General features: G+C 37.6%; 4 protein-coding genes and 1 long non-coding RNA gene across 5 annotated transcripts; 2 read left to right on the forward strand and 3 right to left on the reverse strand.

Moving 5' to 3' along the window:
- Positions 1–20,926: 20,926 nt before the first annotated feature.
- Positions 20,927–22,121, forward strand: LOC129407721 (uncharacterized). The gene is made up of 3 exons (XR_008631692.1): positions 20,927–21,075; positions 21,151–21,182; positions 21,644–22,121. It is a non-coding gene; the product is annotated as an uncharacterized LOC129407721 (long non-coding RNA).
- A 1,951-nt stretch (positions 22,122–24,072) lies between these two features.
- txlnba (taxilin beta a) lies at positions 24,073–37,181 on the forward strand. Its single transcript, XM_020941642.2, is given in 12 exon segments — positions 24,073–24,099; positions 26,499–26,686; positions 27,110–27,176; positions 27,801–27,886; positions 27,974–28,144; positions 28,761–28,955; positions 29,050–29,169; positions 30,701–30,775; positions 33,213–33,305; positions 35,288–35,383; positions 36,055–36,378; positions 36,380–37,181. Coding segments are annotated over 11 exon segments (1,971 nt in total). The 5' UTR covers positions 24,073–24,099; positions 26,499–26,506; the 3' UTR covers positions 36,944–37,181.
- Positions 37,182–51,984: 14,803 nt separating this feature from the next.
- Positions 51,985–64,807, reverse strand: slc35d3 (solute carrier family 35 member D3). Its single transcript, XM_020934125.2, has 4 exons — positions 64,236–64,807; positions 62,025–62,235; positions 57,528–57,685; positions 51,985–55,965 (listed from the first exon to the last, which is right to left on the reverse strand). Exons 1-4 carry the CDS (start codon positions 64,458–64,460, stop codon positions 55,270–55,272), a joined length of 1,290 nt encoding a protein of 429 aa, XP_020789784.1. The 5' UTR covers positions 64,461–64,807; the 3' UTR covers positions 51,985–55,269.
- A 5,948-nt stretch (positions 64,808–70,755) lies between these two features.
- pex7 (peroxisomal biogenesis factor 7) lies at positions 70,756–111,233 on the reverse strand. Its single transcript, XM_020924765.2, has 11 exons — positions 110,991–111,233; positions 110,426–110,549; positions 110,289–110,346; positions 109,672–109,822; positions 108,978–109,055; positions 108,792–108,897; positions 97,389–97,495; positions 96,223–96,336; positions 93,298–93,353; positions 82,628–82,727; positions 70,756–71,161 (listed from the first exon to the last, which is right to left on the reverse strand). The coding sequence occupies exons 2-11, from the start codon at positions 110,532–110,534 to the stop codon at positions 71,090–71,092; spliced, it is 951 nt and encodes a 316-aa protein (XP_020780424.2). The 5' UTR covers positions 110,535–110,549; positions 110,991–111,233; the 3' UTR covers positions 70,756–71,089.
- Positions 111,234–111,358: 125 nt separating this feature from the next.
- slc35f6 (solute carrier family 35 member F6) lies at positions 111,359–116,111 on the reverse strand. Its single transcript, XM_020924344.2, has 6 exons — positions 115,925–116,111; positions 114,451–114,526; positions 113,814–113,985; positions 113,055–113,270; positions 112,840–112,950; positions 111,359–112,721 (listed from the first exon to the last, which is right to left on the reverse strand). Exons 1-6 carry the CDS (start codon positions 115,999–116,001, stop codon positions 112,243–112,245), a joined length of 1,131 nt encoding a protein of 376 aa, XP_020780003.1. The 5' UTR covers positions 116,002–116,111; the 3' UTR covers positions 111,359–112,242.
- Positions 116,112–139,564: the final 23,453 nt, after the last annotated feature.

Consider the following 139,564-nt stretch of genomic DNA (forward strand, 5'->3'; position numbering starts at 1 on the left):
CTCACATTGGCGTGTAATATTGTGCACAAAAATTGCTTTATTGATTATATGTCTTTTTTGCTTCTTGGTTAATTTTAATAATAAAAGTCAGGTCAGGCAAAAAGACAGCATTTAAAGACTTATTCATACAATTAACAATGTGAATCATTGGGGGAAAAAAAAACACTTTATACATACTATGTCTTAATAATCCTTATCAATGAAAAAAAGATGATTTTATGTTGTGTTATATTATTTTGGTTTGCAAAAAAAAACAACAACATAAAATTAATACACTTTTAATGGTGCACTGGGTAACTTTTCTGGAGAGGGTCTGCAACCTCTTTTGTCTCCATGGAGATGTTAATGCTTTGGTTTAAGTTCTCCAGAGTATGTCACTAATCTGTCTTGCATTTATTCAAATACAGTTGTTATTTATTGCTCAAAAACATCTTTAAAAAAACATTCATTCTAACTATGAGGGAGGTTGCCTCACCATAAATCTAACTTGTAATTTGGCTCATAAGTCTCCATGGAGATTTTTCAAATTTATGGCCATTCTGTTGCATATTCTAGGCACATCTCCACAGAGAAAAGCAGGTGACAGACCCTCCACCGGACAACTTACACAGTGCACCTTTAAGGTATAAAAATAATGATTTAGGAATTAACTACCATATTTTTCAGACTATACATTTTTTCATGGTTTGGGTGGTCCTGCAACTTATACTCTGGTGTAACTTGTATATTAAAATTTTCACACTGACAGCCGTGACAGGGGGCTCCAGGCTTGTGTGCCAGTATCTGCTACTCTTATTACTCCTGTACCACTGTCACTTGACGCCCTACGATTGCACTATTACTTCTGTAGCACTGAAAATTTTAAATTGAAACAAAATTAGAAAGACAAGTGAGAAAATTGAACACAAATGCCCCCAAAAAGAAAATCATATTTTGCAGACTAGAAGCTGCAAGTAGTGAAATCTGCAGCCGAAAACGGTACTCAAGCAGCAGAAAGAAAGTTTGGAGTGAGCGAGAAACTTGTGACAACCCGGAGGATGCACCATGCAACTTACCTGGAAGTCACTGGGTGGATCAACAAAGCCTGGACTTCAGTGACAACCAAAACCATCCTGTCGGGATTCAGGCCGGAATAATTCTAGCTGGAACTGATGCGGAGTCTGATGACAGCTACGCAGAAGAGGAAGCAGTGCTCCGTTTACCTCCGGAGGTCACAGAGTTGCTCAGAAGTGACACTGAGGATGAAGAATTCAATGGATTTAGTGATTTGGAGTGAGATTGATAGTTTGGTAAACTTGTTATGTTCTGTTGTTTATGCTGTAGTTATCTGAATAACTGTTCATATGTTACGTTCATATGTTATGTTTTTTTCTTCTTCATTATGCATTTTTGGTGCAACTTATACTACGGACCAAATTATAGTCCAAAAAATACAGTATATTACATGGTTCAAGTTAGGAGTTATAATATTAATAAAGTGGTTCAATTCTGAGTCATTCTTAATAAACAATTTGTGATTATAAATGAAGTTGCTGATGATGCTTTGTTAAGGCTATTAAAAATTGGGTTACCTAATTCAAAAAGGTATCTAAAACAATCAAAATAAGCTTAAAAGTGCAATGAATAAAATGAAATATATGAAAAAGTTTGTGTAAAAAAAAAAAAAAAAAAAAAAAAGACAATAGAAAGGTTGGATTTTGTGTATGCATATTCATGACACATTACTGAGTATATACTGAGCTATGCCCTCACAATTGCGGTCTCGCAGCTTGAAGTTCTAAGACACTAGACTAATACAATGGACCAAATCATAGGCGACAGGCTTTTCAGGCCAAGAGATCAGAACCAATAATATATGAAAAAAGTCTCCATTATATTCTCATTGGGTTTCAAATTCCACTAGGTGCCATCAAACCCCACAGCATTATATTATGATATACTTTTTAGAAAAGTCCTTGTGGTATATAGCACTGGCTCTCATTGTGCTTGTGGGGAGGGAGACTGATCAGACCAGAGCCAGGGGGTATAATGAGAATGAGAAAGCTAAAGGACACAAGCCACACCTGACTGGAGCTGGAACAGTCTGATAGAAACTGTACTGGTGTGAGGAGGGTGGTAGAATCATGACGAAAAGAAGCCATTAAAATTTAGGATTGTGTATAGGTGCGTTCACACATGTCCTTGTTAGGACCTGATTTGATCCTGGTTTAGTCTTGATGGTAGATGTGGTTTGGTCCTGGTCTAGTTCTAGTGCAGTTCTTATCTCATCCAGGTTCTAAATTTAGTGCTAGTTTATTTCCAGTGTTGTTATATGCAATCTCTTAGCAATTACTATTTTAATTAATTTGCCTATTTTCATTCTTTCTGTTGCGTTCTTAAATTGGTAATGAGAAGTAAGAGAGCTAAAGGCCAGAAATCACCCCAGACATGAACTAGAACAATCTGATGGAAACATTAGTTCATTATGAATTAAGTTGTTGATGCTTTATTAAGACTAAGGATAATTAAGGAGTAATTGTTATGTGGTGCTACTGAATTATATATGCAGATCTTGGAAATTAGTAGTTCAAATATAAGAATGGCTTTGAAAGATATAGAAACGTAGGGCTGGGCGATATGGATCAAAAAATATATCTTGATATATTTTGCTATATCTCGATATACGATATATATCTCGATATATGTTCAAGAAAAAATAACCCCCTAAAACTGAAAACTGCAAAAACAAATCTGCCAAATTCCACAAGGTCTTTTTTTTTTATTGACGTGTAAGAGGTCGGCAGTTCATATAGGAACATTTAAGATTACAAAAAAAACTAATTACATAAATAATAATTTAACTGTAAAATAAAAGAAATAATACATATTTCCTTCTTTTCATTCATAAATAAAACAACTCAAAACAAGCTTATCTTTGCATTAACTCTGTTATCCAAACCAGAACCAGAACCATGAGCTCATTTAGCAGAAGAAGCTCAGGATGTTCCTTATTTCAATAGATCCATGTTATTATCCAGCAGTAAGGAGCTCTGAGGTTTAATCCCACAATCCACTGCAGATCAAACCCAACGTTTCCAAACACTTTTGTACAAGTGACACTGCAGCAGATTATTAATTAAAATCTTCTGCATAAATCAACTTTACATTGCTAAACTTTACAATATATAAAACATAACGACTCTAGAGCCACATCAGCCTGTTTGCGATAATAATGTGTTTAATGCAGTTTTGCTCACGTGTTTACATTTTACAGAAACGAAACTTAAGCGCATGGCTCATTTGCATAAACAGCGCACTTCTCTCGCAGCTCAACTCCGTTCAGCTTCTTTCGGGCTAAAGGACGCGACTCGGTGGAATATGAGGATGTGCTGCTGGTGGTTTTGTCGGGAAATGGTGGAAAAGGTTCGTGGTGCTTGAAGCTTTTCACTGGCACCAACTTTCGGCGTTCACGGCGATAGTGACGAGTGAAGGAGACACGAGCGAACAAAATCAGGGAGGCGGAGGCGCGCGGAGGCGACGACAGAGAAGGTAAACAAGCGAAGGGGCGAAATCAGAATTGAATCTAAGCATTATATCGATATATACGATATGTCAGAATTCATATCGAGTTTAAAAACTATCTCGATATATTTAAAATATCGATATATCGCCCACCCCTATAGAAACGCCATAGCTATGAAGTATTCATTTAAAGCAGAACTAAGTAATTTGAGCCGTAAAGCTCCCCCAACAAGTCCCTTGTGAGAAAGCACTGTTGTAAATACTCTCCCCACCTCCTCCACCGCTCAGTTCACCGCTCATATTTGTTTTCACAAAGCCTGTGAACACTGTACGCAACAAAAGGTCTCAGGTAATGTTATTTTACTCTTTAAATAAATAATAGCATTCTAAATTCCCCTCAAAATTCCAAACGGGCAGATCCAACATAAATGTTAAACGCCTTGTGCTGATTTTACATCTGGGCTAAAGTTGTTCGTTGTTACGTTTACAGACTGACTGACAATACTCACTGACAATAAAGAACACATCCAGCTGCTAAAACATATAACAGTACTACTACATATAAATCAGTCTGTCAGTTACAGAAGTGACCCCTGGAGTGACATTAGTCATAGTCAGATATCACGTCAGGTCTAAATTTACAAATTGTACTTGTTTTTGCTCACTGACAACACAAGCTGTACATATCCTGCATGCAGATGAGACATTAGCCGCTCAAACCAAAGAATTTGCAAGCATGTGTCTAATATCTCATATTTACAATGGAAAACGTAGCAAGCTAATAATAGCAATAATAGCGTCCATGAACAAGATAACTGATACTAAAGTTAACAGTTACTCAGACTGCATAATTATAACAATGATAAGAGCAATGCATATGAAACTTACGTGTTCAATAACAATATCAGCGGATCTGCGTCGCTCCTTTTCTTTCCTTGAGCTCTGTTATTCCTCAAACACTTTCCCCACATTGACTCCGTGTGAGCTCGGGCTCTGTCCGATTCACGTTTTCTTTTCCTTGCGTCCTCGGACAAAGGCTTAGGCTGTCTCTTAGCTGATTATGTCATGGCTGACACCTCACAAATAATTTCTTGCTTATATTCTTGCAGTGAACTACGGATAAGGGGTGTGTCGCTAGCTCGGGTTACCTGTGTGTATGTATGTTCTCGCGAGAACGTGAACAGAGCCCTGAGAGCTTTCTCAAACATTTATAAGTTTAAATAAGTTTTTAAACAATGAGACAAGCAAGTCGCCTCAGGCCAAGTTAAAAGTCCAAAAGATAAAACTACTTATAGTAAGAATACATGTTTTTCAAAGTATTTTTAAATAATAGTAATAATAATAATAAAAGTTTCCCAAAGACACAAGCAGGTGATGGACTCTTTAGCATAAAAGTGACATACTTTACTTTTAAAGATCTGATCTTATGCAAAATTGACACTTTCAACTTTTAACCATGTTAGAATACTGTTACCTCATCAAAAAACATACTTGGAGTTGTGTTTTGTTTCATTCACACATTTGAATAACCCTTAATTATTAGTCTGTCTACATTTCCAAAGCTCAAAATGCAGTTACACCTTGTGACATCATGAAGCCGTAGTTTTCAAGTTTTTAGCTTTTGTTCACTAGAGATTGGAAGTTCCATGACTAAATTTACCCAAATGATGGAGTTTAAGATATGAGTTTGAGAGAATAACTGCATATAAAAATGTGCAGGGTTTGTGTGTTAAACATGTGTCATAGAAACAAAACACAAATCCAGGTATGTTTGTGATGAGAAAGCATTCTAACAGATATGAAAATAGTGTAATATGGGCCCTTTAAATCTATATTGCTCCAACAGTCAAGTACAATTGGCATCTATAGATCATTTTTAGCCATAACAATTGACAGAGGCACAGATGGGACCAGCTAAAGTGTAACCATTGACCTGAGGCCAAACATGTTTTTCCTCATAATTATTAATCCATATCTTGCTTATTGTTGTCCTGGTTCAACCTCTGAGTTATTGCCATGTTTAAGTGAAGTGTGCAGTAGGAGTGTGCAAAAATACTGAAATATCATTATATCGTATAGTTTAATTTGATGATACAGTATTGATATTGTGGGCTGCTGTATGGATATATTGCCAAGAGTATTTTTTTGGTTTATGTAATACATTTGACATTTTCACTGTTTTGATGATTAAAATGGGTGTTTTTCATATTAACTTTGCACAAACTTAGTGGGTTAATGAAGATGTTTAGTATCACAGCCATGATTTAGCCTTAGTTTTTACTGAACCGATATTGAATCCACTTGAAATATACCATATCGAATTGCACTGAATCAAAAGTGCACTGTATCGTATCAAAACCATATCGTATTGTGGCCTATATATCGAGGTATGTATCGTATCTGCATCTTCTTAATGATACCCAGTCCTAGTGTGCAGATCCTGAGGGAGCAACCACCTTGTTTACTTGTTGTGTAGATTGACTGGTGATGGAGGGGCAGTGTCTTTGAACTCTCCTCTGCGTGTCACTTGGACCTATCATTAATGCATCCATCTGCCACACTGCAAAGAAGCTGTGCTTTCTGCTGATCAGACTGAGAGCAGTACAGTGGTGGAAAAGCCAGCGCACCCTGTCTGTTCCTCTTGATGTGTCTTGTGCATCGGATCTTAACATGTGTTTCATAAAGAAAATTCATCATTACAGGCTGACCAGTAATCATTAAAATGAAGTAATGTTTTTTGTAAAAGTTGCTGTATTGAGCTGATATGTAGTCTAGACACTGTGACTTCACATTTAATATGACTTACATATAAATGTACTGCTGCTTTTAAATAATATTACAGTACTCAAATATTAAAATAAGTACATGTTATGAAATTAAATGTACTTATTTGTACCTATAATTGTTACTGAGGAAGTACCCTGAGTGGATGTAAAGGTGCCTATTTTTACCCCTGGTGGTCCTTACCTACATAGAGTAACTGAATACTCTCTTACAAGTGAGACTTTTATGTAAGAGATTTGGAAACCATGACAGACTGTAACATGACTCGAATTATGAGGATTTGTTGTTCTGCAGCAGCTTTAAGGAGATTTAATAGAAAAAGAAAATCACATGACCATTTTGTATAGCACTATTAGATGATAAATTTGCTCCTTGTAAACATACAATTCAGGAACTTTTGGAAATCTCAAAAAAAAAAAAAAAAAAATCTATAAAAAGATTTTTGAAAAGTTCAAGCAGGCTTTGTGAGTCACGTCTGATTATTATCAGATTTCTGGAGTTGTGTGCTTAAAGACCATAAACCACAAAATCTGATGTGTGTAATCTGAGGCATCACGATCAGAAAGAAATCAGACTACTCACATCAGGTTTTGTGGTTTACATGTTCTTTCAATAATCACATAACTCCAGAAACGTGATAAGAATCAGATTTTGAATGCACATGTAATCACAGCTTCTCTCAGTTACGATCACTGAAGATTAACAAGAAGTGACCCACTGACAAACTGCACATGACATGTACTTAGTAAGTAAACCAAGAAGTAAGTAAGTTAGGATTTATTACTGTATTTTTCGGACGATAAGTTGCACTTTTTTCATGGTGTGGGTGGTCCTGCGAGTTATACTCCAGTGCAATTTATATATTAAAGTAGATAATTTCACATGTTTTTTATTTTCACACTGACAGTAGCAAAGAGGGCACAGCAAGAGGCTTGCGTGCCAGTATCTGCTACTACTCTGTACCATTGAAAATGTAAACTGTAAACATCAACTTATAAAGACAACTGAGAAAGAATGAACAAAAATGCCCCCAAAAAGAAAATCATATTCTGCAGTTTACAAGGTACATATGCAGCCGAAAACGGTAATCGAGCAGCAGAAAGTGCTACACTAAGCATCCGGATGGCTTCTTTAGAACATGCAAAGCCCTGTTTGTGATACACAGTACGTTTCTCCAACTCCAACATCCCTGCCATCATCCCTGGAGGCTTAACCAAAGTAGTCCAGCCACTTGACATCTCGGTAAACTGGAGCTTTAAGTCAGTCTTGCATCACCTACAGGAACAGTGGATGATGAATGAAGAACACAGTTTCATGTTCACAGCAACTGCGAGGATGCACCATGCAACTTTTCTGGAAGACATTGGATGGATCGACAACGCATGGACTTCAGTGACAACTGAAATCATCCTGTCAGGATTCAGAAAGGTCAGAATAATTCTAATTGGAACTGACGCTGAGTCTGACGACAGCTACACAGAAGAGGGAGCGGTGCTCCGTCTACATCCAGAGTTGGTGGAGTTGCTCAGAAGTGACACTGATGATGAAGAACTCAATGGATTTAATGATTTGGAGTGAGATGGAGAGTTTGGTAAACTTGTTCTGTTCTGTTGTTTAAGTTATAGTTATCTGAATAACTGTTCATATGTTACGTTAACATACCAGACACCTGTTCAGTCTGTTGTTCTCTATTATATTATTATTACTATAACTTGCCTTTCAAGATGAAATATCTGTTCTTGCTCTCTGATTTTATAAAATAAATTAAATTTCAATTTCCCCAAAAGAATGCGACTTACTGTCCAGTGTGACTTATATATGTTTTTTTCTTCTTTATAATGCCTTTTTTGGCTGGTGCGACTTATAGTCCGGAAAAAATGGTATTCGTCAGCATCAGTGTTGCATGACAAAACGTACTATTGTTTTTTCAAATTGTGTCTTCAGTATGGTGCTTATTCTAACAATTAAAATACTACTACTACAATTAAAGCTTCAGTATTTTTTTTGACAAAATATATATTAAAATAAAAGTGTGTTTTATTTTTCATTTTGGGTCATTTTTATTGCACTGAAAAAAACATACATACAATAAATAAACTCCTTACTGTGAGCAGGTTTGCATCTCCACAAACCTGACTCTTATTTGGCCTGGAGGAGAGCCTCCTCCTGCTTGTTTCCATGGAAATGTTGTTCCTTTGGCTATAATCACTCACAATATGGCATAAAACACATCTATCTCCATGGAGAATGTTTCAAAGTATGGTCTTAAAATGTTATTTCCATGGAATCATGCAGGCCACCTCCAGAAAGTGGCATACTGTGACTTCAAATTAATGTGAACCTCCACTCCTACGGCTGAGTTTGTTGGACAATTAGATTATAAGTGTGTCTCGTGTTAACAGGAGTGTCTGTATGTGAACCCACCTCCTGCTGTTCTTCATGTCTTCTCTCACTCTCTCTCAGCAGGCTCACAGGAAGCACAGCTAAATAAAGCTATCATTACCCCCAATAATATATGCACTGCTAATGCTAACACACTCAGAGGTTATGCAGCAAGTCATTTGTACAGGAATTAAACGTGTTCTCGGATCAAAATTAATTGTCTAGTAAAATTAGTGCAGTTGTTTTCTATGTAAATCCTGTCTGACCTATATACTTTGAGTGGGAGAATATAATTGAATCTAAACTGAAAAATTAGTATTGTAGAAGTAACCATGTAAACATAAGTAAATATAGCTGCAAGCAACAATGATCTTCCTTCGCCAGCGCCTACATCAGGCCCTGCTCCACAATTTTCCTTTTTATATTAAATTCACTGCCAATTGTGACGCGCTATTGCGCCTTCTCTTCCTTGTTGTCAATTCAAGATCTGTGTTTCTGTGCTCATAAACATTGGACACTGTGATTGGTGCTCGTTCATGTGAGGACTGATGGATTTTATGTTTAAATGTAACCGTGTGTAATAAGCACATTTTTTGATCAGGATGCCAATATAGATTTTTGTGAACTAAATAAAACATTTTTATAAATCACAGTAAGTAGTTATAAATTGATTCAAATTTCATGGAAATCAGAAATACACACTTTTTGTGCAAATGAGAGCAATTTTAATCCCAAACCTCCAAAATTGTGTGTAATTTTTGCAGCTTTGCTGCACTGAGACCACCAGCCCTGGAATTTCCCATCTCTAATAAACTAAAGATAAAAGGTAGCTGTTAACTTGAAAACTCAAGACAAGACTTCATGACATCACAAGGTGGAACAGAGCATTTTGGCATTTTAACTAATAAACCAGGATTACACAAATGTGACGTGATGTGAAGCAAAACACAACTCCAGTTATGTTTTTGATGAGGCGTAAAGAGTCAATTTTGTGCAGTATAATGCTTTTTTTTGTTTCTCCCCCTGAAATGAACTCCAGCTCACAGATCCTTTCTGGCTCTTACCAAAGACTTGATTCTTTTGCAATCACAGCCTCAGTGATGATCACTGGTGAACACTGTACTTGTGTATGGCTGCAATGATGTGATGAGCTGCTGTTATTCTGAGCCACATTAGACATAGAGCAGATTATAGTGGTCAGGTGTCTCTCTCTGATTGGTCTGTGCCTATGGAGACTCAAGAACACTGTCATTTCCACTGATGGAGACGGCATAGACAGAGCACAGCAGGAGAGAGGGCTCTGGGTGTGAGGTTCAGGTTTTGACTTGTTCTGTGATGTTTTGGTCTCAAATAGTTTTATAATTTTTATCTTTCTTATATGTATGCATCACTTAATTGACTCCTGTGAGCTCTTAGCCATGTTAGAATGCTGAGAGCTGTGTTTTGTTACATTCACACATGCTTGGGTAAGCCTTTATTATTAACGGTAGTTATAGAAAAGTCTCACAGTGCACCTTTAAAGGGTCCATATTACGCTATTTTCTAATCTGTTTTATGTTATAATGTTCCTGGAATTATGGAGTTGTGTTCTGTTTCATTCACACATATTTGAACACACAAAGCCTGCATATTTAGGAGTTTTCTCTCTCAAACAGAAAACACTCTGTTCCATTTTCTGATGCGTTTCACTGTGTTTTTAGACTTCACTAGAATCATTTAGATGATTTCAGCCCTGGAATAGCCAGTCTATACTGAACTAAAAGTAAGTAAGAAGCTGTTAACTTGAAAACTACTGCTTCATGACATCATAAGGTGGAACATGGCTTAAAGCTCAGTCAGAGTCAGTTTTGCATAATATAGGACCTTTAATTTGAATCTAGACCAAATGAGTAAACTTTGCAACTCAGCTATTTCACACGTCTCACTGGTTTGGACAGTCTTCACACCTCCCACCACTTCTGCTCAAGGATCTATTTTGCGTAATGATTTCAATTGGAGCCAGTGTCGGTTTTGAGTGGTTCAGCTGCCGTACTGTTTCTGACTAGAAAGTACACGGGTTGAATAAAACATTATTAGTGACACTGACAGAATAATTAAAAGTGTTAGCGAGCAAAATACTGAGCACAAAGGACTAGACATATGCTAATATTGTAGTTGTGGAAGTAGAATTGCCCTAGCACTTTGAAATATAAAGTCTCAAAAATACGGCAGGCACACAGGCTTGAGACATTTCTCAATTAAAACTCAAACCATTGACTTGTCACAGGAGCAGTGGTGGATGAAGTACTAAAATGTATTACTTAAGTACAAGTACAAATACAGAAACAAAAAGTTACTGAAGTAAAAGAATTACAAGAAAAAATCTACCAAAGTATTTAAGTACCAGTTTAAAATGTACTTAAAGAGTATTTCACACAGAACTGTTGTTCATTTGTTAAAATGTTAAATATAGTGATATTGATTTAAACATGATACAGGTTTTTGATCAACTGTTGCAATATGACTCAATTCTTAATCTTATGAATTTTGTGTATTTATTTTTGTTTGCTGAAAGCTGAATCTTGAACTCAAACATGGTCAAAATAACCCCTAAAACCATATAACAAGTACTTACTACTTTTCAGTCTAGTTCAAAAATGTAGTGGAACAGAAAGTAAAAAGTATCCACTGTAAAATGTATTTAAGTAAAGCATAGGTACTTGTACTCGCAACAGTTAGATTACATTTTTACCACTGTACATTTCTTTACAGCAATTCTGATTTGAATTGGCCTTATTTTTGTGATCCAGAAGAATTTAAAGAATTACAGCGGAATGAATTTGTAAAATCTCAAATATTGTCTCAGAAAGTCTCCTAAATGGATCATCAGATTTAAAGATGCTCTATGTCTCCATGGCAATCATACGTTTTTGTTCTCTTTAACTGAACATATATATAGTTACTGTATATTTAATGCCATACAGTGAAATATTCAAGGCAAAGAATAATATCTCCGTGGACAAAAGCAGGCGGTGGAACTCCCTCCAGAAAAGGTAGTGCATTTTGAAAATTCAAGTTTGTGGTTTGTAGCGTTTCAATGTTGTGAAATCAAAAGCAAAGGAAGAATATTGCCTTTAAAATTCTAAAAACTTTCTTAACATCCAAATCAGTTGTTGAGATTTTCTGTGGAGATGTGCTATCTGTAAAACTGCACTGGCGTGTGCATGGACACTCCTTTCTCAGGTCTAAATAATGTATGGGGCCACAGAACTGCAGCGACTACAGTGTAACTTTGGGAAGAACTTATGTGATGTTATGCGATGCAATACAAAAGGTCCCTCATTAGGTGTGCTTATGGTTTATTCAATAGTCTGCTGTCTGCATGACCAAAATCCTGCCTCAGGTAAACAGGTGGACATTCAGATAGTGATGCAATAGCTCTATTTAAGTTAAAGTTAAAGAGCACATATTACGCTATTTTCTGTTCTGATTTGTTATAATGTTGTTTCATCGTCACAAACACACCCGGAGTTGTGTTTTGTTTCATTCACACATGTTTAACACACAAGCCCTGCATATTTAGGCTGTTCTTATCTCACATTGAAAACACTCATGTCATGCGGCAATACAGGAAGTGCTCCATTGTGTTTTTAAACTCCATACAACTTCACTAGAATCATTTGAATGATTTGAACCATAGAATGGCCAATATAAAGGTAATAATTATTAATTAGTAAGTCAAATAATTAATAAGGACTAATAATAAAGGCTTACTCAAGTATGTGTGAATGAAACAAAACACAACTAAATCTATGTTTTTGACAAGGTAACAACAGTGGGTAAAAAAAGAGTCAGTTTGGAGTAATATAGGACTTTTAAAATAAATGGGCGCAACATGACTGTACTATCTGTGAACAATTTTTTGCATTAAAAATACTAGTCTACTTAAAGGAGCTGTTTTCTTCAAGCTGTTAAGTAAAATTGATGTGGTTGCAGTACAGATATTTAGCAAATCTACTCTTATTTTAAAATGAGGTCTGCGCCTAATTATAGAGCATTTCATTGTCTGTGAAACAGTGTGATATTAGCATTGTTGTTCATATGTTGATTTTAGTATGACTGTTATGGCAGAACTCTAGCCTGATTCATCAGCCTGTTTCACTTCGTAGAAACTGTCTGACCTCACAGCATTAGAATTTGTTTGCTCAGCGGTAGTTTTTTTTTTTTACTATTATTTGGTCGTGATGTATGTAATGCGCCGCTAACTGGTATATTAAGCTTTTCCCAAATCCCTTAGGAAGAAGGGCAATAACGTTTTTTCCCTTGATAAAATTCACCAAACATTCTCTTTGTTCCGGCTTTAAATCCTCGATTTCGGGAATCGTTGCCAACACAGAATGTAAGGCTCTTTGCTGATTGGCTGGTGCCCGTACTTGCACTTCTGGGGTTCTTGCAAACTGTCTAGTGTATTCCGATTCCTGACCTAGTCGCTGGAGAGAAATGAAACTGAGCAGAAACACTAGGTGGCACCAGCCTGGCTAGCAGAACTCCCCTCTTGGCTCTGAAAGTTGTAGAAAGTGCTTATAAACTCGACCCAGTGAATAATTAAGATGCTAGGAAAGTGAGAAATAACTTTGAACAGGCTGAAAAAGAAATATGCTTCTGTTCAAACTGTGACACTGCAAAAAAAAAAAAAAAAAAAAAAAAAAAAAATCTAACTTATGAATCAAACTTGAGTGCGGGACAGCAATTTTAAATTAAAAGTTTTGACTAGTGAAGATTTATTTCTTTGAAGGAAATAGATCATTACACTTGTTTCAGAATGTTTCAAAAGTTTTTTTTTTTTTATTGGACATAATGTTTTATTTCCAGTCAAATTATTTGCCAATGAAAAAATATTTTGTGGAAAACTGACTATTGTGTGTGCAAATCATCTTCAAACAAGTGATTTACTGCACACCACATACAAAATAAACTACTCAAGCCCAGATTATAATAAAAAAAAATAAAATCATAATAATGTTTGCAGTGCAGAGTATACAAGGCACATCAAGTTGTATCAAGACAAAATGAACTGTAACTTTTCTCAGACCCATTTTCTCCTGTGGGAACTGTGTAAAAGCCATCACCAGTGACAAACGCTAAACTAACAGACAGCAGTGGATGGCGCAGCAGCCTTATCAAAGTGCGCTCCTTGGCCCATTGTACTCACACATTTGGCACTAAGAGAGAGCAGTGGGCAGGAGGCAGGGATTTTAATTAAACACATCCCTTACATCACTCAGCCTGTTCCTAATGCACCCTGAAATCTCACTGCTGCGCTGTCTGGCAGAACATCTCCACAGGTCTTCACAGAAATACAGAGACGTATTGATTCCCTTTAAAACAGCAGCTAAAGTTGGTTGATGAGAATAGTTTTTCTTTTTTTCACTGAGGTAATGTGCATGCTTCTTTCCTATCACTTTGAATTTAATTAATTTGTTATACAATTTTATAACCACTTTTAAACTTGTGATGTAAATTTCAAACTTACATGATTTTTAAACCACGAAAGTAAGTATTTATGGGCCTGTTTACACCAGAACGCTTACAGGGAAAAAACAGACAGTGTAGACGGTGACGGTGTTTTTGGGGCTTAAAAACGCAAAAATGTGAAACCACCCTTCAGAGTGGAAAAGTTGAATAAGCTCCTCTGTAGCGTTTCCATCTACACTGCCCAAGACGCAAAGCTCTGGTCAGATCTGCTCACATTGTGCATGTGTTTACGTCACATACATACAGTACAAAGACACAAACATGTTGGATCATTTCCACGCGTCGGACCTTCAAGCTGCTCTGACAGCTCTAAAAAACTTACAGGAATCATCCCAACAAATGTACAGAATATGCAGAGATACTATTAGTGAACAAAGAAGGATCTGCAGTTACCTCTGTCAAATTCTGGATGCACCAGTTCGTCGCAGGCGAGTCAGACAACATGCATATCCAATCAAATTCTACACATTTTTGTGTCACCGAAAGCATGCAGATTTCCTCCCCAAAACGCTCGTCTAAACCCGAAATAATGGGTAAAGATGCAACGCCACTTTTGTGTCTTTTGTTCAGACTGTCATCATATAAACGTAGTCTCAACCTACCAAACTTAGATTTTTTAGCTGAAAAAGTGAAATAGGGTTATGCTCAAAAGCCCAGTCAATTGCTCTGAAAGTGTGCCAGCTTTAGCCGGACAGAAGAAGACCAGAGAGCACAGGTGGGTCTGAACAAAAGAGATGGTTTTGGCACAGATTTCTGCCATCTATTGGTGAAAAAATCAAATAAACTTATGGATGGTAACTTTAAGTCTAGTGAGAGTGTGCAGTGGTCTAAAGAAAACAAGACATTTATCAGAATAACTTGGTGTGTAAAGTCTGCTGTTTTCTTTCTAACACATTTGCAGGTTTGCATGAAAGCTGCTAACTCATATCATCTGACTTATTCTGATCTGATGTGCCACTATAGACTGTGATTTGCATAAAGATTTGAGTCACAGAAGTTAATGTAATTTTAAACATTTGTATTTGGAGTTTAGTCTTTTTTTTGCAGAGGTTTACCCAAGATAAGTAGTTTGGTTGGTTTGGATTGTTGATTTTGTTTTATTTTCCTCCTTTTTACGTAAAATCCACCAGGTTTGTTTTTGATGGCACATACGTCTCTTTGACTGGTTAAATCACTTGTCAATCACGCCCTATGAAATCGGGAAGACATCATACAGCTCCAGATCCAGTTGTCTTTGTTAACTTTTATCAAAGTGTGTGGTTCTAAGAAATTGGGTGCGGCCACTTAAATGTTCACACGGTATTTCATTTTAAACTGGACGCACATGGAACAAACACAAGAAGATTTAACACTGTCCCTTTCAGAGTCCAGCCTGGTGATTTTTTGGTGACCTCTGTGGAGTGACGTTAACCTCCTCTTCACACATTCATTTAAACATTGACTTAACGAGGAGTGAAACAAATCGACCCCTGTCCAATCAATGGCTCTTGGTTATGTAAAGCCTTAAATAAACCACATGCTGCCAGATGCACTGCCCCTCTAAAGGTGCACTGAGTAACTTTTTGGCAGGGGGTCCGTCACTTTCTTGTTTCTGTGGAAATGTCATTACTTTGCTTAGAATGTTCCACAATATGACATTAAACAGGCATACCTTACATTTATTCAGTTAGGCAAGTTTATTTGTATTGCACAATTTCTACACAAAGTAATTCAAAGTGCTTTACAGAATAAGAAATACATTTATATCATAATGCAAACAAATCAAGGTATAAATAATCATCATAAAATTAAAAAGAGAGAGAGAGATTAAATAAGAGAGAAGAGTGCAGAATGAAAACCTTTCAGTCATATGTACAGCTAAACAGAACTGTTTTGAGCCTGGATTGCAGGTGGTTTTATAACTCAAAATTACCTAGAAAACAAGCATTCTGAATGTGAGCGGGGTCGCCTCTCCACAGATCTGACCAGCAACTTGATCTGGAGTGGTTTCCTTGAAAATAGAAAGGTTTAATACCATACTGTGAAACATTCCAAACAAAGCAATAACAGGGTATCCCCAGGTTTGACTTAGCCTAATTCATCAGCCGGTTTCACTTTGTTTCACTTCGTAGAAACTGTCTGACCTCGCAGTGTTAGAATTCATTCCCTTGAGGGTAGGCGGATACTTTTTATCATTTAACCAATCACTGCTGTTTGGTTGTGACGTATGTAATGCTCTGCTAACGGGGCTAACTGGTATATTAATCTTTTCCCAAATCCCATAGGAAGAAGGGCAATAACGTCTTTCCCCTTGATAAAAATCACCAAACATTCTCTTTTTTCCGGCTTTAATTCCTTGATCTCAGGAATCGTTGACAACACAAAATGTATGGCTCTTCACTGATTGGCTGGTGCCCGAACTTGCACTTCTGGTGTTATTGTGAACCAGTGTATTCCGATTCCTGACCTAGTCGCTGGAGAAATGAAATTGAGCGGAGGCACTAGGTGGCACCAGCCTGGCTAGGTTTGACTAACCCAAATTTAAGACTTTTTTTAAGACCTTTTTAAGACCACTTAAATGAAAATTAAGACCAACATTGCACCCATTATTCAGGCGAAAAACACCAGATCCAATTCTAATAATGACCTCCCTTAACATTGCACTGCAGCCCGGTAAAGTATACAGAAAAATAGGGTAATGAAATTTAAGACCTTTGTGAAAAAAATAAGATTTGGACAACATAATTTAAGACTTTTTAAGGCCTTAATTAAAGAGCATGAAATTTAAGACCTTTTTAAGACTTTTAAGAACCCTCTGCTACCCTGAATAAAATCTCTGTGGAGAAAAGCAGGTGGCAGACCCTCCACTGCAAATTTACACCTAAAAGTTCTTTGTTATGTGTTTGAATGAGACAAAATGTGACGTCTTATTCACCTTATTCTGGAACTAACTGGAGAATGTGAGAAGAGTTTGAACTGCTGTAAAGATCAGCAGCACCATGTAATACAATCTGAATGAGAAAGGTGGTACCCATGGCAACTTCTTTTGTGCTGATGGAGGGTCAGATCTGTGGCGAGGTGACCTGGCTCATACTAAAAATACATGTTTTTCCCACTGATGCACATCGTTGAATCTGGAAAAAAATAAGAGCTGGAAGTTTTCAAGTTAGAGTTCTGCTTAAAGGTGCAATGTGTAAAAGGACTAGTGGAGGGTCCGCCATCTGCTTGTCTCCATGGTGATGTCATTGCTTTCTCTGGGATGTTCCACGGTATGGCATTAAACAAATATAAATAAAATATAAAAATATAAATGTGTTTATTAATTTTATTGTGTCTTCATTTATCAAAATGACCACAAAGACTTGCATTCTTATTGAAATCCAAATAATTGTACAAAACAATTGAAAGTCCTGCAGAGTGGCTTTAGTTGAGGTATTTTTTTTAATATAGTAAAAGCTTGTCCAAATGTCTAAATGTCCCTTGTTATTTGGGAGTGTATTGTGAAGATTTGGAACATCCTGTCTCTGTGAAAAAAAACCATAGACGATGTGTCCAACTAAAGTTTTCCTCATCTGGATCAAAAGGAAAAATATGATTAGACTTGGAAAGGTTTTAAACACAAAGACCTCAGAGACGAAATAAGTCTTTTACTGTGGTCAGTAAAGCACACAGCAGAACATTTCAGCAGATAAAATAAAGACCTTGAAATGTTACACAGTGGGGCTTTAAGAAATAATTGTTGAATGAATGAATGTGTCTCTACCACGACTTGACAATCACGGTCACAGATCAAACTATTTTTGCTCATGGTTCAACAAAAATGTAATAATACCAAAGCACTTTTTAATGTAAACCATCATTTTTACATTTACAAAAAAGCATTCTACCAAGTCCCATTCATAAATAATAGTGAACAAAAGTACTGTATAGTATGGAGAGTGAGTCAGATTTGCTATCCGCTGCTGGAAATGAAAGGAGCCACACACCATCCAATCAGGAGCCAGGATTCGAGCACACAGTTGTATTTTCAAGGAGGAATGAGGAGAGGTTAGGTGTTTCTCTACTGCCACCAACTGGACCGTGTAGGAAACAGACCAGTAACTGTCAATCTTTTTCAAATCATCTTATGGTGCAACTAAAATGATCAATAAGCTCAGATCAGGTTCTAAAAATGAACAAATTCAGACTAAACTAAAGCAGGAAATGAATGAACCAAGGAAAAAGCACTTTACTTGAACCAGTGATTTTAACAATGTCTTATTATTCATTTTGTACAAAATACACCTAATCAAAAGTGCTGTGCTACAAGCCATGTTACTTTATCTTTTATGTTATCTCACAAAACATTATGTTATCTCACAAGAGGAAGTGATGAAATGGAAATGAACTTTGGAGGATGAGACTTAAAAACATGTGAAAAAGTTTAATTTTACAAACCAATGATGATGGTTGTGTTGATTCTGCTTCTGGCTCTGCTCCCGAGTCTGCGTTTAGTAGGTAAGTTTCACTCATAAACTATAATTAATAATACAAGAAGAATATAATACTATTAAAATTTACTTATAATGTTTTGTTCTAAACATTTAATCTAATGCAGTTGTTTTACTTACACATAAAATACAAATAATGATAGTATATTATATTTATGAACAGAATGTCTAGTTTATTTTGACACATTTTTTGGATATTTTTCTTACAGATTTTGGTATATGTAAACCACTTATCTGTAAATCACTTACAATGCAAATGTTTTTCATCATATCATGTTTTTATATTTAAAAAAAAATACCATAAAAAGGCCAAAACTGACCATATGGGACATACATTATTAAAAACAGATAGAGCCATGTTTAGATTTCTTCATTTTGTTGACATAATAGAAAATACAGAGGAGATTTTTGGATATGTTTTAGTATTAGAGTAAACTAGAAAAAAAAATCAAATTTTTGGAAAACAAAAATAATAATAATATGTCAAAATCTGTCAAAATCTGTCAAAATTGTGAAAGTTTGGTGTATGTAGGTGTTATAGTTCATCCTTATGTGGAAGAAATAATAAATAAATCTGAGAAGAAGCTACAGAAGTCCATTTAAACCTGCTGATGTAAGTTGATTAAATGAAATAATAATAATAAAAAATATATATATGGACAGAATGGATAAACAACAGTGTCTGGACTTAAAATGGTAAATGAGTCAGGCTTTCTCAGGCAAACTTTCTTTGAATGCACCGTAATCAAACTCAACAGATAAATTCAATGAGCTGATACCAATTACTACATAAACTACACTCTAGAGTTGCAATTTTAGAGTTATAATTCTCTTGAGTTCCTTATCCCCAGTAAAATCATTTTGTCATAAACTTGTCACTCATCATGTCAGATACAATATTTGACAGTTCTGCTGGTCTGTTCTCCTCACATCAGCTCGGTGTGTTTTACAGACTCTCAGAACATGAGGCTGGTGCGTGGGGCCGGCCCTTGTGATGGAGATCTACAGATCAAACATTTGAACCAGTGGGAAGATGTGGCCTTCTCTGAGTTCACTATGAAAACAGCAGATGCACTTTGTCAGTATTTGAACTGTGCCTCTGTGGTGTCTCATGAGAGAAGGACCAGTAATACTCATGCAGCAGTGCAGATTAACCTAGACTGTGTCAAATATACAAAAACTCACTGTGTGCAGAAAGTCAATGTGTCCACCCAATATTACTATGGAATCAATTGTTCAGGTAACACATGATCTGACTTCATTGCTGCTTATTTTAACCACTGAATGTGATAAAGTGTGCTGTGTCCAGAGTCCACTCAGCTGGTTTCTGGACCCAGGAAGTGCTCCGGATCACTGGCAGTCTTCCTGAACGAGACCTGGAATTTGGTCTGTCGGGAGGACTTTGGCCTGAAGGATGCAGAGGTGGCCTGCAGGCAGTTGGGCTGTGGAGCTCCTAATGTCCTCCAGGGGGCATCCTATCACTCCAAAAATATGAGGATGAGGCAGACGTTCCAGTGTGAGGGCCATGAATCTGTTCTGACGGACTGTCCCAGGTCCAGTTCAGCTGACAGCAAATGCCCATCTAGAAAAGCTGTGGTCTTGAGCTGTTCAGGTAAAAACTCTTTCTTCTATTCACCTTATACTGGAGGTTGCCTTGTGAGAAACCACTTTTATTCTGATGTGTTTGCTGGGTTAACTTAATAGTTTCCATCTTAGGCATCAGCTCGAACCACATCCTGTCCACAATATCCTCCTTGATACGGTGCCAGTTTGCTTTCAGACATACTGTTTCTTTTTATATGACCCACCATGTTTTTTGTTTTTTTTAGTTTTTTTTAATGAAACAACATTATAACATAGATCATAAAATAGTGTAATCTGGGCCCTTTGAATGATTCACCACAATGAACATGTCGTTTAGTGGTGTTTAGAGGCAAAAGTAGGCGGGGCAGAATAGGGTGAATAACTTTGTGTTGTATGTGCACAGAGCTGATGAGGCTGGAGGGGGACTCTGATGGCTGTGCTGGGACACTGCAGATGAGACAGAGAGGACAGTGGAGACCTGTGATGGTGGATCTAGAAGGACTCCCGAGGGTCGCAGAGGCTGTGTGTCCTCTCCTGGACTGTGGCTCTGTTGTGTCATTTCACTTTACCAGTTTCTTTCATTATGAACCTGTTTGGATTTTGTCAAATACATGTACAAGAAAAACAAGTGACCTTAGACAGTGTGTCTATGCAGCTGGCTCCCTCTATAAAACCGCAGTCTACATGGAGTGTTCCGGTAATGCCATTCTCAAAGAGCGAGGCCAGACTTATGAAGCAATTCTTCTTCTCCAGTTGCAGTGGCTGGTCCCTGTTAATATGGTCTTCATTATTGGAGTTATCGTACTGATTGTCTACAAAAGGAAGAAAGCTTCAATGAATGGTTTGATAATCTACATCCTCCTATTTACTTACTGTCACACTAAGTCTAAATTGCATGTGCTCTTTTTAACCACAGAAACAACAAACTCCCGACCAACCAACCCTGAGGTGAGTACACAACAGTATAAAGCTCCACTCTCACATAGTTCTTAGAAAATTGCTGGGTACAAAATATCAGATTCCTCAGGAATGACCCCCATTCACAGATGCACTCAAATGTCCCAGAACATTGCTGGGTCTGCTCTGTCCACACATAAACTGGCATTTGGCTTGCTGGGCTCTCTCAGAGATCAAAATACTGCTGCATCAGCATAACCACAAAACGCAAAACAGTGATACTGGCAATGTTCTGGCCTTATTCACACATAACCCTTCCTTGAATATTCCACGTAATTTGACTGGATAATTGCCAGGTCAAAACTCCAGTCAAATCAGCTTGGATTGTGTTCATACATGACCTGCTCTGCTAAGTAAATTTTCTGATCAGGGTGCAGGTGTGACTGGGGTTATGTTTTCACTATGAAGTTTATCGAGACTAACATACATCTATAACACAAATCTTTTGTCAGAACGTGATATGCAGCAACACTTCTGTGTATGAAGACAACACCTACCAGAGCCTTGAGATGGGCACCATGGAACCGGAGTACAACCAGCTATAACTCTTTTACATAAAACATAAATCAAACAAATAAATCCAACAAAATACCATTTAACTTCAAAATAAATGTTCTTATTTCAACCAACTGTAAATAAAGATGTGCTAAATAGATTTAGACACTTTGGAGCGTAGAAACTGGGCATTGACATGGTAATGGAAGGCTATTGGTTCTGTCTATATCCATGGTTTTCAGAATTATGAAAAATTAGGATGTTGCCGTGGCAATTAACCATTTAAAACTCTTAAAACTCTTTTTTGAGCAGGAAAAAGCCCTCAAAATGTTGAAAAATGTTGTAACAGGAACCTGAAAGTGAATAGTAGAGATCAGATGTAATAGATAACCTTATGTCATGCCAGTCACTATTTCATATTTGTACTTGTTTGTCCTTGCCTTCTTCTTGTATAAAGCAGAGATTTTGTATTACAATATTTCTAGATTAAATTTTTACTTATAGGTATACATTTATAAAATTATGCCTCTTGCCTTTTTTGCTACTTATTTTGATTGTATTATTACCATTTATATTGTTGCTTTTTGTTATTCTAACATATTGTAATGTCTGAGCTAATAATTTCGATTATGAATCAGTGAAGTTTGTCTAAGTCTATATCTCTACCTCATTTACACCAACTCTGTTATGTGAGATGTGCACCTGCTGTATGACAATTTCACACATTCCAACTGAGTACACTGAGAATGTGCATCAGTGATCCATCTGGTTATTATAATTTTATTTTATTTTTTAAAAACACATTCAGGGTATTGCACTTGTATAAAACAGCATGTTTAACTACATGTCTGATAACACTGTGGGGTGACACAGTCATGTTTCCCCACGGTGCTATCTTGTGTGCATGTAGCTTACCTGTACTTTAGAAGACTCACCTCAGCTGGGTGTGAGCTCTCCTCTCCTCCAGTGCTCTCCCTCTCCTCCTCAGCTCATCCTCTACTTCTCTGGCCTCTCCTCCTCTTCTTTTATATTTGCGGTTATTCTTTGTAATTCCACAAGCCGACATGAATGCCTTTGGCATTCAACAAGTGCTCCACTCCATGAAGTCAAAGTAGAAAGTAAAGCCGTGTGCTGGTAGGCGATGTGTTCTGGCTTTTGTAAAAATCCCATGGCTTTCATTTATGGGACAAATCTTGAATGTGTTCAGGAGAGACGCAAACAAGAGTGAAATCCTCCCACAAATAAAGTTTTGGCTGGTCAAGTTGACTGATGTTTACATCCGTCTGCATTTTTGGTCTACAAAAATGAATGAATGAAGTGCCATTGAACACTGACTGCTTTCCCATGTTTATCTTCTGTGTGACTTTAAACAGTTGGAACAAAATCATTCAGCTGTGGTATCCACCAAAAATATACTCCCTGCGTATTTTTGCCACATCTCATGCACTTAGAACACATTGTAATTGTTACGGGAGACGCACGAGTCTAAGCCTGGAGACATGACGGGGTTGGTGTAAATAAATCATGCCTGAATCTAATATTGAGGTAGAAATTTTGATTGCAGTGAATTAATTGTAAATCTCAAATGGAACTTTTTGGAATATGTGACTGAACCACAAACTCTATAAAAAAGTGGACTAAGCGAATGTGACGACACCCACAGGAGCCAGGCTCTATATTATGAATAGGATTTCTTTGACGGACATTAGCAAAAAATACAAATAAATAAAAACACCAGGATCATGTAGAACAGGTTAATACGAACATTTTAACACCAAAATGACGAGGCTCACAGCAGCAGTTACAGAGAGAGGAGCATCAATATTCTAATGTAAGTCAGTGGGAGCCAGGATCAGTAGGAGCCGGAAGAGCTGCATGTGAACTTCCTATTTGCAAAACAGCGGCTAGCGCATTTGTTATGTCCATTCTATGAATTGAGCCATATACATTTTTTACAACATTTTTGTGTTTTCATTTTGTTTATAATTTCTTAATTTACATTTCCTGTTTAGCTGTGTGGATATTTGTATTTTCCCTTTAAATAAAGAGACATTTCCTACAATTATCTTAAGGAATTTTGAACTGAATTTCTTATCTTCTAACTACTTTTTTTTTTTTTTAATTAAGGATGAAGAAATAATAATTTTCTTATCTGTGACCTTGAATATATATTACAATTACCGTTAAGATAATTTATAGCTATAGGCCTACTGCTTAAATCAAGAACAGTTGATGGCACTTTTTCTTTTATTATTTTGATTTGTTTATTTTATTTATTTGTTTCGTCCCAGCGTGTGTTGTGATTTTCCCTGTGTCCCTTCAGCTCAGAGTTATTTTGGGGCTCAGCTGTCCTCAGGACCCTCCCCCATTTTGTCCCTGTCCCTCTGTCAGTCCTCTGCTCTCCTCTGAAAAGGTAAGACCCTTTTACAAGCCTCAAACTAAAACACACACAAAAAAACTTTTATAATCACAATTCTAACTTTACACCATTAGTGCTATTTCTTTCATTTGGCAATTTTCAACCAAATTTCCTCAGAAATATTTAAATGCATTATTTTTGTTTTCTTAACATTTCTTTAATTAAGCTATTTGTCATAAATGATTTTACCTGCTGTATTCTGTGTATTGACTTTTGCTGTTGAATTTGACCGATGTGTATCTAAGGCAGCTGGTGAGCTTTTAAAATGGCCGCTGTTGCTCAATGGTCTTTCTATTAATATTCTGCCATGTCACATAACAACATGTCTGTCAGGTTTAGGAGCTTATTACAGTTTTTAAATTGACTTTATTTGATTTATGACTGCATGTCCCAGGATGGCCTCAAAATAAAAAAGTGTAGCAAGTTCAAACCTATTGATATAAGTTCCGAAGCTGGTTTTAATGTTGTTTTTAGATGCAGTGTTCTTTATTTGTGGTTGATGTCACAATATATTTATTCAACATTTGATGCAGAGCAGTGTTTCCAATGCTGATCTATTGTATATTGTATTTACAGGTTTTCAGACAAGCTGGAAAAAAATTGCTATGATTTGACATTGACAAACACTGAAAGACATGGTTAAAATGATGCAATATTTTTTTCCATGGGGCCTCATGAGAAACTGAAAATACCATGGAGGGCCACGCCAAAATGCTTAACTCACTTCCACATAATATTAATTGTATATATAAAAAAAAAAAAAAAAAGCAGTAAATAGCATTGTTTTGAAAAAGTAAGTTCTTTAGTCCATGCATGAGCCAGCGAGTCAATCAAAGGGCAGTATGTGGCCCGGGAGCTGTACAATGCCCAGGTCTGTTCTTGTGTGTTGATCATTTGCAGTTAATTGATAGATAAGGTTAGGAGGTTAGGTTAGGTTGCTTTATTCGTACCCGTAGATAAATTTGCTTTGCAGATTTGAGAGGCAGGCCCCACATTTCACATTTCATTCATCCACAAAACATGTATAAAAACACAATTACAAAATAAAGTGTTAGAGTGCTCCAGTGCAGAATGGTTTGTTCCATAAACAATTATAAGATAAACAAAGAAACAAGATAAACGAGCTTGTCAATATGCCAACATGTCATGAACGTCACAATATGTTGTTTGGGATTATTGTAATCCTAAACACTGTTTATAAACACTATATTACTGTATACTAAAATATTCTGACTTTGATTTCCTCTTGTTTATGTTGATCTTGTGTGAGGTCAGGGGTTAATGGGTGGAGCTCAGTCTTTATGGGGGCTCCTTATCACGTATTTTGACACTATCAGGTACAGTACTGACATGGGGGGTGGGGGCGCTGAGTTCCAGCCTGGCCTTATATGGGGCTCCCAGAATAGTCCTGTGGCAGCTGTGGTGAGGCTGCAGGCTGCTCTTCTTAGGGTAATTATAACTGATACAAGAGAACGGCATGCCAGCTCTGAAAGCTATAGAGCCAGGGTCAACAAGACACAACATGACCACCGGAGAAGGCATTTCAGATCCATGACACAAACAAGCATAGAGAGTCAATGACCCAAGTCAAGTCAGTGACCTAATGACCCAAGTCCCTCAAACACTGGAAACAAATAAAGACATATACTTCATAATTTCTGTTGTGGCTATACAGTATGTTTAGTTATTGTACTCAGGGAAGAGCAGAACCACAGTGACCAGAAACAGAAAATGTTTCAGCATCATTTCTTTAACCTTGTACCCATTTAACCCATGAGAATAAGTGACATCATGACTATAACTCTCACATCAGATGCTCACTCAAAACAGAATTAAACTGGCAAACAGACAAGAATGTTTCCATTTAGCAGGGACTAACATTTGGCATCAGTCTTTACAATGAATGGTGATCCTTGCACCACATTATCCCTCAGAATAACGTCAGTAATAAACTACAATGTGTGTGAAATAGACCTGTGTAAATAAAAGAACGCTGTCCATTAGAGGAGTCCATAAAACTGTATTCACTGCAGTGACCCCTAAAAAGAGGTGAAACCACAAGTGTGTGACTCTGTGCTGTTACTGACAATTATTTAAGATCTTTATATTACAACGGTTAGCTGTAGCGTGAGGTTTAATCAGTATCACCACAGTTTAATCAGTATCACCAGAGATGAGATAATCACTTCCTTCCTCTACAACAGCAGAACAGGCACATCTAATGTGACTAAAGCGTGGAAATTTTTTATAGCTGAAAATTGCTATTGCAAATAAAAGCCACTTAAACACATAAGATTCACACAATAATGTTGTAGATTTTTCAAATCAACTACATCACTGTGTCCTAAATCGACCTATACTTGACTCTACATGATTTTGTGCTCTTGTTCTAGTCCAGATTATGGAGACTTCAGTGAAGGCAGCTGAGGTTGTGCTTCCTCCGGACATGACAGAGCGCTCCCTGGTGGAGGAAGAGGAGACTGCAGCCTGTGCCCCCTACAGCCCCATGGACGAGTTCAGGAGAAGACTGGACGAGATCGTGAGCAGCTACAGCAAAGGTCCCAGTGTCCTCGAGCAACAGGTCTGACTCTGACAGAACCGATTTGGTCTATAGAACATAATGGGCGTTTCTCATACTATTTTAGTATAATTACAAACTGTACCCTTTCAAAACAAACCTATTGCTAAATGATATTTGAAGTTTCACAGTATAACTTTCTGGTGGAGGGTCAGCCCCTGCTTGTCTCCATGAAGATGCCATTGCTTTGCTTGGAATTTTCATTTCTGATTTCTATGTTTTTTGGGGAGGCAACCCCCTTCAGAAAAGTTACATGTTTAATGAGAGTGCATTCGATTTCGAGAGATGACAATGTGAGCTACAGTTGGCCAAAGTAACTGGGATTGCTTCCCTAAATAAGTATTTTCCTTAGTTTAAGATTGTCTTGAACTTGCTACTAACCTAAAATTACTGTCAAGCAATGCCATGTACTGTTTGTTTTCTCAGACTTGGGTTGAATCAGACATGGACAAAAAGAAGGAGGAAGAGGACCACAGTGTCACATTGGAAACAGGTGATGCTCAAAAAGAAGAACTGCCCTTTTGTTGGCTGCTGCTTCAGGACAGATCTAGCTGAACAGACCCTAACAGCTGAGACGTTTTTTCCCATTGAGATAATAACCACAGTTAAAGCAGCTTTAGACCATCACAACTGGTGACATCAAGTTTTAATTCACACCAACAGTTATGTATAAAACAGAATTAGATGCGACGACCAAAACGTATTCTGACAAACACGTAATGAATGTGTCCATTGTCTGATATCAAATCCATCAAATCCTATATCAGACAGAGATTACTGATGTCATAGCTGTGAGTGAGATTTGTGTACAACAGGTGTATTTAAAGATAAACTGGACTGGCTCACTGGATCAGGTCTTAATGCTGTCCTAAAATGAACTTTTCTGGTTAGGTTAGGCTTCCATCTGTATCTGTCCCAATAAGTTCATTAACATTTTTTTTTGCTTAGGGTGTTAGTGTCCAGGGGGAGAGACCAAGAATTACAAGTGTTGGATTGTGGGAGAAAGATACTGCAAGGGGCGAGGTGTAGTGTAATGAATAGCACTACTGGTTCTGTTCTACTGTGTAAAAGAGACATAACTTAGTATCAGTTGTTGTCGTTGCCCATGTCTACACAGAGATGTCACTAATCCAGCAGAGTCTGAGCCAGCTGTCGACCCCCGAGGAGAAGCTGCAAGAGCTGGTCAAGAAATATGCTGAAATGGTATGAGTGATTCTGGTATTTCACCTGGCCTTCTCCACAAATCTTTAAACTCACTTGTGATTGTGACCTGTAAATGTATGTGTGCAGGCCTCCCTCCGCCGCAGCGATGAGCAGAAGATGTGTCAGCTCCAACACAGGTTCAGTCGTTTGTTGGACGAGAGGCAGCAGCTGCAGAAGGAGCAGAGGAACAACCTGATGGCACGCAGCAAACTGGAGGCCCTGTGCAGAGAGCTACAGCGCGAGTACACCGAGCTCAGGGTGAGGACAGGAGGGAGATGCAGGCTGGTGGGGGGGGTCAGCTGCCTGTCAGTCTCATGGAGATGTCATTGCTTTGTCTGGAGTGTTTCACAGTATGGCATTAAATCTGATTGTCTCCATGGAGATAGGCAGATAAACATGCCAAGTTACAGGTTAGATATCCAGAGAGGAAACCCTGCCCAACAGAAAGAATACACATTTTAAGACAATAAAATCATCAAATAAATGTCATACTGTGGAACATTTACCACAAAGCAACAGCCTGCAAGTATGTGGCAAGCCCATTACCAAAAAATATAGATCCGTAGTGTACTTTTAAAGGTGTCAGATCTTAAATCAGCAAAGTTAAAGCCTAGAAAAATAGATTCAGGATTTTAGGTGTCCATAGAGGAACAGTTCACAGGAAACACTTAGGAGATGAAGTCAGGAGAGACCAGAATGAGATGACTTGTATGCAGTGATACTTGTTAGAAGTTAGATCTGCCAGGCAGAAGACCTGGAAAAAGAAAAGAAAAAAAGAAAACTGAAGGAACTAGTTGGAGATATGAACTTAGAGTAGAGTAGGCTCTGATGTAAGACCAGATTTTCACCTATACTATAATGCATTTGATTTCAGGAGGAGACCATTGAGCGCTGCAGAGAGGACGAGAAGAAGAGGAATGAGATGACAAGCCATTTCCAGGAAATGCTGACAGAAATCCAGTCCCAGATAGAACAACACAACGCTCGGAATGACAAACTGTGCACAGAGAACAACAATCTGACGGAGAAACTGGAGAGCCTCATGAGTCAGTGTGAACTCAGAGAGGAGGTGAGAGGAGAGGACAGTCTTGGGTTCATAGTGTTGCTGTATTATAAATAGTGTCTTAATAAATAAAGATTATTCATCGTTTTGTCTTGTTCAGAGTTTGGAGAAGATCAACAAGCATCGCGACCTGCAACAGAAGCTCACAGAGGCCCGACTGGCACAGGCCAACGCTCTGCTGGTGGAGGCCGAAGACAAGCACAAGAGAGAGAAGGAATATGTGAGTCATTTTATTATATTATTACCTTAGAGTTACAGTTTCGATTTATGTCAATATATACAAATTTATTATTGAGGGTTTTTTTTGACAGTATTACTTATGTTTCTCATTTATTGAGGAGACTTTGGGGGTCCGTTGTAGTAAAATTTTTGCCTCCATAGTATAAAAATAATCTGAACAAAACACTGGTAAAATGAATTATACTTCATGCTTGTATTGTCTTAAACTAGAAGTCACTACATTTTTCTATATTTAGTTTATTTAATTTTTTTTTTTTAAATCAGCAAATCCAAAAAGCCAATTTATTCTCCATATATTATATTGAATAAAATGATTAAAATATAGATCACTTGTTCATCCATAGTCTCAGGCCCTGTTCACACTAAAACAAATCCGTGTATCACCGTATCAGCGTATCGGAAACAATCTGTGTCTCAACATGTCGTTTTATATCCACAATTAAAGCGTTCCCTGTCCACACGGTAACGCAAACCCACCTGAAACGCTAGTCACGTGATAGGCTGGTATTACATCGCCATGACGTCCTGATGTCCCGACGTCATGTGAGCAGTAAAAACAAGGAAGTGTGAAGTTGCAGCAGCTGATTTGAGCTGAGGAAAATGGCAAGTGTAAAAACTTTTCGTGGACTGACAACGAGGTTCAGTTGTTATTTAGCGTAACACTGGATTTTAACACGAGCATGGCGGCCCAGAGTGTGGACTGACTCGTTTCTGTGTCCGCAAGCCTTCCTTCTCTACACAGCTTTGAGCATATTTGTTTATGTTTTACAGAAATGAAACTTAAAACCGTATGGCTAATTTGCATAAACTAAGTGCTCAAAAAACAGCTCGCTATTGTGCGCTGATGCGGTTCAGCTTTTGTCGGACTAAAGGACACGACTCAGTGGATTATATGTGATCTTTCTGTGACAGAGGGGGGTTCTGTTAATGGTGAGTTTGTTCTGTTCTTCTATTGCGTTGGTTCATGTTAAACTTATTAGTTATTATGAGATTATACGGTCTACGTGTACGATCATACACATAGACTTTTTACATGAATGGACATATATTCGCATAGACCTACATCAGTGTATCAGCGTTTTCAGGCGTCCACACGGTGCCGGAAAACGGCAGATCTGTACTCAAATGAATTCGTGGAAGCTGGTGGCACCAGATCGTTCCGTCTCTGGAGCCATTTTCAGTTGGATTAGTGTGGATGAATACTGCATTCACAACGAAAACAATTCAAATACTTTCTAGTGTGGACGGGGCCTCAGTACAAAGGTTGTATATTTCATCAGAAAAGTGCAGTCATAAAATTAAAGCCGTATATTTCATTCATAATTGAAAAATGGCACAAAATACAATAAAAATTCACATAATTCAAAAAGGTTAGTAATAATTATTGTGCATGTTTAATTGATTATCTTAACCGTACTGATTTCTACAGCACCTTTATTACTACTCCAATACAAAGTCCATTTAGCAGTGTAATGTTTGGCCCCAGATTGACTGTGTGTCTCTGTCACTAGCTTCTTAGGGAGGCTATTGACAAAACAAAGAAATGCTTCGCTATGAAGGAGCAGGAGCTGACCATGAAGAAGAAGGTAATCTGCCTCCCTCTCTGTGTTGACTGTGTCTGTGGTCTTTTCTTTAGTTACTGGTTCAGGCTGCAGAGTGGAAACTGCAGACCCAAACACTCAGAGAGCAGGGGACTGTCATGCAAACGCAGGTGAATATGTCAAGAAAACAACAATGTAGATACAATAGAAGAACAGTTATAGTTTTATTATAATGAGATTTATAGCCTAGTGAAGTATTGATATTTTGCAGCTGATGGTATCAACATTCCCTGGGGGTGTGAAGCTCACTGAAAGCACTACTCTGTTCGAAGCTCTGTTCATCAAATTACACTAATCTGATCTTTACTTTAACACAATCTGACCAGAAAGCATTGACTTGGTTGGAATTACAACTGGTGATCGTCCCTCACACATAAAATTACAGGTTTTCAGTCACTCTCCCTTTTTGTTGAAACCTAAACAGGACCATGAATGCTCATATTCATCACAGGAAGAACATTTTATTTTTTTTCTTGAGTTTTCAGATTAATCCTTTGAGATAGTGTTTGCTAATGTGTGTATTATGTCACCATCGTAACTGCTGGACATTCTGCCATTAAAAATACATGTAGAACACCCCCCGCTGATATCACTCACTGCAAAGTATCAATAGTAAAATGTATCTGAAGAGCTTGTACTGTACAAGCCATGTTGACTATTAAAAGGCACTTGAGACTGTCTTGTACTGTCTCCAATGTAAACTATGAATTAGCCTGCTTTTATAACCAAAATATTATTCCATCAATGAGGCCACACTATTTTAATAATTCTGATATGCATACTGTATTTGAGGAATTTCCATCCATTCCATCTGCTACTTCAAGAAAATTGTAGCGCTTTTATTTTGAAGGGTCAGTTGTTGCTATTACATCTGCTTTTGAAAGAGATCATGTTGTTTTTGTTGCTTAGCTTATGAGTGAACATTAAACCCATTTTGTTCTATCTAACAAAATCTGTCTTAGTTTCCTGTTTATCTTGTACTATTTCCTTAAAGGGCGATATTATGCTATCTTCAATTATTAATCTATGTTACAGTGTTGTTTCCTCACCAAAAAACATGCCTGGAAAACACTCTGCTCCACATTGTGATGTCATGTGGTGTTTTTAAACTCCAAACATCAGAGGTGGGGACTTGCAAGTCATGATTTGGACTCGAGTCAGACTTGAGACACTATTTTTAGGACTTGAGACTTGACTTGGACTTGAAGGTCAATGACTGGGGACTTGACTCAGACTTGAGCCCTGTGACTTGAGAAGACTTGATACTTCTCCTAAAAATATATATATTGATAAATGTGGTGCTTAATTTTACAGGAACAAACTGGAACATGTCCCTCGCACTTCTGTGTTTATTACTTTGGATGTAACTGAAGTACTGTGAGATGGTATCCTCAAATGTACTACAGTAATACACAGTACAATACAGTAATATACACTGTACAGTAATATACAGTCCAATACAGTAAAACAGAGGGAACTACATAATCCTTCCATGATCCTTCCATTTCAGTGCAGACTACATGACAAAATAACTATTTAGCACTTTTAAAACTGATTTCTTTCTATTCTGACCATAATGATTCACACTAAGATCTTGTCAAGACATTTAAAAAGGAAAAATTAGCATTTATACAACTCTTATATAAATACTTGTATATAAAAATACTATGACTTTTTAAGTACAATTTAGTTTAAAAGTCATATAAATTGCAAAAATCTAAGCCGTATTTGGTACTTTTTTGATTTAAAGACTTGAAATGACTCAAAGCAGACAACTTGGACTTGCCTTTCTTTGACTTGGAACTTGACTCGGACTTGAGGTCAAAAACCTGAGACTTGCAAACCAATGACTTGGTCCCACCTCTTGCCAAACATCTTCACTGCAGTCATTTGGAACGTTTCAGACCTGGAATCTGCCAATACTGAAAATGAAGATCAATGGGAGATGTTTACATGAATACTACGGCTTCATGACATCACAAGGTGGAGCAGAGCATTTTGAGTTTTGGAGATGTAGACCGACTAATGATAAAGGGTTACTCAAACGTGTAAGAATGAAACAAAACACAACTATGGGATGTTTTTGATGAGGTAAATGCATAATAACGTAACTAAAAGCTCACAAGAGTAAATTTTGTGTAATACAGGACTTTTAACACTTTAACAAATAACACTCATGACTACTGCTACTAGTATATTCCATTAAAGTTGCCTTTTCCTCCACCACCTCTGCTAAATATTGAGTGGAATAAAAGATAGCTCTTGAGTAAAACCTGTTAAAATGCATGGGTTTGTCTGAGGAGCAGCTGGCGCCACGTCCCCGCTGCTTAAATTCAACACTCAGACAGTTAAGTGTTTTCTGAACTGAGTGTGACTCTGGCTAAATGCTAACTAATGCTAATGCTAATGTGTTCCTCCACAGCTAGCTCTGTACGCTCAGAAGTTCGACGAATTTCAGGGAACTTTGGCCAAAAGCAATGAAATCTTCCACCGCTTCAAGAAAGAAATGGACACAGTGAGTATACAGGAAATAAAGTTGTATAAACAAATATTTTAGAGCATGTATTAGGAAATTTGACATGGGTGGGGAATAGGCTTTATTCACACTTACCTCACAAACCAGGAAGACGTTTGGAAACATGCAATGATAATTTCCGGCGGGCTCTGTTGTAGTAAGTTTGACAGAATCTGGGAAAAATGAGAAAATGTCCCAGTTTTCTCCCACTTTCGTTATCGTTGGCTAATCAACAATTAAAACTACACCGCAATTTTCATTATTTCCCCACTGACGCACGACTCCGAGCGCTCTGGGTACATGCGATTAGAAGAGATGAGGGCGCCAAATTTAAGATGACTCCAAACAGCACACACATACGCAGTCTTCATTTTACCGCTGATCACATTTACTTCAGTGGGTTTTATCACAGTCGGTAGGTGAGTCCAGTGACAGAAACTACACATCCAAACGTCTTCCTAGTTTGTGACGTAAGCGTGAATAGAGCCTATTAAAGGCCTGATACCTGATTAGAGTCGCGGACATGTTTTGGATTGAACTTTTAGCCCCTCTCACTTAGTCATTTTTGTCATTGCGATATTGCACCAAGACAGAGAATCAAGTGTCTGGGATAGTGTTTGACAGCTGGGTTTTAGTAATGAGATATGAGACTGTTAGATATGTGTACATCATTTGAATACTGTGCTGATACTGTGTTGTCACTGTGTGGATAGTGTGTTGATAGTGTGTGGATAGTGTATTGATAGTGTGTTGATAGTGTGTTGGTGCATTCTAAAGCTCTACCTTGTGGTTAAAACAACTGCTATCTATGCAGAAACTTTGACACGGCGCAGGGCTCATACGTTAAGACAAGCAAACATTTGTCATAGAAGCAATCATATATCCAACCAGCCAAGAAGGTATTGCAGTCTCGTTAAAGCAAATCCATGGATCTATAATTACAACTTTAATAAAATAAATTTACTATATTTCTATGAGCAAATCACAGCCTATTGTACAATGAAGTAAGCAAATACGTGATACAAGACGAGGTGAATGGTTGTCAGAGAAGTGTTACCATTAGGCAAAAGGAGGCGGCTGCATAGGGCCCCCAAACCTGGAGGGGCCCCTAACAAACTGCCCTCAGTGCCACTAATGGCTGATGCCTCAGAGCAATTTGATTTTCCTTCAATATGACATTACATGAGAGTAGTTTACTTTTAAACAATAATCATAAGAAAAATAATAATGACCATATGTAATAGATGTAAACTAAAATGTAATTGTACTTGCAAAAAATAAAACTACTTTCAGTTCTAGTTTTCTAGTAGGCTTCCTAACTAATAAGACAAGTTTCTAATCCATCATAATTCAAATAAATAGATATGTGCATGTTTCAAGAACAATGGGGAAAAAAAAGACAATAAATAGATTAAAAAAACAAAACAAAACAGAAAAACGGTGCATTATAGTGAGGGCCCCAAACTCAAGTTCGCCTAGGGCCCCCAGATTGCTAACTCCTACACTGATGGTTCAGAAAATTATAGTAAAATAATATCGTTCTTTCAGTAAATCTGTAGTGAGCTCCACTTGGGACAGATTAAAATGTGCCCACACAGAACAGGCCAGTCTTATGTTTTTCTGTGACTCTGTGGTGATGACCCAAGACACAGCGACACATTTGAACCTCGCACGCTTCACTCTACATGAGCTCCTTCAGCACTCCCAACACAAGCAACACCAAAAGATACACTAGATGTATCGGTCACATGGCTTTTCTTAACACGATACACACAGTGACACAGCTCGACACAGGGGTCACTTGATGAGCTCGACACGTGTGTTAACGCTTTGACTTGTTTGGCTTAGAAACAGCAAATCTGATTGGACAAAAAAGGTGACAGTAGCTTCAGTATTAGTGTCCAAATAAGCACTATATTAAACTGATCCATCATTACCTGACAAAATGCTATGAAAACTGTAATGTGTTTTTTGTACTGTAGATGTCTGAGAAGATGAAGAAAATGGAGAAAGAATCCACCCTGTGGAAGACCAGATTTGAGAATTGCAACAAGGCCCTGACAGACATGCTCGAGGAGGTAGGAAACAAACAAGTCAATGAAAGTAGGGGTGGAGGATAAGACGGTATAAAATAGATTTGTAACAATGTGACAGTCTGGGCTCGAGAGATAGTTATGTCAAGTGCTTTTTCATTGATTGCAGTTTTAACTCAAACACACGCCATATACTTTTATTCCTCCTCTTATCGGTTTGTCCTATCATGCCCTTTGTGAGTGACAGGTGGATTTAACCCATGGCCTTGAGGGTTGAACTCAAAACAGAAAATTCAATAATTATTTCCTAAAGGCAATATAAAGCATACATAAAGTGTATAGGAATCCTCATGAATTCAAACTGTGACAAGATGTTTTTTGTTGTTTTATCTTTCTTGTGACCACCAGTAATTACAAGTACTTAAAGGTGCATTATGTAACTTTTCTTGTGTTATGGCTTGCCTGTAATTTTCCATAGAATGCCATTGAACTCATCTAGCTTTCATTTGTTCAATTACAATTATCCTTATTGTAAACAAACTTGCCTTTCCACTGATCTGGCCTGTAACTTGGCCTGGTGGTGCCGCTATTTGCTTCCACTGATATAGATAAATTGATGTCACCTGAAAAGTTACGCAGTATACCTTTAACTCTCACTGTGCTTAAATATGGCACTCAAATATATTAATGTTTCTCATCTACTCTTTTCACCACAGAGAACAGAAAAGGGCAAAGAATATGACTTGTTTGTCTTGAAGATCCAAAAGTTGGAGAAACTGTGCCGCACTCTTCAAGAGGAACGCAAAATCCTCTACGAAAAAATCAAAGATCTTCGCCTCGCCAATGCCAACATCCCAGCCAAACTGCTCGGCCTTCCTCCCCCTGAAACAGAAAATATTTTGACCCACGAGGATATCGATGAAATGCAAAGTCAGGACCCAGTACTGACCCAGGACATGGCACGACTCAAAGAGGAGCAGGCCAAGCTTCAGCTTTTTGCAGAATCCTTGTTTGATGATGACATAGTGGAAGATGTGGTTCGACTTGGACTTGGGGGAAGAAGACAGGATTGCGTCTGCGTTTGCCCAGTTTAAGACCAAAAAGGATTCAGAAGAAGTTAAAGATGCTGTAAAAGAAGAAGTAGAAGTATCAACAACAAAGAAAGAAGAGAAAGTGGAAGACTCCAAACAAGAGGATGAGAAATGCCCACAAGAAACAACACAGATGGAAAAACCAAAGGAGGACACAAAGGTTGAACGAGACGTCACTGAAGAGAAAGTTGAATCTACTCCAGTCCATGTTACAGAAGAACATATTGAGCCACAAAAAGTCATAGATCAAACAAAACCTGAACTTCTGAAAGTTGAAGAAGTAAAAGTTGAAGAGGTCAAAGTTAAAGAGGTTAAAGTTGAAGAGGTCAAAGTTGCAGAGGTCAAAGTTGAAGAGGTCAAAGTTGCAGAGGTCAAAGTTGAGGCCACAGTTGAAGCTACAGTGAAACCGCAAGCAGAAACAGCTTCAAAACCAGCGTCCGAAAACTCAAGTGAATCCTCCAAGAAGCAAGCACCAAAGAAGAAAAAGAAGAGGAACAACAAGAGCACTAGTTAAAACTAGGAAATGTCCCATTGTAGACTCTGTGTGTTGAATCCTTTGCAGTTTTTGTGAAGGTTTTATAAGTAAAAGCAGTTTGTCCCAATGGCACTGAATGGAGGTCACTGAGGACAGACAATGGAGCAACTGTTTTTCACAGTTAAAATGTGTGAGGTGTAAAAGGAAGACAAAGTAAAACATGTCTAAAAAGCAAAGCTCAAAATGTAAAAAAGAGATAAAGGAGTTTTCAATAAAGCCATGTGTCCTGTTGTTATTTTGGATTTAAGTGATATATGTGTGTGGGGTTTTTTTTGTTTTTGTTTTTTTCAGCACGAAGAAAATCTCAACAGCTATAGTAAGATCAAACAGCCACTTGATGGCACCATTACCATAGTATTCCTCTCTCAGTAATCAAGACTAAAATGACTTGCACTACAAAATTACTACCACAAGAGAGCAGCAGTGAAAAGCATTTAACCTCCCAAAGTAACAGTGCAATACTGATGGAAAAACACATAATAAATACTTTTCAAGTTGACATTGAGTCTAAAAAAAATAATACTACTGTTAATATTTCTACTTAAAATACCTGTGCAATGAATATATAGAAACAATTGCAATTTTTATAAGATAAATATTGCATCATTGTCTAGTTTCACAAAAGCATGCAAGGAATCACTTAGTCTGATGACAGATTCAATTAAGACTTTTAAGTGACACAGAGGAGCTAACAGGGAGCAGCAGATGAGTGCTGCTTTAGAGATAAAACTGAAGCTGAACAAAAGGACTCTTGAAGGCAGATAAGGACTTAATAAAGAACAGATAGAGAGCGAGAGACAGAGAGAGAAGGAGGGATGGGAGGTTGGTTGAGACTGAAGAGGGCTACAGAAGAGAACTGAGCTATGACCCTGGGGTGGAGATAAGAGTCCACTTTAAACTAGGCAGAGGGATCAGAGAGATTCGAGATGGGCGCCGTGTCCTTACTAGAAGTTCAGCCCATAGGGTCAAAAATACTGATCCACTTCACTTGATAATGACTCCAGGGTTATGGCTAATTAGGGTAAGGCCGTAGCTTTCGATAGACCGACAGAAAAAGATGGCACAGTGGCAGAGTAGTTAGTGTTTCAACCTCATCGCAGAACTTAACCTACATATTAGATAAAAACATTAAAGGTCCTATATTATGCAAAATTAACTCTATTGGTCATGTTAGAATGTAGTTACCTCATCGCCCTCCCTATTGTCTGCAGTTTCGTCATTAAAAACATACCTGGAGTTGTGTTTTGTTTCATTCACACACGTTATTATTAGTCTACTTTGTTCCACCTTGTGATGTCATGTAGTGGTAGTTTTCAAATTAGCTTCTATCTTTTACCTTTTGTTCAGTAGAGACTGGCAATTCCAGAGCTGAAATTGTTCAAATGATTTTCGTGAAGGTGTATGACATTTAAAAACACAGTGGAGCACTTCCTGTATTACCACATGACATCACAAGGTGGAACATGGTGTTTTCAGTTTGAGAAAGAAACTCTAAACTAACTAAATTTGCAGGATTTGTATGTTAAACATGTGAATGAAACAAAACACAACTCCAGATATGTTTTTGATGACGAAACCGCAAAAAATTGCATATTATAGGACCTTTAAAATTCTTTCACAGTACAAAACTAAGGAGCAGTATTGACAAAAATTGACCATTTGCCAATATTAAAACAATTCATATCTCTCCTTTCCATAGTGCACCTTTAGGTGTTGAAGGAAAGCTTTAATTCATCACTGAGTTGTATATTTGGCTCAGTATTTCTCTGGTACTGGGGGCTAAGTTAAATATACGTATAGCAGCTGTGCCGGAAAGACACATGGAGCTCTGGGCTGCACTGCTCAATCCCAACCAACCTCAAATGACTCATAATAAATACACTTTAAGCTTTTTAATACTTCTGAACACCTTTGTATTCATATCTCACGCTTAAAACTTAAAGGTCTATATTCTGCAAAATTTACTTTTATGAGTTTTAAGCCATGTTATAACTTTGTTACCTCTTCAAAAACATCTGGAGTTGTCGTGTTATGTTTCATTCATTGTGTTTTGTTTGAGTAACCCTTTATAATTATGTATATCTACATTTCCAAAGCTCAAAATGCTCTGTTCCACCTTGTGATGTCATGAAGCAGTAGTTTTCAACAGCTACACCTTTTAATTTTTATTCAGCAGAGATAAGACATTACAGGGCTGAGAAAAAAATTAAAATAAATAAAATAAATAAAAGTGAAGGTGAAGAACTATGCTATTAGATTCTTTTTTCAGACCAAGGGTTTGTTTTCATACCTGACAATTTCAACTGTTACTAGTGGTTTTTCTCAGAGTGGTCACGTGATGTTGCTGTGATGTGTTGAGTCAGGTGATTTATACAGGTTTTGGCGCTGTCTTCCTACCGGCGGAGCAGTCGAAACTGTCTTAAAGAACTTAATAACATAAATTATCGGAAGACCAAATTAACCTCATTGGACAGTGAAGCACTTCCTGTATAATGACATCACAAGGTGGAACAGAGTGGACTAAATATGTAGGAAATTTGGGTAAAACATGTGTGAATGAAACAAAACACAACTCCAGGTATGTTTTTGATAAGGAAACAACATTATAACATAGATATAGAAATGTAATGTGGGCCCTTTAAACTTTTTACTATTTTACTTGTCATGTGATCATGTTAAGAGCAAACCTGTTCATTAAAAGTGTAACATGTATTTTTTGCATACTGAATGAGACATCAAAGGAAATTCCATCTCCATAATCGTTTCTACTCAAGAGGATGTTGATGGGCCTACTACTGGTAAGTACGTTTAGACACTTGACATGACAGAGCTGAGATGATCAAACTCCACTTCTTTACTTCAGATGAGAACCCAGCCTTCACAGAGATAAGTATTACGTCTAAGAGAGAGTGGAAAATGTCACTGTTAAAACACTCTTACTCCATATTTATTAAATGTGAGTACGTTTACAGTAATGATACTAAAATGAATTGATAAAATGTTAATGGTGATAGCAATGAAATCATGATATAAGCTTCTGAAGGATAATATCCACAAATGTTATGCAATTTCTTTACATTATACAGCTGAAGTCAATCTAGTATGTATGTTATAATGCTGTTTCCTCATCAAAAACAGACCTTGAGTTGTGTTTTGTTTCAATCACACACATTTAACACACAAAACCTACATATTTAGTTATTCTCTCAAACTGAAAACAATTATTTGGATTAGTTCCAGCAATCTCTATTCAGTTTCAGGTAAAATGTAGCTGTTAACTTGAAAACTAATGCTTCATGATGATATCACAAGATGGAAGAGAACATTTTAAGCTTTAGAGATGTAGACAAAATAATAATAAAGGGTCTGGTGGAGCATTTTAGGTCATTTTGAATCCTTGAATGAAACAAAAGACAAATTTGAGTATGTGTTTTGTGAGAGAACATAGTTATAAAAAGTTCAAATAAGTCCATTCAGCAGAACACGGCCGCTTTAAAGTCAACAAAGTTCACCCTGGAGACTGAAGCCTCCCTCTGAGCCTGTTTTATGTCCAGCGGCTCCCCTGTAGTCCAAATCCGATGTGCTAACAGTGTGAAAGCAGCGAGTGTGAAAGGTGCTGCAGCGGAAACATTAGTGCTGAGCTTTCCTATCCTTCAGTCTGACTTTGAACGCATCGATCTTCACCTGTTCCTCATTATCCACACTACACTGCCCCCGCTGCATTTTACACCTTTATACTGTATTACACCTGCCCCATTGGCGTGTAATAGAGGGAGCTTTAGGAGCCACTAGCTTCCAGATGGGGTTTTTGATAGATCCCACAGGGCAGGCAGGTAGTAGTATTAAATATAAAATTGTGTATTACTATGGAAATGATATAAGCCTCTGTTATACTGTTAGCTGGAGGCGTGATTGGCTGCGTCTTTATCACAGTCAGGAAAATGTACATGATCTTATATAGTTTTTTTTGTTATTATACATACATACATACATACATATATGTTCAAAATATGTAATACCATGAAGACTACTAAATTATATCTTTTAATTTCTACACATCTTCCTGCTATCTCCCTATTCCATCATTTAATTCTTTTTTGCGAAAAAAAAAAAAAAAAAAAGCCTAAATATTATGAATTTTTTGTACATACATACATACATACATACATACATACATCATAGATATCCAGTACATATATTCAATAAAAACATTTATACACATATGCATTACACACATATACACACATACAGAAACATATTTTTGTATGGTCATACTAACTAATAATAATGTTAACATAGGCACAAAGTTTATCGTACAGAATAAAATTACAGTTGGTATGGTTACATAGAGACATACAAATAGAGATAAGAACTGTAATTGTTAACAATACTGTCAATGTATTTACGCTCTACTTTAATTTGAAATTGAAAACCATGTATGAAAGTGCAACTTGAGGACCAGAGCTTCAGAAAGAGCAGAGTTTACAGTTTGCATCACACCCCCAGGGAATATTGATCACGTCAGGCATGAACTAAAAAACTAATTTAAAATTGTAAAGTTAAAGTTTGGTCCTGCTCTATTCTACTCTGTCGTGTCTGTTTTTATGACATGTTCACTTGTTTCCAGTGAATTCCTGAAAACACAGTTGGAAGCTGAGTTGGAAGTGTTTGGAGTTAGCTCACTGTTGGCAGAAGCTTTCACAGGCTTTAGAATGGATCAGATCCGACCCCAAGTGTTTCAGCAAATCAACATTCACAAGACAATAAGACAATTACTAGATTTTAAACTGCAAAACATTCATATGATAATTGAATAAATGCACGTGTTAACTTGCTAAGAGCTTCCATGTTATTACACAGTGTTCATTCCAAATTCCCCTATAACGTGTTCATCTTATGACAGACAAACACTTAGGTGGCGGAAGACGTCTGTAGCCACAGTTGCCCTGGGCCAGACTAACTGAAGAGTTGTAGTTAGCTATATGAAAAGCTCGCTAGATGAAAAGTATGAAGTAGTCAAATACAGTGTGAGTGAAAAGCAAGAAGTGACTACACAGCTCTCTTATTGACATATTGTAATAATAATAATAAAAAAGAGGGTTATAGGTGAGTTTGTAGTAAATTAAAATTTGAAAAGTTGAGGGAAAATTATTTAAAATGTCCCAAAATTATTTGCAGAGCTTATTTGCCATATGTTGCTCTGGATTCTAAACAATCTGTATTGAAAAAAAAGAAAAAAAAAAAAGAAAACAAAAACCATTCAGACTCATTTGAAATTGCTAATTTGAGTGTGTCAAACAAGTCGGTTTAGACTGGAGGGTGACTTACTGCCACCACTCAAACCTCCTCCTCTTCTTTTTCTTGTTTTTCTTGTCTATTTCAGCTTGGAGCTCCTCTGCTCTGACTTTGATCTGCTGCAGCTGATCATCTAACTTGTTCAGGGACATCTGCAGCTCTTCACATCTGAGAAGGGCAGAGGTTTTCTCATCCTCACTGTGTTTCAAAGCCGTGTTCAGCTCCTTGATAGTTTTCTGGTGGAGTATGTTCTCCTCCACCGTGGCCTTGCGGATGGAGGGACATTTTTCTACCACAGCTATAAAACTCATTTTCTGTGAGTCCAAGTCATTTTGTAATTTTTTAAACTTTGTTGCGCTTAGTTTTCAGGCTCTCCTCCTTGTCTTGTGCCTTGTTGAGGGCCTCTTCAGCTGTCCGCTCCTGCTCAGCGAGAGCAGACTCTAGAGTGAGGACCTGTTTGTTCCAGGTCTCCTCAGCTGTCTGCATCTCTGCTGCAAACGTAGACTCCAGGGCGAGATGCTGTTTGTTGAGGGCCTCTTTAGCAGAGTGTCTCTCTGCAGCAAGAGTAGACTTAAGATGGAAAACTTGTGCATTCAGGGCCTCTTCAGCTGACCGTGTCTGCTCGAGGGCAGACTCCAAGGCAGTGACCTTCCTCTGCAGAGCCTGCTTCTCCTTGTGTGCCTTCTGGAGCTCCTGTCGGGTGCTGACCAGAAGCTTCTCTTTGGTCTCCCCCTTCTCAATGTCTTCTTGCAGAGTAGTCTTCAGCACCCTGTTCTCTTCTTTACACTGTTCTAGTTTTTGTGTATTCTCCATACTGGTCACCTTCAAGTTCTTTATGTTGTTGTGAGCATACTTTAGCTCCTCAAACATATCAGAGCCATAGTAGTGGCTGTTTGCCTTCTGGATTTTCAGTTGTTCCTCGAGCTGCTTCACCTTCTCTTGGTTCCTGAGGGCGAGACTCTGCTGCTCTTGGGAAAACCTCTTAAGATTCTCGTTCTCCTCGTAGACACTCTGCACATACTCGTTCACCATCTGTCTACCCTGCTCTAACATTTGTTCTCTCTCCTTGTCTTTCTGTTTCAGGAGATTTTTCCCAAACTCTATCACTGTTTCCTTTTCCTCTCTAGCTTCACTCAGCTGTTTCTGGAGCTCCTCACAATTCTTCTTGAGAGCTTCTTTCTGCTGTAACACCTGCTCTAACTCTCTCAGTCTCCGTGTCTGTTTAACATTGACATGGAGTCATTCTTGGTGGGAGCCAGCAGCCCCGAACAGGTGCAGGCAATGTTCTTAAATAGGGGGCGGTGGCTGCAGGTGAGGTGGGTGTAGACATGCCCCACCAATCATAATTCATCTCTTTTGAGGTGAATTACCAAAAAACTCCATTGATCTGCTCCTGGTCAGGCCCTTCTGTCAAATTTTAGAACCCTTTGTGGCCCACAAGTCAAAAAGTTTGCCCGTCCTTGTTCTAACCTCACATGGACCTTTTTAAGCAGATCCATGATGCAGAGTATCACATCTAAACAAATTCAGGTTCCTCTCATTTGTTTCTACATTAGCTCCTTGCTCAGATCACAGACAGCAGGGAGTCGTAGCTTCAAATGGCTTAGAATCCAAACATGCTCGTTTTCTTCAACAAAGTTAATTAAAGTGTTTTAATTTGTTACCACAGCTGCCAATTTATAGTGTTTTTGTTTTTGACAAGAATAGAGCATGCTTCTCTCTGACTGGTTAATCCGCCTGTCAGTCACGCCCTCTGAAATCACAGCTCCAGATCCACACATTTTTGTAAAGTTTTGTCAAAGTGTGTGGTTCTGTCAGGTAAAACAATCTGGATAAAGTGTCTTGCTCAAGTACAAAGATAGCAAATATTCTTTCTGTAATAACGAGGGTCACAGATTTATAGCAATTTTAGTGACTAAAAAAACACATTATAGTAGCAGTATTATCTGAGCACATGATTTGAGGAACCTGACTGAACTCTGAACATATTTTTTACCATATTGCAAACCCCCCCTCCCCTTCCCTCTGCACATTGACAGTAAACCATGGGCCGTTTGTGCGTGACACTTCTCAGATGGGTTTCCAGTGTTAATGTGTTAAAGTGCTGAGTGGACTAAGCGTTCCATGCTCAATTTCCTCCTCCCCCTCTCCTCGTCTCCTAGTTTCCTTGCCTCCTTATTTCCTTGTTCCCTTTTTTAATGAAACCTCCATAAGGGCACACAGCAGCTTTATCAGTTTTAACCCAACCACAACTGGACACTATTAATAGTCAGTTAATGGACAGATTGGGTGCAAGGGAAATGGTTTCTTTATAGTTATTACTGACATATAGGCAACTACTTGATTTATATTTTAGGAACATGGAAAATCTGGATCAAATTGATGACAAGTATTATGCAGGCCTTACAATTAGCATATGAGTGCCCAATATGATCTTAAAGGTACATTAAATAACTTTTCTTCTAGAGGCTCTGCCATCTACATGTCCCCATGGAAATGTTACTGCTTGGCCTGCAGTGTTCTAAACCTGTATGCCAAGATAGATTCTCATGATATTTGTGAGTTCACAAACTCATGAGAATACATCTTGGCATACGCCCGCTGGTGCGATAAGGCCCGACAGGTGGTGGGCGACCAATCACAGAGCAGCATTGAGGTTTGTCTGGAAGCCAAAGGTGAAGACAAACCAAGAAGGTAAGCACTTTGTGCATTTGTGGACAGAGAATATGTCTGTGCTTTTCTCTTACCTGGATTTAACGTCTGATTTTTGGGCTTGTTCTGCTGTTGTGATTCTTCGACCAATCAGATTCAAATAGTTGCTCTGATGTTCTACATTTTCCGACCACTTTCAGCGAGAGCCATCCCAGATTGAATTTAATTCAGAGTGACACACACATCAGTCTGGTGTGAGAGAGGTTAGCAATGTTCCACAGCGTGGCATTAAACTTATATTTCAGTGAAGTCAGTCACCAAGTCAAGTTATACGTCAGATCTGTGGAGTGGTTAGCCCACTCACAGTAAGAATGCCCATTTTTCAATGAGTTTTGAGCAACTGAAAATACCTGTAAATATAGAGTAAATAGAAGATACAAGTTTGATGCAACTGATATGAGCAACTGGCAAAACGTGTGCAGTAAAAAAGCACAGTTTAAAGATAAGGTTGGTAATATGAAGGTCCATGCACTCACCATCTTAAAAGCCGTATGGTTTATATAGTTGCACCTATAGAAAACTGAAAAAGAAAATCAAATACAAACCCCCACTGAGACATTTATAGATAATCACCATTTCAAATAAATAGTCTATAACGGATTCCCCACAGACTTTTTATAATTTGCCATAACATGATTCCCCATTGAGGTAAATTGAATTGTGCTGTTTGGTAAATGCCTGAACCATTTGAGGATCAGAGTCTCCCGCTGTCTCCATTACATAAAGCACAACGTGGAACCATCACATTCAATTAGACCTGATATTAAGCTGCTACTGTTTCTCCTGGAGAGTGATAACCAGCTCAAACAAGTGCTGCTCCACAGGGCTCACAAACGTCAGAGAACATGTTAAAAAGTCAAGTTTGTCAGATTCAAAACCCATTCTACATGATATATAATTTTGTAGCAGATTATTTAATGGTCCTAAAAAAATGGTCCTACAGTAGAGGGGTTGCTCAAATTGCAGAAACAAATTTGACAACAATAACATACTTAATAACTTAATAACATACACTTTTTTAACGTTTCTCTGTCCAGCTTTAAATCTTACAAAGGTCGCTTGATTGTGGCCGATGTTAGACCTGCATGTTTTAATCAGGTTGAGGAAACATGACTTTGTTATGATATCTGGTCAGGCTCCTCCCTCTGGAATTCTCCTCCCCAAAACATTTGGAGCGAAAATTCAAATGAAGGACAGGATAGTTCCAGGAGCAGAGGACATGCAGTGTGAAGCAGGAGGATTATGAGAGCTGATTTGGAGGTAAGACTTTTCAGAGATTTTATATGCTTCACTGGACTAAAATGTAATCATTGTTAAAACATGTTTGAAGTGTTTTATTTGAAATTAGAGTGAGTGTAAGGACTGTTTCCATGAAACAAAGTTCATGAATGTTATAGCTGATGTTAGGTTGTGTTTTTTGCACCATTTGGAAAGTGAGGTTAACACTTAAATTAAAAAGGCTAAAAAAAAAATCTCTGTATCTTTCAGAAAAAAGGAACCAACAAAACTCAAAACCACAGATGAACAAAGTAAGTAAACCAACTAAAATGATTTTAAAAGAAATTTTCAAAATGTATTTCCTATTGAAGCAGTTATCGTGTTTCTACAGGGTGATGTGGCTCTAGGAGGACTTTATACCAGATGCCCTTCCTGTTACTGCGTTTAGAAGAAGAAAAGCAGCACATGGTGAGTTTTTATTCTGCTGTACAGTTCTGATGTTCATGTGACTCTGTTCTGGTCTATTATTGTATTAGAGAGTAATAAGTACTTTAAGTGTATTTAAACATGTACAACAGAGTAGATCATCATAATGTAATCATCATGTGTTATTCCTGTGTCCACAGGCAGAGACCAGAGCGTCTTCACTGGAATAAGTCTTCACACTGTCCAGCTCCACACTGTGTGTCTCTGTCCCTGTGCTCTCTGTGTGTGTTTGATCCTGTTTAAGGTTGTATAGAGGATTTTCCAAGGAACGAGAAATCCAGCGACTGTTTGTCCTTTTTCAAATGTTGCATGTGAAACCACCCCCTCCCCTACAGCTCCCTACGTAGAAACGCCTTCTCCCGCCTCCTCACTACGCCAGAAACAGGTTTGTTTACAGCCGGTAGCTGCACATGACTTGTAAACAACTAACTACAGTGTTGTTAGGCAAGGCGGAGAAGTGAGGAAGTGTGCGGACATTTCGTTCGCGGACGAGAAGTGAGGAGCAGGGAGAAGAGCGGAGCAGGGAGAGAGGAGAGAGGAGAGAGGAAAGCGGTGCGCGAGATTCCGTGCCCGTAGAAGTGAGGAGAAGGGGGAGAGCGGAACGGGCAGCGGGGACAGGATAGGAAAGGGGTGCAGAGAAGGTTGCGAGATTCAGTGCGAATGAACTAGTACAACACGCAGCAGCAAGCGGACTCTTTCTTTGCCTTGAAAATTACGTTTTCAGACATAGATATCGCTTTCGTGTCCTGAAAAACGTTTACTAGCTCTTGAAATAAAGTACGTTTTCATAATAAGCAGAAGTTACCTGTCCAGGAGTAATGACCAATGCGTCAGTCTTTAGACCCTGCGTCTGCTTCAGTCGCGCCATCGCTGAATGAATCTACAAGAATCACCAGTTTGGCTTCGCTGTTTTTCCCCTTGTCTTCTTCTTTCAGCGACCTCAAAAACGGACTTTCTTTTGCGGCTAACTGCTCCTGGATTTTGTCTGCCATTGCAACAAACTTTGTGCTAACTGCGAGGAAGATATAGGTCAAAAAAAGCCGCTAAGAACTGTTGCATTGGTGGAGTAAACAGCGTCTGTGCGTCTTGCGTCTGTGGACTGCGTGACAGGCACTAAACCACGTACCGCGGCGCGCAGGCAGTCAGTACGCTAGAAACGTAGGGAGTTTGATTGTGTGCTCACGAGGCCTGTCCAAATGTTAGCTGGCCCCACCACGTCCAGAGTTGTGAATTTATTCTCTTTTTTTGTCATCATAATTACAAGGTACTGCACCTCTATAATGCTATCATTGACAACTTGAAACAAAAAAAAAAAAAAAAAAATCCTGTTTAAGACAATACAGAACTGTGGAAAACTAAAGTCTGTTTTTGTATTCTTTTATAGAGTTAGATTAATTAGATTAATTAAATTTAATTAAAATAAAATTATACATACTTATACATTTCATGATAAGGTAACCTAAGATAAATATGAATATTCAGCATGAATTTATCAAATTTCATCAACATGAAAAAGTGACGTTCATGTTTTGAGAAAAATATGTGTAGAGGGGATCAAAATAAGTTTCAAAGCCTAAACATAATTTTATTGCATGCAACCGCTTTCCATAACATTTTTTAACGCAAATCCAACAACGTCTTTTTCAGTGTATATTATGCTAAAATGACTCTAGTGAGCTTTAAGCCATGTTAGATTTTTTTTTTCTTGATCAAAATTTATACTTAATCAAAATCAAAATACTTTATCAAAACCAACAATGACAATAACAACACATTTTCAGGAGCCTGTGGATCAATATGAGCGTTCATAGTCGTGTATAGGTGTTTGATTTTCAAGGTGGCTTATGCAAGCTGCCTTGTAAGTGTAATGTTATTTAAGAGGGACTTGTTTAACTGCACAAATCAGCTCACCTAGTTCTAGCTAAGTCAGTTCTTCATGGTCAAATTGTGTTGAAATAAAGATCAGATTAAAGTCAAATAGCGCTTCAGAGAGAGCAGAGCCTCCAATTAGCTTCACACACCCAGGGAATGTTGATGAGCAGATGCAAATTTCAGTTTGATAAAGTATTTCACTAAGTTACTGTATATGCATATTTATTTGTAAATAGGGATTCCCCAGAAAACACACAAACACATTCTCCATGGACAGATTCTTTATAAAAAGGATTTCATAATTTCCATAGACTTTTTGCATTGAACATGCAAATGAGGAGCAGATGATCCTTTCACTTCACCAGAATCTTTTACAGACAATACAGACGACAGGCAAAGACAGCACGTGCAAATCAAAATAACAATAAACCAGCGAGAATTACTGTTTCTGAGCTACAGACCAGCCTGAAGACAATACTCAGGGATTAGAATCAGATAATTGTCTGAGTGATCCACAGCTTTCTTGCATTCACCAAAAAATGCAAAGCGAAAAATCAACAATATTTTTGTGAATTAAATTAAGCATCATTACTGTTAAACTGCAATTAGTTGTATCACTAAAAGGGCAATTTATAGGTTTACAAAGACACTAGAAAACATAACAAACTGATAAAAAAATCTGAAGTTCTGGGGAAAAAAAAGACTCAAAAATAATTTAACAATATAAATAATAATTTAACATTTATATTATAGAATTTGTACAGAATCTAAAGACAGTGAGGAAAAATACAATAATAGTTCCTCAATGAAATGAAATGAGTTTGAAAATGATCTAAATGGTTTTGCAGTACTTAATAATAAGATATTTTTTAAAATCACCTATTTTCTGTCAGTCTCAAAAACTTCAAATGCACCAGAATATCAAAGCAACCAGGACTAAGCAGTGACTCAGTGTTTCCAATTGACTTTTAACTACAGTTGTAAATTTTCCCAGTTTGAGATTGGTTCTTAAACACCTCTCATGTTGTTGATCTATCTCACTGAACACCCCTTGTAGTGTCAGTGCGAAGGGGAGCAGTTTTGTGGTGTGGCTGTCTTCTGTTGCTCAGGGCGACAGCGGGGATCTTGTAGCGTTAAATGAAGTTTAGAGAGTGTGAAGACCAAATCAATACTGGATCAATACTGAGGTCTTTTTCTGTCCCCAAACCAGGACCTGAAGCACTTTTGTGGGATAGAGATGTTTGAGGAAGATTGACATTAAGTGATGGGTCAGGTCAGACAAAAAGTAGACTATAGTTAATGTTTTAAAGAAGGCCTACTGCTACTGTTATAATTTGGACATTTGAAATCACAATATTGATCTAAAATGACTTAAAGGTGCGCTGTGTAACTCTTCTCGTGGAGGGCCGATCAAATGCTTTTCTCCATGGAGGTGTTATTCCTTCGTCTGGAATGTTTCACAACACCTTCTATCTTCATGGTGACCAAATCAGACAAAGTTACAGGTCAGATCTGTAGAGAGGTGACCCCGCTCACAGTCAGAATGCAAGTTTTTCTAGGTATTTTTGAGCTATAAAACCACCTTTAACTGAATAAATTTACAGTAGAGCAGTTTAATGTCATACTGGGACTGGAACATTCCAGACAGAGCAATGACATATCCATAGAAACAAGCATGTGACGGACCCCCAACCAAAAAAATTACATAGTGTACCTTTAATAACCATTGGTGTAAGCTTAACGAAATGACAAGGAGATGCTGCTAAATCCTACACATATCACAAGTTAAAGGGACAGTTCGGAATTTTGGATATAGGACCTTATTTATTTCCTAGTTAGCCAGAGTGTTGGAGATGAATGAAGACACTTTTTAAAATATTCCATCCAGTCTTTGTATTTGCAGAGGTCGATGGTGCTAGGCTAGTGGATGTCAATGGCCATAGTTAGCCTGCCACTAAAAACAGTCTTACCCACTCCACAAAACACCCGAAGCAAATCTATTATTACGCCAGACTGTTGATGTGAATGTCTGTGTCGATAGAATCATTTTAGAAATAAAACCAACCTTGCATTTGAAGGATTTATGTCTGAGCAGCAGGAAGCGAGTTGTACTTCCTGGTAGAAAGCTTGGCTGTGGCGGACTGATATATGAGAAAATAGTCCCTCAGCATGCGACGATTGATGCGATGCAAGGTTAGTTTTATTTCAAAGTGTCTCCACATGTCTCCATTACTCTGGCTAACTAGGAAATGAGGTCCTATGTCCAAAATTCCGAACTGTCCCTTTAAGAAAATAAAAGTGAATGTTGGTGGTGGTGAAAATATGAGTTAACTGGAAATTTGATGTCTTGAAATTAAGTAATTAAAGATTGCTCAAACTTGCACAAATCACTCCAAATACAAAATGGTGAGGGGAAACAACTTTGACACAGTTAAAAACTCTGAAAAGTGGATTTTGCATAATAGGGCTACTTTCTTTCACAAATTGGATCTTGGTGTAAACTTTGATCAGCAGTATTATGTGTTATGTCACACGCTAGAGCAGATTTAGAGTTAGTTTAGTCACGAGGTAATAAAATGTTTGGAAACAACTATTTGGAAATTGTCCTGTGTCCCGTGTTACTGCTTGTTCTCTTTTCTCAACCAAAGACCATTAATGTCCAAAACCAAAGTCGAGTCTATTTATATAAAAACTGGATTTACTATCATTAAAGTGGCACTATGTAAGTTTTCTGGTGGAAAATCTGCTTGCTAGTCCATGTTGTTACAGGTTTGATATGTTTCAGGCTTTACTGTGGAACACTCTAGACAATGCAATAACATCTCCATGGAAACAAGCAGGTGTGGCAGACCAACAACCAGAAAAGTTACACAGTGCTCCTTTAAAATAACATAAGGGATTTCTGCTGTTGGTTTATACTGGTTCTTCTAAGTACACCAGAGGCATCAGATATGTCTGGTGGCTTCAAAAGTTTTATGAAAATCACTCTGGCAAAATGTCTAAACTTACACAAAAGTAAACCAAAACTTGTCTGAGCTGTTCACAGTTTTTGGACATGGTGTGGACATGCGTAGGCAGCTGTCTGTAGTGTTAGTCACTCCAGTCACATTCTGTTGTGTGGGCAGCGAACAGACATCTGCAATTACACTGTCCAGCCCATTGTCCCAGGTTTGGAGTGATCGAGTCTAGACATCCCTTGTTTACATAAAGTGTGGATATTTTTTCAATAAATTATCCCAGACATAGCCATAAGTCATAATTTAAACTGTAATAAATGTGCATTATGTAACCTTTCTTGTTGATGGTACTTTGCTTGTTTCCACTGATATGCTCTCGCTTTCCTTTGAATGTTCCACAGCATGCATTACACTTATATATATATATCCATGGAAGCATGTGGCACCATTACCTGTAAGACCTGTGGTGAAGCAAGCCTGCTCACAATAAGAAATGTTTTTCAAGATAAACATAGACATGTTTAATGCAAAACTGTGGAACATTACAGGCAAATAAATACATCTCCACAGAGACAAGCACATTGCTTACCCCACACCAGAGAACTTACATAGTGCATTGTGTATACGTTGTTTCATACAAAGAAGTTCAATATATTTAGAGGGAAGTGTATCTTTCAGTTTTTCAGTTTTTTTGAAAATGCTTCAACTTCTAAAATTCAAGTTGAAATGTCACATTTTGCAAGTCAAATGACTTAAACTACTTAGTTTTTTAGCATCTGGGAAAGGAGCTGTTTGCATGATTCTCGCCCACAGTCAGGAACATGCAGAGAGAGGATTATTTCTTGTCTGATTAAATATTTTTGGAAGCAGATCTTTCTTAATGCTTCTAAAGGTCAAAACATGCTGCTTGTGATATGGCAGGTTTTGCATACATTTCCATCAAACATCACAGAACATCAGAACTGTCTTATGCAGTATTATGGACTCAGTATTGGATGTTTGTAATTAACTTTAATTTTCAACATAATGTAAGTGCCTATACATTCTCAAGCATTTCTTATGGTGTGTTTTACAGTTATAAAACCTAAGATTTGTAACTTAATTTTGGTACTGAGGAAAATAATTGGTACTAATTTAGACGGCACAATTAATTGAAACACTAGTTTTTCAAAACAGAATAGTAATTTATTATTACCTTTTCATACTGGTTCTGAGTAAGATGTAGTCCATTCTAAGATTTCAGATGTTTTCAGAAAATTTTATCTTATAAAATATTTATGTTTCATCATTATTCATAAGAGTAGTTTTAGTATTAAGTCCTATACATGAGAGAAAGAGAAGTGAGCTCACATATGATTTGTTTTTGCAGATGGATCTTGTCAGATCAGAGGTGATACTCTTAGCTGAAATAAGTGATGCAAACCATCTACCGTTATTTTTCAATTCTTCATTTTAGTGTCCTGACTCACCAGTCGGGGCCCTCTGACTTGAAAGATTATACAGATAATGGCAAATTCTGTATTTATGATGAAAAACACCCTTGGAATTGCTTACAGTAGTAGCGGCTCAGAAACAATAATTCCCTGATTTGAAACAACAAAACACACATTGAGTTCTCCCTGAAGAGTTTTCACACAACACTTATAAACATTTTAATGTATGCCCACTCCTGAAGTACTGCAAAGGTACTGCACAGGTACTGCACAAGGCTTATCTCCAACAAACAGACTCTCCACACACAAGGTATTTTTCAAGTTACACAAAAACAGGTCCACAGTGTGTTCTCTATTGGCTGTGATGATTAACATTAGAAAGTAGAGCTAGAGCAGCTTTTCTGTCCTTCCATAATATAGTGGCAATAGGGATTTTCCACTGAATAATCAGCTCTAAGTTTAACATATAACTGAGCTGAAACTGCAGACACTGCAATCTAATTGAAATGGGAATTAAAATTAGCATGGGCCTAATTGGTAAAGACTGAAATTATCTAAGTAATGTGTGTTAACAACAAAATATCATGTCTTTTTTTATGATTACAAACTCTTGAGGTCAAAATAGGTCTACCGTGTTTTGTCCGCATATAATTATAAAGCATGCATCAGGAGGTGCGTGGTAGCATGATAGTTTTTAGCTTAAAAATGACAGCAAAACTCCACTCTGGTCTCGTTAAGATGTAAAAAGTTATTTTAACCTCATCGCTGTGAATAATTAGGATGCATAATGTAAGCAAAGAATAACTGGACCACTGTAAACTCCTTAAAATGAATTAATTCTGTAAAAATCCGGTACAACCCCTTTAATGCTCTTTGATATGTTTAAATTGTGCACTGTGAACACATCACAGTTACACTTTTTCCCAACCCTAACCCAACTCAGCAACAATATAGAAAGCCATGTATATAATATGAACAAGGCACGCCCCACTGACATTCATGTAATCAGACAAAACATAAAACAAAAGAAATACGATAAAATGTATTGCACAAAGAAAATGTGGCTATCTTACAGTCTATATGTTTGATTTAACTACAGGCATTTTGAATCTGGAGCTGTCATTAAGATGGTTGTTAGTGCTGCAATAGAAATTACAATCAAATCGAAAGGCAATTTTTGAAAGGTTCAATTGAGTTGGGTAAAATAATGTCCTCAGTAAACAACATGAAGTATTTTTGTATATAAAACCAGCAAACTTTGTAGTTCAGATCTATTCTGAAAAGCTAAGGATACCAAAAAATCTTCAAAAGAAAAAAATAAAATAAAAAATCACACACGCATACATCTATATATTTTCCCAAAATTGATCTGTCCTTCTGGATTAGGGTGACCAGACATCATTTTTTACCCTGGTCAGTCCCAGATGTATCTAAAACTAGTGATTTGTCCCAGTTTTATACAAGAAATATCCCAGTTTTGACCAATGTGATACCCGCCAACAATAAAGTAAAGTTTAACTAAGATACAGAAACCCGTACATGATCATAAGGCAAAAACGCACTCAGTTGCACCAACAGGAGTCATTCTATTCTATAGTGACCCACAAGTGAGTCAAGAATGGACAATGTTACGTGGTTTTTCACAATTTTATTCACACCAACCATCCCAACCCATGTTTTTTTTTTAATTTTGAAAATCTGGTCACCCTATCCTGGATGTAAACTCTGATCTCTTGAAGCAGCCATCATCTATGTCTGTTTAATTTTTTAAGTTGACATTTTAGAGGGGATTGTATATTTTCCTTGGCAGCACTTAGGAATTCTTCTGGGCAAATTGTTTTTCTCTGTTTGAAAGGTACAAGCAGCCAGTGCCAAGAAATAACCCTAATGCCACTGTAAGCCTGTCTGTCCTCATTACCAAGGGCCTTTCTTCAAGACATCCTCCAATATCAACACAGAACACATTTGAACCACAGCCACAGTCACGGTTCACCTTAAAATGGATTTCTGTCTCTTTTTTTTTTGTCTTGGGAACAGAAATCTCCATAACCAGTGCATCGCTTCTAGTCTTAGCCACAATTTTCCTATAGTATCGGCACGTTTAGTTAGTCTATCCATGCTGCCATTTTGCAATCTTTCTTGGCAACATTCGGAGTTGAATACAGTGAAATTTAATAAGATAAAACAAGCATAATTTCTTCACTGTTTTCAAGGGGTCCATGTTGCTAGTTCTAGAAGTCCGTTTCAAGTTTTTTTCCAGTTATCGCATGTATCTTAGCCAGTACATGCTAAGCAGTACAAACAAATATTTGCGTCAGTTCCCCTGCTTGACTTATGGACTTTGCTGTTCCATGTTGTCAATGAGCGTGTCCTTTTTCATAAACTGCAAATTCTTTATGGATCTCCAAACTCCCAAGTAGCTATCGCTCGCCGATTGACCACTAGGGGGAGCGCTTTCTCTATGCAGATGTTCTCTTTGCATTTCTAGCATTTCCGTATCCGTCATAATGCTGGTATTCAAACCGCCTCCTTCCGCATCAGCAGTCAACACTTGGCCGTTAGCTAAGTCGTTAATCGCCACTTCCCCTTCCGCTTCTGTATTAGCTCCGGTAGCGTCGCCGTTTAGCTGGGGCTTCTCGCTATACGGCTCTCCGGGAAGTCCACCATCTTTGCCTTCGCCTTCCAAATCCTCGTAAGCGCTTTTTTTCTTAGTCTCGAAATATTTCACGACACAATAAGTTATGGAGCCCACCGTGTTGACTACCACACCTCCGATGAAAAGTCCGGTTGGCGCCACGTCGTTGAAAGCTAGCATGCCCACGGTGATGGTGGCGATGCTCTTGACCACGCCCACGAAGCTGGTGGTGACGGCGGAGTTGATGTAGGTGCAGTGCAGAGTGGTGAAGTTCATAGCGCAGCCGATGAAGATGCAGAGAATGAAGATGCAGGTGACGTGGGGGTCCTTCCAGCCCTCGTAGCTCCACATGTGAACCGCGTCCAGAGAGATGATGGCACAGACGAACAGCACCTAAAGGGACGCAAATAGTTCTGTTAAAGAAGACATATTGTGATTGTGTCGGCCATGTAGTTTCGGGTGACCAGATGTCCCTATTCACCGGGGACAGTCCCAGTTTGGAGCCCTGTGTTCCCTGTCCCAGATTTATCCAAAACCAGTGTTTTGTCCCGGTTTTATACAAGAAAAGCTAAAATACAGAAAACTGTGCTTGAAAATGTGCCAACATAAGTGCCTCAGATAATATACTGACCCACAAGTGAGTCGAGAACTGACAATGTTACGCGCTATTTTCACAGTTTTATTTATACCAACCATCCCAACACGGGTGTGTCCCAGTTCTGAATTTTGAAAATTTGGTCATTTTAATATAGTTATAATCTTGACCGGCCCTGGGGAAGACCAAGGACACACTGGAGGGACTTTGTCTCTCAGCTGGCCTGGGAACGCCTTCAGGTCCCCCTGGAGGAGCTGGAGGAAGTGTCCAGGGTGAAGGAAGTTTGGGAGTTCCTGCTTAGACTGCTGCCCACGCGACCCGGCCCCAGATAAGCGAAAGAAAATGGATGGCTAGATCGATGGATCTTGACACCTGGGGATCATTCTGTTATAATTTGCACATTTGCATTTTAAATCATAATACTCATCTAAAATGACTTAATAAAAACAAGTATGCTGACTTCAGCGTTAGAAAACTGCCCGATGGGAGCTGATGTTGCCGTAAACATCATCACAACAAAGAGCCATGAAGTTGTCGGCCCCTCCTATGGATAGGTGCAGATCACATTAACAAGTAGCAGCTTTTTCTTTTTTTTTCATTTGCAACAAAATGACTACATGATGCTGCAAAATCCTACATGTATCACCAATTAAGACAATAAAATTGGAGAGCGAAGTAAATACAGAGAAGTGGGGGTGTAAGGAAAAGAACTATAACATGGTAGAGTGCCCTGAAAAAGTAGATTCTGCATAATAGGTCTGCTTTAAATCAACATGTCTATAAGAAATATAGAACAATTTCAGGATACATTTGAAGCTGGATAAACTATCTTTCTCATCCAATAAAATAAATATATCTTAGAAAACATTTTCAGTGGGATGAGGTATGTCTGTTTGTGTTGCTACATGTATTTTTAAAGGGATAATTACTATGGCAACAGTCATAATTTTTTATCATTCTGAAACCCATGGGTAGAAGAAAATACACACATATGTAAATGCTTAAATACACTTATATAAGTACATACATGTATACAATGGGAATGCAGACGTGACATAAATGGAAAGCTTGAGTACAATTACAGTAAACTTCTCATATTAATGTTGCTATGCATGCTAATAATGTACCTTGAGCAATACAATTACCGGTCAGAGTAATCCTGTCTCAGTCATTAAAGGTTAATCTATGTAGAAATACAAGCAGCTGCAGACTGCATTTTAATTGCAATGCTTGCAAATCCTCATTGTCTTAGTGTGGATTTTGTAGAAACAAATTTGAATACTGCGTGACTATAGCATACACCTTTTGTGGGTATATTTACATGTCATTAACTTTAGAGTTTTTAAATATATGCACATACCGGCGACGCAGTGCAGGCGATGGCGTACTGCGCGGTCAGGGGTCCAAACTCACTCTCTATACTGGTCTTCTGGATCAGGACCAGGTACGAGGCGTGGATGATCACAGCCAACACCCCAGTGACATAACCAAACGGGTCCCCGGTCAGATCTCCAGCACCTGAACAGCAATAAAAGACTTAAACACATGCATCACCAGTCAAAGAAATCATAAATGCATTCAAGTGTGAGCATAAAACTTCAGATTTAGCTCCATCATGCGCTCAGATTTCTTACGCTACAGAAAACATTCTTCAAAACATCACTTGACTTGGCCTGGAGTTGTGTTTTGTTTCATTCACACACGTTTAACACACAAATCCTGCATATTTAGGCAAGTTCTTTTCTCAAATGCAAAACATTGTTCCACCTTGTGATGCCATGAGGGAAAACAGAAAGTGCTCCACTGTGTTTTTAAACTCCATACACTTCACTAAAGTCATTTGGATAATTTGCAGCCCTGGAATTGCCAGTCTCTACTGAACAAAAGGTAAAAGGTAGCTATTAACTAGAAAAAACTACCACAAAGGGTTACCCAAAAATGTGTGAATGAAACAAAACATGACTCTAAATGTTTTTTGAGGAGGCATCAACAATCTAGCATGACTAAAAGCTCACAGAATAAAATTTTCTGTAATATAGGACCTCTAAGAAATGTTTTTTGTCGCATTGCATATTACATTGCTGTTTTCTACCCTCTAAGAGTTAATTAACTAGTAGTAGTTAACTAGTTAGTGAAACATCGATTCTACAAGGAGTTTAGGTTGGCAGTTGCTGGCTGTAACAAGGTCTACTCGATCTAATTTCATAACTAAACCTTTATTTCCTCACTGACCACACACTCAAACTGAAGCCATCTTAACGTTTTTATTTATCCATTACAAAACAATCACCCAGCCTAACCTCCCCCCTCCATATCTCACATCTCCACAGCATTGGAACAAATAAAATTCTCACTTAACAATTTTACAACTTCCTTAGACTTGAAGTGTATCCTCAAATAACTTCCATCCATCTACTGCATGAAATGAAAACCATCCTCTGAGCCGTATCAGGATTATCTAAGCGTAAAATCATATTACTCTGTTTTGATTTTTGTTTATTTATTTGTTTATTGTTGGCGCCGTCTTCGAAAAACACATTATCCCAACATGATATCTTCTTCACATTCCGCTTGACTAATCCGAGGTGGCTTATAAAGAAGCAAATATTACATCCCCGGTACAGCAGAAAAGCGTGATTATTGGAAAAGATTAGCCATGATTAATCTGTCCATTAGTTTCATACTCAGCATATTTCACAGTTCACGTTTTGAGCCCCCGCAGCAGCTTGAGAAACACTGCAGAGATTGATTGGGAGGATGAATTATATGTACGTTTTTGTTTATGACTCGGAGATCATTAGTGTTAATGGAAAATAGGAACGCACTGCCAAGAAACTGTGATTAAAGTCAGTGCTAAATGAAGCAGAAATGGGGATGATGCACAGGAAAAAATACACAAGATACAGATTAAAATGTACATTACGGTTTGGTTAATGTTATAGGTGAATTGAAGACTCTCGAAGAGGGGTCATGCGAGTTAACGGTGCAGTTCTGAAGCTAACTGGCTAATGTCCAGAAGGCACAATAGCACACGGTTGTTGGAATAATTGCAATCTCCAATGGAAAAAAGGGAGATGATTGGGTTTAAAATGTACACAGATGCAGTAGTTTTTTATGTTTGTGTGTATAGGAAAGTTCACATTTAAAGCTGCATTATGTAACTTTTCAGGTGGAGGGTCAGATCTGCGAAGAGATGAGCTCGTTCACAGTAACAATGCATATTTTTGAGCAATGAGAAGACCTGCAATTGAATGATTTTTGCAATGTTAAGGACTCATATTACACTATTTTCTGATCTATGTTATAATGCCTATAATGTCTATAATGTTTCCTTATCAAAAACAGACCTGGAGTTGTGTTTTGTTTCATTCACACATGTTTAACCCACAAGCCCTTCTTCTCGCAAACAGAAAATACTCCATTCCACTTTCTGATGCATATGGTAATACAGGGAATGCTCCAGTGTGTTTTTAAACTACAGTATTTTTCGGACTACAAGTTGCATTTTTTTCATGGTTTGGGTGGCCCTATGACCACTATGACCACTTGGTGCAACTTATATATTACATATATTATTTTCACACTGACAGCCACGAGAGGGCGCTCTATGCTTGTGTGTCAGTATCTGCTACTCCTGTTACTCATGTACCACTGTCACTTGGCTCTACTGCGCATGTCTTCTGCAGAAAGAGCCTCTGTCCTGTCTGTATTATGTCAGTCGATCACACTATTATTTCTGTACCACTGAAAATTAAAAATTTAAACTTATAAAAACAATTGAGAAGACTGAACACAAATGCCTCCAAAAAGAAAATCACATTTTGCAGATTACAAGCTGCAAGTAGCGAAGTATGCAGCCGAAAACGGTAATTGAGCAGCATGGACTTCAGTGACAACCAAAACCATCCTGTCGGGATTCAGAAAGGCCAGAATAATTCTAACTGGAACTGATGCTGAGTTTGACAACAGCTACACAGAGGAGGAAGAGGCGTTCTGTTTACCTCTGGAGGTCTTGGAGTTGCTTAGAAGTGACACAGAGGATGAAGAATTCAATGGATTTAGTGATATGGAGCGAGATGGAGAGTTTGGTAAACTTGTTATATTGTTTGTGCTATAGTTACCTGAATAACTCTTAATTTGTCACGTTAACAGCCTGTTGTTCTCTATTATGTTGTTATTACTAAAACTTGCCTTTCTCCCAAAAAGTGTGACTTATAGTCTGGTGCGACTTATATGTTTTTTTCTTTTTCATTACACATTTTACGGCAAATATAGTACTTACACCTTAACTAAAAGCACATGGTTAATTTCAGCCCTGGAATTGCCAATCTTTGCTGAAAAAAAAGGTAAATGGTAGCTGTTAACTTGACAATTACCACTACATAATATCCTAAGGTGGAAGAGAGCACTTTGATCTTTGGAGATGTAGACAGACTAATAATAAAGGGTTACGCAAACATGTGAATGAAACAAAACACAACTACAGGTATGTTTTTGAGGAGTTAAAAACATTCTAACATGGCTTAAACCTCACAAGAGTAAATTTTCCCCTCATCAGAAAAGTTACATGGTGCATCTTTAAAGGGTGCCAGTGGATGTAATTGAATGTTCTTATTATAGCTGCCCAGTGAAATGATTTCCACAGATGTTTCTTACAGTGTTGCTTGGAAAGTAAAGTAAATGGATCCAAATGGACTTGGACTAGTGCCACAACAGAAACAAATGTCCCTTCAGGGCTAGAATAAGTGTTCAAATGCTGTAACAGAAATAGTGATTAATCATTAGACAAACGAAGATGCAATCTGCAATGTGACAGATATGGTACAAATACAAGAACAATCTACAAGAACAAGCTTCAAATGACTCACTTAAATGTGAAATCTCTAACACATTTACAGTTATATCACAAATAGACTTTCTGACGTAATACTATACTCACATGACGCATAATGAATTTTCAACTCATCATTTCATAAGAGCATTCAAGTCACGGGGAAATGCTTCTGACTTTTTATTATGCAGTTTTATGATGTGTGTTATAATAGTCAAAAACATACCTGAGGTTGTGTTTTGTTTCATTCACACATGTTTAACACAGAACATCTGCATATTGAGGTGTTTTTTTTTTTTTTTTCCTCAAACGTACACACTGTTCCACCTTGTGATGTCATGTGATAATACATGAAATGCTCCACTGTGTTTTTAAACTCCATAAGGTTTCATTAGAATCATTTGGATAATTTCAGCCAGGAATTTTCCAATCATTACTTAGCAAAAATTAAATGGTAGCTGTTAACTTGAAAACTATACAAGGTGGAACAGAGCATGTTGGGTGGAGCAGAGTGTTTTGAGCTTTGGAGATGTAGACAGACTAATAATAAAAGGTTCCTCAAACATGTGTGAATGAAATGAAACACAACTCCAGATATGTTTTTGAGGAAGTAACAACATTATAACATGGCTAAAAGCTAACAGAAGTCAATTTTATGTAATATAGGACCTTTAATCAAAAGTTGTCGTAAAGCAGAAAAAAACAAGCATGTTCAAAGTACCAATGGAAAACAAGCCCTTGTTGGAAAAATTATATACATACAGTATTAGGTCACCAGGATATACTGCCAGAATTACAAATAGAACTGAACATTAAAAATGTTACTGTAAAAGTGTGCAGTATTGTCTATTCCATGTTATAAACATAAGCAGTCAAGTAACAGAAATAGCTTTGAATAACTAAAATAAACCTGAACAAGAAGAACCTCCTGTAGCATCCTTGAAATCTCCAGCATAACGTCACCTGTTTATAAGCTTGGAGCTATAACAACAAATATAATTTTCATAATGCAAAAATTGTGTTTACCCGCCAGAGCAGCTCCCCCGGTGGTGATGAGCACAGCCACCACCACCCCTATGGACGGGATTCCATTTCGGAGCACGCAGACCCCTATGCTGAGCGTGAAGAGAGGCAGACAACGTTTGAACACCACATACATGGGCAGACTGAGCCCGCGCAGGGACCACAGTGTCAGGGTGGACTGGAGAGTGGACAGGATGCACACTGGAGCAAAATCCTACAAGAAGAAACAGACAATGTAAAGTTTAGAGTGATTAATGCTACTGAATTAGAGGCCTTATGTAACAGAAGGCTCCATGCACTAGTATGAACACATGAACTGGGTTTTAGATGATTTCATTTTCATATTACGCTTTTTTTCTCATCTAGTATGTTATAATATTGTTTTCTCATCAAAAACATTCCTGGAGTTGTGTTTTGTTTCATTCACACATGTTTAACACACAGACCCGACATATTTAAGCTGAGTTCTTCTCTCGAACTGAAAACACTCTAGTCCACCTTGTGATGTCATGTGTTAATACAGGAAGTGCTCCACTGTGTTTTTAAACTCCATACACCTTCACTAGAATCATTTGGATGACTCCAACCCTGGAATTTCCGATCTCTACTGACCAACAGGTAAAAGCTATAATAGCTGGTAACATGAAAACTGCTGTGTCATGACATTGCAAGTTGGAATGGTCTGTTTAATAATTTGTAGATTCTCATTTTCAATATTTTGTATGAAAATAAAACACAGTCAATATGAAAAATGTGGTGACTGTAACCCTGACTACAACATAGTCTTACAATAAAGTCTTTGCCCCAAAACTGATTCATGTAACAGTTGAAAACCACAAAATGTCAAATTTGACTCACATGCTTAGGTCACAAGTTACTGCCTTAAAAATTCGGAAATTCCGAAAAAATCGTTGTGGAGTGAAATTGTCCACCGCACGTATTTTCAAATATTGGCACATATGCTCATAAATTCCTGCTTTTCCTTTTCCCATAAACATAATGGAGCAAAGAGAAGCAGTCCGTCAACCTGTCAGCCGCTCAATTAGCCAATCACTCAAGACCTCACTCACTCAATCGACCAATCAGATGGCAGGACACTTCAGCTGATCACCACCAGTTGTGATCAGCAAGTCACATTTTCATCCATCAATATCTGTCATCATCTGAGAGCAGTGCACTAAAGGAGTCAAATATACTGCAGCTTTAGGCCTATAAAAACCTGAATTTATGCCACACTTCAGACGGGAGGGGATTACAAGCAGCTAATAATGCCTTTTAGGCTATTGTAAAATGACAAAACTGAGGGCAGTATTATAAGGCAATTAGGCACCAAATGGACTGAAACAAAATGGTTGAAAAGAATGTATTTTTGTGTATTTGAAAATAAATGTTAAAATAGCCTTATTGGCCTATATAAAGGGGCTAAAACTAAATAAACATATATATAGTAATATTTGATTATCGTGGCCTATTCTTGGCATTACAACAGATTTACCATGATTTCAAAGTCAAATTAAAACTCTGTTCAGCAGAGACCTGTAGAGAACTGTACTAAAAGTACTACAAAGCTGTAATTAGAGGGAGTTATGATAAAGTAAAAGAAGTATATCAGTCTATTAAAATGATAATCCTGAGTATCACTGTGGGATGTAAGTAAAGGCTCTAGTGAGGATCAGGCAACTTAAATAGTATGAGGTAAATTCACTTGTCACAGTTGGACAGTCTGCTCTCATTAACACCTTCAAATGCATATTTACACATTTTAGGTGTGGAAGTATTTTGCACATCAATTTGCTCAGGTCAATGCTACACAAGAGCAATTGCACTATTACAAATACACCATAAGACCAATTTGAAAACACTAATGGTGCACTGCGTAACTTTACTGGAGGAGGGTCCGCCACCTCCTCGTGTCAATTAACATATTGCGATGTTACTTTGGCAAGAATGATTCACCGTTTGGCTTCACACATCTTTTTCCATGGAGACTCCACCAGGTCAGACCTGTGGACAGGTGATCCTGTCACAATGAACTTTTCAAGGTATTTTTCATTACAAGCTCTTGTAATTGAACAAATGCAAGACGCAAAATAATAATGCCATACTGTGGAATATTGCGCGAAGCTTTAACATCACCTTGGTGAAAAGTAGGTGGCAGACTGTCCTCCAGAAAAGTTACATACTGCACCTTTAAGTTCACGTCTCTTAGCCTACCTTGCAGAGTTGGAAGGTGAACGGCGGAACGGAGATTTTCCCCGTTCTCCGGAGCACCGCGAGCGTAAACGCTGCGGTGCTGCTCGTGAGGCACTGGATGAGCGTCAGAAAGCCGAAGTGGTAGTTAGTGATGAGAAACTTCAGGAGGATGTTGAGTGAGCCCGAGAACACGCCATGTGCCACGGCCACCGAGATGCCCAACCACCGGGTCCGCAGTACGTCCATGGCGCGCTCTGATGCGGGTCCTCGTGTGAGTGTGAATGGAGAGGTTCACTCGTTCAAACCGAGGAGGGTTTGGATATTACGCACAGCTTTTGCGCACAGCTACACATGCATTTAGGTGAGCAAAAGTAGTTTCTGCGCAGGAGAAAAGGTTAAATGATTTATCATGTTTAGTTTGAGAAAATAAAAGTGGAAAAACAAAAAGCTTTCTTCATCCACAGCATAGTTCTTCCACAAAGGCGCACCAAACTAAACTTCTTTTCAGTACAATTAGCAAATCTCTGATTATGAAATCTCAATCAATAACTTTAGGGAATGAAGTCGCCCGGTTCCGCTGTGAGGTCCCGTACAAAGTGAGCGCTCTGAGAGAGCCGGGGCTCGTTGTGAAATATGACATTTTGCCGCAGCGACTATTGGCCCGAGAGAGAGAGAGAGAAGGCGGGGGAGAGGGGGTGGACCCGGGGATGTCGTGAGTGCTGAAATCCCGCGGTTTGGGGGGGTTTCTCTTCGCGTTAACTTTAGTTTAGTGTCATGAGCTATGGAGCTTTCATTGAGATGCAGAGGCGATCTTCCTAAAGGCAAAAACGTAGGTTACAAATACTGCAGTGCAAGCTATACAACATCAAACTTTCCAGGCAGGGGTTCAATAAACATGTACCCCACCTTATATATTATTATGTCTATTAGTTTGTCCCCAGGACTTGATGAGCCCCTGCTTATTAGACATAACCTATGTACCTGGGCACTCATCTCATTCTCTGCTTCTATTCGTTTGTTAAAATAAAAGCTGGAAGATGCTCATTCACACGATTCACCAAGCAAACATTCAGATCAGATAGTAAAAACAATATACAGCCAAGAGAGATTAACTAGTTCCCTGACCCCTGTAGAGGAGTGTATCCAGTTTTAATGTAGCGTTAATTGATTCCACTCGAGAAACTGATAAAGCTCTAATTTGTTTCTAAAGCCTGAGCAAAGATTAAATAAATGAGAGAATGAACTGATAAAGGATTAGGTGATAAAGTTTAAAGTCAGTTTACAAAAAGATGCCAGAAAAAATATAACAACGGAATCCTCAAAAGTAGGCCACTTTTGAGGATTCCTTTGTTATATTGTGTCCATATATGGTCATATATGTTTTTACCACATAACACTAAGTATGTAAGTAAGTAAATAAGTCCCCATAATCTCCTAGTCTCTGTTTAGTCAGAGGATCTACTGACCTGTCCCCATTATTCACTTTCACACAGTTTTAGTCGCTGAAAGTGGTTCTAAATGGATTTAAAATTAGCCTGCAATTACCACGTAAAACTGATGCACAAAAACTCAAGCAAACGGAATTTCATGAACAATTAAACTCAATTATTACCATAATTACGCAGAATTGTAACTACTATTTTCTAACCAAATCAATACAATTAAAATCCAAGTTATTTCTTTTGAGCATCATTAAAGTGTGAGTATGAATGCAAAATGCCTCACAACAAAGGAAGTGTTGTACATGTGTTACCAAAAGATTGTGACTTGAAAGAGAACTGCAAAAGATTCTTACAGTGCGAAAACTTTTGTCCAGTTGACAGAATTTAATTTTCTTCTTTGCTAGTTTATGGGAATTGTACCTAATTTTGTTATGAGTAATACAAAACAATTACTCTGATTATTTATGCATAAAATGTGCATTATGTAACTTCAGTTCACCTGCTTGTCTCCATGATGATGTTAGGGTCTGTCTGAAATGTTTCACAGTATGAGTTTAAACATATCTATCTAGCATTTATTCAGTTACAGGTGTTTTTAGTAACAATAACCAAAATATTGTGATATCATATCGTCAAAAGCCTCTCAGTAATATCGTGGGTCATCACAATATATCAAATCACAAGTTTCTTTGCTTAAGTTCATTGTTATGGTGCAGCAATAGCTAAAAAAAAAAACACAGGGAACTACATCGACCATGATCCTTTGCTCCATTTTGGTGCAATCTACATAAAGAAATAGCAGTGAGCTCTTCAATTTTAAATCTTAGATCTTTTAATTTAGTCTTGTCAACGCATTTTAAAAGGAAAAAGTAGCATATTCACAATTGTGTTTGACTCCACAAAATATCACAATAAATACCATACCGTGAGATGTGAAAATATATTGTGAAAATATCGTACCGTGAGATTTGGATATTGTTACATCCCTGCTAAAGACACTAAGAATGGAAGCTGGTGACCATCCACACATGAGAAAAGTTTGTGCACTTAAACTATATCAAAACTATGGCTGGGTATCATTAAGAAGTTACCGATATCATACATACCTCGATACATAGGCCACGATACAATTTATATTTTGAACAGTGCACTTTCACTACGGTACAAGATATTTCAAATCGATTCGATACGGTTCAATAAAAAAGGCTAAATCATGGCTGTGATACTAAAAGTCTTTGTTAAACCACTTCTTGGATGAAGTTCATATGAAACACACATTTTAATAATCAAAACTGTGAAACTATCAAATGTGTCGCATACACAAGTTTCCTTCTTCTACACAAGCAAAAAAACTGCAGCGCTGTAACAAAATAATTAAGTAAAATGCACCAAAAAATACTCTTGGTGATATATTGATACAGCAGCCCACGATATCGATACTGTATCATTACATTAAACGATACGATATTTGAATATTTTTGCACACCCCTAATAAAAACATGATTAATTTTCCACATTTTCTCTGATACCCTTTATGCTTTACAAACTGTATTTGGATTCATTCTTTTGCCTTACATTCTTCATAGAGATGTTAGTGTCTCTCCCAGCTGCACAAACGTCCTCAGACACTACCATATACATTTAAATTGAAATCCTTTGTTAGTGACTTGACCGTGGGGACACTAGGGACACAGCGCTGGCCGTATCGAGCCAAGAACATTAGCTTCCAATTAACACAGAAATTAAGAGTAGAAACACTGACGCATTCCACAAACGAATGAACACATTCCTTACGTACCACAGATTAGGATGAATAATTTCACATTTAAATGTAAGGATGAAGGAGTTGCTCTTATTACATTAAGGTACAAAGCAAGAGATATGTTGAAGGTTAGTTAGTTGTTACTAACATGCTCAGTAATTACTATATGAAGCCAAAGAAGAAAGGTAGCATAACAGGGACAGTTTAACTACTTTTCTTTAGTAATTTATGAACCTTTGAACGTGGTTTGTTTGTACTTCCCAGTGTTAGTGCCTATAAATATCTCTGAAACAGTGTTGATGATGGTAATAAACAAATGCACAGAGATGTCTCATGACCAGTTATGGACCAATCAGATCACTTTGTGCTGATGCTGACGATATCGCAAAGACCTCCAAGTGCGTCAGAGTAAATCTCAGCTGGAAAACCCGGTCTCCTTCACATTACATTACACTAGAGTATATTCAAAGCAGCCCACGTCCACAGCATGTTAACAAAAGTGTACACTCATATAATATAACACATATAATGGACAAAAGTGACTCCTGTGAGCTTTTAGAATGTGGTTAACTCCTAAAAACAGACCTGGAGTTGTGTGTTTGAGTAACCCTTTATTATTAATCTGCCTACATCTCACAAACTCACAATGGTCTGTTCCACCTTGTGATGTCATGAAGCAGTAGTTTTCAAGTGAGTTAAGGATGTGTTGAAAAAATAAAACACTTTAGGCATTTTTTAATGAGGAAACAATGTTATAACATAGATTAGAAAATAATGTAGCATAGGCGCTTTATATTAGTGGTGTCATGCGATTAAAAAAATTAAAAGATTAATTAAGTATGATCTGTAATTAAATAATCTAATTAATCTCTTTTTAATCTCACCTAAAAATTGCTGAGAAAAGCCTTCAATTTGAAGTATTTTCATTTAAATGCATTATTACATTATTGTGGCAGATCAAAAGACTGATATAGAACAAAAAAAAAAGTGACTTTATAAAGTCATTTATTGTTTAACAAACTTTAACAGATGCAGTCACTTACATTCCACAGTATCAGCATTATTATTACTATTACTAATCTGCAGTGTTGGGAAGGTTACTTTTAAAATGTATTCCCCTACAGATTACAGATTACATATCCCAAAATGTAGTTTGTAACGGAATCCATTCAATTACTTAAAGTGAGTAACGTAATTTGAATACTTTGGATTACTTGATATTTTCATGCTTTAAAAACTTTTAAGCTTTTAAAACTACATGAATGTAGCAACCGCATCCTGCAAATGTTGTTCTTGTTTGTTCTCTTCAAATTGTCTGTTGAGCCCAAGTCTCCATGAATAAGAAACTGTTTGCTGTAAAGTAGCAAAGACGAGGAAATCTGAACATAATAACTTTTGTCTACTTAAAGACAATAAAAAGTCCAGTCTTTCCTTAACCATATTAAAAATATTATTGATAGAGAAATGCTTTATATATGAGATCACTGGTTTTAGTCCTGGTTTTAGTCCTACTTTAGTCCTAGTTTAGTCCTGGAATGGGTTAGTCCTGGTTTTAGTCCTGGTGTTAGTCCTGGTGTTAGTTCTGGTTTAGTTCTGGTTTAGTCCTGGTTTAGTCCTGGTTTAGACCTGGTTTTAGTTCTGGTTTTAGTTCTGGTTTAGTCCTGGTTTAGTCCTGGTTTAGTCCTGGTTTAGACCTGGTTTAGACCTGGGTTTAGTTCTGGTTTTAGTCCTGGTTTAGTTCTGGTTTAGACCTGGTTTAGTCTTGGTTTAGTCCTGGTTTAGTCCTGGTTTAGTCTTGGTTTAGTCCTGGACTGGGTTAGTCCCGGTTTTAGTCTTGGTGTTAGTTCTGGTTTAGAGGCGCACAGGAGGAAGCGCGGTTTACGCAGCGTACGCGAGAAAATGTACACGGCTCACGGGAGGACAGCGGTGTCCGCGCAGTAACTACGGAAGGAAACGTGGTCCGCGCGTTCTCAGGTTAATGACGATGATGAAGGTGTGTGTTTGTGTTGTGTTTGTGTGTGTGTTGTGTTTGTGTGCGTGTCCCCTCATGTGGCAGGTCACTATAGGACAGTAGTGCAGACATCATGAGCCTATGCAGGTTGTTTTCACCAGTGACATTTAAGTTGTAGGCGATTTTATATTTGTTATTTTCTTTTATATTTCACGTCGGGAGAAGAATTTCCAAGACACGAATGTGTTTTTACCTGTGCACTGCTGACTCTGTTCTACTGGCTCTTCGACCTCGTCCATTGTGAGACTGACGCCGCCAACGTTAACATGACGTTTACATCGCTCTTACTGCGCGCGTTTTGTGTGGGTTTCCGGCAATGAGTGGAATTACCGAAATAAAAAAATTATAAATGTGTTTTTTTGTGTGTGTGTGTTGTTGTCCAAACAACACATAAAAACAGATTTTATAATAAAGCAACTCGCATACAGAAACAGTAAAGTTAGAGATTAAAAATTAGATTAACGCGATTAAAAAACATAACCTGCTAAATATGACTGTAATTAATTAATCGCAATTAACGCGATAATTTGACAACACTACTTTAAATACAACATTATTTTTGGAACTAAATGATATGAGCAGTGTGGCTGCCACTTTTCAGTCAGTCTACCCAAGAGATGACTTTTATCTTAACACCTGATACTTTGAGGCGCTGTACCTGATTTTTACTGTTTAGTGTAAAAACATGGAAAACAGTGGAGTGGTCCAGTGTTATTCCTCACTTACCTTAAACATTTTGAACCTAATTATTCTTTGTGCTGAGTTTACTGCGTATTATAAACTCTTTTACAGTTTTCACAACTGTCAGAGACCAGTGTAGAACAACTAGCATGCTAACATTCTTGGGTAAAGGTTCATTCTGTCTTCAGTTCGAATTAGCGATTCTTTTAGTCAAACAGGAGAGTTTGTTTACCTGTTTTACATGTTTCAGTCACTTCCTGTAGCCTTCCTCAGAAGCGTCACTTGATGGTGTAGTGTTATGTCTTTTAGGTTGCTTTACTTGGTTTTGTCAAACAGTAGGTGAATCTTACGCCCCCTACTGTCTGACGCCTCCTCCAGGACTGCATCCCGTGTATAATAGGGTGTGCGCTCCCTCGTCCTGCACTGACAGCTCACTTCCTGTCGTTGGGACAATAAAACGCTTTATAATTAGAGCACAGCATGAGCATGAGCACAGCAGAACAGCATGCAACAAACATAGATTTTGAGTAATACTATGGAACATTCTGGGCAAAGCAAAAACATCTCCATGGAGACAAGCTGAAAAGTTTTGCAGTGCACCTTAATATAGTTTAACATAGCAACAACTACGAGTGAGAAAGAGAGCCCAGTCAAACAGATTTTATTTGAAGGCACTGCAGTCTGTGTGCTGAAATGAAACGTCTTATCTACATTACACACATGTGATATTCAAACATACAAACAGCATTAGTCACAACTGACATTAAATTAGTAACGATAAACCACATAGTGACATGGAGATTGAAGGCAAACTCACTGTGAAATTAGCATATAAGCTTGACAAAGATCTTCTATTCAAGTCTGAATTTAAAGTACATTACTCTGCTCATTGGCAGACATTGCAGAGGTACCAAGAAGAACTCATGGATTTATTATTACAATACTGGAATATCAAGTGTTGGTTTTCAATGTTCTAATGTTAAACGCTGACAGCAGGTAGACCAACAGGTGTGTAGATCTTCACTGTCTCATCCCACGCGCAGTCCACCACCTGCAAAAAAAAAAAAAAAAAAAAAAAGAAAATTATAACATGTCATACAATCTACGCCTGCTTCTTGGCAATTCAAAAAGTCAATACACACAAAAGGCTGAGTTCACGGTTCTAGGATTTGCTGATGTCCTAATCTTGTGACCATGAGCCTATAACTACATGCTAGATTCACTGTTTTGAAAGTTTTTTTTTTTCCATGTCATTAAACCCAGTAATTACATGGATATTGACCATAAACCAGGACAACAAATCTGCACTCTGACAATTAAACAATAAATTCCACTCTAGAATTTTAACCTCTCGTCCACCTCAGTTTTAATTAAACTATACGGACTGTAGTATATGGTGACATGAAACAAATCTATTGGCAATGCTAGAAGAATTCGATATCAATTTTGAACTTTCACTGAACCTGATGAAGTGCACAGAAGTTGAACTAACGTCATACAATAATGAAAACAGATCCAAGACAGAGGGCTGGAGTAGAATAGTCCTTTGTTGTGGTTATGAAACAGTGGACCTCTATGTTCTGGCTAAATTACTACAATTATCTGCATCTGGATTAACAACAGAGAGCTCACAAACAAATCATCCTTTCATTCTTTTAGTATATTCTACTTTTCATTCTAGTGAAGTCAAACACAGAGATTTCAGAGATTAAATGATCATTTTACTGCATTCATTCATAGGATCAATAGCAGTAAACTACACTCCTTCAAAAAAACTTTGAAAACACATCAGATCTCAGTGTAAAAAAGAAAAATATGTTGGATGTCTGTACAAATGTGGACAGGGCAATGTTTTAAGAACAAAAGGATGCCACATCTTTTAATGGAAATACTTTTTTTTTTCTTCATGTTTGACAACGTCATGGCAAGCTCCTAATGACACAACGGATGGTGTCTTGTGGGATGATCTCTGATCTCTTGTGGCATCACTGAGTTCCTCTAAGGTCTGAGGAGCAACCTCGGTTGAGGACCTTCTATGGCCCTGTCCGCTCCCCTAGAGTAACTGTCTGTCTCCTGAAATCTCCTCTATGTTCTGGAGATTGTGCTGAGAGACACATTAAATCTCGTTACAACGGCATGTCTGGATATGCCATCCTGGAGAAGTTGTACAATCTGTGCAGTTTCTGTAGGGTTAAGGAATGGCTTCATACTCCCAGTAGTGATAATCACTCTAGCCAAAGTCAGTACTAGTGGAACACCAAGAGGGAGAAACTTGAAATTTCCTCCACATGCAGAACCAGTCCTGTTTTAGGAGGTGTCTTATCGGTGCCACTCTAGTGCTCCTGTTGTCCATTTCCATTAAAAGAGGAGCATCATTTTTTCCTACATTGCCCTGTCCATATTTGTATAGATACCCAACATATATATATTTTTTTTCACATTGAGATCTGAAGTGTTCCTTAAATCTTTTTGAGCAGTATAAGTCCATCAGCTGCTCTATGGCACAATAATAGAAATTTGACCGCAGTGCTGTGAAACCAAATAATACATAACATAAATAATACAAAAACACCAGGATCATGTAGAGCGGATTAATACAAACGTTTTAAGACCAACATGACGAGGCTCTCTGCAGCGGTAACAGAGACAGGAGTCAACGTAAAGTCAATGAGTCGATGGAGCCGGAAGCGTCCCCATACTTGCTTCCTATTTGGAACGCGACTATCTATGCATTTATGTAATGTGCATAAATCTGATTGCAAAAATATCATTTGATTGTCACTGTCAGGATAACCACCATATTTCCAGGATCATCTTATTGTAAAATACTACACCTTAACACCTGTATCATCTTGACAGATTCAGATTAAATCCATTTTAACCCACTACCATTTATCTCCCCTCTTTAAGACAGCTCATTTCTTAACTCTTCAATCCACTTGCCCTGATTCTTACATCTGTCTCACACTTTCAGAGCATCAATCAGGTCTTTGCCATCCGTAACCACATGAGTTTCATGCCTTATTATGTTTCTGAAGACTCCATCATGCACGCGTCTGTTTGAAAAGAACAGAAACAAGTGTAGCGTGAGCAAGCTGGAGGGGCGATAACAGAGAAAGCAGTGTGGCGTTCAGCAGATAGACACGTCCCGAACAGGCCTGTCACCAGAACATAGCCACATCCCATTTGATTATACGGCACACAGGCCAAGGAGGGGGCAGCTGTTTAAGAACCTGCTACACAAGGTGGGTGGCAGAGTACAATGAGAAAAGAATCTGATAGTGAGAAGAGTGGAGAGCCTTCTGTGTATCTTCTAGTAAACAAATACAATAAATTAAGAGGGAGCCCCTCTCATAAAGAAAAAAGAACAATAACTAAAACCATAAAGATCATATTGTTAAATAAACAGCCTATCCTCTTTCATAATACATGTGTAACAATTGTGGTACTTGGTACAGGTACTGTAATTTCCCACTACTGTGCGTCAGTGATTGCGGCACCTTGTGTGGCTCACCCGGCTTCATTGATTTGAAACTTGAAAAAGGTGCACAAGTTGTGTTGTCTGGTAGTAATCACGGTTGTGGGAGCTTCTTCTAATTTGTGTTTTCTGGTAATCTGTGAAGGTGATGTACAGAGTTGGCTGTGGTGACAGTGACTCTGATCACGCCCCATTTGAGGCACGATCTTCTGAATGTACGCAAATGCTCTTTTAACCTGTACAGTTCTATTTTGTTTAATGGGAGTAAATTAATGCCATGTGGCAGTGCCCAGACTGTGGAACAACCTTCCTCTTCCTGTCAGATCCTCTCAGTTTGTAACGCAGTTTAAGACTAGACTGAAAACTCACCTCTTCTCCCTGGCATTTAGTACTAGGTAGTCGGATTATCTTGGTGCTATTATTGTAGTTTTCACATTTTATCTGTATATCTGTATAGGAAACAGTTTCTTGTTGACTTGTATGTGAAGCAGTTTGGTCAGCTGAAGTTGTTTTAAATGCGCTGTATAAATAAACTTGAACTGAATTTCTTGAGTACCAGATTGACGCTGCTGCTGGTAATCTTTGCTCTCTATTCAAGCCTCTCCTCTGTTAGTCTTTTTGGTAGCTAAAATCTATTGCAACCTGGGTGGGGTTTGTTAAGTGCACAACATGGCAGGTTCACAGAGCACTGGAGGGTTAGGCCTCAGGATTAACACAAGTCATTTTAGGCACATTAAATATCTAGAACTTCATGCGTTTTAACCTAACACAAAGTACCATATTTTCTGGGCTATTAGGCGCTCTGGATTATAAAATGCATTGTCATTAAATGGTCTATTTTTGAACTTTTTTCACAAATAAACTGCACCGGACTTTAAATGAAACACAACAGTTGGATGGGTCAGTCGGACTTTGTTTGGCACGTTCACGGTGACTCCGGGCTTTGTTCAGTAGTGGCGTGTAGGGAGGGTGCTGTCTGGGACCAGTGGATTGTCGGTATGCTCGCAGTGACTCAGTTGTTCAGTTGTGTCTAGAAGTAGCACATTGCACTCGCTTTTCCGGTTCGTTCCTCCGTTCCATTCCTCGTCGACGTAGAATAATGAGTGTGGCCGTGGGTGTTTTTCGCTGCGCGGTCGCTGTCTGCTCTGTGTGTGTTTGCGTGCGCAGCGGGTGGTGCGGCTTTGTAGTTTACTGAAGTCGTGCTGGGACACCTGAGTGGATTCATGTATAGGGCGCTCTGGCTTGCGGGGCGCGTGGTCGTTTTTTGATAGGGTTAGAGGCTTAAGAGCGTGCCTAATAGCCCGGAAAATATGGTAATGCAAAAAGCACTTTGACACATGCACTTTAAATGCCAATGAGCACATTATCCCTGCCTTTAGACAGCACTAGCACTTTAACTTACGTAGGGTTTAATTAGTTGGTTTGACATGACTAAGTTAATTTACAGGATGCTGTTTATTATTTTAGTGATTGGTGCATAAGACAAAAAAGGAAATTACTTTTAAATGACATAACATAAAATAAAGCTTTGTAATTTTTTGGACCGCATTGCCTTTGTCCTTTGTTTTCCCCAGACAAACCTGTGCTATTATTATTATATGAAAGTGGGAGTACAACCAATCAACCCAGTTATGCATGTAACAAAGTATATGGAAAGCAAGCACATTTAATTATGGTTTTATAGGAAGGACTCTAGATTGTGCATTATAAAAGAAGAAGCAAGCTGCGAATGTAAAGAAATGGTTATTGAAATGATCAGAGGAGACTGGAGGAACACTTATGGATTGCCGCCAGATTATATTTCCTAACTTCACCACCAAGCATAAGATATTCTGCACAATTTTCTATGTTGCTCGTGTCATTAAGCAGTAGTGTGTATTGTCCCTCTATTGTCCACTGTGTTGAATATGACAGCTCTGAAGTACAGCCTGGTTTCTCTGCTCTCTGATTGGCTGAGTCAGCACTTTGATCTCAATAAAAAAAGAAAACACTGACCTGATCCAACAATTCTATTCTGTTGTGTTGTGACTAATGTCGGTCTAAACTACAACTACATAGGTATAGGTCGAGATAATAGAGCTTTATTTTGTATTTCCAGTAGCAGCAATAAGGTAACAATAAAAATCATATCCCCGTTTATTTAGTCTAGGTTCATTTCGCTCTGGATTCTTATTTAGTTTGTTTAACATCTTCCATTGTTCCCTAACTGCTATTTCACACTTCTGACTTGTTTTTGTTGTAAACTTTGAGAACAGAGATGGAACAAGGTGCTAGATCATAGAGAAAAACAGTGACAGCAGCTACAGTTTACAAATGGACTCTTATTGAAATGTCCAGCTGGAAATAACACAACCTCCACAACACCTGAACCCACCTGCTTGTCTCCATGGAGATGATGAAATAGCTTTGCCTAGAATGTTCCACACTAAGACAATGACCTATCAGTCTCCTTTTTATTGCTTAGAATACTTGAAAAAATGCATTCTTACTATGAGTGCCTCTCCACTGACCTGACCTGTAATCTGCCCTAATGGCATCACTGGCTTGTCTTCTTGGAGCTGTACAAGTTTAATGCCATATTGTGGAACATTCCAGGCAAAGCAATAACATCACCATGGAGACAACAAGGTGGCAAATCCTTCTCTAGAAAAGTTACACAGTGCACACTTAAAATATAGATCCACAAAGCTATGTACTTTTATTGTATCCAACAATTTCTGTGGCACTGTGATTGAACTTGACAACCACATAACAGCATATTATTGTAAATACATTATGGAAAACATTTCAGGTATAATTTCCCTATACTTAATCTACATAATTAGAAATAAACTGTCATTAAAAGCAGCCATTACATTACTCCACTGCACCTCCTTCATGTGTCCTCTATTACGAGACTTATTAGCGTTTTTAATTGTTCCTGTTTCATCTGGTCTTCATTAAAGCCCTGCTCCGACAGACTTTAAACACTCCTTGTTTCTTTCATTTCCCTTTGGTGCGCACCTCTCTCTTCGCTCCCTTCCACCTCCCTCCATTTTGGCTCAAAGTTAATTAAAATGGGGCATTCCTCTTCTTCCTATTAGCTGAGTCACTCTGTGCTTACTCATGCTGTCTGTGACGTTGTTTAGCCTTGTGGACCTGCTGATTTGGAGATAGTGCCAAATACAAAGCGGACAAAGCAATATGTACAACAGCGCAATGGGTTTTCAAATGGAGACATGTATTGGAAATGCGGTTGTTAAAGATGACTGCAATGACTTCAGTAACAGGCGTGTAACATTTTTCCATGCACTAGAATATATTGTCCCATAATTTATATAGCAGACATTTGTTAAAAACTGACTGTGTGCTCTGCAGATCTTATTTTGATTTTTTACCATTATTGCAGATCAACATAAAAATATATGCTAGAATTTGTTGCCACTGTGTACAGTTAAAGGTGATGTACTTGATTCTTACTGTCTTAAAAAAACACAATTCTTAACAGTTTCCAATAGTCCAAAGTTATTCCTCGTTTGCTTTATACATTCACACTGAGTTTATATGTGCTTTTCACAACTTTGAATGAAGTTAACAACAACTAAAATGCTAATGTGCACTTCCTGATTATCACAAAATAAAACCGTAGAAAAAGTGTATATAAATTCATGCAACTAAAGAACCGGTTTGTGTCAAAGGATTTTTGAGAGATAACAACATGTTGGGCCTGTGAACAGTAAGATGGATTCTCATAATATTTGTGAGTTCACAAACTTATGAGAATCCATCTTGAGATAATCCATCAGTTCAGTGTGTGGGTCCGTCCGACCAACATACTTCAGACAATCAGGGAAAATACACATTATCTTCTTGCGCAGAAGGTAAGTGCTTTGTGATTTTTCAACTTGTTCAGCTGTTGTGATGCTTCTATCAATCATATTCAAATATTCCTCATGGCATTCCATACTTTACCAATTACTTTCAATGAGAGCTCTTCAAGATTGACGTGTAGAACTCAATTAGTGCTACAAATATCATATAGATAATTTGGGGACAAGGTCTTAAATGACTCGATATGAAAGCTCTAAGGCTTTAAACAATGGAGCGAGCACACAGCTATTCAATCACGTACACAGAGCACGGTCAATAAAACTCCATACATGATCGAAATCCTCAAAATAATGGAAGGCACAGAGCTGTGTAATCATTAAAGCTGAAAACATTCTTTCTTAGACCTCAGGACCTCAATTACGCTTTTATAGACAAAGCAATTTGTCCATAACCAGACCAACATCAGAGCATCAATAGTGCTAATAAGCTAGTTAATGTGAGGCTCAGGGAGGAGAGGGACTGTATTGATAACTTTAGCCTTTGGCCTCTTCAGCTTTTAACTACCACAGCATGAAATGGTGCAACATCACTTATTGTCCTCACTGTGAGTGAGTAAGACATTTTAAGCTGCATGGGAGATAATGACAAAAAATAATATCTCAGTTGTTTTAAGCAAATAATGATTTACCTACAAAAGAAATCCTATTAAAATCCTGTTTGAACAATAATAAAAAAAAAAAAAACTTTTTAATTTTGAAAAATAATTGTTGCAGACAGAATACTCAGAACTGAAATTTGCCATTACCTTGAAAACAACCATTTCAATATTACTGATATTTAGTTATACTGCCCAACTTTATACAAGGTTTATCTGTATTAATCAAGACATTATTATTAGAGACATTATTAATCATCGGTGAAAATCAATATGCTTAAGATCGGTTTAGTTGCAGCCATCAAATAAAACTCTAAATGTTTAACAGTCAATGTATGTCGTATAATACACTTGAATTTAAGATGCAGTAAACAGCAGATGAGGCTTGCATTGGTTAAAGGCGTTTACTTGTGATATTGGTGAGATCTGGCAGTAGAGCTCTGGTCATGGCCCATGGTCCTCCTTCTTTCTGTTTCAAAAAAGTTATTTTGGGACACCTCAGATAAGAGTTTCCACTGCAGGCTCCAGGGGCGTCATGGGAGAGGCAGATTTTCACAGTAACTGGATTTTAGGAGAGGGCGGTGGAAGCAAGCACACCCCACGACGTTTCACAGTGGGGGGTAGAATTTCTTAAACTGACTAGCCTACTTCAACAACAACAAAGGAGATGTTTTTGTTTTGCCTTGAATGTTTCACAGTATGACATTAAACATACCTATCTTCTTTGAGACAGGTGACGCCACTAGGTCAAGTTACAGGTCAGATCAGTGGAGAGGCAATCACAGTAAGAACGCTTATTTATAAAAACACTTGTAATTAATTAAATATGTTATATATAAAAGATTAATGTACTGTGAAAAAGCATTAACTACTCCCTGGAGACAAGAAGGTGGCGGACGCTCTACCACGCTCTACTAAGTTTCATAGTGCAAGTTTCATTGTGCACCTCCAGTTTGCAGAATGCTTCTCCTAAACCTACTTTCTTATTGTTGTGTTGCTCCAGGACTAAAAATACGATCGCTTTAGTTTCAAAAGCTGTTTGGACCTGGGGTAAGGTACAATGGCCTGAAAGTCGAATATGCTACAAATACAATAAAGCTTTGGTTCCAGTCTGTTGCTTTTTGAGGACATTAGTGAAAAACCCACACCCCCAAAAAACAAAAACAATCTACGTTTGACATGGTCCATATCGTTTTATGTGTTATTGAAAGTAATACACATAGTAATGTCTACACAAAAGGGTTATAAAACTACTGTATGTATAAAATCTATAGAAAATGATGAGAAATTGTAGGAGTGGAGGAGCAGTGGTGCAGTGATCTAAGCAGCGTCTGGGAGTAGCAAGCTCAACTTTGCATTCACTGTAAAAAATGTGCCAAAATAGAGCACTGGCTTTACACATGAGAGCTGAACAAAATATAATATTCTGCTGTCAAATGACCACATCAGAGCTATGCGGGCATGGCTGAGGTGCGGGTCTGACGAAATAAGTATCTGAAGTCTATTTGTGCCCAAACACTGCAGTGATCTGGAGCAGTTTAAAGGTCATTAGATGTGTGTTACCGTGGGAACTCATGTGAAACCACACTGCTTTAGATACTTTTCAAATACACACTATAGTTGGTGTAACAGGCAGTCTGCAAGAAACCCACTCAAAATACACGCCCAGACTGCCACGCACTGGGGCTTAAAGATGCACTATTTAACTTCTAAGGTGAAGGGTCCACTACTTGCTCATCTTCATAGAGATGTTATTCCCTTCCCTTGAATGTTCCACACTAGGGCATTAAACATATCTCCCTTACATCTGTTCAATTGGAGGCGTTTTATAGCTGAAAAATAGCTTATCATGTGCAGACTTGCTCCTTTACAGATCTGACCTTTAGCCCAACCTAATTACCAAGTTAATTTCAATACTGTGGAATAATCAAGGAAAAACAGTAATATACCCATGGGGATAAGCAGGTGGCCAAAGAAAAGTTACACAATGCACCTTTAACACTGAAATACACCAATATGACTCAGACAGAATTAGGGTGGTATGATTTGTTAAAAGTATCCAATTGTGATTATTCTGACAAGCATTACCACTGCAGTTAGATTTGTGATTTATTTTTAAATATGATTCTGCTCAAAGTTCACATTTTAAACTTGTCCAGGAGAATTGCATAAAAGACTGAAGATGCCACATCACCAAGACATGAATTGACTGCGTCGATTTGCACCTCTGGAAGTTCATTTATTTTTGTATACAGCCCAATTTCAGGTGGACAAAAACAAAGCAATCAACAGAAATAAACGAGAACTAAACAAGGATTTTAATCTGGTTTAAATTACAGCAAATCCTTAAAACTGGTTTGTTTTAGCAGAGAAAAACATAAGAAAGCTCCTGCTATATCTAAATTACCCCATACAGTTTAGTTAATGTTACACAGCTCAGACTTGACCCTGGCTCTAAGTTCAGTCTGCCAACTGTTGCTGCCCAGAAGGTACACATCCATCTCTAGTTAATGGTAGGTTGTGTGGATGGTCAGAGGAAGAACGTTTGTAGTTAATGGGCTCTAACTGCTCAGAGATCTGTGGGTCCCTAGGCTCGTGCTTACTTAGCAGACCACTTCATCTGTCTCTGCTGATAACACTAAATAGTTCAACAGGAGTTAAAAGTTTGGTCAGCAACTTAACTGTTACCTTAATATAATCTGCTGAATGAATATGGAAAGTGGGAAATGCTAGACCACCAACCAGAGGGTATTCGGTTCAAACCAAAGTCCAGTTTAGGCCCCTCACGTTGGGAACCACTGACATAAACCACCAGTTAAAATGTTTATATATCTGACAAATTGAATTGAAATGACCTAATTTTCTTCTAATGTCACATATTAATACTTATATTATGTATTTTCTGATCTGTTATAATGTTTCCTCATCACAAACATACCTGGAGTTGTGTTTTGTTTCATTGACACATATTTAACGCACAAACCCTGCATATTTAGGCTTTCAAACAGAAAACAGGTGGAACAGAGCATTTTGAGAGATATTTTGGAGATAGCGACAGACTAATAATAAAGAAAAGAAAATACAACTCCAGGTATGTTTTTGATTCTAACATGGATTAAAGCTCACTTCAGTCAACTGTGCATAATATAGGACCTTTAAAAAACTTATTATATTATGACCTGAATAATCCTCTTGTCCATTCAAGGTCTGTGGCTTATTGCGACAGGCAGGTATTGCAAACTAATAGTGTATAAGTCTGCTTATACCAGGCAAAACATGTATCATTACAGTATTATGTTTGGCTCAACTCTCTTTTTTTTTTTTTTGTGTAAGAAAAACTACTAGCCTAACACCCAGCCCTATATGCAGCTGTGATACACTGTGAATTCTGACAACTTCCCATTGGCACCACAATTCAGCACTACTACTGTTTGTTTAGCCAGACACTTTCCCACACTTTTGTCCAGTGACTGAGCTCTGACCTCTTCCTGAAAAGCAGAGGGACTGCACAGATCTGTCCACAGTCTTGAGAGGGAAGTGAATGCGACACGAGTGGCCTTTTCAGCCAGCGCCTTTTTAACCCGATGTGCTTGAACGCAGCGCAGTGTGACAGAGCAGTGATGTGTGAGAGATAACCCCAGCAAACTGATGGATGGCCTCATTTCAACAGATCTGGTAAAAACTACATCTGATGTGAACCCAGTGCAGAGATATAAAAACAGAAACAGCTTCATAACTCAAGAAGGACCAAAATATTTTCTTTATGTAAAACTATAAACTATACTATACTCAAAATGGAGATTGGAAATGAAATATTATGTGGAGTTCAAGTTTTTCTTTTACTCTTTTCTGTGCTATGTGTAAATTCACATGGAGCTGTTAAATCTGAAAGTGTACCTCAAGTCTGACAACTGTGTGAAAAGTTATGCCACATTGCACAGTAAATGGTGAATTCAAGAGAAAAAATAAACTACTTTCATATAGATAAGTTCAGGAGATGTGACAATAAGGATAAGGATCGTGTTTAATAAAAATTTTTTTCATATTTACTATAATTATTTTAATCAAGCATAAATTACTCTAGGTTGTGATAAAGAAAAAGGTATTTGAAGTGAAACTACTCTGTGGTATTTTAAGTGAAACTAATTTGTTTGTCACAGTCACACATAACAAAATGACAGTTTTTACTACTAGGCGTTCACCTCAACCAGAAACTGGACTTCTCCACAAGCCCTATACAAGAATCACCTCCTCCTGAGAAGAGCGAGGGCCTGAGGAGAGCTAATGCAGGTTCTCATTTGTGGCCTGGTATTTTACATGGTATATGCAAAATACAATTAAAAAAGGGTACTTCTGGTTCAAAGAAGCAGAAAGAGAAGTGAAGCTAAAGACTATCAACTGATGTACATTTTGAGACATCCAGGAATAAGATATCATCAACAAGTTAAGCTAAACCATCTGGACTTACTAAATGCCCTCTCTACTTGCTCCAAATATAATTGACAAAAGTAATTTGTATGTTTGTATTGTGATGTGTTGAGAGTAAGGTGATTCTCTCAGGAGACTCCCTGTACCTGATTGGGGATGTGCAGGTTAAAGTCCAGTCCACACACAAACTCTGAGTGATGCTCCACAGTCTCCAGGAGAGGCTGGGGAAGGCTGAAATCCCAGAATCTGAAAACAGAGGTGCACAAACATTAAAACTAACTGAATTTTTGTCAACACAACTTGTTTGACTGTGTTTAGCATTGTGTTCTGTGATTATTTAAATGTGGAGTGACCAAAGACGACCCTCTGTAACAGACTTCAAGATGAAACTGAGCCAGTCCAGGAGTGAAACCCATATTCTCGTTTTTGGAAAACTGGAGAACCAATTGCACCTCCATGTGCTACAGTTCTTAGGCTAAAAGTACTGCATGATACTCTAATATTCTTCCTTTTTTCCCTTTCTTTCATCTCAAATGATCAGGGTATCTCAATCTGAATCCTCTCACCTGACTGCTGCACACCACACTAGAGGACAGTTCTCAGAGTAAATCTCAGAGTGGGAGGCAATAAAAGATATTATTTTGCCTTTGCCACCACATTTGGAGCTATTCTGAAAAAAGCACGCAAGACATTTGTCATTTGAACAAAAAGCCTTTTTAGTTCTTTGAGTTTGATCTTAGTGAATCAAAGGCTGAATCTGTTACCGTAGCACTGATTAACTCCTAACACTGAGAGGTATAACTTCCCGTCACACAGTGGGTTCGATCCGGTTTAGATTTCCTAACAACAGTAAATCAGACTCTTTAATCAGTAGCATGAGCCGAGGGATGTCATGTGGCTTTTAACTGCAGGATTATTACTCTTAGCTCTTAATGCACTGAACACTGCACACTGACACTAAAGTATTCATTTAAACCACCCATTCTCTATCACACCAAACTTCATTACACAGAGCCATGTTACACTGTGGGCTCTGGAGATGGATGGGCTGAAAAAGACTGGACCGAATGGTTTCTATACACATGACGTTCTTAGAGAAGTGAATACAGCAAAATGACTAGAGCGGATTACAGATATAGGCTAGAAAATAAATCACATTTTAATCAAAAGTGTGATTCAGTCATGTCTAATCATCAGTGATATGCTTGGCTCTTGTAATTGAGAGGTCCACAGCCAATCCTCTGTCAGTAAAAAATGTGGTTTAGAATGGGGTTTGGACTTTGGAAGAATACATTTATTACAAAGTATTTATGTGTTTAATGACACTGATTAATAGTAATTTGCTAATATTGAAAGTAATTTTTATTTCGTTTTTGAAAAGAAGAAATCAAATAGAAAATGTATAATATGAGGAAATATTGCTCAACCCTAAATAGACCCGAATGATAGTGCTTCAGTGGGGGAAAAAATAAGTTTAATGGGCCTCATGGATTTTCACATGATGACTGCAAAGGGGATTCCAGGATCGGACAAAAACTGCAGATGGCATTTGCTTTTCAAAATGCATCTTGGATAAAAACGCACACCAAAACATCGCTCTGGGCAAGTTGAGCTTGTGTTTTGAACCCCAAGTGGTTTGTGAGTGAACCTGGCTCAGTTCCTTGTTGATGAATGGCCTTTAATCTGTGGAGTGCTCTGCTCTTTGCTAATGAAGCTAAACTTGTGCGTGACTAAGCAGTTGGGCGGCTCCAGCAGCAGTAGAAATGATGACTTCAGACCTTTATGTCTTCATTTAGATTAAAAAATATACAGCCAAGTTTTATTAGATAAACCCTTTGTGAAAATGCTGTGTACAACTAAAATCTAGCTATTACAACTTGGACAATGTTAAACTCTTGCCACCACTCTAAACCAGCTGACAACCAAGGTTCCAGAAGTAAATTTCCTATTCATTTCCCCCTGGCGCATAGGTTGGCAGTGCAAGTCCAGCTCCCACTGATGAATATTGTCATTGGTTCCTTGGGCAAGACACTTAATTTAATTTTTGATGAGTATACTGTGCACATTTTGAGCTACCTCCAACTGTAATAAAAAAAAATACAGATCCAGTATTTACAGTATTCAGATTTTGCTGAATGAATAAAGTACCACTCTATCTTCTGGACCAAACTATCGAGAGATGCTAATGCTAACCAACAAACAGCAGTTGATTTACACCCCACACTTACTCAATACATAATATCTGTGAATGGCTTCCCTCCCCAGGCGTCCATCACTCACTTACTCTGCCCTCTGTACGTGAGTGTGCCTTTTAATACTGGCCTAATGGAGTTGAATAGGGGCTGCAGTGTTCCCACTAAAAATGATTTAATTACATTTGCGGAGTGGATGGGTGTCTGCGTGCGTGCGTTTTGCTGCGTCAGGGTTTTTGGCACAGACCTGGACCCACGTCAGACCAGAGACCGTGGACCAGGAAAAGACCGGGCCTGAGCCATTAGCTGATTGGCTGCAGACTGTAGTTTATTGGCTTGCTCTCTCCCTCTTGTCTCTTTGTCTCTCCCCTTCCTTAGATCTAGTTCTGTATCGTCAGGTTTAATTTTAGCAGCAGACGTAAGCAGTGTTTCCATTCACGTTTTTACAGGTATCCTTTATTTCACCTGTTTCAATGCGTTCTGTGGAGTATGACCATCACGCACGCACACCCATTACGGAAACCTGCACCTTTGTATTACTTATATCTGCTGTTTACAGTCATAGCTTTTAAGTTTATAAGGCAGTATAGACCAGGTCTTTTTGACGCTGAGGCCCAATTTTTCCAGTGCACAGTGGCCCGGGGCCCATTACATAATAACACTGTATAGCAGGGGTATTCAACTAAAATTTGAGGAGGTCCGGTTAGACATTTCAACATAATGTATTGTTAATACTGAAACACACCTAGGCTGCAATTAAAAATTAATTATAGAAAATAAATAAAATGGCTAAATTGCTTAATTTCAGAAAAAAAAAAAAAAAAAAAAAAAACAATATCTCAAAACTTCTTTTCCTCTGTCTGTGTCTGTATTCAGAGCTATGATTACACAGATTTGATCGGCTAAGTAGAGGTACAATTAGTTTGTATGTTCCTTGGTGCATTAATACAGTAATGTAAAGTTTAGATTTTAAACTGAATAGGCCCTATTCAATTGATTCAACTAATAAAATGAACTGCATTTAGTCTAGTGTGAAAAATGCTACAATCGGACTAGATCCAATCCCAGAGTCCTGAACCAGCGGAAGCAGCTCTGGTTCAGGCCGAGCTCAGATGAGCTGGAGCGGGGAGTGGTGTTAGGTGCCTCAGCATGAGAAGCGCTTTCCCCGGGAAGAAACACATGTGCGTAGGACAGACCGCTCAGAACAACATATAACAAAACAAACTGAATTCACGCTTCTGTCTGACTGCTTTGCACCACCTTGGAACCAGCCATAGTCCTCGAGCACGGAGGACAGGAGCAGCCCACCCGAACCTGCAGTCTACAGCACATTCTCGCTTTCCTCGCACGGAACAGCGCACACAGGATGGCACAGAACCGCTCAGACCCAGTCCATCGTGCACTGGTCTTACTTGCCCCCATCTGGAACCAACACATGGAGGACAGAGCTTCCGGACCTGTCTGACCAAAGCACTCGGAGGAACGGCACAAGACCAAGGACTAGACCCCCAATTCCGTCCTGAGGAGCTGCTGTTGGCTGCTGCTTTTACCAAACTCAGTGCTTCTGCTCCAGGCTGATGTGCAGTGAGTTGCATATGAAGTTCTACATGCTGCTGTTTTATGAGTTCATGGTGATAACTTGAGTTGAGGACGGCCCACGGTGTTAACGGGGAACGTCGATACCTTTTGCAATTGGAGGTACCGCACATTAACACAGAGCCTTGCCATAGTTGACATTTTTTTTTGACTGAGCACACCACCCTGTTTATTATTACACCTTTTTGCACAGTTCCTCAAAACAACTCATTCGTAACAAAATTTCCACTACTTTTCCAAACGCGTCATGATGCCTGTATACGTCAGTGGACCCTCAGAGCCTTTGAGTGTAATGGAAGAAAAACACTGGTCAATGGGACATGGGAACAAAAGGCAGAACAGTAAAAAGGTGAAGTGATGCTAATTACAAACGGATATTAAGCCTGAGCACACACACAGCACTGGAGTTATCTAAAGCAAACATCTAACAGTGTGCACAATGATGAGGACAAACAAGGAAATTTAATACTACCGAAAAAACCAGACCCACGACATGTCCGAACACAATGTCATAATTAACTGCAATACATCAACAGGCATGACATAATTACATTGAGTGGAAGATAAGGGCCACATGTTGATAAAATAAGAAGGTAATTTTAGCCTTGTTAGCAATTTAGAAAACAATAGACTGAAATTGGAATAATTCTCTGACCGGATTGGATGTATCATTATCAGTGTTGACAATTTTACGAGAAATACTGAAATTCAGAATTGCATAAAAGTCACATAAGCTTTTATTAGTTTTAGTTTTATTCATCAGTTCATGATTACAATATTATAAATCTAGTAGTCGAGTAGTTCACAGCATACTGTAAACAATAAACATTTTGTCTTCTCATCTCCATTAAACTATATGGGCCTATGCAATATAAAACCCATTAGATGCTGAAATATGAAGCCATTATTAAAGGTTACAACGGACAATACCAAATGTCAAAGGTCGAAGGTTGTGTTGGTAACTATAACAACCTTAACAAGGAGACAATCTGCTTACCAACAGTCAGTAACTGTTGGTAAGCAGGCTGTTTGAAACTCATGGCTAAATTAATATACCCTACATTTAACTCTAAAGTTCTCCTAAAATAAAAAGTATTCTTTTTAATAAGCTTTGAGATTCTAAAATATATCTAAGAAATCAAACTGTATAGACTAATAAAACATATAGGCTAGTCCATTGTTTCCCAAAGACTGGGTCGTGACCCTCAGGTGGGTCGCAAGAGATTTTTTTTGGGTCGCCTTGTCACGATCTCATTGTAGGTCTGCAATATACAGTTCTGACACATGTTGAAATGTTAAGACATGTTTTGTATAATTTCTAATCTTTTTGTAATTATTTTATTGATTATTTTGTTCCAATATTGCTTGTTCAATTGAATGTTGAAAAGAAAAAGAAATGGGCTACATTTATTGTCCACATAGGCGACTTATGGATCCCTTTTATTGCTGGTTCAATGACTGTTTTTCATTGTTTAAAACTCGAGTAATACTAATTGTTCAGAGAGACATGATCACTCAGTCAGTCAACATTAAAATAACCTCAATAATGTTCAGTAATGGTCAAATCCACCTTTATTTGTGTAAAGCACTTTGAATTACTTTGTGTACGAATTGTGCTATACAAATAAACTTGCCTTGCCTATTTTGTGATTTACGATTTACTTTATTGTCTATTGGTTTGTGACTTTTAAAATATAGGTCCCCAGAAAAAAAGTTTGGGAAACACTGGGCTAGTCAACAGACACCACAAAAACACCAATGCCAAATACTACATATTATTTGTTTAGCTCTTTCATTTCCCTGTAATATTCTAAATGCATATACAATGAAGAGTAAATATAACCTTCAAAAATCATCATACATGTAATTACTCATGAGTCTCGTCTGGTATTTACCTAAGCGAGTGCACTATTGTGAATCTGAGTCTATTGTACGCTCTATCTCCAATCACTGTTCACCTGTCTCCACCTGCCCTCACCTCCCCCCACCTGCACCCACTTGCACTCACCTGCACCCACCTGCACCCACCTGCTCCCACCTGCTCCCGCCTGCCCCCACCTGCCGACTTCCTGTGCTACTGGATCCAAACACAGCACTAAACCTCAATGAAAGAGCTGCACGTACAGGCCCAGTGCAAATAAACATGTAGTACAATGAGCTGTAATGGCACACTGCTATTGATAGGAATGGAACGCCTATATAAATAAATACTGATCTTTTGACAATGGTGTGGAATCTGAAATGATCAATGCTAATAATCAAATAACATCTTTCCGGAAAATGTCTCTGATACCACTTCACAGTAACTACTTTTTAAATTAGCTTTAATGAAGCATAAACAAAAACTGTAGTCATAATGAACAACATGTTAATTACATTTTCAGGCTCAGTAATTGCCAGTAATTACAAGGGAGTTAAACATGAGGGCATTAATTAAGTAGTTACTAATTCTTAATAATGTGTTTTCTATCTTTCTTTTCCATTTTGTTACATCCCTGTTTTGTAAAGAAACTACTTTGCCTTCAGCTTCTTAACGAACATCATGAGAGACAATAAATTCTTGACTCCAAGCTAAAATTCTGTGGTAAAATCCATTTTTAAATAAGGCTAACTGGTTTATCTTTGTTGATAGTGACTCATCATATTATCAAAATACAAAGCCCATCTCTGAGAGCTTTGGAAAAAAAGAGGAAGGTAAAACTTACTGCTGCACTTTACTATACTGTATATTTTAACTGCTATTATTAAAGCTCCCATATTACTCTATTCATAACAGTATGTTATAATATCGTTTCCTCAAAACATACCTCAAAACATACCTGGAGTCGTGTTGTTTCATTAATTTAATTTAATTTAACACACAAATCCTGCATATTTAGTTCTCTTGCACAAAAAACACTGTTGACAGCAAGTGCTCCTTTGTATTTTTAAACTCCATACACCTTCACTAGAATCATTTCGATAATTTCAACCCTGGAATTACCAATCTCTACTGAACAGAAGGTAAAAGGTGCTGTTAACTTGAAACCTTCATGACATCACAAGGAGGAATAGAGCATTTTCAGCTTTGGAGATAGACAAACTAATAATAAAAGATTACCCAAACATGTGTGAATGAAACAAAACACAACTCCAGTTTTCTAACACAACTTAAAACTTATAAGAGTAATTTTTACGTTATATAAGTATAAAATATTTGTGTTTTTACTTTTGATATAGTAGTTTTATGAGTAATCAGTAGTAGTGTTTTCATCTGATATTCTCACATGCTCAAAAGCTCATAAAAGTTACATTTAACAAAAAATGAAATGGACTACTTCGCATCTTTCTCATCTAACCTGTATTAGCCACATAGTACAAGCCCATATAAGCTCCTCTTCCTCACAGATAGGATTTGATGAAGAGCAGCTTTGCAAGTGCTATCAGCGCAGTAATGAACGAGCCTGGTTTATCTCACCGGAGCTAATGAAGAAGATTAAATTAAACACGTTAAGAGCTTTAAAAATTCACCCATCAAGTTTTCAAACTAACCCCCTACGATCACTCACCGAGCATTCCATCTATCTTCGGTCTTGGTCCATTAACGCTGGAACCACAGGGGAAAAATGACTCTTAACGTATTTAGAAGGGTTTACTCTAAAGGCTGTTATGAGAAAATATGCCTTTTATTTATATAGTGGATGTTTTTCAACATTTTAAGCAATAAAACACATCATAATAGAGTAAATGTCATACTGTGGACCATTCTAGGAAAAGAAATATCACACCCTCCTCCAGACAGGTCACTATTGTAATAAGCCACACATAAGCATATGTTTTGCAAGATGGATGAGTATAATTTTGCAGACAATTTCCACAAGCAGCTAGATTTTTTAAGTAGGGACTCTATATAAATCCCCACTGTTTGTGTCGTTATTTAAAGATAAGTCATGACTTGAATAAACCCAAGGTGCAGGTCAAAACAAAATGATACCAAACAAGAGAAGTAAGAGGACCCAGAGGGAAGTGTGGGAAGAGGGACATCTCTACGTCTCTTGCTGAAATGCTACTGGCTCCAATTAAAAAGAAGAATACAAGCCTCCAGGAACAAAGGGACATTAGGAATCAATTCACACCAGCTGCCCACAGAACACACCAGTCACATTGTATCATATCAATCACACATATACAGTGTAATGCGCTGTGGCACTATTATTAACCATTTTGCATAATATCATTATTTTTGATTCAGACGACCTACAGTTACTTTACTGTGACTCAGAGTCCAGATTCAAAATGAATGAAATACAAAAAAATATCGCTGGCACAAAGACTGCTTATTTCAATAAAATGTGTTCCTTGTGAGTGAGCTTCATTTTGGAAGAAATTTTGTGCATTGATGAATTTGAGGCATTCCTTTTTAAGAGCTTTATGCTACCTCCTGTCATTTTTCACCTCATAATTTCACATCATCTGTTGTAAAAAGGTGTTACATATTTACTGCAGGTACTAACAAATGAAATATGTAAGTTTAATATTCAGAACACTTACTAAAACCATTCTTCACAAATACAAGTCGAGTTTGATAGATGACCAGATGTTTTCATTGCTTCCACAAATGATTGCAAATATAACAATTGAATAAATCATTTGATAGCTGTAGGTGTTTTGAAATGACAAAGACACAGAGTGATGGTGGCTGCTGTGTTGACTTTCAGATCTCTGTGCTTCAGGGTTAAGTACAGTCGCTTTTCGCTGCTCAGAACTGGAGCCAATGAATGAACGGATCAATATAACACACAGTTGGCAGCGGGCCACTCTCTCTCTCTCTCTTTCACATCCATCTCAAATGCTTTTTTCCTTTGGCTTTTGGTTTATGCCGTTTACTCTGCGACGCATTCAGGTGCAACTCGTTAAAAGCAGCATTTCACTCTACATTAAACAACACTCAGACTGGAAGTTTATGAGGAATCACAGCTGGATTGGAACAGTGAGCCCAAAACATGTTCTGTGAAATTGAAGCTGTTTTGATGATATAGTGAATGCATTTAAAACACAAAATAATAATAATTTAAAATTGTATTATTTGTGACAACTCTGGAGTCTCAGTAGTGTGACGGATTAAGTCAATAAGCTGTGTTAACATTATTGAAAGATGGGCTGGATACTGGGTTTCCCACTAGCTGCAGCATTCCAGATAAGAAGTGAACATGGGCGCACTTCCAGCTGCATCGACTCTGGCTCCAATTGACTTTCTATTGAAAAAGTGTCACCCCCCCTCCTTAACGGTTGCTGTCGGGCTCGTCACTATGGTCTTTAACAGTTCATATCGACCCACTCTGATCCTGCTATTTTTATTCAGGTATTTTACCTGTAAACCAAGATATGAACGTTAATAACAGACAGATAAGGCACCTTCTTTCCTACAGATTTCTCCCGTTAGTGTTGGGAAGAGGTTTGATTGACAGTGTAATGCTAAGCACCTGCTCCCTGCTAAACCAGACTGTGTGGACAGGAAGGGGCATTACCTTCGACAGCCTTGCTCCAGATTGGCTCTTGGGTTGCTATGATACAGGGTAAAAATTTTAACTAAAAAATCCAAAGTCTTCCCTGTAAATGTGAGCCTCGATGAGCTTCATTTGACTGAAGCCAAACGCTATGGGTGACGTCACACTCCCTTAGTGCATTTCTGTATAGACTATGATGGTAATCAAAGCCTCTTAGTCCAATAATAGATGTACTTCGGTATCACCTGTGCTCGCTGAAATTAGGTTTGAAATGCCGTGTCTTGAGGCCTTGAATAACGGTGGCAATTAAAGAGAAATGGCCAGCTAATTCATTCATAGCCTTCGCAAAAATGAATAAAACTAAATTAACTGTACACAATGAAGCGTGAAGGACAGTACACTGTATTATCATATGCACAATGGTCTTATACCTTTTACAGAGTAATAATGAATTTATGAAAACAGCCTTCTACATTCACACATCATCATTTACCGGGATCTTAAACTTATCTCACCATATTTTAGGAAATCCAAACTCAAAGAGCTCCAAAAATCACGGCTTTTTAAATTGCCATCATCTCTTAGTGGCTGCATCTAAATTTGTCTGTGTATAACTACATTGGTTTTACCCCAGTGCAGATAGTATATTGTATAAGCGACTCTTAAGCTGGAAAGTAGACTGTTCTGTGTTGTTTGCATCTAATTATAAAGCATTTGAATAACTGTGATGGGAAAACTCCAGTTTGGTCGCTGAAATGGGTGCTTATAAATTCATCGTGCTAAAGAAATAGGATGCTTGGAATGTGTAAGGTAAGTGAGGGATAACTGGATCTTTGCAAACTGTTTAAAGTTTAAAGATAGAAAAAGATCAGGCAGAGCGCTTTTAACACATCAATCATTTGGGGACAGTGTGAACTTCTAGTACTCTCATTTATATCTGTGGAAGAAACTCTCTCAAATGAAGATGCAGAACTATTAAAAAGTGCAAGGAAATACTGGAGTAATGGAGCCTGAAATTATCCTTTTTATTCACTACTTTGAGCCCATCTGCATTACACATTATCAGAGGCTGAACCCTGACAAAAAAGAAGGGGCAGCATTCACTGTACAAATATACAGATGGGGACTGAGGTGAACTTTAATTTACTCACTACAAAGGATTCTGGCCTAATCTAACCTGAAGAAGTAACTGACCAAGAACAATTATTTAATCTAATTTAATTTTCATTCAGAGTACCATCAACCCGGAAAGGTCAAGACAGGGTTTTATTGGAGTAATTGCAAAGTTCTTCCTTTTTTTAAATCTAAAAAGTCACGCGTACAGAAATAATTGTTTTAGGGGAGTCAAAAAAAGAAGAAGAAAAAAAAAACACATGTAATATTTTATGTTCATTTAATCTTTACATTTCAAATAGATTAATTTAAAATCCCAATTATTTGTCTACTGTTCAAAATAAAGTAATCAGAAAGGCACAAGCCAACAATAAATAAAAAAAATAAATAAAAATTAGGTGTAGTTTTTTATCATTTAAAATGTCTTACCTCACAGTAAAGTCATAAGAGCAGGATGCCAGTAGAGTTTTCATGAAGGGAGAAAACTGCAAAGACAAAAAAATACAAATTCATTACTCAAAAATATTGACAAGCATTAAGTAATATGTGTTTTATATTTAAAATGAATAATATCAATAATACTGACTATGTTCTAGTGATTTTACACATTATTGGTTTAGGCATTGGTCATTATCAGGTATGCAAGATTTTTTCAAGTTTAGTAATATACAGTAAGTATATTAAAAAACACAACATCCTAACATCATATTTATCCACAATAAGCAGTCATATTCAAAGCAAAAATCAAACAAACATGGACACCACACCAGCTCCCCACCCCCCGGTGCGTCCTATATTCTGACGTCTTATTTCTCAGCTGGAGGATTTCCCTGGTCTTTCACTAAAACACACACGATTAAACTCAAAGGGAAATGCGGCTTCGAGCCAAATGAGCACAGAACGCTTTTTGTAGGCTTTCTGTCCTGCTCAGCTTTAAATTAAAATGTGTTGACAAAAGCAAAATGGGGTTTTCAGCGTCTGTTTTTCTGGGGTGAATTATTCTTTACACAAGTAATGTTTTAACTTCTCTGGTTGAAGGTCTGCCAACTGCTTGCCACCATGGAGATGTTATTTCTTTCCTTGGTATGTTTCGCAGTATAACATTTATTCAATTAAATATGTTTTTTATGTTTTCCTGGTAAAATAAAGGTTCAATAAAAACAGCCAAGTTTAAAGGGCCCATATTACGCTATTTCCTGATCTATGTTATAATGTTTCCTCATCATAAACATTATAAAAAACTCAACTGTGTTTTTAAACTCCATACACCTTCATTACAAACATTTCACAATTGCCAATCTATACAGAACTAAAGGTAAAAGGTAACCATTAACTTGAAAACTACCACCACATGACATCACAAGGTGGAACAGGTCAATTCTGTATAATATAGGACTTTTAAGGCCATAATACAAGCACCCTTCACTAGAAATGTTGCATAGTGCAGCTTTAAAACCAACCTACTACAATGTCAGCCTTCACTGCGCCTTTGTTCAGCAGCATATTGTCACTAAAAAACAATATTGTAGTTTATTAATATTCATTGGTTCATAGGTTTTCTCTTTTGCTTTTTATCGTTTTGCTCTGTACTCGGACATTTAACTCGATTTGATTATGGCCTCTTTCACACTAGATTGCATTGTGTGTGTGTGTTTTGTGAGGAGTTTGCAGTTCTGTTAAAGCGGTTATCGATTCACTGCACTAGCACCAAGCTTCAGCACCAACAGATAAGAACACAGAAGAGAGAGAGAGAGAGGGTGGCTGGGGGTTGGGGATGGGGGGGTATGAGGAAAGAAAAATCCCTGGTATACAATAAGAGGACATAATGTACTGAATGTAATCCTGTATCTTTGTTATAGGGGATCTAAATCATATTCTTGAACTTAAACCCTATAAACTGTATTGACTTTCAACTGTTCACACAGGTACAAGCTTTCATTAATGTAGATGGTTTTACAGCAGAGCCATTGTGTCCTTGGAACTTTTTATTTATATTTTAGAGGGGAGAGGTTGTGATTAGAGAGGCTAGATGAATGACAACTAAATTTGCTAAGCCTGTCTTAAAGGGCCCATATTACACTTTTTTCTTATTGATATTATAATGTTGTTTCTTCATCAAAAACACACCTAGAGTTTTTGTTTTGTTTCATTCACACATGTTTAACACACAAACCCTGCATATTTAGGCTGAGTTCTTCTCTCAAACATTGTGATCTCATGTGGTTTTAAAGTCTTTACACCTTCATTAGAATCATTTGGATAATTTCAGCCCTGGAATTGCAAATCTGTACTCTACTAAAGGTAAAAAGTAGCTGTTAACTACTGCTCCATGACATCACAAGATGGAACAGAGCATTTTGAGATTTGTATTGTATTTTATTGTATTGTTTGCGATGTAGACTGACTAATAATAAAGGGTTACTCAAATATGTGTGAATAAAATAAAACACAACTCCATGTTTTGACACTCTAACATGCCATAAAAATCACAATACTCAATTTCGTATAACATAGGACCTTTGACAAGACATTACAAATTTGCTGTATTATATTACCTAAAGTAACCCATATATTTGTATTAGTATTTTTAAAAATATAAATCTTAAGTATATGATCAAAATGTGAATGCCCACTCAGAATGGATAGTACACTGTATTACACAGTATGTCAATGTGGGTGTTGTGTTTTCCTGGCCTTGTGCTGTGATGTGACATGTGTCTAATCTGTGTAAAGGGCCAGTGCTGCAGACTGCCCCATTAGCTCCATTTAAGGGGGTGTTTTGATGCTGTCAGGGCCCACTGCCTTCTAGTTCTGCATAAATATGGTTTCAATTCCTTTCTTTTGTCCTTTGTGTGTACAAAATTTCACTACAGATTTTATTTATTTCTCAAAAACATCTGCATTATTTAAATATTAATTCACTTACTATATTTGTACATTTTCTGCTGAGGATGTATTTCCAGTGTCAACACATTTAATAAAACATCTTTTGAAATTTTGAGTTTTTTGAAAATGAGTAAATTTGCTGTTTTTCCCCAAAGAGTATATTGTAAAAGTAACAATTTTGACAAAATGAGACCACTGATATCTGTAGCTGATATCTGTAGCTCCGGCCAGTCCACCCACACCAGTTTTACTTTAAGGTCTGAAAAAAAAAGAACTCTTAAGTCGTGTGCAAACCCAAAAATGAAAATGTGAAAATGAACAATGTGCCAAAGGTTTGAGAACTACAGACACGTTAGACATATTTAAAGGCCTACTTCCTCACCCCAGCCTTGACAGCCTTTCTCCTAGGAGCCTTTTAGTATGTCACTTGTGATAGTAGTAGTAGTTTAGTATTGGCTCTTGGTGTACCTTGAGTCTTCTGATGGCGTAGTTATGCCCCTGTAGTTGACTCACAGGTTGACGAACATTTCTCAAATCCCAAATTCGAATACTGCAGTCCACTGAGCCTGTGGCCAAAAGGTTCTGTAAGAAGGGTTCGAGAAAATAATTCTTTAGTTGCACTAATATTTAAAGGTTATATAAAATAACACTTTTCTCATCTAGGTTATAATGTTGCTACTTCATCATAAACATACCTCTGTTTTGTTTCATTCACACATGTTTACCACATAAACCCTCAACAGTTCTCTAAAAGTAAATACAGGAAATGCTCCACTGTGTTTTTAAACTCCATACACTTTCAGTATAATCATTTGGATGATTTAAAACCTGGAATTATCAATCTCTGCTGAATAAGAGGTAAAAGGTAGCAGTTCATTCAAAAATACCACTACATGACATTACCAGGTGAAACAGAACATGAGATGTGTAGACAGACTAATAATGTAGGATTACTCAAACATGTGTGAATGAAACAAAACACACTTCCATGTATGTTGTTGGTGAGGTAACAGCATAAGGTAACATGACTAAGAGCTCACCAGAGTCAATTTTATGTAATATAGGACCTTTAATGTAAAAGGATAGTTGATTATTTAACCATAGCATGTTTATTTCATGCTGTTTAAAAAGACCCAGTAACTTTAGAAATCTCACAGATGTTTTTCTTGTAGGGAGTGAAGTTCAATGTCTCTAAAATTATGACTTTCTATAAAAAAAGAATACATCAACTTAAATGTTAATTGAAATTCACTATTCTGATTCTAAAAGCAGCAAATGGAATAAGGTATAATTTTACTTAATTTATTTAATATTAACCTTTATTTAACCAAAAACAGGTAAAAAAAAAATAAAAAAATACTGAGATTGAAATCTCTTTTTAAGAGTGGCATGGACCAAAGTGAAACTGCTGCACACATCATGAAAAACATGTATAAATGTGGGCTAAAATAGAAATGGTATAAATGATTTTAAAGCACTACTTAAAGAAACCAGCTCACAAAGCTTCAGTTCAGATTGAAAGGTATTCCAAGCTTAAGAGCAATATAAATACAATATATGTGCATGCTGAATAATTAAACCTTCAATAAAACTGTAATTTATGTAACGATTACTGGTTTTGAATAGGTTGTTACCTGGTCATATTTGCACCAATCACAGCTCAGTATTTCTGCCTTGTGAGCAGGAACAGCCAATCGACAGAGAGCGCTCTTCACGTCCCATATTCTCAGAGTGCCATCACCTAAAATGGAATTCAGAAATAAAATATAATACAAGATAATATAATTTTGACTTGTGGTTTAAGTTGGGAAATAAAGGTCAAAGTGATTATGGTTCCCAGATACTATAAATACGATACTGTAAACAGTCTCTCTATGTTACTTTGGCTGGCCAGGCAACAGATACACACTATTTAATGGGTAGACATTTTACAAAAATAATTGTTAAAGAGTGAACAAAGATTTTAAAGATGCACTGTATAACTTTTCTTGGGGAAGGTAAGCCACATCTCCATGTAGATGTATTTATTTGGCCTGGAATGTTCCACAATACAATATTAAATGTATTTACCTCCATGGAGATAAGCAGGCCAAGGTACAGATCAGTTTGGTGGAGAGGCGGACCCACTCACATAAATATTTCTGAACAAAGAAATCAGTGCGTCACCTGTTTATTTTTAAGGATATGTCATTGCTCTGCCTGGAAAGTTCCACAGTATAACATTAAATATCTCTACCTTGCATTTATTGAATTTTAGATGGTTTTATAGTTTAAAAATACCTAGAAAAACAGGTATTCTGACCGTGAGCGGGGGTCCCTCTCCAGACCTGACCTGTAACTTGGTCTGGTTTGGTCACCATGAAGACTGTGAAATATTCCAAACAAAGCAATAACATCTCCATGGAGAAAAGCATTTGACGGACCCTCCTCCAAAAAAGTTACACAATGCACCTTTAATAAAATAATAATACAAAATAGAACATTAGTGCACCACATTTACACCACTAGCACACAGAGGCATTGTTTGATAGTGGCATTAATTTCAGTGTCTACACAAAAGGTTCCTCATTTCAGGGGTCAGTTCCTTTGAGTTCCTGCCAACCCACTGCGACACTCATTCAGCCCAACTGCTCCATTCACTGCAGTGGTGTCTCCTCCAACGTCACTGCATGGAGCTTTTGTATTGATTTTAGTGAGTGCATTTAAAACCCAAAGGGACTATTTTTAAGACAAGCTCACAGTAAAACACAATGACTAGTGTAGAATAGATACTTGGCAACATCTCAGTAGGATGTCATTTTCAATTGTCATCTTTAATTTTTTGCTTAGAAGGGCAATAACTTTTCTGGGTACACCTAAAACATTAAAGGGCCTATATTATTATTACCGTATTTTCTGCACTATAGGGAGCTCTGGATTATAAAGTGCACTGTCATTGAATGGTCTATTTTCTTTTTTTTTTTTTTTTCACATATAAACCGCACCAGACTATATGGCGCAATAAACGAAACACAACAGTTAGATGGTTCAGTCAGACTTTGTTTGGTGCGTTCACGGTGACTCTGGGCTTTGTTCAGTTGTGGCGTGTAGGGAAGGTGCTGTCTGGGACCGCTGGATTGTTGGTGTGTTTGCAGTGACTCAGTTGTTCAGTTGTGGCTAGAAGTGGCCCATTGCGCTTGCTTTTTTGGTTCATTTATCGGTTCCTTGTCCACGTGGAGTGATGACTGGTGGCTGTGGGTGTTTTTGTTGCTGTCTGCTCCGTGCATGTTTGCGTGCACTGCGGGTGGTGCGGCTTTGTAGTTTACTGAAGTCGCGCTGGGACACCCGAGTGGATTCATGTATAGGGCACTCTAGATTTTGGGGTGTGCAGTCGTTTTTTGATGGGGTTGGAGGCTTAAGAGTGCACCCTATAGTGTGGAAAATACGGTAATATACTATTTTGAGAAGGTAACAATTTTGCATAATTTAGGACCTTTAAACCTAAGTAGAAGTCACCGCAATGTCAAGTTACACAAGTTACACATCTGTGAGGAGGAGACCCCGTTCACTAAGAATGCATGTTTTTTTTTTTTGTTTGTTTGTTTGTTTTTTTAAGTAGAATGAAATAAATGTGTATTGTGCCATACTATAAAACATTAAAGCCAAAGAAATAACATCTCCATGGATACAAATGTAGAAGACAGATCTATTTGGAACTAGAAAAAATCTGAAATTAGACATTATTCTCTTCTGCATATCAAAGCATGGATCTAAAAGAGCGAATTCTGGTTTCAATTGTTTTAAAATAAAGTTTGCAGTAATGTTGTTTCCTCATCACAGACATACCTGGAGTTGTGTTTTGTTTCATTCACACATATTTAACACACAAATCCTGCATATTTTGGCTGACTTTTTCTCTTAAACAGAAAACACTTCCATCTTGTGATGTCATGTGGTAATTCAGGAAGTGCTCCAGTGTGTTTTTAAACTCCATGCACCTTTACTAGAATCATGTGGGTAATTTCAGCCCAGGAAAAGGTAGCTGTTATCTCTAAAAAAACAGCCTCATGACATTTTGAGCTGAAGATGTGGACAGAATAATAATACAGGGCTACTCCAACATGTTTGAATGAAACAAAACACAACTCCAGGTATAGCTAAAAGCTCACAAGGACCAATTTTGCATAATATAGGACCTTTAATGACTGTATGGATAGCAGCAAATACAGATGTATGCATATATCCTGAAAATGAAATGATACTGTTAAAAGATGCAAATTGAGTTCACAGGAGGCTTAAAGTAAAGTAAAGTAAAGGTGAAGGAGGCACACGGTTCTGCAGCAGTACTGTCCTCCTCACTCCCACTGTGTTCTGAACTGATACTTAAACCCATTTAGAGCTGTCTCACTCAAACTCCCCAAAACACTGCAGCGAAAAGGAGGAGGAGGACTGGACCTACCACAAGCACAATCCTATTATACATAAAACACCATATAGGAAGTTGTATTAACATAACCATTAATGTTATGTTCTGGTAGTGAATTAAAATAACTAATATAAAAAATATCTTAGACCTAAATCTGTCACGATGATTACTATATCAGCTCAGTTCAATATATGAAAGCTGGTAAAGTATACTATATTTTGAAGCTCAGTATTTATCGTGTGTACAATTTTTTGAAGAGGGGAGGGAAGTAGGGAGATTTTTTTTATTATTTTTGCTGTAATCCAAAAAAAAAATTAGCTGTGAGGGTCGAATAACAAGCTTCTATGACAAATGATTGGTTCCTTCTGTTATTTTTTGGCAACTCAGGCCTATTTAAACATGAATTTACTGTGATTATCTTGCTTTATTATTATTGTGTCAGTGGCATAAAGTAGTTTCAATATTATCGTTTATCGCAGTGTAGCTCTGTAGAGATATATCGAACTTCAAAATATGTTATCGTGACAACTTGGACCACCTTGTGACGGTTTATAATGAAGACCTCAATATATATATATTTCATTAAACTTTCATTGCTTCCATCATTCGACCTAAGGAACCTAAAGCATTCACAGTAGGCTAATCCTCCAGCTAGGTACTCCTGACCTAACCTAACCTCTATACTGAAGGATGCATCAAATTCATTTAGAAAAAAACAACAACTTAATAAAAAAAATCAGCCATTGTTGAACCAAAGACTAACATGTCATTTTTAATTGAGATCTTTTTTTTTTTTCTTTGCTTAAAAGGTGCATCATTTTTTTCTGGGTACACCTAAAACATTAAACCTATCTACTGTATGGAGACAAGCAGATGCCACCACAATGCCAAATTACAGGCCACATCTGTGAAGAGGAGCTCACAGGAATGCATGTATTTTAAATTTTTTTCTTAGCTTCTTCTCATCAACTCATGATCAGTTTGGGTTTGTAATATCTGTTTGAAGACCATTTAGGTATAAGCACAGTTGTACGAACAATCTACAGCTGAACAAAACACCAACTATAGGCCATGTTTTAGATCTTTGTATTACATTTACCTGCAGAGTGAGACAATATTATCATTTTTCTGCTCTTGCAACCAGTCTAGCATGCCAGTATGCTTCTTTGTCTCCTCTGTCTCCTGTGTCACCTCCTCTGCTCTGGGAGATCCCTGGTTGCACTTAAACATGAGTTGTGACAGCAAGCCTCTAGTAAAGCCACACTGCAGCAGGAGGGGACGAGCGCTAAATGTGCTGATCCGGACACATACAGTTTAACAGAGCGAGACCCCCACCCACGCACTCTCATGTTGGGTTTCCATTCTTATTGAGGACAACACTGACTTGCATGCATTTTCTGGAGATCAATAACATATGCACTATTAACCTAACCTGAACATAAACCCTAATTTTGCCCTATTTTAACCTAAACTTAGATTTTGTTGATCTATAACAAAGGGTGCTTGTTTAATCCAGTCAACCAGGTATAGGTTCTGTGGCAAAAGAAAATATCATTGTAATGGAATAATTCTTCCAACTGGACAAACTTTAGGTGCTTTTGAAAGCTTTGTCGAGTGGACAGAATTAAAATGTATTTGGCTATAATAAAGGATTCGTGTTATGAAGGACTGATTTTTGTCCCCATAAGGAGGCAGGTCCATTATTCTTGGGGTCCCAGCATCCAACAACATACGGAGATGATGTTAACTGCACTATAATATAGATTATTTTTACAGTATAGGCCTACATGAGAAATCTGCTAGTACAGAGATTCTCAAACTATTGAATTTAGTGTAAAAAGTCTCATCTACAGTCCATGAACTGCTGCAGTTTTACTTTTACTGAGAGATAAGGTCAAATAACAAAATGTCAAGTTCTCATGTTTTATTTATTTAATTTATCATTTTCACTGCAGCAACCTAGCACCTAGTGATGTGTGTATATCTACATTTATAATGCGTTGAATTTAAATAGCTCCTTTCAAGACACCCAAAGCACTTCACAGTACACTATTCATTCACTGATGGAAGCGAGGCTACCAATCTGAGCCATGACCACCACCAGCACTCATGCACATACTAGGTGGGTGAAGATGTCTTGCCTAAGGACACAATGACAGTTTTTGTCAGTGGTGCTCCAAAATAGCACATAGTATTCCCAGAGGTCTCTGATCCAAGTCCAAATCAGTACTACTTAACTTCTGAGATCTGACGAGATAAGGCTTCAACAGCTGCTTTGGCTATTTCCTATAAGTTCTTATTTATTAACAGCAAATATTCTGTAGGCAAGTAAAAGCCAAATCTCCAAATATAAGATATAATAAATGCTCTTATTCTTGACTGTCTGAGAACAATGAAATAGTACTTTGTAATACAACAAAAAAATGTGTTGTCAACAAGTATACTTCCAGTATAGTAGGTCCATTAACCTACTGACATAAAGCAGCTGTAAAAACAAAAGTTAATGGCTGCTACAGTTAATTATAAACTAACCTTAACGTAAACTTCAGAAACATATGAAATAGTTTACATTTTGATTCCAACATTTACACATATATGTATGCATGCACCTACTGTATTCTAACTCTTTTGTATATTTCCGTTATCAGCTTGGAACAACACAGGGCTTAGTTAAACAGGATTATGGTTTATGTAATGAGTATTCACTGTGCCTCCAAAGTGTTGCCATGATCCCCTGACATAAACACTGAAGCCAGACTTTTCTTTATTTACATTCTATAGTAAACATGTTCCTATTGCTCTGAGCAGCCAAAGTTTTTCATTATAGTTGATGGCATCTCTCGGAGTTAATCCTTCAGAATTTTAAGGCTCCTTTTCATTTGAAACCATGCTAAAGCAGGTTTTGAATGGAGAAGCTAGCATGAGTGGGAGAAAGTGGGTTGAGGCACAAAGATGGAGCATTCGGCCATTTTGGAGATGTTTTCTATGGATCACGAGTCGACATGTGCCTCCTCCACAGCTTATTCACAAAACCATGACCACAAGAGAAAATGTCACTGCAGACTGAAGAGGAGCAAAAGAAGACACAAGAAGCAGGGCTATTGTGTGTGTGCTATAGAAGAGCACACAAAGACTTTTGTCAAAGGAGAGAATGGAGAGCACCATCAACACTAAAGAATGAAGTGACGTAGTAAAACAACAGCTGAGCTACCTATGTCAATATTTGTATGGGTGGGTTTCCAAACGTTCTGGTTTCACCCCATCAACCCAAAACATGCACAATATAAGCCTCTAGGTAAGGTAATGGGGCCCTGGCAGTACTGAAGGATGTGTCAGATGCAGAGGACAAGTTTCCCCACAGGGACAATAAACTGTTATCTTTTTTCTTAACCTTCTGACCCCGGTATGAGGATCAGGTGTCAATGGAAAGCATAGAGTATAAGGGTAATATTGTTGTTGTGTATCTCACATCATCTTCAGCCTCCACAGGAAACCTAAGGGCAAACTCAGACTGAGCTGCAGTGTCTGCTGGAGGTGTTTCTGATGTGGCATCAGACCAAATTATGAAAAACTACAACTGACTGTAAGTGCGCGAAGAGAGGGAGAAGAGAAGAGAGAGAGCAGAGACATGGGGAACCCCGATAAGCTTATCATCCATGGAGGCAATAAAACCTCTGCCTCCACAGCTTCAAAGTGGTCATAGCTCCTCATGCTAATGTAGCTAATCACGCTAATGGAGCTAATTCTGAACGTGACCAGCGGGGATGCCGTTGTGCACTGAGATAAGAGGGATTCTCCTATGTTCACTCATACTTATGTTCTAGCTACATAAGATTCATATGTCAATGCCAGATAGTTGGAGTTTAGCACCCTTTTTATATCAAAATACACTATAATTCCAATAGTCCACTAAAGATTACATAATGTATGGCCTACAATTTTAAATACATTGATAAGCTTTTTCAAACAACAGAAATGCACAGATTATTATTTTAATGTGTAATGCTGGTTGTTACGTCAAAAAGCCAAATGTTGCTCTTTTTCTTCCTTAAAGTCTCAGTAAAATGAAAACGTGTATCACAGAACTGTACAAGACCAATGCTGAAGGAGTTGGAGCATTTATCTTAGACCTTTACTTCATGGTTGTACTGAGATTTCATTCCCTTTCTTAATTCCTCTATCACACCAGGTTCACACAGGTAAGATCCTCTGAGAAATCAAACAAAAAACAAATTACAAACCAGTTCTAGGTCAATGTTCAAATACAGACCTCTCTAGTCCAGACCAGTGAGACCAGTCCAAGTCCTGAGTACCAGTGGGATTTACAGCCGCAAAACAATCGCTCATCTGTCATACACAAGACCCCCCAGTACAAAATAACTCCACTGACTTTCACTGCTCCAAGGAGACTGTGTAACTACCTGTGATTGGCTGTAGACAGGTCAAAGGTCATCCAGGGTCAATATTGGGCAATGGATATTCAAAATTGCACTGTTGCAGACCCGGTCACTTTTAACTCTATGACCACGTAAAATGGAAGTAAAGAACCAATCAATAGACAACCCATATTATCTCCAACATTGTTATGAGTTTAAAACTTTTAAGAGATGTGGGCAAACACCAGCAGGACACTAAAATTTGTCTCGAAAACGTTGCCAAGTAATTAAGCTTTGTTCCATTTCACTGCAACAAACAATACATTAAAGCCAAGGAGATTTTGGCTAAAAGCTGTGAATAAAACCACTGTTGCCTCAAGCACAGACCAGTGTGGAATTATTAAGATAAGGTCAATGAATGACTGTGTATGGACAGAAATAGAAAACTGCCTTCTTTTGTAACTTTTATGTCTTCATCTTCATCTCATTCCTTAAAATATTATCTGTAATCTGTAATGATTGGTTGACCCGGCCGTGTTGAATTCTCACTTACAGTATCACCACTAGACACTATCTACATTACTACAGTCTGACAGTGTGCCAGGTTTGGGCTGACAGAAAAAGATCACAGAGCACAAGTGAGTCTCAACAAACACTCAGTTGAGAGTTGACGTAACCAACGAACCTTAGCTAATGTTCAGTCTCATAAAGCATTTTTGTGTGTTCTTCACCACAGATGTGTTTCTATGTAATTGGGACTGTGGGATTAAAGGTTGTATGGAGGATTTTTTCTTTTTTTTGTTTCAAATGTCAGTGAAAGTTTAAAATACCATTACAGAGATGCAGCAACTTTGTAATTATGATGACCAAAAAATAATAATAATGAAAATCTATCAACTGTAAACATAGTGAGGCCAAATAAACATCAGCCAATAGAGAACAAGGCTCCCTCATTATCTATTGGCTGTTAGGTTGTCAATCATACTCCCTATGTTTCTGTTGTAACTGACTCGCCGGCGTGCAGGGATTATGTGGTTTATGAAGCGGTTCTTAGAGGCTTTTCGAACTGTAGCTTCCTCGCAATTTGCACAAAGTTTGTTGCGATGGCAGACGAGAATCCATGACCAGTTCGCCGCCAAAGAAAGTCAGTTTTGAGGTCGCTGAAAGAAGAAGAGAAGGGGAAAAGGAGCAAAGCCAAACTGAGGTGATTCTTGGAGATTCCTTCCAGCGATGGCAAGACTGAAGCAGACGAAGGGTCTAAAAACTGACGTGTCTGTCACTAAATTACTTCTAGACAGGTCACTTCAACTGTAATTCTGGCTGTAAACAAGCGTGATTTCTAGAGTAAGGAGGCGGGAGGAGATGTTTCTACTGAGAGAGTGGTGGAGGAGGAAGGTGGTGTCAACACATGCACAACATTTGAAAAAGGACTGTCACTGTATTTCTCTTCCCTTAAAATATCCTCTATACAACCTTTAAGTGCACGTCAAAGAAAAAACGTTTTGTATATTTAGAATGAAGCATCTCATTCAAAAAGTGTGCACAGAAAAAAAGTATTTACACTGATGTGATGTTTGATCAGAAGTGGTCCACGAGTCTGAGATGAGCCACTGCAGGGGATCTTTGACAGAGAGAAGACGATTCTGCTGCTGGATAGAAACGTAATAAAGAAACTACGATCAATAAACGATTACCGTCAAGGACCACCTCAAACACATCACGATAAGAAAAAGTATATTTTTAATGCCACAAATGCTTCATCTTCAATATATATATTATTTTTATTCTCACAGGCAACAATAGGTCTGTAGTTAAGTTTTTTTTGTTTGTTTGTTTTTCTTACTAGAAACTGAATACAACTGAAAAAAAATATGTTATATGTCCCATGTTGTGCAAAATGTACTCTTGGGAGCTTTTAGCCATGTTAGAATGTTGTTACCTCATCAAACACATACCTGGAGTTGTGTTTTGTTTCATTCATAAGTGCTTGAGTAACCATTTATTATTAGTCTGAATACATTTCCAAATCTTAAAATGCTTTGCTCCACCTTGTGATGTCATTAAGCGGTTTTCAAATTAACAGCTACCTTTTACTTTTAGTTCAGTAGAGATTGGCAATTCCTGAGATGAAATTATGCGAATGAATCTACTGAAGGTTTTGGGAGTTTAAAAACACAGAGGAGAACTTCCTGTCTTACCACATGACATCACAAGCAGTGTTTATAGTTTGAGAGAAAAACTCAGGATTTGCATGTTAAAAAAAAAAAAAAAAAAAAAAAAAAAATCCAGGTTTTTGATGAGGAAACATAGATTATAAAATAGATCGGAAAACTGAGAAATATGTCATATGTCAGCTATAATGATTTTCTATTGTTTTTTCGGGTGGTTGTTTTAATGCCTCATGGTGCACTTTGAGCTTTTTGCACATGTTTTTCCAACGTGGTCTTAACTGCAAATGGCAAATAAACTGACCTAACCTAACTATTTCATTATATTGCCATGTGCACAGTTTTGTTGAAATCCCAAAAATGCAGAGCAGGGTCAGACTTAGTAATTACTAAAACCAAATTAAAGTTCACACCTTTTCATTTTCTACCCTGTAATGAGACTAAAGGTGTTTTGTTCCCCAAAGCAGTGGGTTTTCCATTTGCGGATTTGCTTGCGCTGATGGGAAGTCTATAGATAATTGGTGTGTATGAAGATGATTTTGGGTGTGCCTGTTTGGGAGGGTTGATAAGTTCCTGATGCTTGCTCAGAGCTGACGGAGGAGCAGCTGCGCTTCACTAACCACTTTGGTTTAATTGGTTTGAGAAGAACGGAAATATCTCATCAGATTAACACACAAATCAGTCTCTGTGGTCAGGGCTTCAATTTAGCAGCACGAGATGATAGTGGCTACATAGATCAATTATACACACGCACTATACGGAGCTGTTACCCACACAACCAAATGTCTATATAATTAGGATTAATATTACCAGAGCTGTCAAGAGAAGTCAAAGTTAGTCGGTTTAGGCAGTTGGACTTTCTCGAACTATCCAATTCCTCATTTATAGACATTAAAACTTATATTTCTTGGTTTCAGTTTAAAAAGGGTACCACCGGCAGAATAAAATATTCAAGGTGCCACCAATGATAATTCATAACTCAAAGAAATGAAAAAAATGGTGTAGAGTGAGGTTGCTGTATTTAAATAAATTGTATTAATTACTATAGAAACGTAATTGTTTTCTAAAGCTGAGTTGCAGACACCTTCTCATCTGGAGGCGCAAAACCCAGGCAACAAGACAAAATTGTAGGAAAATTTTGTATAACTTGACATGCATCCACTATATTTTAGGAATATGTCCACAAACTTCACACAGTTCTTTCTCACCTTTGTTTTTTTCTTATAACATGGTCTACTACTCTGTGCTGTACAAACAAGGCTCTAATACAGACACACACCTCTTTGTTGATCTCATTGTGTTTGCCTGTGTCCAGAGCTGGTTCTGGTTAAATAATAGATAGCAGTCATGCAGCAGGATAAACCATAATTATACAGCACTGGATTAGATTCAGTGAGCTCTAGTGTAGCCTAGAGCAACACTTTACATCAACTGTCCTCAGTATACCACATCTGATAGGGCTAAATAAATGGTTATCTATTGGCTGCATACAGTGCATCTGCTCTATTAGAGGCTTGCTGTTCACAGTCATACAGAATTTACATGAGCGGCTCTCAAACTCTGCAACTGGTCCTCCTACAGGGCTTTGTAGAGGTATACTTGTCATTCATATCAATAATCATTTGGCCAATTACAGTTTGGAATAGTTTAACTTACTTTGTTTAGTGCCAGGTATTTGACCAAGTCTCTTGCTAATTTTGCTACTTACTTAGAATGTATTATTACCATTTCCAAGTACGTAATCTCCCTTATGGACCAATAAAGTTCGTTTAAATCTAACTCTAAGTTCAATTGTGATTTTGTCCTGTTTTATCAACATTTAGTAAGAGATATGTTTTAATTTAGACCTGCTTTAGTCCTTTCCGGAAGGGGCCAATCCTGGGTTTTGTCTAGTTCTATAAAATTTGCATTTAAATTATGAAGGAAGTCTAAAATGTGTAAGACCATCGTAACAACAAATCAATCAAACAAGTCTTAGACAGTCAACACCGCCCTCCTGTGGCCAGACAACGCAAAGACAAAGTGTAGTTCAACTAATTCATAAAATACTGAAAATTGTACACATAGTCTAGTTGATTAAAAACATACCTGAGGCAGTTGCAAAGCATCCTGGGATATGCGGTGACCAGATGGCGCTGTAGATGACCCCTTCGTGACCTCGGAGAGTAGACAAACATGTAAGACCAGGGTCCCACTGAAAAGCAAAGATTGTCAAATGTTAATATATGATAAAAACATGAATTAAAAAGTATTGGATATTAACTGTGAACTAACCACTTTAGCTGTTTGGTCCCAAGACGCAGAAACTATAAGGTTTTCTCCTCTGGTCTGACTCCAGTCCACAGCGTACACCTGCAATATTAACAGCTCTATTACTGAACTTATTTGACTACAAATGCAAATACTTGCACTGAGAAACGTATTGAGGCTTTTTAATGACAGTGTTGTGCTAAGATGTGTAATTGATACTTTAAGGCTACTTTCATGGAGACAATACCATTACTTAACAGTACCTCTGTGTTTTTGTGTCTCCACTTATGTTAACAAGCAGTTCATAATATCTTTAAAGGTACATTGTGTAACTTTTATGGTGGAGGATCCGTCAAATGCTTTTCCCCCATGGAAATGTTACTGCTTTTTTCTGGAATGTTTCACACTATGGTATTAAACCTTTGTGTCTTCATGGAGACCAAACCAGACCAAGTTATAAGTGGAGAGGCAACCCCGCGCACAGACAGAATGTCTGTTTTTCAATGTATTTTTGAGCTATATAACCAGATGTAATAAAAAAAAAAATTAAGGTAGAGATGTTTAATGCCATACTGGGGAACATTCCAGGCAGAGCTGTAACCATAGAAAAAAGCAGGTGGCAGACCTTCAACATAAAGGTGAACCTAGTGAACCTTTAAAATACTCAAGATCACCCACTGTATTAAAAACAAAACTGATTTTCCAAATATGGGCATACCTCCTGTGTGTGTTCTTTGGCCACCCTGAGCGGAGCACTGTGATTGGTCGAATCCCAGAGCTGTAAACTTCCATCTCCACCTCCAGCCACTAAAACATGTTCATTAGACTCACTCCAGGACACATCGAACAAACCATCACTCCACTCCCAACTGCGGACATGGACCAAAGAATAAAAAAAAGCAAATTGTTTAAAAATGTGTGAAACAGTTTCAAGTTAACAGTATTCAAAACATGACAAAAAATGTTTGGGCTAGCCTGCTGTTTCTTTCTGACCCTACATGACCAGACAGACAGACAGCTGCACTGAGACCCTTGTTTTTTCCATTTACTATTATTATTGTATTTCGACTGCTTAGTGTTCCACCAAATTGTTTTTATGGTCATTAATAAATATTGTGATTCTGCTTAAATTGCCCCTCGAGGACAAATAGTTATATTGAAATTATATGAAAACCATGTTGAAAGAAAATTTATCTGTTTATAGAAAATATCTTGAACAAAACCAGATTTCATCCTTTATAACAAAACTTCAAACTTCATCTTACATAACATGTGTCAAAGTAAATTGTGCCTAAAACTAATAACTGAATGGATCAAAAATGTGTTGGGAATTACCTTTGTACTAGTGAAATCCCTGTTGGGTTATTCTCCAAGACCAACAGTGTGCCACAACCTGACAGCATATTCACAGATGTTACTCCCCTTGTATTTCTTGTGATACAGTATTTGGTTTGCTGCAAATAGATACTGACCGGCTATTCCATAATACTGGGAGGCAGCACAGGAAACTCTGTTTGGGATGAATGGAGAGACTTCCACAGCATAACCATGACGTGCTGGACTCCGGAAAACCTTTGCCATCTTCACAAAGACAGGCTGCAAAAAGTGAATGACAAGGACAGGAGAGAGTAGGTAAATTCAGATATTACAGATGAAAGATGAAAGATTAGCACCAATGACAAAATAATGGGCAATTTTAAACAATACATTTATTGAGTTGAAATGTCTAAAGTCCTCAAAATCAAATGTTCATAATATCAAAAAGTTCAGAGAGTCTACATCTAAATCAATAAAGGTCAATAAACTATATATTTGACATTGGGAATGTGAATTCAAGGTCTGGAAAAAAGAAGATATCATAGCGGAAGGCTGCTATAAAATATATCAACGTATAACCCACTCACATAAAGGATACACACTAAACCCAATAGCTTAATATGTAAAGATCATTTCACAAAATTAGTGGAACATTGACGAATAACGTAAAGATTTGGAAAAGGCTGAGGACCAAAAGACAAGATCACATGGTCACTTTACCAGAAAAGCAGGGTCGTTACAAGAATGGGATAAAATGTCAAATCCACAACACAACTGGAATTAGATGCATCTTTAATTTGTTTTTTAAGTCGCTATTTGGAGATTCTGCACGCTGACATTCCACGTTCGTCGCCACTTCCGTGTTTTGGTCATCTGACCCAGGAGGCAGCGTCTGATTGGATAGTGTTACCCAAAGTCTCCACTGGAGGGAGACATTATGAAGATTATCAAAGAACATCACTGAGAGCAAAATATAGTAATTTCAGAATATTACATTTAACAAACAAATGGAAAAAGGTCTGGAGGCTCTAAGAGTACAAAATAAAGGTCTCTCATTCTGCTGAACAAAAGACTCAACACTAGACATGTCATGTGTGGAAGTATTTAATCCCAGTTCCCTTTTTGAGAAGTACCATTAACTTATGTACATACAAAGTCTCATACAACAGCATGTACAGAGATACAATTTTAACAATTTACAGAACACAGAAACCAGTCTGTGGCAGTGAATTGGCAGATAGTGCACATCAATTGTACAAAATTTAAACTGGCAAAAACAATTAAAAGTGAAACAATATACATGACCATTTTATATATTACTTTGTATGCAGTAACAGGGTCTATGTAATTATGATTTTTCCACCATACCTAGTATGGCTTGAGTACACAGTTGTTGTACATGGGCAATTGAGAAATTATGCAATTAAGTAAGTTAGGAGCACTGGTACTGTCTAAAACCACACATTACATATGGTCTGGCTCAAATTGAATGCCCTGAAACAAGATTCATTTAACTCGATGTTAGGCTCTTGTCAGTTATTTGGCTTTGGACATTGTAGTTAAAAGTTCCACATGCTACAGGCTCGCAGTTAGTAAAACCGTAAAAAAATATTATAATAAGTCTGTAAATTTTTTTTTAAATTACTTTTTTTTTTTTATTCAACAAAAATTCTTTGATTGTTTTAGTAGTGGGTGCATTTTTGGACTTGATTGTAAATTGGTGCTTTGATGAGTTGTCTTACTGTTTTACAATGAATTATTTACATGTGTGAACTTTGCCTTAATGCCCTTATAAGTGTTTTGAATAGTTTACAAAAATAACAAAAGATAATGCAGCATGCAATCTTAAAACCCCCAAATTAAAACGTTTAAAAATCTAAATTATTAATGACTAATATAAGATAACATTGGCATTGCGTCACCTCTGTGGAGGCAGTTGTAAAAAATACTATAAGAGTTCACTGATAAAAGCTTAGCTCTGATCCCTTATATCTCCATTTAGCAGCCTTTCCCTTTCTTCTTCATTACTTTGCTCCTCTTCTCCAGCCAGTGAGGCACAACACGGTATTCTGGCCATTATGGGTCGGTGGAGTCCATTGTACAAAGCAGTGCCCAGAAGAAGCACTAGAAAACCTAGCACCTGTAGTCCATGGAAATGCTCCCACCCCAGTGCTAAGCTAACCACCCAAATGACCAAAGTACGGAGGCTGTCTAAGACCATTCTTGTAGTGGCACTTATTTCTTTGGTGACACTAATGCCCGCAAAGTTGAAGAAAGCTATGCTAACTGTGTTTCCGAGCAGAGCTAAGATGATGAGGGGCTTGTGTCCAATTTGGCAGAAGGCGTCAATAGCGTCTTCCAAAACTTGACGTGGGTTGTCTGAAAAGCTCCCAACAGGAATGAAATACATGGGAATGAGCAGAATAGTCAGCACAAAGAAGCCAAACATCCCTGAAATATACAAAGAGAATATTAGGAAGAATGCTATACACATTTACATGCTCAGTATATGCAAATCATATTCACAGTGTATGCAAAGTAGAAATGAAAAATGAAAATGAGATCATACCTTCAGTGCCCACAGCTTTCAGTGGGTGTACATCATGTTTGTAGACAAATTTTTCTTCCAAAACCATTTGAACAGCAGCTATAATTTGAGCCATGATAATCAGGAGGTCACCTACTCAAAACACAGAAGTGAAAACAAAGAATGACAGGTTACAATTAATATTTTTCATTCATATTTTTCATGCAAGCAATTATTAAATGACAATTATTCTTCACCCGTGATGATGTCGCTGAGTTTGTGTGAGTCATCCCTGTTGCCAGTGACAAAATCAGCAAGCCCCACGACGATTAGGCCTAATATGGTTATTAGGATCCCCAACCACTGACTCAAAGCCAACTTCCTGCCCAAAAACGCCACTGACAGCAGCCCGGTGAAGATGATCACAGCTCCCCGGAGCATTTGGAAACTGGATGCACTTGTCATGTTCAGAGCTGAAAGATAATAAGTAGTCCATTATTTAAAGGCAGGGAAGTCGACGGGAGGGGTCTGTTGCCTCTGCCTATTAATTAATATTAGAGCGGTGCCCATGTGAGTCTTCTTGCCCTGGGCCCCCAATTTTATGTAAACAAGCCTGTTTGAAGGTTTTATAAAATGTACACTGTGGGCATGGAGACTTTTGGTTGAAAATAAAACAGTTCATTGCTTATGTGTGCAAAAGTTTAGGAAATTTAACTTAAAAGTGTAAAATATACATTTTCCAGCTGCTTGTCCTTATTGAAATACTATTACTTTGGGTTCCAAAGTATGGCATTTGTATGATATGTTTTTCCATGTTGTTTAGCTATACACAAAGCAATAACGTGCATTCATAGAGACAAAATGTTGGTGGACTTATGCTGTGTAATTATGTCACAACTTAAAATGCAATATGCACTGTCCCTGAAATAAAAATAAATAAATAAACAATGTTCAGTCTTTTCTCCATTACTTGTTGTGAACTTTGCTTGGTATTGTCATTGTAACGTTTCACTCACCCACATACATGATGGACGTAGCAGTCATATCACACATGGCTGGAGGGAAGAAAAGCAAAGGGTTGAAGCTCGGGCCTGGGTTCATTTGACGGACAGGTCTGCGTCGGTCGTAACACAGGAGCAGGTAGAACGCTGCCAGACAGCAATACTCTCCCAGAAACATGCCCACTGCCTAAACAAGACACAAGACAAGGAAAAGTGGAGGTTATAATAATAATAATAATTCTTGCCAGAACAAAAAAATAAGGTAGCTATTAAAACAAAACTGTCAAAACACATTAATCACAAAATATTTTAGATTCATAATTTATATATTTAATATTTAATATAATATTTAATATTGACAGCATGTGTAAGAAATTCTTTGAAATCACTGTTATTTCAATTACAATCAGGATTATGATTTTTATTACTTTTTTCCATAATCCAGCAGCACTATTTTACTTATTTTTTATATTTATTCATTTTTACTTATTATTATTATTATTTTTTCAATGCCACCATCATAATCATTGAGAGAGTGATATCAGAATCATGAGAATCATAAAAGATAATTCCTGTCATGTGCTCAAGCCTGACAAGCCACCACCATCTTAATCCCCAAACAGAATGAGGAATCATGTTTTTAATGCAATACCTGTAAAAATGGATGTGAAAAATTGTGTTCTTCAGCATTGTCTCCACAACCTTTTGCTTTGAACATGTCTGCCCACCTGAAAAAAACATGATAGAAAATTTCGCTGTTAACCTTTTTGTGATAAATTGTAATGGATAAAAGTATACTAAACTAGTGTCCAAAAGCAAATATACAAAAATGATTTCATTTTCTTTTGTATTAATGATTGTAATAACATATATACAATACGGAAAAAAAGGGGAATTGATTACAAAAGCACAAAATTCTGCAAATTCTAAATATGATATTGTACAGCGACATCATTTTTACTGAAGTGCTTATCACTGCATAATTCTTTTGTCTTTTATAGACAGTGGTCATGTGAGCCTGTCTGACTCAAAATGCTGTATAAGGAAATGTGCATTTAAAAGTGATGAATCAGCTTTAAAATCACTCAGGAAACTCAAGTAGACTTATACAACGCACAAGTGGATTTAAGTGACCAGCCAATGGGAAACCTAACCTGATTTTGTATTGAGAGACATGACACAACTCGTACTCTGTGACTCACGATAGCATGTTGCATTTTTAGGTCATTTGAACTTTCAGTATGACTACACAAACTACACTTTCCAATGAAACTCTGATGTATTATGCCTTATTTGACACCAGTCTCTGCTATTTTTATTGCTACTTATTTAAAAGTTATTATTACCATGTTTTATAGTTTTACTCTTTGTTAATGTGTGTAATATAATGTGATGTGTTATCTGCTGTGTCCAAGCAATTTCTCTATGTCTAAATCTAAGCTTATTGCAGAAGTTAAACAGCTGAATGTCTGATTTCACAGCTTCGACAACGCATCTACCAGGATGAAAGGCTAAAATTAAATATGTTAGAAGTGATGGCGCGCAATGTAATAATTGCCTTTGCTAGTTGACTATGGAAGGATTTAATATTTTAGACCATATCTGGCAGAATATGAAGAACTGTTATAGGTGCGGCCAGGATATGCAAACAAAATACAATAACAATGGTGAATAGTTGTGTCCTAATGAAAAGCAAAAGTAAAAGTTGTCTCACGTTTAACTACTTATGTAAAATTTATGAAATGAAAACTATTTCTCAAAACATCAAAGGCATTGACTGGGATCTTCAGAATATTTGGGTTGAGATAAGAATATAATGATTTTTGTTATCCTATTTCCTATTGTGGAATGCCTATCTGACTCTTTTCTTAACTGCAAGAAAGATACTAGTCTGTGAGAACTTGGAGCTAGTGTATATCATTGTCACTGCTGAAAATGTCTGTGTAACAATTTTGTAATAACCTAAAAAACAATAATGCATGTTGAGAAGACGTAGATTCACTTAAAAAAAATTGACGCTGGACAAAAGCCACTAGCACAAATGAAACACATTGAGGTTAACAATAAAGGCATGACTTGCAGGCACTTGTAAACACGTTGAGGAACATAAAAACAACGTTACTTACTTCGCCGATAAAGTGTTAATGGAGCCGGTTGTTAGCATAAGCCCGGCTAAAAACAGTTGGTACTTTGTCCAGGCCATGCTTAAAAGTCAGAGTGGGACAAAGGGAGAAGAATGGAGCCGATCCCAGGTGTTTTTGTGTGCTCTGACCCAGGATTGTGCTTAGATTGTAGGGTCCTCTCCTCTGTAAATACCACATGACCACTCAGAGTCAGCTGACCGTGCGTACTGCGTCACCACCGTGCGTAAAGGATGCGCTGCGTAAAAGGATCTATGAAAAGATAGTACATTTCTAATCACAATTATTAGTTATTTTAGGGGTATTATTCCCTATATTTAAACTATAATGTAGATCACTCAGAATATATTGACCAAAGACTCAAAACTGATTGCATTTCTTGTTTGAAAGGGAGGAAAACCCATGCATTTTTATAAACAACCAGCAGAGGGCACTGAAAGACAACATAATTAATAACTAGGCCTACAGTAGTTGTATTAAACTAAACAAAAATGAGTAAAGGCCCATTTACTAACATGCAACATGAATTATAGGCCTAAATTAACACTTTAACTTCATGTGATAATAATTAAATAGGATGTACTTTAGAAATATGACACAACATTAAAACCGAGCCAACCTCCCTTGTGGACCTAAAAAGTCAAAGTACATTAGTCTGTTGTAGTGTTTGAGTAGGAGTAATGGAGTGAGGACGTTGGACTGTGTGTAAAGTGTCCATGGGAACCAGTCACAGTTCGACTGGACCAGAGGCAATGAAAGGGTTAACAGAGCAGAGGTGGCATGTCTGGTTCAAGCCTGAGGATAATTTACTCGCACTAAAGAAAATACAACATGCAATGCAACTGTACTGGTATATCTTATGGGAGACATTTTCTTCCGACACTGCCTATGTTGCAACTCCAAAATTAAAATAAAATGTTCAGTTTTCTAATATATACCTCAATTTTATTACGATTGGGTTTGATATGACAACCTAGACTAGATGCACTATGTTCTGGTGGGGGTCTGCCAGCTATTTATTATTATTTACTCTGCCTAAAATCTTCAGTTTGGCATTACAGGTACTATATTACTCAAAACTGACTCTTGTGAGATTTAAGCCATGTTAAAATGTTGTTACCTCCTCACAAACATACCTGGAGTTGTGTTTTGTTTCATTCACATGTTTGATTAACCCTTTATTATTAATCTGTCTACAAAGTTCAAAATGCTCTGTTCTCCCTGGTGATGTCACAAAGTGGTAGTTTGCAATTTAACAGCTCTTTTTACCTTTTATTCAGACAGTAGAGATTGGGAATTTCAGGTCCAAAAATTATTCAAATGATTCTAGCATGGAGTTAAAACACAGGGCGAGCTTCCTGTATTACATGACATCACAAGGTGGAAGAGAGTGTATTCAGCTTGAGAGAAGAAGAACTCAGCCTAAATATTCAGGGTTTGTCTGTTAAACGTGTGTGAATGAAGTAAAACACAAATCCAGGTATGTTTTGATGAGGAAACAACATTATAACACAGATCAGAAAAAAAGCTTAATATGGAAACTAAACGTATCGACATTAGAAACAGTCAAAACCTAATAGCTGTAACATGACTAAACGGAAGTCCTAATACAGACTGGTTAATGGAAAGTATGCTACTGTAAATTTAAGTCATTGAACGTAAGCAGCCCTGGTTTATTTAGAGACATCATTATTTGGATTGAGTGGAAAACTTGCAAATCCCCCATGAATTTGTCATTGTCTGGACTTGGACCTGGTATGGATTCCTGTTTCCCAAGTATCTCTTTCCATGGAGCAGGCCTTCCTCTGAGCCTGGTGCAGTCTTTGAGGAGCAGAATAATTCATGATGGGTGTACACAGATCAGACCCCTGACATCGCCCTGTTACGCAACACACTTCAAAGATCACCTGCTGACAAATGTAATTAGTTATTAAAATCTCTGGCCAACAATCTTATTACTTGAGTGCTTACGTGGCCCTCTCATCGTCCTCAAACATACAGAGATCAGATTAAACATATATGACAGGGCTTATAATTGCATAATCAAAGCAGATACAAGGAGACGGCTTAATAATTTAAAAGTGTCACCTTTAAAGTGGCTCTACATTTTAATGGCTTTCTTGAAGAGGAGACATTAAAGGCATCAGTCAATGGTAGCAGTAGAAAAAGCAATGTCATACTTGAAGGTACACTGTGTAACATTCCGGATCACCTGAAATGTTACACAATAAGACATTAAAAGGGGCTATATGATGCTATAGTTTCTCATCTATGTTATAATGCTGTTTCAACAAAAACATATCACGGTTTTATTTTGTTTCGACACACAAACCCTTCTCTCAAACTGAAAACTCACTAGCGGTCATGCACTAATACAGAAAGTACTCCATTGTGTTTTTAAACTCTATAGAATCATTTGGATACTTTCAACCCTGGAATTGGCAGTTTGAAGAAAAGGTAAAAATAGCTGTTAACTTGAAAACTTCTGCTTCATGACATCACAAGGTGGAACAGAGCATTTTGAGCCATGTGTGATAGATAGACTTAATAAGAAAGGTTCACTCAAACATTTATGAATGAAACAAAACACAAGTTCAGATATTTTTTGATGAGGTAACAACATTATAACATGACTTGTGTAATATACACTCAGAAACATGCATTCTTACTGCACCATTCCATAGATCTGACCTTTAACTTAGCCTGGTAGTGTCATTTTCTTGTATCCATAGGTTTAGTTTAGTTAAATGCCAAATGGAACACTCTAGGCAAAGCAATAGCATCTCACTGAAAGAAACACTGCAAGCAATATGAACCATTCACCAAAAAAGTTAAACTGAAACCTTTAACATTAGTAGGTCACAAAAAGAAAACATTATTTGTGTGAATGAAAATGAATAACTAATTATTTCACTATTGGGTGTGCCTGTAATCTCGAAACATTAAACCATATGAATGTACTCTTCTCACAGTAATCATAGCAGTAGAATATGAGATCATAACTCTCTAGAAACATTACACACAGAGGAACAGGCTGATGGATTTTGGTGTCATGCGTCACACCAACAGCCGGTGTCAGTGAAGAAACAGCATTTAACCTCATTAACTCAGAGTTTAAGCTCCAGTAAGCCCACGCTCCAGCCTCACCACCAGAATCAGGCTAATTGACTTTCTTTACATTAGCCTCTCTGCGTCTGCTGCAGGTGTTAGAAACAATATCAAAAACAAGTCACTTACTAACATCGTGCTAAAATGCTTCTCTCTTACCCTTGTGTTCATTATAAACCATATTACTCACACCTTTTAGACCTGTAACACCACAGTGTCAGTAATAGGTCCTAAAATGTGTTTTCACTTATATTATTCATTTTCTATTTATATTATGTGTTATGTCTAATTTGGGATCCTGATAAAAATGTGGGGTGATTTTTTTTTTTTTTCAATTTGTCAGAATTTGTAATGGAAATAGAGGTGTCATGAAGCCAAAGAGGAGGATGTATGTTTGCACGCTCATCTTTAAAGCACACCAAATATGTATTATTTCATATCAGGGAACATACATTTTGAGTTTGTGTTTTTTTTTTTTTAAAGATCTTAATCCTTGAATTCTTGCTAAGTCACCTCCTCAAATTGTACAACGTGAAAGCAACCTGATTTTCTTGTTGTCTTCTCTACTTAATACAAAAAAACCTTTGAACTCAACTACACAATTATTTCCATTTTGTGGGCTTTGACATTAATTTAAAAATATTTATATATTAGTTTTCAGACACAACAGCAAGAAAAATATTGGTGCTGGCTAAAAAAAAAATCTTCAGTTGATACTATAATGTTTTCATGTAGCTGTGTAATATTTTTAATTTGTCATGTTTTTCTGCAGTTTTCTTTGTGTTGTTTTGCGATATATTGTAATTAAAATAGTTGGATTATTGGAAATTGGATTCTCTCAACTGCATGGGTTATATCACTGAATTATTTCCTGGGCCTCTGTTTGTCAATGACCCTTGGAATCACCCTAACCTTCCTCTTATTTTTGATCACGCTTTACAATGGAGATTACGCGCCAAATACGTCAAAATGAATCACTGCTCGTCCCACTCTTCCAGCAACTAGCCCTCATTCTTTTCATGAAGTGCTATTTATGTTTATCCAAATCACTGGAGTAAATTAGGTCCTTAAACCTCTAGAGTACAGTACCAGTCCAGTGTTACTGGTTGCAAAACAGCGTTTTGTTTAAAGGGCAAGGCTCTTCTGTCCCGTCTCTCATTGTAAACATGGAAATGAGAGAACCACAGAGGATACCACACAATTAGTTATTAACATTAAGAGCAGCTGTTTTTTTTTAAAGTATGGACCACTTCAATTTTTGGCAAAAATAATGAACTATGATGTAACTGACTAAATACTGCATATCATTGACTGAGAGGATTCTGGTTTGCTCTATTAACTGTAAAAAGGCCTATATTTTCTACTGTATGTTATAATGTTGTTTCCTCATCAAAAACATACCTAAAGTAGTGATTTCTTTCATTCACACATGTTAAACACACAAATCCTGTGTACATGTGGTAATACAGGCAGTGCTCAACTGCGCTTTTAAACTCCATACTCCTTCACTAGAATCATTTGAATAATTTCTGCTCAGTAATTGTCAATCTTTAGTAAATTAAAGGTAAAAGGTTGCGTTAAACTTGAAAAGTACCATTACATGACACATTTTCAGCTTTGGAGATGTAGAGAGACTAATAATAAAGGGTTTCTCAAACATTTGTCAATGAAACAAAACAAAACTCCAGGTATGTTTTTGATGAGGTAACAATATTTTAACACAACTTATAGCTCACAAGACTTCATTTTGCGTAATATAGGACCTTTAAACATGGATTTTAGACTAACAATCTCAAGTGAGTATAGATTTAGTGCTGAGCAAACTGTCCCTGTTCCTCCTATTAAACCATTATTTACAAGTGCACCTTTAAATGTGATTATAATCTGTTTTATATGACACACGTGAGTTCTAGCAGATCAGTTTTTACGACCAGAAAGTGACGCTAACTTCCAGACTTCCCGACAGACATGACACTCATTCTTTCCATTACTACTGGAAGTCACAGTTTAAGAGAACATTTGGCTCCAACACATACAGGTTTGATTTACAGCTGGCAATGCGGATACCCAGTCCAAATTTACAAAACACATGTGCACTGGTGTGTGTCCAGGCAGTTCAAGCAAGGTGTGGAAGATAATGAGGAGTCTGGAGGTGAGAACAAGAGGGAAAAGATTGCACTAGTGTTGATTAAGATGTTAAAAGTACACTATGTAAGCTTACTGGTAGAGGGTACACACCTGTCAGTCTCCAGGGAGAGGTCATGCTTGGCTCGGAATGTTACACAGAGTGGCATTAACATATTTCTTTTATTTGTAAGCAGGCCAAGTTGCACCTGTAATTAATAAATACAAGATATATTTTAAAAGTCCTTTATTATGTGAACCCTAATCTTGTGAGCTTTAGGTCATGTAAGAATAGTCCAATAAGGTTAATTTGATTTTCTGATCATTTATGTTACTAGGTTCTTTTTTCACACCAAGAGTTGTTGACAGTTTGGACTGCTCAGTACCACTATTCTGGTCACATGATGTTGCTGTGACGTGTCTGGTCATCTGATTTATACAAGTTTAGCACTGGATGACAGCTCCAAGGGCAGTCTGACTTCCTCAGGATTAAAAGAGGCAACTGAAATACGAAAACTTGACCACGGGATGATAAACTGGGATGAGGGGGCATTTTTACTCTCACACACCTGGGATACTGTCCTGAGGAAGTCGAACTGCAGATGGCGCTGTCGTCCTGCCTCCACCGGTAGGAAAACAGTGCCAAAACCTGTATAGTTCACTATGGTTCTAAGATTAAGATTCTAAGATTCACTAAGATTCACTATGTAACCTTTCTAGTCGAGGTCTCCATTGAGATGTTAATGCCTGACTTGGAATGTTACACAGAGTGGCATTGAACCTATTTCTTGTATTTTTATATTGTGGCACCACCAGACCAAGTTACTAGCCTGATTCATCAGTCAGTTTGACCTCGCAGCATTAGGATTCGTTCACTCGACGGTAGGCGGGTACTAACAGGGGTAACTGGTATAGTAAGCTTTTCCCAAATCCAATAGGAAGAGGGACAATAACGTTTTTCCCCTTGATAAAATTCACCAAACATTCTCTTTGTTCAGACTTTAAATCCTCAGTCTCGGGAATCGTTGCCAACATACAATATATGGCTCTTTGTTGATTGGCTGGTGCCTGAACTCACACTTCAGGGGTTTTTGCAAACCATCTAGTGTATTCCAATTCCTGACCTAGCTGCTGGAGAAAAATGAAACTGAGCGGAGGCACTAGGTGGCTCCAGCCTGGCTACCAAGTTACACCTGTAATTAATAAATAAATGCAAAGCAAACAATCTGACATTCCAAGTGGCCACCAGAAAAGTTACATATTACATCGGCAAAGTTTTCTTAGGAGTCACAAGAACGGACAGGACACTTTTCCTCCGCCATCTGAAGTGTGACTTTTTGACAGATTTTGTCTCAAGAAGTGTGTATTTTTATGACAAGGTATGTGCAGTTGTTCTAGTTGCATTTCTGTCTGTGGAAGTGCAGTCCACTGTATCAGCAGAAAGCCTGTCTGTCATCACACATCATGTCTATCAAAGTGTGTGTGCGTCACTGCTCTTGTCTTCTCTTTCAGACGACAGCCCCAACTACGCAACTACAGTATTTAAATGACTATAAACTGAACACAATAACTAAATGAGTGGCATTTGTTCACATGTTACAAAGGCCACATAGGGTTTGTTAATTTAAATGTTACTCTCTGCTGATGCATGCTGCTGTTGTATTCTTGAGTAAGACACCTGCATGTGTAAATGCATTTGTCTTCAATACAATAATGTATAATCAGTCCAATGAGGTTCATTTGGTCTTCTGATAATTTACGTTATTAGGTTCTTTTTTCAGACCATGAGTTTATTTCATAGCTGACTATTTCGACTGCTCACTAGCAGTCTTCCTCAGAATGGTCACGTGATTTTGCTGTAATGTGTCCGGTCAGCTGATTTAAACAGGTTTTGGCGCTGTCTTCCTACCGGTGGAGTCAGGACGATAGCACCATATGCATAGAACAGAATACGAGAAGGAAACAGCAAAGGGGTGCACACAAGCAACAAAACACAATGCGGTAAGGAAGAACTCATATCGGCCATCTCTGCCCACTGTAAAAGAGAGAACCACATTATGGACTGGGACAGAGCAAACGTCATTAGGACAGAGGGAAACAAACACCGTCGCTGGATTAAAGAGGCAATTAAAATAAGGAAATGTGCCCATGGGATGATAAACGGGGACGAGAGGGCTATATTACTCACACACCTGAGGAAGTCACACTGCAGATGGCGCTGTCGTCCTGCCTCCACCGGTAGGAAGACACCGCCAAAACCTGTATAAAGCAGCTGACTGGACACATCACAGTAACATCACGTGATCACTCTGAGGAAGACCGCTAGTGAGCAGTCGAAATAGTCAGGTATGAAAACAAACTCTTGGTCTGAAAACACAACCTAATAATGTAATGTTTAAATTACCTGAATTCAGAATTGCAATCTTAATTTGCAGTATATTTATTTCGAAAAATGCTGTTGATGACTGTTGACTGAAAATTTGTCCACTAACATTTTTGTCTTCAAGGGCCTATATTATGCAAAACTGACTCTGTTTTTGTTATCTCCTGAACAACATCCTAGGAATTGTGTTTTGTTTCATTCACACATGTTTGAGTAATCATTTATTATTCATCTGTCTACATTCAATCAAAATGCTCTGTTCAACCTTGTAATGTTATGTAGTGGCAGTTCAATTTAACAGCTACCTGTACTTTTAGTTTGAAAAAATCGGCAATTAAAGGACTGAAATCATCCAAATTCCAAGATTCTAGTGAAGGTGCATGGAGTTTAAAAACACAGTGGAGCACTTCCTGTATTGCCGCATAACATCAGAGTGTTTTCTGTTTGAGAGAAGAACTTATGTGTGAGTGAAACAAAACACAACTCCAAGTATTTTTGTGATGAGGAAACATTATAACATAGATCAGAAAATGTTATGGGCTCACAAAATAATCTAAAAAAATAATCAAGGAAAAAAAAAAGAAAAGGCAATTCATTTTAACTCACATACTGTATTTTCATTTTCATTTTTTCATTCACACCATGCCTGGGTATCCTCTCGGTCATTCCTGCTGTATATTTTGGCAAGTCCCACTACTACGACTCCTGATGACTTGATCCATGCACTATCCCTGGCCTTGGGTAAGTACTATGATTGAAATAGGCCTCATTGTGGCTCAGTGATTTGGCATAGCTCCAGATTCGAGCTCCCATCGAAGGAAGTAGTGCTCAGAGCTTCTGAAATGTTTCCGACTTCACATCGCATCATCGTCAAACTTGGAGAGCACTGGCCCTGTGTCACTGTGCATTAGCTGTCCCGCATTAAAACGGGTGGGAGACTTGGCCCTGCCCCCCTCCCATATTTCTAAGGGCACTGGAGAGATCCTTGGTACATGTTGGATAATCATAAGAGTGATAGTGTGACTTGACTACAGGCAATGTGCTAATTATGTAAAGACGTGATTCAATGAACAGGGAATTTTATGTTTAAGTAAGAAATGATGTGACGATAAATATTATAGAGCTAAACCAGGGCAGCGGTTTTATGAACCATGACCAAAGAAAAGTAAAGAGTTGAGCGGTACCACTGTACAATATGGGAAACTGTAGCTGTTTGTCCACTGCTTCAAAGGTTAGAGATACAATTCCAACTCCTACAGATGAATACTGTTGTTGTGTTCTTGGTCAAGACACTTAACTTTTCTTGCTGTACACTGGTGTATGAATGTGTGTGAGCGATTCCTTGATGTAAAGCGCTTTGAGAGCCTTGAAGGTGACTGCTGTTGTCAGACTGTACAACAACATGTGCCATTCAACTATATCTATGTGCAATTATTTTAAAGTTTATTTTTAAATTATTTTTAAGCCATTATTTATTATCTGTTTTATTGCATGTTACCTTTTTCCTGGTGTTTTTGAATTGCACGTTGCAACACTGGAATTTCCCCACTGTGGGACTAATAAAGGCATATCTTATCTTATCTTATCTTAAAAGTGCCATATAAAAATGTGACTATTTACCATTTAGCTCAGAGGAGGGCAAACTTTTTGACTTGTGGGTCACAAAGGGTTCTAAAATTTGACGGAAGAGCTGCACCAGGAGCAGATGGATGGAGTTTTTTTGGTAATCCAACTCATAAGAGAAAAAAATAACATGGGATATGTAGAAAACATATCCCGTGTTATTGAAATATCCCATAATTGGAAATCATTACAAAGCATTATAACAAAATATCTAAAGTTTGGCAGGCCAGATTAAAAAGATTAAAGGGCTCCGCATATGGTCCCCGGGCCTTAGTTTGCCCACCCCAATTTAGCTTCATTAAAAGATGCACAGTAGTTTCCATTTTTTGTTTATTTAGTTTTAAGGCAAAACATAACTTATTCAGTAATAATTTAAAGGTGAGCAGTGGTCCAAAGTTAGCTTTTCACAACTTTCACAGACCATGAGCAGAGTTTGTCATTACGGTAATGCAGCAAGTAACATGCAAAGGGCACACTTCCTGATTCTTGGAAAATAAAGCTTTATAATTAGATACATATAGTACACAGTTATTTTGATCCCTAGAGCTGCTTATGTAATATTTGTCTTGAGGGACAATACAAATATTGCTCAAAATTGGAAACAGTCTCTTTAATACTGTAGACAAATTGTATCTGTTGATAGGATTTGTTTTAAAAGATGACAAGACAGGATGATAAAAAACATTTTCATTTGAATAGTATTTTTTACATAAAACGAAACAGAAGATTGATCTGTTTTGTCTGAATGTGACGTGCGACAGAGACATGAGAGTGGAGGGTCACAGGACTGGCCTCTCTAATGCCCTGCCCGGTCTCATCACAGACACAGACTGCATCCTCCCACATAGGGACGCTCTGAAATGCACTAAATAAATAAGACCACGCAGTGAAGCTTACTGAGGTGCTTGATTCAGTTTTGTCTCTCCCTCTCCATTATGCATTTAATGTTTTCTGCTATTTGACTGAGCAATGATGAAAGCACTTATTCTTGCATTTTCTTATTATTTATTTCTTCATTTTCCAGAGGTTCCCAACTTTATTGTCTGTAATAACTTTAATAGGGATTCTTTATAAAGTCTTGCTATATATTATTTTTTAAAGGTCTTATATATAGATACACAAAACTCTCTTTTGACTCTTTTTAGCTTCAAGCCATGTTATAATGTCCTCAAAAACATACATGGAGTTGAGTTTTGTTTAGTTCACACATTTGACTAATACTATAACCTCCTGGGACCCGAAGAAAAAAGTGTGTTGCAATATATATATATATATTGTGATTTTCTGTCTATTTGGAGGTAAATGAACACTTAAGCATTGAGATTTTGTTCATTTTATTTTTATTTATAATTTCATAACATGTCCTCTGTAATGGATGCCAGAGACATTTTGGTGTTAAATCCATGTGAGGTTAACAGCCTAATAAAAACAACTTTTTTGATGACCAACATCTCTGACAAGCTTCTACACTCACTTCAGAACGTTTTTAGACTCCCTTTAAATTTCTCATTTATTTTATTTTTAATCAGAGTGCAGCCACAAACTAACTCCTATTGAGTTATTTATTTATTTATTTTTTTTATCGTGGACATGATAGACCCCATAATCCCCCAGACCTCATCCCCCACATTAAAAGTTTATCTCAAAAAACTTAAAAAATAGACTGATTAACTCAATGTCCACTATAAAGGACACAAATGAACTGGCTGGGTCTCAGGAGGTTATTATTAGTCTTTCTACATCTCCAAAGCTCAAAATGTTCTAATCCACCTTGTACTGTGATATCATGCAGTTTTCAACTTAACCTTTTTAGTTTCAGTTTTAGTTTAGTCGAGATTTGCAATAGCACTGAAACCATCCAAATGAGACTGATGAAGGTGTATGGAGTGTAAAAACACAGTGGAGCACTTCTTGTATTACCACCTGACATTACAAGGTGGAGTGTTTTTCAGTTTGAGAGAAGAACTCAGCCTAAATGTGCAGGTTACAAGTGTGAATGAAATAAAACACAAAACCAGATATGTTTGTGATGAGGAAACAACATGGTATCAAATCAGAAAAGAGCAAAATTAGACTGTTTGGATATGTTGTCAATTCAAACAAGGACAGCAGAAGAGAAACTGAGAAACTGTCAAGATCTCACCCGTGCATTTATGCCACAGTATCTGACTTCACACAATGACACAGCTCCATCCACATGCCCCTTGAAGTACACTGACTGTTTTCTCCTCTCCATCATGAGAACAAGTGCCAGCAGCCTGTTTGGACTCGAGAGCCCGAGCAGAAGATATCCAAGAGGCTTATGGGAGGGGGGACAGAGAGGAGAGAAGGAACGGAGGAGTGGAGGAGTGGAGGAGGGGAGGGGGGGGGAGCACCCTGAGGTCACCATGGTTACGTAACAGCAGTAATGTCAACCCAAACCAGAACATCACCCAGCTGCCGTGTACGCTGCCTCTTCCCTTCACATCAGGTCATATAATCAGATTTTGGGGCGGGGCTAAGAGATGGAAAGCGCTGGGGGGTCAAAGAAAGGGTTGATACTCGAGTATGAGCTGCAAAATGAAACAGGTTTGATGTAATAAAAAGAAAATATAATACCATAAATCTGGATTAAAATGACTTGAATTCACAATATAGATCTTAATTTCTTACTTTGCTGTTTCAGTGTTGATAACTTCTGTCAATTTATTTTTGTGTACTCACCATTTGGATTGAATTTACTTGGCAGATTTATGCTATTATTTCAAAAGACCTTGAAACCTTATCCACAAGTTTAATAATCTATGCTAGACCCATTCTTAAGACTAAAATTTTCTGCAATAAATTTCAACAAAGTCAAATCATAATCTAAAATTGCCATGATTTTGAATTTCACCATCATTGCGTACTTGTTGCATGCGTTTTTTTCCAGTCTAATTTAGCATAACATTATTAAAGTTAAAATTTTAAATGAACAAGAATGCATTAGTCTTCGTCCTAAAGAGTGTTTTTCGACAGATGTCTTTTGCCCTGACACCTGCAGCTCTTGTGTGTGTGAAGGAGTAGACACTTGACTTGAAACAATTTTGATCTAATTTACCTCTATTCTCTGATAATTGCGCAGGTTTTTCAGAAAGGCAAATGACACCAAAGACGTTTTTTTTTTTTTTCCCCCTGGGTTTAATGAAATATTCACTCACACCAATCCAATTCAACACAGTTTATTTATATAGCACATCTTATAAACATGACAGTTTTCAAAGTGCTGCACAGCCAAATTAATACAATAAGACAGTAAATCATGAATAAAAACAATAAATAAAAAGTGTTAAAATGCATAAAGTTAAAAATGTGTTTTTTTGTTTTATTTTTAATAAAAATAATGAATAAATAAATAAATAAAAGACACAGAGGACCACACAACTCATACAGTGTTAAAAGCCAGAGAGTAAAAGAGGGTCTTAAGACAAGACTTAAAACACTCCACTGCGGGGGCTGTTGGAACAAACTGAGCCAACTAAAAATTGAGCCAATTAAGCCTTGACATCACTTTGACAGTAAATAAGGGGTGTCAGGGAACTGCTATGATTACCTTTAACAATTGGCATATAAATTTGACAGTCCTCGACAAAAACATGATATGACAAGTCATGATTTTTAAAGATCTCACCAAGCGAGAGGAGATACAAGGCAAATACCATTGGGCCAAGAATTGAACCTTGGGGAACTCTACTATCCAGAGGAGCAGAGGATGAGTCCCCCAGCCTTACAGTCTTCAAGACATTGTAATAGAGTTGCATGATCAACTCCATCAAAAGCAGCAGTCAGGTCTAAAAGCACTTAAATGGCAGAATCACTAATATCAATCATTCAAAACAGGTTATTAAAAAGGTCATTAAAAACCTTTAAAAGTGCAGACTCATGCTCTGAAACACTTTGTAGCCTGACTGGAAAATGTCTAAAGTACCATTTGCATCTAAGAAATGCTGCAGCTGCAATAATATTTTTCTCTGAAATTGTAGGACCAAAAAAAAAAAAAAAAAAAAAAAAAAAGAAAGAAAGAAAGTTGGAAATTGGCTGTTACTTAGACAAAACTGTAGGGTGTTCAACAACAGGCATTTTACAAAAAGAAGTGATGATGCCAGAAGATAGATTGCTACTGATGATCTCCTTAACATTAGCACCAATAGTTCCCTAAACATCTTTTAAAAAAGCGAGATGGGACTGAGTATGTGGGGCAGGACAAGGGTTTTAATTTGTCAACTCCCTGTGAGCACAGACAGACACAGGCTCAAACTAACTAAAAACAGCAGAACACTGTGCAGTTTGGCCAAGGTTAAACACAGACGCAAGTGAAGATATGTTGACTTAAATAGCAGCAACCTTATTGTTAAAGAATAAAAGGAAAAGTTCTCACATCTCACTTGTCATTTCTAAAGTGCTGAATAGAGTGGGTTTAAACACAGAACCAGCTGTTTTAAAAAGAATACGGGGTTTGTTGATATTTTCTAAAATTAGGCCTAAGAAATGTTTTGTTTTTTTCACTCTTAACAATGCTTTGATACAGTCTCCAGCAGTCTTTAAGAATTTAAGATACCTCCAAGTTATCACTTTTCCACCTGTGCTCCGCTCGACAGCACTCGCGCCTCGCTGCACGTGTCGCTTCATTGAGCCATGGCTCTTGTCTGGGTTTGAGACTCATGGTTTTCAGTGGAGCAACATTGTCCAATACATCACAGCAGGTTGAAATGAAAGAGTTCATTAAATCGTCAGTACCCACAGACGCACCCGGGTCAGCAGATTCCGTTAAAAGAGGGGAAAAGATGATCAGCGGTCTCTAACGTTATAAAGCGACTCTGGCATACAGGAGCAGGCAGCCTCATGTCACTGTCTATCTTAACATCAAACATGACAGGACTATGGTCAGAGAATACGACATCACCTGTTAGATGATCTTGTGTAATCCTTAAATTACGCAACACCTTATTTTTCCATGTAACAGTGTTACCCTGGAAATCCTTAAAGTAGGTAGTATTTTCAGTTACTAATTCATATACTTTTTATAGATTAAAAATAATGTACATCTTTTGTGAGCGTTTTGTGTACTCCAAGTAGTTTTTAAGGTACAGTTTACACTTCATTTTCCCCATAGGGAAGTGTATCCTGTGCATTTGACCCATCTTTCAATGTCAATGGGTAATTAAGAATACAAATAAATACCCATTCAGACATTTTCAACATTAGGAAATATGTGTTATACTTTGTGTTATGTTTTAAGTTTTAAGTCAATCAGCCTCGTGTTCAGTCGCCAGTGTCACCACAAATACAATTTTAAGTCAAATTCATGAAATGTATATTTTTACGAAACCATTAGTGAAATGGCTCAATCCAACTATGCTTTGTTCAACAGAAGCTTTGTTCCACAAAGAGGGCGATTTGACACCTGTTCTACAATTATATAACATTTTAAAGGAAATGTTCTGTCTTTAAGTGTAGATAGTGATGAGAGAGGGAAAACGCCATGCTGGCTGCTAAGTGGTTTCAGACTGAGAGAAATGAAATGGTCCAGACTACAATATAGAGCAAGTAAATGGAACAAGGCACATTGTAAAGGTGAACTCTGATGGTACGTTAGTGGGAGCTTTGCGGCAGAGTAGATTAACACCTATAGAGCGCTTTAAGTCCTGATATTAGTCCAGGAGTCTTTATTTTGCCCAAGATCTGTCCTTAGTCTTAGTTCAGTTCCATGTCTTCGGTTCTTACTCCTGACTTACAAGTGTTTTCTGTCTTTCTATTTTGTATTTGTTATTCAAGTAGTATAAAGATGGGCTCTGTAATTTCTCTGGAGGGGGAGTCTCTGTGTCCTTGTTAGAGCCCGACCGATATATCGGTTGACCGATATTATCGGCCGATATGAGCAACTTTAGGCATATATGCTTCCTGATAGGGGCCGATATTTCACGTGGGCATGTTATACCTCCTTATAAAGCTTAGACTCTCTACATTCTGTTCATTTAATCCAATTTACAGACAGATAAATGTCCTAATATGTGGCTCCACATCAGTATTTATCTACGGAGTCATTTGTCTGTGTGTGTCCGTACTGTCCCTGAACACACCACAGAGTCGCGTCACTCACGTGTGTTTGTTTACACCTGCAGACACAGATCCAAACACTGAGATTATATTCTTTTTACGGACAATCGGTTTGAGTCTGGATTAAAAGGACATTTATTAGTGCAGACTTGTGATGTGAGGAGGAGCCTGTATGAGCGGTGAGTGTTGGAAATATGTCGACTCTGAAGCTAGTTTTTGTCATTTGTTATGGGTTAGCTGCTGTAGCTCCCGCACATAAACAGGCTGTTTTCTATTGGTCTGTTCTAAAGTGACTATATTGGCCGTATATTTGCTACTGGACCTGCACTGATATGTAAATGAGCTGTGAATAGACGTGTGAATTATGACATTTGCGCATATAATTAATTACCGCGGCGCGCACGTATTTACGGCTAAAGGCTAATAGCGCTACTTTCTTTACTAGTTATGGGTCCGTCGCGAACGAAATGACTCTTAGAACCGGCTCTTTGAAGGGAACGACGGGAGCCTGATCCTTATTGGGAGCCGTGTTTTCTCTTTCTCTCACTTTTTTTCTCTTCAAGCCGCGTGCAGATTCATGGTTTGACAGCGGCAGCGGCTAAAAACGAAACTTTGAGAAATTTGCGTGTACGTAGGATTAAAAAAAATAAAAATAAAAAAAACGAGCATATTTGACTGTAGTTTAGCATAAAATAAATAACTCCCGGTTTAGTCCTTTTTCAGTCCTGGTTTAGACCTGGTTCAGTCCTGATTCAGTCCTGCTTTAGACCTGCTTGCAACAAAACAATCTGAAGAGCCACTTGGGAGCCAAAAGAACCAGCAGCTTTTAGTGAGCCGAGCCAAAAGAGCCGGTTCTCTAAAAAGAACTGGAATACCCATCACTAGTGTCTAGAATGTGATGCAAAAATGCCATTAAGCCAACCTACTGTCTGTAAATATGATGTAAAGAGGCAGAATAACAATATATGTTGCCTAAATAAACCCAATTTTAAATCCACCAGAGCCAAACCTAAGTTTTTTAAACAATTCAACATTTACAGTGAATTTTTACATCACTAAATATATCGGTGATTATATCGGCTATCGGCAGCTCCAACTCCCATTATATCGGTTTCATATCGGCCACAGCAAAATCCATATCGGTCGGGCTCTAGTCCTTGTTGTATTAATTATAGGTCTAAAATATCTTGCATGCATGTGAGGAGGCTTGCTTCTCCATGGATCTGACTCATAACTAGACTTAGTGCACATCCTGCTTGTCTCCATGGAGATAGATAAATTCAATGTCATATTATGGAACATTACAGTCAAACCATATAGACCACAGTATAACAACCAAGTGGCCAACCTGTCACCAGAGTGGTCCTATAGAGAACATTTTAAGACCAAAATGAGGAGCCTGACAGCAGCAGTTGCAGAGATATTTTTTTTATACAAAATTAACTGCTACTTATGTTTCCTCCTTTTATATAGTGTTATAAGTGTTCCACTGTCACCAAACGCAGGTCTAATGTGAATCCACTGTCCTCTTTAAATCAATGTACAGATGGCTCACCTAATAAATGACACATTACATTATAGATTTTCACTCTAAATAACAAGCAACAGATTAACTGTGATGCAAGTCTCATTTAAACACATTGATTTTTGTTAACTTAATACTTCAGATAATTGTGTGTTACGTTAATAAAACCTTACGCAACCAACTCACTCAAAAATGTATTAGTCGAAGGTATTGTATTTTCTGGTGAGGCATTCAAGAACAACATTCAACAACATTTTGTATCTATCTGACAAAGAAGTTAATTGCAAAATTAAACACAAAAAAATCTGGTTTGATCAAGATTAAGGCTGGGCAATACTGGCAAAACAAAAAAACAGAAAAGCTGAATGGACTACAAAGAAGACATTTTATAAACTTTATATATTTATTTTGGAAGATTATGTTTAAAGCTGAAGTACCCAACTTTTCCCCTACAAATACTGCTTTGCTTTTCTGTCTGGAACTGGCGAACATTTATTTATTTATTTTTTTTCATAGTTAGATTAGATAGTTAGTTGGCGGGTGCAATTCCACCTCCCACAGACGAATGCTGTTGCTGTGTCCTTGGGCTTTGACATTTATCCTTCCTTGCCCCAGTGTCTATGTACACTGGTGTATGCATGTGTGTGTGAACGGGTCCTTGATGTAAAGTATACTTTGGGTACCTTGATGGTGGAAAGGTGACCTGATTCATCAGCCTGTTTCACTTTGGAGAAACCGTCTGACCTCACAGCGTTAGAATTCATTCGCTCGGCAATGACTTTCGGGGTTTTTGCAATCCGTCTAGTGTATTCCGATTCCTGACCTAGTCGCTGAAGAGAAATGAAATTGAGCGGAGGCACTAGGTGGCACCAGCCTGGCTAGTGGTAAGGCACGTGGTTTAAAAATCAGGTACCTCAGCTATAATTGTCTTTTTTTAGCTGTCTTTTCTAATCTAAGAGACAACAGCTGTTATATTATCCAATGTTTCATGTATCTTCTCAAATCTCTAATCAAAATGACTAGACTGTGATACGAGTAGACAGAAAAATAGATGAATATGGGATGTTTTTTACCGTACCAGTTTGTCCTGTTTCAAGGAACTGCAGCCTGTCACGTGTCATTTGTCCCTAAACTCAGCCAGAGGTGAATTAGCTGATTTCTTATTAAAAATAATTACAGGAGTATTTCTATTTACATGTTGTTTACATTTTGTACGATAGGGTTTTCAGTGTTGAGTGCTTTGCTTGAACTGTGAGCTGTGCAATCATGTAATCAATTATGAGAAGTGGTCTTGCAATTATTGATTGATTGAAGTAGTTTGAGCAATTATAACAAAGGAGACCATAATGGCTTTTTAAAGTTGTTATAAAACTTGATTGTAGTTCTAAAGTAAGAAGTATATTGAGTCTAAACAAGAAAAACTAATGAAATTGTATAATAAATTGAGACACAAGAGCCCGTCTTGAACTATTCCTTAATGTGTATTGGAACTGGACCCAATTTTTTAAAAGAACCGAATCATTTTCTTTCTAATTTTGATGCATTTTCGGCACAAACGTCAGCACAGAAGCAAATTAATAATAAAAGAGCCAGGCGTTTAAATGGCTCCCACAGAGCATCACTAATCCTGAATACTAACATGAAGCAAAGTCTAAAGTCTATAAAAAGTAGTATACACCACAGTTGCACCACAGTTTGAGAAACCCCAGTATGACAGACATGCAGGCTAACTGATACATGTTTTTAGTGATTACGTAAGAAAATACTATAGTCCTTCGGGTTACACATTGACTCTCCAAAGGCTCAGATAAAAGGATGTCCAATAACACAGGAAATAACACATCAATATAAACCAGCACACTCCAGACTACATCCTCCTTGTCTGATACTGCATTCTTTAGACATCACATTTGTACTATCTATCTTAAAGTAAACAGGATATGCGTCAGGTTGACAATAGATTTTCCTGATTTTGTTTACTGAGAAACCAAAGTGCTCAAATAAATAAAGTGAATGCATGAATTGATGTGCGAAATGTTTGACTGTTTCTCATCTGCAAAAGAATCTAGCAAAGTGGCATTCATGTGACGGGGCTTGCTTTCCCTTAGATCTAACTCGTCTCCATGGAGATACATGCGTTCAATGCCGTATTGTAGAACAGCACATCATATAGAGCAGGGGTCTCCAACCTTTTGTGTCCGGTGAACTACCTTTACAGAATGAAAATGCCAAAGAGCTTCTCATTTTAGCGGTTGCAAGAAATTGAGTCGATATAAGAGGGGGAGCCTTAGATGTTGTACAGTTAGATGCCTATAAAATATAAACCTTTACCCATTTGTTAGTACACAAAGTTCAAAATAACACATTTACAGTGGTAATTAATCAAATTCAGTTATTCAGTACAATATGTGTAATTCAGAAATCCTTCGGAGAGCTACTTATAAGAGAGTGAAGAACTGCTGCAATTATGTAGTGTACCTTTAAAGGTTGAAGTTAAAATATAAGATGTGATATGGATTTGAGTTTTCTGCTTGTTTTGCAGTGTCTAATAAAAGCATGACAGGGAATCTCTTCAAATGAGGGTTGATATGAGCCTGGTAGGCACAAAGTTAATTCTGAACACTGTTTGTAAATGACAGGTTTAAATCGTCTGATTCTGCAAAACCTCTGCAAATGCCTGGTTCTGTTTGACATTCAGGCTAATTTGAATTTCCATTTCACTTCGGCTTGAATAGCGGTCCCCTAAATGAGTTTTGGTTTCCATCTGATTTGCAACATCTTTTCAGTCTCACATGCAAAAACGTCATCCATTCATAGCAGATTGTTCACCCTCGTACAAGTGCATTGGTTTCTGCATTCGTTTTACATAGGTTATTCTCAGCACGTGTTATGAGTCTGCCCCGTAGACTAACACAGAAATGGACAGAGCTAACATGCGAGTTGCTGCATTCCAAATAGGAAGTTCACATGCTGGCTCTTCCAGTTCCTACTGACCCTGACTCCCACTGACTTACATTAGAATATCTCCCCTCTCTCTGTATCCACTGCTGTGAGCCTCGTCATTTTGGTCTTAAAATTTTCATATTAACCTACTCTACATGATCCTGATGTTTTTTTTTTTTTGCTATTTTGTCAGTCAGAAAATCCTGTTCATAATATAGAGACTGGCTCCAATTTCACCCCTGTAACTGTTTCATTTGAGAGGCACTGAATTCTATGGGTGACGTCACACAGTCCACTTTTTTACACAGTCTATGGTCTGCCCAGAAACACAAGGCACTGTGGCTTTAATAATTTATCATTTCAGGGGAGATACGGTACTGACCTTGTGCAGTTCTCAGTTGCAAAGTATAAAATATGAGGCATGTTTATAGTATAACTTAATAACATAAACTGAAAAGAACTGTTGATACATCCACAAAGGCACTAGCACAGAATATGTTGCCTCAAGATTAAATGTTATCTGATATGTGTAGTAATAACAAAGTGACTTAAGTAAAAAAAAAAAAAAAAGAAAAAAAAGCAGACGTTTTATTTATTTATTAATTTGACTGCTCACTACATTTTTGACTTGTATACTCCACATGGTTTAAACTCAATAAAAAACATGCTGTCATACTGAAAACACATTTTCAGGGAGCCCATTTAGGTTTATTTTCTATTTGTTGGATCTGGCAACCCAAAGTCCAAAATTGTTTCTGCTTTCTGATTGAACAGTTGCCATGTTAACCAAAACTCAAAATGTAAATATATTATTATGATTATAAGTATGATTATGATTATGATTATTATTATATTTTTTTATTTTTTGTATTTGTGGATACATAAACACTGTTACTCTTATCGGTAAATATAATTCATTCTTAAATTATAATCTGGGGGCATATACTGTAGGTCCTGTGCATGAGATATTAATGGAAGCACCACCTGCTTGTCTTCATGGAGGCAGATACATGTTCATGCAACACTGTGGAATATTTTAAAACATTAACATCTCCATGGACCCTCCACAAGACAAACTACACCTTTAAAGAAAACACCTGTACTATCAGCTAATACAATGCAGAATATGAATGAAAATAAACTGTAAAAGTCCACTGCCAGAGAGCATGCCCTCATTTACAATAGTTAAGTGTGATGTTAACAGTGTTATATAAATTCAGACATGCAAGTCCACCCTGCTCTGCTTAATAATTCATGACACCAGCACTGTACGGTACACTAAATCATGTTAGCACGCTGCATATATATATACTTTACACAAGCTGAAAATCCATGTTCTTAAGGGTGGCTAGACGAAGAACATGAACCAAAAATAGCACCAGGACTTAAACATTTGAATTTTAATAATATGTATAAAGTAGTTGAAGGGGCTGCCACTGAGAAGCTCATTAGTGAATGGAAAAAACCTACACACTGCACAAGAAGGTAACACAGTAACAGTAACAGCAACAAAGACGTGGGACAATAGCGCACTGTGAGTGGAGCTAAGCAGGTGTCCAGGGGGCTGTTGTTTTGAACACTGTCAACAAACACACCTTATTAAGAGTGTTTTAAGATGTTTAAAGGTCCTATATTACACAAAACTGACTCTGTTGTTGTTGTTATCTCATCAAAAATACATTCAGAGTTGTGTTTCTTTTTTCATTCATGTTCAACTTATTATTAGTTTGTCTGCATCTCCAAAGCTCAAAATGCTGTCTTCCACCTTGTGATGTCATGAAGAAGTTAACAGCTGCCTTTTACCTTTTGTTCCGTAGAGATTGGCAATTCCAGGGCTGAAATCAATCATCCAAATGATTCTAGTGAAGGTGCTTGGAGTTTAAAAACACAGCTCCAGGTATGTATGTGATGAGGAAACAACCTTACAGTATAGATCAGAAAATACTGTAATGTCGATTGTTTCATTTTCTTTCATTTGCAACCTTTACTGATCAGTTTTTAATCATACAGCTAACTAATTTGAAGCAGAGCAGATAAATTGTAAAGAGCAGCATGTAGTAGAAGATGGCACTAATACTAAACTTCAGCTATGCCTAACACTGGTTTCATTAGTATGTTAGACTTAGACACAGAGCTGGGACCAAGTCGCCATTTTGCAAGTCTCAAGTAAGTCTCAAGTCTTTGACCTCAAGTCCGAGTCAAGTCCCAAGTCAAAGGCAGGCAAGTCCAAGTCGAGTCTTGAGTCACTGGCCCACGAGTCCAAATCAAGTCCAAGTCATCTACTTTGAGCTTGAAGTCATTTTGAGTATTTAAACCAAAGTACCAAATATATCATAGGTTTTTGCAGTTAATATAATTTTTAAACTAAATTGTACTTAAAAAGTCTTGGTATATTTATATATAAGAGTTGTAGAAATGTAAATTTTTTCTTTTTAAATGTTTTGACAAGAGTATAAATTATTACGGTCAAAGCAGAAAGACTTAAGATTTAAGAGTGCTTAATAACAATTCTTGTCAGCTAGTCTAAGCCTCAAGTCTTCTCAAGTCATAGGGCTCAAGTCTGAGTCAAGTCCCAAGTCAGTGACCTTCAAGTCCAAGTCTAGTCCCAAGTCTTTGTCTATTTTAGAGTCAAGTCTCAAGTCCTAAAAATAGTGACTCAAGACTCAACTCCAAGTCACGACCTGCAAGTCCACACCTCTGCTTAGACAAACTTAATCATCTCACACAAATGGAGCAGCATTAATTAGTCTGAATCTGGCTCGAGAGCTAAACTGGAAAAAAAACACAAGAAATTATAATGTTTTAAGTCTTTTATTGTTTTCAAAATGAGAGCATACAGTGAATGTACAGTCACAAACGGAGTCCCTCTTTCACAACATGAGAAACAGTGACCAAAACGATAATAAATAAGATCTCTCCAATTGAAAAAAAGATTAACAAAAGTGACATAAAACATTGACAGTAAAAATGGAGAAGATTAACAGTTATAACATTTCAACAATAAATCTAAGAATTATTCTGGGTTTAAATACGGGCAATAAATGTTTGCTTTATCTGCCACCATAAAATGTAATGTATTTTATGTGAATCATGTCATAACAACAGCGGAAAGGCCTGAGCATAGGACCGAACAAGTGTAAACCATGTCTTAAAGCTGCACTATGTAATGTTTCTCGTGGAGTAATATTGCATTTTCCTGAATGTTGCACAGTACGGCATTAAAAAAGGAGACGCAAATGGCCCCCTTAGCCAAGTTACAGGTCAGATCTGTGGAAAGGTCAGAATGCATGCATGGTTTTCAAGGTATTTTTAGCAGTTAACACTAACTGTATAAATGCAACACAGAAGTTTAATCCCATACTGTGGAAAATTCGTAACATAAAATCTCCATGGACACAAGCAGGTGGCATACTTCACATTGTGCTGGTACATAGTGCACCTTTAACCAGATCCGAGCTCTTTCCTTCAAGATCAAACAAGCAATTATTTTAGAGCTAATCTAATCAGAAATGTTAAAAGCATGTTCTGGTGCATACGCCTGCTCCATTCTAAGACAACATGGTAACTAAATGTAACCAAGGTGCCGTGAGTCTTAAATAAGACGATAGCTACATAAAATCCTCAAAGCACTCGAAAATGGAAACGCAATGGGTTGTGATTTTTACAATTTTCTGTCATTCAAAACTTAAAGACTTAGAAGTTTTATTGAAAAAATATCCCTATCATTAATGTGTCCTAAAACAGTATTTACACCATTTTATTAAGTTACATTTACTGTCATCATTTCCATATTTACAGTTTTACTGCACTTAAATCATTTCTCAAGGGTTTCTATATACATCTA

The sequence above is a fragment of the Boleophthalmus pectinirostris genome, unplaced genomic scaffold (genome assembly GCF_026225935.1).
Source record: "Boleophthalmus pectinirostris isolate CB_2022bp ecotype Guang Dong unplaced genomic scaffold, ASM2622593v1 HiC_scaffold_13, whole genome shotgun sequence".
Lineage (NCBI taxonomy): Eukaryota > Metazoa > Chordata > Actinopteri > Gobiiformes > Gobiidae > Boleophthalmus > Boleophthalmus pectinirostris.

Coding starts and splice junctions, on each gene's coding strand:
- slc35f6 (XM_020924344.2), bottom strand. CDS start 116,001: ATGGCCTGGACAAAGTACCAACTGTTTTTAGCCGGGCTTATGCTAACA. Junction 114,527..115,924: donor ATTAACACTTTATCGGCGAA/GTAAGTAACGTT, acceptor TGTTTTTTTCAG/GTGGGCAGACATGTTCAAAG. Junction 112,722..112,839: donor GAAAGCTGTGGGCACTGAAG/GTATGATCTCAT, acceptor TGTATATTTCAG/GGATGTTTGGCTTCTTTGTG.
- slc35d3 (XM_020934125.2), bottom strand. CDS start 64,460: ATGGACGTACTGCGGACCCGGTGGTTGGGCATCTCGGTGGCCGTGGCA. Junction 57,686..62,024: donor CGGGGGAGCTGCTCTGGCGG/GTAAACACAATT, acceptor ATTGCTGTTCAG/GTGCTGGAGATCTGACCGGG. Junction 55,966..57,527: donor TCGCCTGCACTGCGTCGCCG/GTATGTGCATAT, acceptor GCGTCCCTTTAG/GTGCTGTTCGTCTGTGCCAT.
- pex7 (XM_020924765.2), bottom strand. CDS start 110,534: ATGGCAAAGGTTTTCCGGAGTCCAGCACGTCATGGTTATGCTGTGGAA. Junction 93,354..96,222: donor ACGCCATCAGAAGACTCAAG/GTACACCAAGAG, acceptor TTGTCTTTGCAG/TTTTCTCCCTTCATGAAAAC. Junction 82,728..93,297: donor TCTTATGACTTTACTGTGAG/GTAAGACATTTT, acceptor CTCTGTTTTCAG/ATTCTGGGATTTCAGCCTTC.